We start from the raw sequence: 144179 nt of genomic DNA, 5'->3' as shown, positions 1-144179 counted from the left end.
AGTTCTATCAAGAAAAACTTGGAGCAAAGTAAGACTAAGACTAACTGCTAATTGTGGAAAGACAAGCGTGTGGAAAAGGTGTCCTAGTCTTTTGAGAGAATATCCAAAAATCATGCTTTCAACTAACACCTCTTAGCAAAGTAGTGAAACGCAATGATAGAGGAGTCTGATGTACCAGTGTCTGATGCCCACTTCAGCTACTTATTACCTGCAAGTGGTTTCACTTCTCTGGGTTAATAATAGCTACTACCACATAGGATTTAAATGAAATAATGCAATGAAATAATGTAAGAAAAGCATTTAGCACAGTGCCTGTTGATCCGACGTGTTCAGAAAATATTCTAGCTGCTATCATTATTATTATTTAGATGTAAACCTTCAATCCAATTCAAGTGGTATGACAGGACATTTCCACTTTGGCATCTGCCACCCCTCAAGCTTATAATCTTGTACAGCAGAAGTGGGTTTTTCTGATATGAAGGTTAGAGGACAGATAAGACAAACAACTTTGATCTAGGAAATAGATAAAAACTACTCACTGACACCAAGCAATGATGTATCCTCAATAGATGCTTGTTGAGGCAATGGACCTTCAGTCCCTGTAAGTATAGGTGGCTGGATTCCCTAGCCGATGAATTAATGCAGAGGATATATCTTTCAGTCTCACCATTCATAATCTCAGCATATATCTTTATAAATAAATCACATGACATAAATCCAATATTTTGAGGGAAGAAAGTTTGGCAAGAAGCAATTAGGAAGCTATTAGTTGACATTGGGGGTGATTTAGAGAAGAGAGCTACGAATGGAACGTTTAACTGATTAGCCAGATTCTGAAACACAGGACTTGCAACCCAGGAACATTTCGCATTTAGCCTCTTAGTAGAATTTATTAAATTTCTGTATTTATGTAGCACTGAACTAGGCAAAAAGGATGACTGGAACTATATACTTCACAATCAAGGAGCTTACATGATATTTTAGAATATAAGAAGCATAGATGCTCCTAAATTAATCTATGTATCCCAAACCATTTTCCGTTTCATTATTATCAGATTTAAAATATTTGTGAATAGAAATAATACCCTTCCACCTCCCAAACTATGTGGACTTGCTCTGAATGTTGGAAAGCCCAGTTCGTGGTCAAGCAAGCAGGACTTGAATTTCAACACACTGGGGAAGGCAGCCAAGCAGAGGCAAAGGGAGCAGTGGGCTGGCCAGCCGTTTGCCTGATAGCTGCCTCTATTTAGAGATCACGGAGAACTGGGGAAAGACAGCCAGAATGAAGCTCGTTTCTCGCTCCACCCTCTTCCTACCTTGACACACCATCATTTCTTTCCCAAACAATTATCAATTAGTTTTTGCCACAGTATGGCTGAGTAACAAATCACTCAAAACTCAGTGGCTTATAAGGACAGTCATTTCTTTTCAAGGGGTCTGTGGGTTGGCTGAGCTTGGGTGGAGGGTGGGCTCACTGGGTGGATCTGCCTCGGGCTACGCCCACTCAATGTCTTGATTCTCACTGCATGTGTGTGGGCCAGTTGGGGCAGCTCCACTCCACACCTGTCATCATCCTAGGATCCCAGAGCTAGCCGAGGCAGGCTGCTCTCATGATGGGAGCAGAGGCAAAGGGAGCAAGAGGAAGCATGTGAGGCCTCTTATGAAGGCCTAGGTATGGAACTGGCCCATTGTCACTCCTGCCTGGAGAGTCAAAGCAGGTTACATGCCACACCCAAAATCTAAGAAGCAAAGAAATATACTCCACCCATGTTGAAGCTATGGCAAGGAATGGATGCAAGAATGAGTGAAGAATCAGGGCCAATCATTCAGTCTACCTCCTTGAATCACTCTCAATCCTATGCTTAAAAATGTTCTCACCTAAAGAATTTGAAGTTTCTCTACTGAAAAGACATTTCTTTCTTCATTTTTTATCATTATCCAAGGGGGGTTCTAAACCCTCTACACTTCTCCCTTAGCCAAAATCCAGAATTCTCCTTTCTGTTTCCTGCCTCAAACTGGAAACTTTCTCCCCTCATCATTTATCAAAACACAATTACTCTTTGTGTTCTATTTTATTTTTAATTCTTTGGGAACCAGTCTAGATAGTCTCATTTTAAATGAATGGCATTAAGATTTGCAGTACTGCCTCAGTTCACTTCCCATAAATAATAAAGGATATAGGTTACATGTACGAACACACACTTACACAAACATTCACACACATACACAAACTACAGAGAATATTCAAAATAAGGAAAAGCTAATTATTGGGTAGCTTTGATCTGAAAATCTTCATGGAGAATTTGAACATTGAGTATAACCTTGAAGGAAATTACTAAGCTTTTTAGGGCTTAATTTTTCCAGTGAAAAATATTTTAAAAAATCAACTGCAACATTCTATTCTCTACCCATTTGATGAAAAATTAGATGTGTGGACTGGTTAGTTTCTGATCCTTTGCTTGTTATTCACCACAACCCTACCTTTGTCCTTCAGGTATGCAGACCATTAGGGCAAAAGCAAGTTTGTGAGAGCTCACATCTAACTCATCACCATGACTAGACAGAGCTCAAAGCCCATGTAACTTTGATGGATTAGAGGTAGTATGGCTCATCTGTGTTCTCTCTGTCTCACTGCCTCTGTGTGTATGCATTTGTGTGTAGATATAACTAAAAATAAATTTATTTCATGCTTGGTAACCAATTAATGACCATTAATAATCAACACATTAGAGAATATCTGCCTGACCACTGCTATAGTTAACAGGAGTCATTGGTCCATCAGAAATATATGTATTTGAGTCACTAAGGTGATATATATTGTACTTTTTCTTTACTTTTCTGTTTCTAAAACTTTTTAAGGCAATAGGGGAGAAGCCATTTCTTGGGTGAAGTACCTTTGTTCCATGTTTCTATGTTACCCTGACTACCTTTCTCCATAGCACTTACCATCCTGTATTTAGGTTGTTAAGTATGAAATGTCTGATTTTCTTAAGTACTAAGCTTGACAGTTGAAATCTCTGACATTTCACTTTGACACCTCTTGTATTATGTTTATTGTGAAGGAACATCCTCAGTCTTTCAAATGTACATTTTGGCTTATGATTATCTTTCAAATTGTTTTTAGAGCAATTTTTGTGAAACCATGGATAAGTCAAAAATTTATGTTATTTTCAGATATGAGTTCCATCATGGAACCAATGCAGTGCAGACAGCTCGAAATATGAACGAAGTGTTTGAGAAGGATGTGTCTAATGAATGCACAGTATGTCAATTGAGAAGTTCCATTCCGATGATTTTAATCTTGAAAATGAGCCATGTGGGTGACCTGAGACCAAGAAGGATAATGATGAGCTGAAAACAGTAGTGGAAGTGAATCCATCTCAACCTACGCATGAATTAGCAGCAAGATTTGATGTTACCAATCCAACAATATTGGACCATTTGAAACAAATTAGCAAAGTAAAGAAACTGTATAGATGAGATCCACATGAATTAAATGAGCATCAGAAGAGAAACTGTCTGGAAGCTTGCCTTGCTTTGCTGTCATGACATAAAGGTGAACCATTTCTACATCGTATTGTTACATGTGATGAAGAATGGATTCTTTTTGAGAAGTGTTTAGCACAATGGTTAGATAAAGATGAAGTGCCAAAACACAGTTCAAAACCAAATATTCATCAAAAAAAAAAAAAAAAAAAGCTAATGGTATTTATTTGGTGGCCCAGTGCTGGCATTATCCACTACAGCTTCATAAAACCTGGTCAATAGATTACAGCATATGTCTACTGCAACCAATTGGATGAAATGATGAGTAAGGATGCTTGCAGTTAAGCAGCTGAGACTGGTCAATAGCGACAGGCCAATGCCCTTGCAAAACAATGCTCAACCACATGTCACACAAACAACGCTGCTCAAACTATAGAAGCTGGACTTGGAAACTCTCTGTCCACCACATTCACCAGACTATGCACCAACTGAATACCCCTTCTTCCAGGCTTTGGACCACTTCTTGCAAGGAAAAATATTCAATTCTCAACATGCTGTGGAAAACACTTTTTGCAATTCCATTGCCACTCACTCTCCAGGCTTCTTCACTGCTGGCATAAACAAGCTACCATTCAGATGGCTAAACTGTGCCAATAGGTTAGGCACATACTTGAATTAATTGTATTGCTCTTGTTTGAGACATAATAAGCTACACTTTTGATTTAAAATCAGACATTTCATATTTAATGACCTAAATAATTGTTTATCCACTTGTCTCTACTCACCGTTCAATCATAAACTCTGAGAAGGCAAGTAAACTTCTCTTGCTCATTGTCTTATCTCTTTGTAGTGCCTGATGTGTTAGATCTTCAATAAGTATTTATTGAGAGAAGTGAACATCATTCCAAATGTTACACAGGGCAATACAAGTAAAGCATTTTGAAAATGGTCAATGGTATACAGCTATGTTATAATTAGTATAATTTCCATTAAAATTATCTAATGAGAAAAATTATAACAAGCAAACCACAGATTACAAATGTGCCAGCCCAGACCATCTGCCAACTTTGCAAATATCTAGTTTGGGAGTTTTATGTATTAATCTTAGCATGAACTTGTACAGTGCATACTTGGCAATGTGGTCTACAGGGCATATAAACACACTTTTTTACAGTGGGTAGCCTGTACCCCCTATTTACACACACACAGACCCATGCACTAGTGACAGATAACCTTGGACTTAGCATTGAAATGATTTCACTATGAAACTTCCCCAGAGTTATTAAGTATAACTGAGATTCAAGTGCAAAATAAAATATGAGTCTTACCAGAGGAAAAATACAGTTGTTCTCTGCATTAAAAAAAAAATAATAATAACGTTTTTTTCCCCTGAGTGATAGGACCATAATGATTCAATTTCTCCTGCACCAACCAGCATCAGCCTGCGAGACCCAGACCTGGCACATGAAAATTTCAGCCTTAAGTCAAATATTATTTCAAAGTTAATGACAAAATCTATTTTTGCAGTGGTCTTGTTTAAAATATTTCCCCTTAATACTCTTGAAATGCTGTAATTGAAAGCAGTTATTTGAGATGCCAGTGCATACTTCTTTAATTATGTCCTGTACCATCTGTTTCCAATGAAAGGGCAGTATCTGTTTGCAGTTACCAATCTTATGAAAAACAGGCTTGTCCCGAAATAGATTGGAACTAAAACCAGAAAGCGTTTCTTTCAGAGGCATCCTTTCAAGCCAATTAACTTTAATCATTATAGAAATGTTTATTTCCCATCTTAGTCTCTCTTCACATGTAAATTCCTTCAGGGGAAAAGATCTCTTTTTGTGACTGTTTGAATAGTTCCAATTTGGATTAATCAGAACCTGCTGGTTTGTTTATGTTCCAATTGTGAATGCTGGCAGCTTTCTTGATGAAGGAGGCATACAGGCCCTGCAGAGAGCAGCCAGTGGATACACACCTACTGGTCACAACAAGTTGGCTTAACCTCCTGGGCCCCACGCTTGCCCCATGCTGCCTTGGAGGGTGAGGACCGACGAAGCCATGTGATGGATGGAAGATCAGGAATCCTAAGCTGCATCAGTGTGAAACCCATCTCCTCAAAGGAACCAGATATCCTCTTAGAGCAAATGTTCACACGTCAGTCTTATAAAAACTTGTAAGAAGGCTTAGTGGCCTTGCAAAATGCAGCATCTTGCAGTGGTAGCTTGTAAGTGGCCTTGCTCTACCTGGGACACTGCTATTTCTGAATCGCCTCTATTCTTCAGGGAAATTTTCTATTCACAGGTCAAAAAATGATTTATGGCAAATTTTTGATAATTATTATTAAGTAGTTCTATTCATTCATTCATTCATTCATTCAGAATATAAGTTCCTCAAGAGCAGGGATTTTTGGTTGTTTTGTACACTGACATACCCCAAATACCAAGAACATTGTCTGGTACAAATAGAACCCCAGTGAATATTTGTTGAATTTATTCACTCTTTTAGACCCTGGGGATACACTGATAAAAGACATACAAAGTCTCTGCTCCTATGGGACTTTCATTCAACATGATCAGTGTCTTGGGCATGAAAACAAAATGGTCAAAAGACAAAATATATTGACAATAAGCATCTTGAAGATAGAACAGAGCAGGGACAGTGTCTTTTTCATCCCTGTACCTAGATGCAAGGTGTCTGGTGCAGACCTGGTGTTTAATAAATATTTGATTAATTGAAATCAGCAAGCATACATGTCTTGGCCACCACTTAAGAAACCTGACATTTACTCAGCTTTTAATAAGTCCCATTCACTGTGATGAATGTTTCATACACATAAGCTCCTCTAATCCTCAAAACAACAAACAATCAAAAACCCTGTGAAGTATTAAATATTTCCATTGTGCAGATGAGGAGCTGAAGTTTATGTATGGAAAATCACTTGCTGGGCTCAATCAATTAGTAAATACCAACATGAAATTAGGAACTTAGGTCTGTCTTCGTTTAAAGTTGATAACATTGTACCCCATAATATATGGTATATGCAATTATTTGTCAATTAAAATTTTAAAAAACAAAGTGCAAATAAATAAATAAAATCAATAGTCATGTATGCTCTCTGGTATCTCCTATACACACTGCTTAACTTGTCCTTTATGAAAGCTTGCTTCTAACACAACAAACTCGGGGATTTCATGGTCACTTATTTAAAAATCTGAAACCACATTATTATATTTTGGGAAACAACTGTTTTCCATCTCTTCCTTGATGTTCCTGGAGTTTTATATTCACCGGACCTCCTAATAACTGCTATGCCCTTCAACTTGGGCTCCCTTAAGCTTGCACATCAGCAGTTTTTGGATCCCATGGGCTCCATTCAAGGAGCAGATATTCTTTTTGTTTCCCAGAAATCATGAGGGTAAGTAATGTGTTTTTTTTGTTTTTTTGGTTTTTTTTTTCCTTTCTAGTTGAAATGTTATCCTATCAGGCTGGATGGACTTGGCTTTCAATTAGAGAAAACCACTCATCTATCCCAAGCTTTCTTCCTCTGATGATTTAAAAAGAAGTGTAATAAAATCCCTTAAAGTTTCACAATTTAGTCCCATCTCAAACTTTCCAGAAATCAGTCAGGATTTCCTGTGGGAATATCAAGTGAGAGACACCACAGGGTAATGCAACAAAGGGAAACAGAGAGAGAGAGATTATGGAAAGTTGGGAAGGAGAACGGAGACGTACTACTTGTGCAGTGATGGGGCATCTTAACACACTCACGCTAACGAGTGGCTTCTGAAATTATGTGGTCAAAGAGAGAGCTGGGCTCCACATTCTTGAGCTTGGCATTCAGCAGCTATGACTCATATGCTGGGGCTGGAGCAGATTAATGAGTTATGAACAAACTACAAGCACTAACTCTGCCTTAGAATGGCTATGATCTATTTGTCAACTGTGCATTTATCACTTAGTAATGTCAATCACCACTTCTCTTATTTCTTTTTATTTCAGCATATTATGGGGGTACAAATGTTTAGGTTACATATATTGCCTTTGCCCCACCTGTGTTAGAGCTTCAAGCATGTCCATCCCCCAGACGGCACGCATCACACTCATTAGGTGTGAATATACCCATCCTCTCCTCCCCCCTCCCATCTGCCCAACACCCGCTGAATGTTATTTCTATATGTGCACCACTTACCACTTCTCAATCTTCATGCACAGTGTAGTAAATGCTACCCTGAGCAGGAAGTGAGAGGTATCTCTACTCAGAGGACATCCCATTTACATTTATTAAACACACATATGTGTGTGTGCACACACAAACACAAACATACACAGGATAAAGATAAGAGCTCTTCAAAGACAAGGAATGCCAGGGTGGGGCAAAACTCAATGTGAAAACACTAATAACAAAATAAAAATAATAATACCATTTATTTAATGTCTATTATGTGACAAGCACTGTGCTAAGACCTTCATACTGACCTTATAAAAACATTTTGAGTTTAATGTTCTTATTTTATAGATGAGAAAATCAAGGCTCAGAGAGACTAGCATTTTTAGGTTCCAGAGCTAGTAAATGATAGAAGTAGAATTAAAAGTTGGTTCTTTCTGACTTCAAAATTTCTGCTTTTTCTATATTAATGCAGCTTGTCTTAAGAATCATATCAGAGAATATGGTGCGGAAAATTCTATTCTGTGAAGGAAGCAGATTGAAAAGATAGAAAAGAAGTTAAAAACTTAATATAGAATCCTGGAAATATTCCTTAGCTAGAAATTAGAACTAAATTTTATTTTCTGCTACTTCTCTAACATTATAACCCTGCTTTCTGACTTCAAAATCTCTGCTTTTTCTATATTAATGCAGCTTGTCCTAAGAATCATATCAAAGAATATGGTGCAGAAAATTCTATTCTGTGAAGGAAGCAGATTGAAAAGATAGAAAAGAAGTTAAAAACTTAATATAGAATCCTGAAAATATTCCTTAGCTAGAAATTAGAACTAAGTTTTATTTTCTGCTACTTCTCTAACATTATAATCCTGCTCTCTGGGCTTTGTTGTAGCATCTATGCTAACAAATTAAGGAGATGGATTTAATGCTGTTAAGGATTTCAGTGGGAGGTCTTGGTATCTACATCCTGTCCTGCCCCTACCTTAGACTTCTCTGTGGAAGGAACTATTTTAGCAAGGCTGAATAACCAAATGGGAACAATATGTCAGCATTTCAGTGTAGGGCTCCTTGGCTAAGTCTCACTAGAGTATCTTGGGCTTTAAAGCTAGACTAGACCTTCCTTTCTCTGCTCCAGCTAGCCTGATTAGATTTGCATAGCATATTCCAAATGAATTTAAATAACTAGTCTCATTGATAAGAACAGGCAACCTGGCTCAGCCGCCCTAGTGCAAAGAAACATAGGGCCAAAAATGTGGGTGGAACTTCTCTTCTGAAAAGACCAAGGCAGAAACAGAGGATGGAGGAGAAGCAAAAGAGAAAAGTAATTTATCTCCTCTACAAATTACTTCTAAGCTCTTTCCTGGTATTGAGGGTCCATGGATCTATGAAGCCACTGCCCATATACAACCAGGGCTAACATTGAATGAATATCATTCAAACTGAAACATAGTGAAATGGCAACTACCTGTAAAGAAATGACAATGAGATTAAAAGCAAATTTTTAATCAGAAACAATAGATATCAGAAGATAATGGAGTCATATATTCAAAGTGCTAAGGGAAAATAATGTAAACCTAGAAATTTTTATTTAAAATTTATTTAAGAGGGAAGGGAAAAAAAACACAGGTTTTTTTTTTTTTTTTTTTTTCCGTACAGTTTCTCACTGCAATAATTAGTAAAGAATGTACTTCAAGACGTTTTCATTTTTAGAGTCAGGCAGGTTTCCTGCCCGCCGTCCCCCCCAACCCCATGCTACGTAGCTCTCCTCTCTGCCTCTGTTTTTGCTGTGCCTTTACACACAAGTTAAAATCCATAGGGCTAAGGGGATGGGCTCACTTTGAACCTACTTCTCCTTCTATACCCTTCTCCAGATACCCAGAACCCCAGAATTTTCTGCCAAAACATCTCTGAGCCTACTTACAGGTCCTATATGGGTCTCTTTCCCAGTCTTTTATCCCAAGTGGGAAGTGCCACCAGTAGTCACACCTCTAATGGGTGGGCAGAATTACAAACATGTATGTGAGGTCCTTAGTGTTGTGGGACGAAGCCAGAATGAGAACAGAATGGGCACAAGCTGCAGAACAAAGGCTAGGAGCCCACTCTCCCAAAGCCGTGACTTTCTGGCTTGGAAGTCCAAGAAATGCAAGAAATCTAAATTTGAACTTGGACTTCCAGGTCGAAGGTATATTTGTCAAGAAGGATGATGGAACATTGTTTATTTAACAATTTGGGGGCTTTATGTACTACCGTTAAATATTTAGACATAAGGTATGTGGGTCTCTATTCACATTGTTGCTCAAGGCTTTTTGAATATTAGGGGAAGCCTGGAAGTAAAGGGAACCCACAGGGACAGCATAGAATGAAAAAAACAACAGAGAGTATGGAAATTAATAAACCATGCTGGTAAATTAATTAATATGACTATAAAAAAACTAATGACAAATTTTTGTGGGTTAAAAATGGTAAAACAAAACAAAATCAGGAGGGTTTTTCAATGGGGTGTTAAAGAGTGTTAGCATCCTTGTATTCAAGAGTAGGATGCAAGTACTCAATAACTTTTACCCCATTAAAAAATTTAGAGCTAACTGTGCATGATAAAACAATAAAAAGTTTAGAGTAAGTGCTGAAGAAATGGAAATACTTGGTTTCTGAACTAATGGAAGAAAAGCAAAGGAGAATGCATTGAACTTTAGTAATCCAACAGGAAACAGAAAAAGGAAAAATGGAGCTAAGAAATAGCTGTAAACAGAAAATAAGACAGGAGGAATAAATTCACATTTTAATAGCTGAAATAAATGTATATACAATTAAGTCATTTATTAAAATACAGAGATTATTCAGATAAAATAAAGAATAAAATCTAACTACATGCTGTTTATGAGACACACAACTGAAATAAAACTATGCAGGTTGGAGATGCAGTTACGAAAAAAAGATATAGTATGTATACTCTAAACAAAACAAAGCTTATTTTATAATATTAATACAAGATAACAGAATTTCAAGCAAAATAGTTAATATGAATAAAGTGTGATACAATATAAAAATATTGGAGCAATCAACCAAGAAGAAGTATTAATCATGAATGTATGTGCGCCTAAAAGCATAGTTTCTAATGACTAAGGAAAAATCTGGAATAGACATGTCCTCCATCAAAGAAGAACAAAAGTAAGCAAGGATATAGAACATTTGAAATACATATTACCAAGCTTGATCTAATATCCATACTTCTATCTTTATAGATAGTTATAAAACTCTTTCTTTACTTAGAAAATATACATTGTTTTCAAGAATATAAAATGTAGGCCGGGCGCGGTGGCTCACGCCTGTAATCCTAGCACTCTGGGAGGCCGAGGCAGGTGGATCGCTCAAGGTCAGGAGTTCGAGACCAGCCTGAGCGAGACTCCGTCTCTACTAAAAATAGAAATAAATTATCTGGACAACTAAAAGTATATATGCAAAAAATTAGCTGGGCATGGTGACGCATGCCTGTAGTCCCAGCTACTTGGGAGGCTGAGGCAGTAGGATTGCTTAAGCCCAGGAGTTTGAGGTTGCTGTGAGCTAGGCTGACGCCACGGTGCTCACTCTAGCCCGGGCAACAAAGTGAGACTCTGTCTCAAAAAAAAAAAAGAATATAAAATGTATTAAAAAATTAACCACATAGTAGCATAAAATAAAGTAAAAAAAATCAATAACAAAAAGATAACTAAAGTACTTCACGTGTATAAAATTTTTAGGAAGCACTTTAAAATAACTCGTGGCTCATGTACTCACCAGCAAATTGGTTTCCCTGATCATCACCTAAGTGCACATTTGGGAATAACACCAATTGGGTATCGGACAGAGGTGGGGGGTGGGGAGAGGGGATGGGTGTATACTTACATGATGAGTGCCTTGTGCACCGTCTGGGGAATGGTCACGCTTGAATGTTCTGACTTGGGGGGATCGGGGGTGGGGGAGGGGATGGGGGGTATAACTACATGATGAGTGTGCTGTGCACCGTCTAATGGTCATGCTTGAATGTTCTGACTCGGGGGGCATGGGCAGTACATGGGCAATATATATAACCTGAACTTTTGTACCCCCATAATAAGATGAAATAAAAAAATAAAAATAAAATAACTTGTGGCTTACAAGAAAAATCATAAAACTATAGAAATGTATTTACAACAAAATGATGCAAATATTAAATTGTGTAATTTTTTAAACTATCACTAATGTGATACTTATATTGAAGGAAGTAAAAGAAAAATTAATTCTGGAAAATATGGAAATTAATAAAGTTGGAATATAAAAAACTATAGAAAGTACCAGAAAGGAAAATGGGGGGTGAGGGAGAGGATGATGGGAGGTTGCTTGGCGGTTATGACGTGTGTTGCTCCAGTGGTATCTGCACGGAAGGCTCTGACTTCACCACAATGCACTATATCAGTATAGCAAAAGTGCACTTGTTCACCACTAATATATACAAATAAAAAATAAATTTAAAAAAGGAAGGATAGATAAATAGATGGAATTAATTTTATAAGAATAGGATCATATTTTATGTCATTTTAAATAAAATACCTAACAGTTAATTTTACTTTAAAAAAAAATTGAAACAGAAATGAATTGCTAAACTTGAGAAGAAAATTTCTTATGTACTAGTGCTATTACTTTTTAAAAACCTCTCTAACATTAAAAGAAATATATGAAGATAATTAGTGGTACCTTTTTAAAAAAACATTTCCAATTTTAGCATGTATTACTTCTCTGCTACCAAAAATGAAGCAATTGGTATCACTACACTTCCTTTAATCCTCCCACCATCTTCTTTTTGTTACTTACATTATTTTTACTTGTATAACGGTTATAACACTTATGTTTTGCAACCAAAATTTCTTCAATTATTAAATTTTATTCTGTGTTTAAATGGACCCCATAACAATCAGTTTTGTTTTTATTTAATTGTATCACAGTTTCCCAATCCAGGTTCTCAATTTCTTTAAAAATCACTAAATTGGCTGATTTTTATTATTGAATTTTTTGGTCAAGAAGTGTTTCGTGTACTCTATAGTTCTTTACTTTTGTCATATATGAGGTATCTATCTTTTCTTCTAATTTCCTGAATGTCAATTTGGCTGGGTTAAATATTGAGTCTGACATTCATTCCCATAGAACTTTATGTCCTTGCTTCATTGTTTTCTAGGTTTCTTTTTTCCTCCATGGTGACACTTTTTCTGCCTATATATCTGAAGCAATTCTTTTAAATTTTTTTATGTTTGGTAATTTAACAATAATTTCTAAAATTTTTTTCTAGATGGCAATAATTTTGTATCATTGTTTCATAGTATACAGAATTCCCTCTTAAGCTCTTTGTTCTTCATTTTAGGAAATTTTTTGCTGTTGTGGTGTATCTTTACATTGTTGCAGTTTTTTACTTCAGGGATACCAATTGCCTTTATGTTAGATAATCTTTATCTTTTCATAAAACTACCATCTCCTTCAATTGCTCAAATCTCTTGTTGGTGGTCATTTTCCCCCTGCCATCAATCTGGTATTTATCCATGTCTACTCCTTTCCTTGGTCTTTCTAATTTATTTATATTTATTTATAGACTCTACAGTGCTCTTATTTTCATTTGCAATCTGTTTTATTAGTTCTACAATTTCCTTTTTCATCTCATTCTTTTGCCTCATCCCATATTTGGACTCATATTTTTACAAAGACTTTTTGTTGTTGTTGTTTTTTCCTATCATGAAGCACTATGTAGAAGTTTCAGGACAAGACAAGTAGAGAGAAGCAGGAGCACAGGTTTTCTCTTCCATACTATCTAAAAATGAGCAGAAATTATTTTTAAAAGACCAAAACTCCATGTGTGTATGTAATGAAGATGAACTGTTAAATCATTGAGATGATTTACTTGTGATCCTGGAAGCCAAGATGATACACTTTAAAATGTTAACATCTGTGTCAAGTGTAAGTAATTAAAAATAATTTAGTAAAAGTATTATGTTATCAGAATTTTATAGTTGTGTGTGTGTCTACAGATAAAATTCTATTTCTAAAGGGAAATTGTGCAACCCAATACAATTTCTTTTAATCTAGTTTGGTTAGTTCATATCAATTGAGTCCAGGTTAGCTCAGCTCAGTTCAATTTAACTAGATGCAATTACTGGCTCTAATCTTGGTCCACTTTCATATTAGTGGGAGAAAGTAAAAATCGAGCCCCAGATAATACGCTTCTGCTGCCAGTTCTTTCCCTAGCCACACTCTCATTTCCCCCACTTACTCACTTGACCAGCTTTTTTCAGCTTTCATCTGGACCTTTGATCCCTTGGCTTTGTGGCCCAGCTCCTGTCACCTGCTTTAAATCCTTCTTTGTTTTGGCAACCTATTTGGAATAGTTTCTGTGTTTTACCAATTTTACTCTATTTCACTTATCTGTTCACTTTCTAGATCTATTCAATATTGATGACCCTGCAACTCAAAATGAGAGATGCTTCAGCTAAAAGCTAGTTCTAAAAAATTAACCAGATTACTAGATGTAGTCTGCACAATTCTATAGCTTGGCCTCCCTAGAAGTATTTAATGCACTTTGTTGGAGTGAGGCATACAATAGCAGAGAAAGACCATGTGTACTATGCACGAAGAAGGCAATGATGCCTCAACCTGTTCACCACTGTGTATCTTTGTCCTTGATACTTTTCCCTTCATTATTCATACCCATAGTTTCCACTAATTGGATAGAGTCAGAAAAGCTTGCCCAAATGGAACTTTTATGTGTGCTGATGCAATTTCTGAAGAACACATTGGGTGAGGCAGGCACATAACTGAGGACCAGCATCAGTCCAAAGTGTCTCCAAATAAATTACTTTCCAAATAGTCTGAAAAGATAGAAAAAGCAGAGAAACTCCTTATAGCTGGTAAAAAGTTGGCATCAAAAGCAGATTGATTTGAACTGCAGTTTGCTGTATTTTTGTGCTTTGATTTACAGTATAAATGTCTTTCTGTTATTCTTGGCAAGACAGAAAACTCAAATTTTGCCTTTGGTCTTTTTTTCTTTACTTTACTATTATTTTTTTTAACTGTGGTAATGTAGCATTTTCCAAAAGTTATAAAAAACATTAAGTCATCTCTCTATTGCTTTGGCCAAAGCATTATTCCCTGTGATGTGTATTCTAGAGTTTTTATGAACTAAGTTAACATTAAATTATGGTGGTACTCTTCCTCCTGTCTTTGGGACATGACTCCCAAATCTAGTGATTATTAGTATTAGATATTTCTTTCTTATTGTGGTTAAATTTAATTTCTTTTAGTTTCCAAAATTTCTGTTTATATCCCTGAGTTATATCTACCCATATTATGTTGTCATTCTAATGTGAGGTTATGCCCTTAATGTTAAGAAAAGCATTTTAGCATGTCCCTCAGCTTTCGTACTGAGATTGAGGATATGTATGTATCTCAAGGGGTGAGATGTTATAAAATCTAACTGAGGACTTCCTGACATCTATGATATGACATTTGTATAAACTAATTATTACCTTGAAAGGTAAACACATCATCAAAAGACAGCTTGGTAGAGAGTGTGTTAAAACAGTTTCAACTCTATCATGAGGAGAAGAGCAGGTCATCAACTATTAGGTTTAGCATTTTTATAAGGTCTTTATTGAATTCTAGGGGATATCCTACAAGTTCTTCTTATTCTTTCCATCAAATATTGAATGTTTTTCATCCGTCTGGTAGTTGCTCAGCTCACAGTTTTCCGGTAGTTGTTCTTCCTCCAGTAGCTGTATTTTGCCAGGCCTGGTAGAGTCTTACCCTGAGAGTGCTTGCAGCTTTTGATTTGGTCAAATTTTCAATACAGATTTTTAGAGCACACAAGGGAAAACATTCACTTCACCACTTCTATTCAACATTGTACTGGTAATCCTAGACAGTAGAATAAGACAAGAAAAAGAAATAAAAGATGTACATATTAGAAAAGGAAAAAATAAAACAATCATCATTCACAGATGATGTGATCATGTGCAGAGAAAATCCTAAAGAATAATAAAACAATCTACTATAACTAATATGTGGATTTAGCAAGGTCATAGGATACAAGATCAATGTACAAAAACTTATACTAAGTATCCAAAGTAATTTAATGGGGGAAAAGAAAGTCTTTTCAACAAATAGTGTTGGATCAGTTAGCTATCTGCATGAAATTAAATGAAACTCAACCTACACCTATGATATGCAAACAATTATTTTGAGATAATTCACAGATCCAAACATAAAAGCCTAATCTATATAGCTTCTAGAAGAAAACAAATTAACTGATCAACACTTAAGTACACATATAGTAGTAACATTTATCAGGTGTTGGGCAGATGAGAAAGGGAGGTGGGGATGGGTATATATACACCTAATGGGTGCAAGGCGCACTGTCTGGGATCCCACCCAAGGCTGAGATCACAGCCTTCCTGTGTGTGTGTGTTGGGGTGGGGTGCTCCATGAATGCACCAAAGCTAGAACCCACCCTGTGTTCTCTTTTCAGTTCTGCCTACATGGGCTCCCTTGCCTCCCAAGATCATTTCACAAATCTCCTCTCTCTGCCCCTAAGAAACACAATGGAGTCCTGGAGGGTATGGGATCTGGCCTGTCCCCAGGTCCCCTTAGATCAATCCCTGATGGTGCCAGGGAGAAGTGTGCTGGTCTCAAGTTGCCTATAGGGTGCTTAAGCAGGTTTGATGTCCCTCTGCTTGGAGGTGTGCCTTGCTCTGATGGAACAGCTGGGTAAGCAGCACTAGGAAAGGCTGGTGAGCAGGAAGCTCACAGTCCAAACAGCCCTTAGTCCTCAGCAGGTCTTCAAGGGGAAAGGTTTAAGCCCTTCTCTCTGTGGAACTCCTGGTGTGGTGTATGCACCAAGAGAGGGAAAGCAGCAACTCCTGAGAGCCCTGGCTCAATTGTCTCTCTGCAGTTGAGGGTAGAGGAGGGGATTAGGAGGAAAGGAGTGTGTATGGAAGAAAGCTAGTATTCTGGTCATTTCTGTCCCTCTCTCCAGAAGGCAGCCCACCCAGAATGTCCAGGCTCTGGAGTAATGCAGGTTTCCCAGGCCCTACTGGCCCCCTGTGGCTCTGTCACTCTCTGCCAGAGTTGGGAAATGTTTGCATGGGAATGAGCAAAGTGAAAACTGAGGGGCTGAAGACCCCTGGGGAGGACAAAGGCACAGAGTGGGCGGAGAAGCAATATGGCACCTGCCATCTCAGCCCAGGTCTGTGGTGATGGAAGCACCCCAAGGGGGCTGACAGGCTGCTGCTTTGTCCTCAAAAAGATCCCAGTTTACTGGTGGCAGCAGCTTTTGGGCTTATGAGGGTAGAAAGGTTCTCCAGCAGCTCAGAAGACTGCTGACTTCCAGAGATGTGAGGAAGGGAGAAAGAATCTACTCCACGTATCCTTTTCACTGGACTTCAGATCTCTTGGAGGTTGTCCTCTGCCAATATCTTGCTCCTTCTGTCTGCAACTTTTTCCCAGGGAAGCTCTTGTAGGTTCTGGAAATTTTCCCTTGGAATTTCACCCAATCCATGATTGTTTATTTGTTTTTTCTTTTTTCATATAAAACTTTTCCTTCTTTCTGAAACAATCTGGCAGCTGGTGTCTCTGGTCAGTCATCTTTTCTCTCCACAAAATTGAAATGGCTATTATTTATTAATTTCATTTAATAGTGTTTGGTTTTTATTCAACTGTTCTGTAACAGTTAAAACTAATCTATGCTAGAAGTAATCAAAGTAATGGTTCTCTGAGATAGAACAATGAGTGGGCAGCAGGGATTGACGGTGAAGGGGCAAGAAAGATATCTCTGGTGTGATTAAAATGTCCCACACCTTGGAAAGAATATGGGATATACGGGTGTGTGATGAGTAATTGAGTGTGAAGTTAAACTTCATTTGCTTAAAAATATTGTGATCATCTTTAACTACAAATATATATTGAGAACCAGTGCCAGGCATTGTTATCTGTCCTAGAAATACAACAATGAGTTTTTTCCTAAGGATCAGCCTTGAGTCATCTTGAAAGAAGAGAATTTGACAAGGAATGAAAACTAGAGGCAGAGGGTAGGACAGCCAGGAACCAATGGCAACATTAAGGGAACATTAAGTGAAGATTGGGGTTTTGATTATTACATAAAATTAGATAAAATAATTAGTGAAATAAGTTTAATGACCAAAAATCACATTTGAGAATGATCACAAAAGCTGTGCGTCCTGCTCTAGATTTCACCCAAAGCAGGGGAGGAGCAAGTGCCAGAGATACAATTTTATCTGGTAGTGTATGGAAAAGATTAAGACTCTATTGTTGATGTTGCTGTTAGTATTGGTGGTGGTGGTGGTGATTGATTTGCTTGTTTTTCAAGATCTATTCTTTCAATATAGTGGTTATTTTCTGCTCATTCCTCACAGCAGCACTGTTCAATAGAACTTTCTTAATGATGAAAATATTCTATTGCTATGCTGTCCAGTGTGATAGTCACTAGCCACATGTGGCTATTGAGCAACTGAAATGTGGCTAGAGTGACTGAGGAACTTAACTTTCAATTTTATTTAGTTTTATTCATTTACATTCAATTAACGACATGTGGCTAGTGGCTACCATATTGAACGGGTACCCTCAGAGGTACGTACATATTTATGATATAGCAATAGCTCCTAGTAGAGCCTAAATGCATTGAAGTTCTCTGTCAAATTTTTCTTTGGCTTTAGAAGGTGAATCTGTACAACTTTTCACCTCATACACAAATATACTTGGCTTTATGAGATAGTACAACTTTTTTTTTTTTGCTTTAGAAATGTTTATTGATATTTAATCACATGTCCTACAACAACATAAGCAGGAGAACACAGATCTTTTTCTGACTGCCACAGTCGGGGGCAATGGGGCGGAGTTATGAGACAGGGTGGGAGAGCAAGGGGGGCAGTCATATGTGGAAGGTTGCTGCTCCTTTGGCTGCCTATTGACAGACCTAATAATGGAAGTGGCTCCAATGAAGCAAATTTCACCTGGCGTGGTTCCACTGGTAATAATCTTGGCTGAAGGAGCTGGGTCTTTTCTCCTGAGGAAGAGTTCTCCTCCTCAATCTTGAAAGTATTTTATGAAAAAAAAAACCTGGCCTTTAGGTCAGGGGTGATGGTGTCAATTCTGGCAGGTTGGGAGAGGCAGATGGGCTGTAATTTGGTGCAATTTGTTGCTCCCCTGGCAGGCCACAAAAAGTGCTATCAAGGTCAATGCCACTTGGGAAGTAGTTTCCTGGGGTGTTCACACTGGTAGTAATCTTTGCTGAAGGAGCTAGAGATCTTGGATCAGAAACAGTGCTCCTTGTGAATTTTGTTCTTAATTTAATAATAAGACTACTGAAGCCTCCACTTTGACTTTTGGCCAACAGTTTGGCTCCAAGTGAAAGACTGGTAATGGCAGCGTGCAGATAGTACAGCTTTTAGCCTCTGGCTGTCAGCATCTGCAGGGGAGCTCTTAGCTTTTCTTGCCTTATTTTCCATAAAGCCTCTTGGCTTCATTGATGATGAGTCATACATTCTTATAACTCTCACTTGTTCCTTTAGCAATTTTTATTTGTGCCTAAATTACCAGAAAAGCCACTGATGATCAAAATGGAATAGTCCCTACTATTGTGGAGTTTACTTTCTGTCTGATAAAACTTTCATCCTGACAGTCCTAGGCAGATTTAACAGTTATACCCTAGACCTCAAGGAGAAACCTGCATTTTTCTTCTAGTTTTTTTTTTTCCTCTCCCCCTTCTTTTTGTTGGTGTCCTTATCCTTAGTCTAATCTTCATAGACTTTATTTGTCATCACAGTGGTAAAGCTAAAGCAGTGTTTCTGAAGACTTTTTATTGAGCATTCAATACCTAAGACCATTAATTTTATATTCATTAAAATTATTCATCAAAGTTTTATTTTTTTTTTTTTTTTTTTTTTTTTTTATATATTTTTTTTATTTCAGCTCATCATGGGGGTACATAAGTTTAGGTTATATACATTTTCCATGTCCCACCCATCCCCCCGAGTCAGAGTCCCAAGCGCGTCCGTTCTCATTCTCCCGACAGTGCACCTGGCACTCATCATGTAGTCATACCTCCATCCCCTCCCCCCCCCACCTCCCCGGGTCTGCACCTTCAAGCATGACCATTCCCCAGAGGGTGTGCAACGCACTCATCATGTAGGCATACACCCATCCCCTCCCCCCACCCCCCATCCCAGTCTGATATCCAATTGGTATCCTTCCCTGATGTACATTTAGGTGATGATCAGGGAAACCAGTTTTCTGGTGAGTACATGTGATGCTTGTTTTTCCATTCTTTGGATACTTCACTTAGTATAATGGGTTCCAGCTCTCTCCAGGAGAACCAAAGAGATGTCGTATCATTGTTATTTCTTATAGCTGAGTAGTACTCCATGGTATACATATACCACAGTTTACTAATCCATTCGTGGATTGATGGGCACTTGGGTTGTTTCCACATCCTTGCGATTGTAAATTGTGCTGCTATAAACATTCGGGTACAGGTGTTTTTGTTAAAGAATGACTTTTGTTCTTCTGGGTATATGCCCAATAATGGGATTGCTGGATCAAATGGTAGGTCTACTTGAATCTGTTTAAGGTATCTCCATATTGCTTTCCATAGGGGTTGCACTAGTTTGCATTCCCACCAGCAGTGTATGGGACATTTTTGCTTTCCTCTTCCCGTACGGCAGCTCTCCGGCTGGGGAGCCGCTGTGGGCCCTGGCGCCTGCCGAGCTCTGAACGCTTTCCCCTGGCGCCTGCGACCGACAGACGCGCGGTGGCCATCTCGGTTCCCACAGCTAAGCGGAAAGGACCTTGGACTCTGGCAGGCCTCCGCGGTGCCGGAGCCCTATCTCTTAAAGGGACAGACGCGGACCTGCACCGAGGCGAGGGGCCCCCAGCCTGAAATATTAAAGTGGGATTTTTTTTTTTTTTCTTTTTTTTCTTTTTATCTCTCTCTTTCTTTCTTTCTTTCTTTCTCTTTTCTTTCTTGTTTTCTCTTTCTTCTTCTTGTTATTCATATTGTTTCTCTCCTTTTTTTTTTTCTTTTCTTTTTTCCTTTCTTTTTCTTTTCTTCTTTCCGGTGTCCCTCCAGCCCAGGAGCTACTGTAAACTCCTGAGTGCTCCAGACCCCCAGCTGTGATTCCTATCGGACCCTGAAAATTACCCCCCAGTGCCAGTGATCTGCGGGTGGGCAGGAACAATTGTGCGGGCCAAGGTCTAATTGCTGCAGAGCCATAGGGTGCCAGGCGACTCCTCAGGAGGCTCCATCCCCTGATCCATAGACCCTCTCCAGGTCCCCTCCCCAGGTGTGAACACTGAGTGCTTCCCTAAACGCAAGAGCGTGGAGCCCGGACCTTGGGAACACTGGGACAGTGTAGACCTTTGCCCGTGGGAGCTGCAGCAGCTGGGGCACTGAGGGAGTGAGGGCACTGCCTCCTCCGCCGAGCCAGTGTCTTTCCTGCTGAAGGAGACAGAAACCACACATCCAGAGGAAGAACCAAAAAGCCAGGGGGAGGAAAAAAAAAAAAAAAAAAGAGAGAGGGAGAAGAGGCTTTCTGCTTGCAAATCGTGTGAATCCTGCCTACTAACTGAAAGTCCGCAACACAATGATTTAACTTGCCAAACTGGTCTTAGGTCAAGCCAACCCTCTGGGGGTGGACCCATCAGAAGCAGTACCCCAACTGAGATAGAAAAAAGAAACTCTAAACAGCACACAACAGTCTCCCCCTATAGATAAAGGAAGCAACATTCCTAGACTGTTCCATAGCCTAAGAACAGAGTACAAGACGTGCTGTTAACTAGACTAAAGCTGTGAGAAAAGATCTAACGATAGAGCCAGATGGGAAGGGCTCAGCGGAAAAATATGGGGAGCACAAAAAACCAAACGGAAACCTCGCCCCCAAAGAGAAATACCAACTCTCCTCCAATTGGCACAAGCCAGTTTCAGAATACCAATATGTTACCAGAAGAATTTCAGTCTTGGGTTATGAATAAGCTGAATGATATACAAGAAAAAATTGATATCCACCGCAAAGAAACCGCAAAAAAATTCCAGGATTTGGAAGAAAAATTCACTAAAGAAATAGACGTATTGAAAAAAAACCAAACTGAATTCATCAAAGTTTTAAATAAATTTCCTATTATTAAAAACCATTAGTTATAAGGATTGCTTTATTTCAATGATGTTATTTACAACTTTTGTCAGCCCATGTGTTTCTATCTTAGTCAGTAGAAGTGGCTTGCCTCCTGGGTCAGTTTCTTTCATACTAGATGTGGTATAATACAGTTAAAATAAAGGTTCCTGAGGTTAGAATGTCTGATTTCAAAACTTGGTTCTACCTCTTACTGGCTGTGTGACTTTTAGTAAATTAGAGATGTGCTTCAGTTTTTCATCTATAAGATATAGGATCAACCTCATAAAGTTATTGCAAAGATTAAATGAGATGATGCATGTATGGTATCAACAGGCATGCTGGACCTATAATATATATTCCAGAAGCATGCAGTGTCCTTTTATCACTTGCAATGATTCTTTTATTACTACTTTTGTCCACTAAACTAGAAAAAAATCAACTCACAGTTACAAATTGTTGGGAATAGAAGCATTCGTTGACTCTGTCAGGTTTGTATTCAGCTTGGACTCAGGAACACTGAGATTTCTCACTGAAGAGTTCAGTGGTGGGGCGGTTGCCAAGTCAACTAGCTTTCCTCACTTAAAGTGTGGGGAAAAAAAAAAACCCTCAACTTCATAGATTAAGGCAAATGCTTTCTTAATACAGCCTTTTTTTTTTCTGAGACAGTCTCACTTTTTTGCCAATACAGCCTTTTTTTATTGGCTGTGGAAAGCATTTTTCATTCTCTCTTGCATGTGTTGTTTTGCTTTGCTTTGCTTTGTTTTCTTCAATTCTTAACAATACATCATCAATTTCTTTGTCCAATAAGAGAAGAAAATTCTCCAATGTAAGGTAAGAATAAAGATCTCTGTGATACCAGCTCAGTCTTCTTTTAAAAATCCTGATAGCTTATTCTCAGTAATAAAAATGGTGATATTTTGGCCCAAAACTAATAGGTCCCATCTGTATAGATGCTGAATATGTTGTTGAAATATATCACCTGAATAAGTTGCTGACTACTATATAATTGGTCAAATGGAATTTCCAGTGTCAATAAGAAAGTTTTCATATCAGTCTTCATTTCAAAACCTTACACTGTCAGATTTAACTTGGACAGCCAGTGAAGTTCAGTACAGCAGAGTTACACAATTGCTTCTCATTTCCTTGCCCAGAATACTGAAAAGACACACATCAGTCACTGTGATTTGATCATATTTGCACTTTTCACTGTTTCCTTCAACACTTCTATCAAGATCAAGCAAAATTTTGCTAGCCATTAAATACTTTGGGAAAATATTATAACCATAAAGATAAGTAGAAACAGCATTCTCTAGTAAGTTTCAGTAAAGTTATTGCAATTTAGCTAATTGGTCATTTCGTGAGTTCCGTGAAAAACTTTGGTTTGATGCCTAAATAGTTTAAGATTTAGAAATGGAGACCCTAAAGAAGTAAAGATCTATGACAGTCTTCTTGATAAACCACTAACCTCTGAGATTTTTCTGTTATATGCTTTCATAGCACCATGGTATATAAATGGTTTATGAATGATGTATGAAAGTAATAAATGTATGCTGTAAACGATACATGAATGAGAACATGTAACAGAGTTCATGTGGCATTTGTATAATTGTTTATTTTTTCCCCACTTGACTGGGAGCTCAGAGAGGGCAAAGACTACCTAGTTTGTCTGGTGTTGTGTAGTGATTAGCAGAGTGCCTTGCAGATAGTGAGGTCTCACTATACATTTCTTAAACATATAAATGAATAAAACAGTCCAAACTAGAATAAAAACACAGGATAAAAATTTAATATAAAAACTAAGCTATCCATCTTTCATATGTTGTAATAGCTAATGAGTTGTTAAAGATCAGCATGTAAATTATAATATTTCAACAATTTATCTTATTATTTGCCTTTTCCAAAGTTAAATAAATACATCTTATTGTAGCTTATATATATATATATTGTATATTGCTCTAAAAACCTAAAGGTGAGGCACATTTATCAACCACATAGTTAATGATAGGCAAAAAGATAGATTATCTTGAGCTAAACAGTTCATAAAGGAAGGCTCTTTCTTGAATCAGAATCCCAGCTAATGAATGCAGAAGGAAATCATATAAGTAGAAATTACCATTTTAGAAACTCTAAAAAAATAATGAAGGTAATCAACAATTATCAATAGGTACTAAAACCATCAGATGAAAAACCTGAACCCACTGATCTTAATATCATTAAAAAAAACTTGACATTTTCTGACTACTAGTGTGATGTATTAGAACATTCATAACATAACCTATGAAGTATTTTTTCAAAATACATCTTATCAAGCCTCTAGATCAAATTCTAGTTTACAGGAACTACAGAGAACAGAGGAACATGTTAGTTACAACAGAAAATGCAATAACTAAATCCAGACTATGGGAAATTCTAAAGATTTTTTTCTACAGAATAAACAGCTCTGCCTCCTCCACAAATATATGGCAAGGGAGAAAAATGAGGGAGGATAAACCAATTTTTTTTTTTTTTTTAGAGTAGCAGACTAGGAGACAGGACTGAGACTGTATGCCCAAGCTTGAAGATTGGGTGCAGGTGCTAAAGTAAACAGCCCTCAAGCACAAGGTAACCAGAGGGATTGATAACTTCAGACAAGAACTGGTTTCAACCAGCTTATCAGCTACTTTTGTCACCTTTCATGAGCTTTAGCTAATTATAATACAATTTACATAATGTTTTTAAAATTTCTCCACCCTTGAAATCACCATGACAGTTCTGAAACAGCCATATCAAGTATGAAAATGGGAGGGAACCCAATCCTAGGAATTACTATCCAAATTTTTAGTAAAAGCCAACTCCTTAGCCTTGAATATTCCTCCTTTCAATTAAAAAGATTTCAAAAGACCAAAAACCACTTCCTTTTGGGGCAGCTGCTCTTTTCAAGCTTGCCCACTGTATCTCTTGAGAGTGTACTTTTGCTTTCGATAAAAAAAGAAAAAAAAAAAAGCCATCACTTGCTTGGCTTATGTGGTGTGCCCTAAAATCCTTTTCTCCCCATAATCACCAAAAACCTGGGAAAATCTCCACTTGGAGGCCACTAACAGTCTGAAAGATTAAAAAGACATAACCAGATGCAATGTGCAAACACTTTGGGATTGTGATTTGAACAAACTGTAAAGCAAAACAAATAAAAAATATAAGATTATCAGGAAAGTTTGAATACTGGCTGAATATTCAATCATATTAAGGAATTAGCTGTCAATTATTTTAAGTGTGAAAATGGTATTGTGGAATCTTTTAGAGATACATACTGAAGTATTCGTGGATAAATGATATTATACAAGGGATTTGTTTCAAAATAATTAGTCTAAAAAGGCAATTAAGGGATGTATAGTTAAAACATGTTTGGTCCTGTTTGATAATTATTGAGTCTGGTTGATAGGTACTGTAGATTTATTACAATGTTATTGCTACTTTCATATATGCTTTTGTATTTCCATAATAAACAATGTAAAAAAAGGAAAATGGACAGAAATGCAGGTTGGAAACAGTAACAGTGTTGTGATTCACAATGTAGCTCTGGAATCCACCACATGAGATTGAATTCCAGCTCCGCTACTTACCAGCTGAGTGACCATGGTGACTTTTAAATCTTCTAGTGCCTCAGTTTCTTCATCTGTTCAATGGGAATAATATCAGTACTTTCCTAGCAAACTTGCCAAGAAGCAATGAATTGACACATATAAAGCATTTAAAACAGTGAGAGGTATATCCTAATAGATGTTAGCTATTTACAAGAAAAGTCACCCTAACTAGCAATTACTTTTGAAGGAATATTTTTCTTGTGTGTCAACACTAGTCACTTGGTGGCTCCCTAAACTCTTAAGAGGAGTATGACTTTGAGACTAAATGTGGGTACAGCAAAGATAACTTGGACTTAGGTCTTCAAGGGTGGGAAGAGTGGGTATGTGTAGAGATATTTATCAACCCCTTTCTATGGAAACTGAAAACCAATCAGAGGCAGTTTTTCATAACTTTGTAACTGGAATCACCTACTTTACCTGTTTCTCTTACTGAGGAGAAAGCTGGGGTCCACAGAGGTCAAGTAATTTGCTAAAAATGATATAGCTGGCAATTAAATAGTCCCCAAAATCCAGATTTCAAGATTCCAGTAAGACAAGTTTTCTGTTTCCTTTATCCCAGCATTGCATCTGTGGGGAAATTCCATTCATTCATGAAACCAATTATGACTAGAACTCTCAGTTTTCTTATTTTGAGATTTGGCAAATGGCCCTAAAACTTGGGAAACAAAGAAAGAAATCTGTGCAGTGGGGCTGACAAGGCCTCGAACAGACAGTCAGCATGTCACTCCCTGGCTAGCAGGAAACTGAATCATTCTCCAACACTCAGCCTTTGTTTTGCAGGGTCAAGTTTCCAAAGGATTTTGTAGGTTAAACCTTAGGCAGTAATAATCCTACAATAAGCTTATAATCTTCCACGTTTTCTGGTTTCCTTCCTTATTTGAACCCTTGTAGCTAATGAGGTCCCTCTGAATGGTCACTCCAAGAACTCAGTAATGACAGTGGCATGGATCATTTTTGAGGTCTGCTTGGAGGCATCTGAAAATTTCATTAATTTGCCTTGAAATTAAGGCAACATTTGTTTTAGTTGAGAATGTCCTAACTGTTCACAGGGAACACCCAAAGTAAACATATTCTCTCCCAGCAACAGTTTTCAAGAAGGGCTAAATTTCTTGCACTGCCAAGAACAAAGCTTTAATCTGTGAGGCAATTGGGAGGTAAAGTGTATTTTAAAGTCATATTCAAACTTATCTCTTAACAGGCCAGTCATTCTTACGGCATTTCAGTGGCTGAATTATAGAAATATTTATCAGGTAATTAAAAATTGAAGCCATCATTCAAAACATTGTTTTAAGAAGGTAGCAGTGATCAATATGGGCCTTTACAAAGGTCTATGAAACCTTTGTTGTGTCTTCTCACCCTGTGAACTATGAAGCCGTTACTACTCTCAGAGACCCTTTATAGGCAAGGAAGCATTTTCTAAACTAAGCAGCAATTTCCACAAAATATTTTAATATCTTAAAAACATTTCTCAATAGCAAATACGCTTGCAAGAGAACCGCTGGCATAGTAGTCATTGGACTATTTGTAGTCCCTTTGGCATCATGTCTTTCCATATGTCTGTCCTTTCAGATATTTGTGGCTGTTCTTTGCTACTACACTAAAATTTGATAAGCAATAATTTATTAAAGGTTAGTTGCAATGTGCAATCTGAAACTACACCAATAAACCTTTCATACTCTGTTACATTAAAATCCATTTGTCTGTTTGCACTTTGAGGAGATCTTTCACTCATGCCTGATTTTGTATCATCGTACACTGGTATCTAGAACAAACTGGTTTACCAAGTTATGCAGATCTTCCAAAGGTTGACACAAAATCACATTTATTAATATCACCACCAATTTCATCAGAAAAGTGTTTAAGTATTGGGAAGCTGCCAAACTCATGGTGGTGGATAAAATTTTCCAAGATTATGTTTTTCTTGAAAACTTCAGTTTTATAATTGGCAACAGATACTTTTTTTCCCTGAAGTGGCAGACTCATTTCATTCATTTTTGAGAAAATGTCTGCCAAATGCCCAAGTCTGAATAACCATAGTCTGTTATTCCTTCTTTCAAGTAATAAAAGATGTTTCATGAATAAGTGGCCTCAAATGTTCACACAAGTACTTTTTCTTGAAAACATGAAACCATTGTATTTCATCATTTAGCAGAAGTGCTTTATGTGTACTTATCATTTCATTACATAGAATATTTAAAAGATGCACTGACTTTGCCTGTTTTGTTTGTTTGCTTTTTTTGATTTTGGTGGGGTTTTTGTTGTTTTTGTTTTTTACCATATGTGTGTGACAGTGAAGAATGCAGTGACTACTAGTATAGTTTGTTGCCACTACATTGAGTCATGCTGAAAGACTAGCAGTTTTACCCAACAATGCTTTTGCATCATCAGTGCTTTACCATGAAGAGAGTTTTGATCTCATGGTCCTCTTGATAGGGTCTCAAGGTCCTCCAGGGATCTGCTGATGACACTTTCAAAACTGCTGCCCTATAGTACAATAGCCTTTATATATCCATTCTGACAGACTATGATTCAAAATAAAGGTATAAAAGAGAAAGAATGTAAGAGAAAGGTAAGGAGGAAAAGTCCTAGCTTAGGTTCTAAAAAGGAGTTTTAATTTCTACTTGAATTGTGTTTGAAGTAACTTTCAATGAATAATATTTTATGCTACAAACTACATTAGTTTTGTATGCTGCAAACTACATTAGTTTTGTATGCCACAAACTAGTAGTTTGTATGCACCAAACTATACTAATATGCTACAAAACTAATCATTGCAGTCCAGTGGTAAGATGAAGCAATAAAATGAATGAAAATATAATATATAATAAAGGATTAAATTAAAAATTATGAAGGATTTTGCATCTGAGATGTGAAAAATACTCCCCACTACTATTTCCTCTCTACCATGGGAATATCTTGATTTGATAATATCTCACTTGGAAAATTTAGGAAAGGACTGCAAATTCTTGCATAGCGTACAAGAAGGATATTTCTTTATTACAGAATTGTACTTTAACATTTCAAAAAAAAGTATAGTCTATGGCTTCAGTTTATCAGCATTGGGTAGCAACTCTGTGCTATCAGCCTCAGAATTGTAAGAAAATTTACCCCCAAAGTAATGTAGCTGATAATAAAAATTTAGGTGCAAATATACATAGTTTTGCACATTACACATTTAGTATTCATCAAGAATACTTAGTTTTGAAAGAAATTCTAAGCCTATTCTTTATCAAGCATGTAATCACTTCCTATTTTTTAAACATTTTACTGGTGGTCTTTTATAAACAGAACAGTAAAGGATTTTTCTTGTAGAAAATGTAGAAAATACTTTAAATATTTTCTACAAGAAAAATGGAAATAAGACAATAAAAACATATTACTATTTTGTATGTTATTTTTTTTAATTGGAGAAAATACTATTCACTGTAGAATAATTGGGAAATACACAAATAAAAATGGACATAAAAAATAGAAATTATAAAAATGTGGCAACCATTGTTAAAACTCTCTCTCCTCCTCCCCCTCCTTAAACCAGCTAAACAGTCTGAACTCAACGGAAATAAAAGCATAAGTAATTTTATATAATTTTTCTAATTATTGCCTTCAACTAGGCTGGGTTGAAGGCCTTATATATCTCATGCTGATATATAAGAGAGAACACAAAGCTTTACCACTTTCATTTCACAGCCAATGTCGACTTCAAAGCCTCCTGCCCCATGGGACAATCAGACGAACGTGGGACCTAGAGTCTCTGGGAGAGGTCATTCATTATGGCTTCTGCTCCTATTTCCACCCCTTCAGTAGTCATTGTTAATGCTCTTTTACTCTGTTTTTGTTCTTGTTTGTTCTCTCTGTATATAGACAATAATATTATCTAAGTGTTTTCCTTATGTCTTTAAAAACTCTTAGCATAATTTTAATATCTACATATGTCATCTATCATATGGTTATTTTATAACTTCTAATTATTGTTTGACTCACTTTGGTTTATAAATCTGACTTTGATACATCAGATTTTTTTTAACAGGGCTCACTCCTCAAGGTGTAATGAAACCATATACTTCCCTTCTATAAATCACTGCTTCCCTATAGAATTTCAATTTGGCTGCAATTGTTTTAGTTGGAGGTTGCATAGTAAAATAAATTAGCTGGTCTTTGACCTTACTTCCTGGGAAGGAGCTTCTAAACTCTTGGAATTTTCCAAGTGATAAAAGTGTCTTTGTTATTCATGGTGGACCTCAGATACACACTGTGTTCATGCTAATGAAGTGACTCCGGGAGAGCTCCTAGGTAGTTTCAGGATGGGGACTGGCTGTGCCAGGAGGACCAACTATATGACTAGAGGTTTGGGGCTTTGAGCCACATGATAACCAGCTCAAATTCCAAGGAGGGAAGGGACATTGAATATTGAGTTTAATCACATAGTCAGTGATTCAATCAATTATGACTATGTACTAAGACCCAAATAGAAACTCTGGACAGTGATGCTCAGGTGAACTTCCTAGTCATCATACACATTGATGAGTCAGGAGAGTGGCACATTCTGAGGACACAGAAACTTCACATTTGGGACCCTCCCAGATCTCACCCTCTGGTTTCTTTTTTGGGCTAGTCCTGATTTGTATTCTTTATAGTAAAACTACAACGATAAGTTTCAATTTCCTGAGTTCTGTGAGTCATTCTAGTAAATTATAGAACCTGAAGAAGCTCCAAATTTGTAGCCAGCTCATCAGAGGGGCCAGTGTCCTGGGAATCACAGAGCTTGTGGCTAATACCTGAAGTGAGGGGCCCTGTGGGGGACTGTGCCCTTGCGCTGTGAAGTCTGCATTAATTATGGGTAGTTAGTTTCAGAATTGTTTTGCATTGGGGGTATGTTTATATATTAGGCTGCCGGATATTAAATTTTGAAAAGTCACTCAATTGGTATCATTCTCTAGGAAAAAACATCTATAATCCTCTTTTTTTTCCCCTCAAGCTGTCCCCCCACCCACACACACAAAATGTAATGTTTTGAGCAGTCTTTGAATACTTTATTTTGTCTGCCACACAATAAAAAGCTTTATCAGTTAGATATCAAAAATTCCAGTCCCAATAAATCTGACCAAATATAGTGCTTCTCCTCAAAGAGGCCCTATTTTCTCAAAGTGCTGACTCAAAGTGTGTGTGTGCGTGGGTGGGTGTGTGTGTGTGTGTGTGTGTGTAAATTCTGAAAAAAAGTCCCTAATGTTTCTTTTTCAAGTTTTAATTTTTCATAGTGTCTGAATATGGGATTTTTTGGCAATAAATCCCATCTAATACAATAGCCTTCCCTCCTTATGGATCTTCTAAACGTAAAGACAATGGTTCTCTAATTAAGAGATATTCCCTTTATCTAAAGAGCACTTGTCACAACAAAAATGCTATATGCATTAGTAATTATAAGGTTCCACATTGTCGGGGTCTGGGGAGGAGCCACTGCTTTTTGCTAGAAGGTAAGCTCCATGAGGGAAGGAGCTTTTCTGCTTTTCACCGATGAATGCTCAGTCACCAAATTTTTATACTTCATAATTGCATCAAAGTATTCTTTGGTGTTTTCATTCTCTTAAATGCTTTACAAAAAGTCTCCAGATACTCCCATATCATATTTTATTTATTTATTTATTTGAGGATATCATAGGGGTACAAACACTTTGTTACTCCCATATCATATTTTTAATTTTTTTTTGAGACAGAGTCTTGCTCTGTTGTCCAGGGTGGAGGGCAGCGGCATGATAATTATTTACTGCAGCCTTAAACTCCTGGGTTCAAGAGATCTTCCTGCTTCAGCCTTCCAAGTAGCTGGGACTGTAAGCATGCACCACCACATCTGGCTAATTTTTTTATTTTTTGTAGAAGCTGGGTATCGCTATGTTGCCCAGGCTGGTCTTGAACTCCTGGCTTCAAGCAATTCTCTTGCCTTGGCAGTGTCTCATTTCCCTCCTTCCTTCCCCTGCCCTCCCTGCCACCTTCCTGCTCCCTCAAATGCCCATCACTGAGTGCAGAGTGATGCCTCTCTAGTTCCTCAGCTGCACTCTTGAGATTCACCATGAAAGAGCATCAAAATGTATTTTATCATAAGATCCAAAAATAATTTTTCTAAAAAATGTATAATACCATGCATGTATAATATAAAATCACAGGCAGGGTGACTATTACTTTGTAAAAATAAGCCATAAATCTAAGTATGATTGGCTGTTTTTAAAATTTTTCTGGGAATAATGCTTGTTCCTTGCTCACTTATTTTGTCAAACAGATGATCAATAACTGTCACCAAAGATTTGAGCAAAATTTCTGAGAGAATAACTAAAACTAATTCTCCTCATTTCCCTTTTGCCTGAAAATTAGGAAAAGATCGTCATTATCCAGTTATGTCAGTGATCAAGCTCACAGATCATTGCCTCCGACAACAGGAGGAGCTCGCTGTGATGCCCCAGGACAGGCAGGGTGCCTGCTAATACATGTTAGTAGACGCTGTAGGACCAGAAGTTTCCATAACCAAAGGAGATTGGAAAATGCTAGGTTAAAGAAAGTCAAACACATTTCTTTACCTCAGGGGTACTCTGTCACTTTAATATGCTAATGTGAAATACGAACTTGCAAAAGGAGGCCCTGACTATACAACCCTTTGTTCATGGAGCATATTAAGCTGGAAGTCACATACGGAAATGTTCTCTAATCACCTCAGAACTTTAATTTCCCATTACATCTTTTCATAATACATTACACAGAAGTCAATTCATCTAAGAGAAATAGAATTCTAAGAAGTTAAGCATGAGATAACATGATTTATTTATTTACTTCTTTATTTTCCCCTTATGTCAATAGATATTGTTAGACTTTAATAAGAAAATAACAAGTTTGGTACCTCAGAAAATAAAGAACCAGCAAGCTGTAAAGTGTTGGAAGAGAAGAAATCAGCCATAGGCTATAGATCCAATGTACTGCACAGAAAGCATGAGGCATATGAAAAGCTGAGCGTGTGCATGGAAGTATGCAGGTACAGAAGTAGACAAAAAGCTGAGAAAGAATGGCCAGCTGGAAGAAAATTCTTAGCTTGCATGTGGGGAAGTGCAGGCAAATGTTTCTAGTAGGAAAGGATGAGAGTGACCTCTTCTTGGCAGGGCCTCCAACATTTCACTTCTGTATCTGCCTCTTCTTCCAGAACTTCATACAGTGCCATTCATACACGTAAGGTGATCAGAAATCAGGATACATGAGTAAAAGTTATTTTTCTAGTTATAACTTTATGTATGGCAGAAAATTTACTAAAATTAAATCTCATTTAGTTATATAGTTCTATCACTTAGGATTACATTTGTCTGCAAGTGATAAAAACTTAAAATGGCAGATTAGAAATTTATCTCTCAGGTGAATAAAGTCCACAGGTAGGCTGAGCAAGGCTGGCAAGTCAGTTTCATGATTATCAAGACTCCTTAACACAGGGCTGCCACCTCATTATCCAGTCTGCAAATGTCACGTCTTTGCTATGACCAATAGACAACAGGAAATGGGAAAAGGAAAATAAAGCAAGTCTCTCTGTTTCAGGAGGCTTCCAAGAGTTTGCATATGAACCATTATAACAGAGGCTGAGAAATGTAGAAGAAGGAGAAAATGCCACAGTATTTAATAAATTGCTTTCACTGAAGAAAATAAAAATACATGAAAAACTTCAGAGCAATGGCCAGCTAGAAGCAAATGCTCACCTTTCATCGTGGGAGGTACAGTCAAATGTTTCTGGTAGGGACTTCCAAATACCTCAAAAGCACCACTGGAAGAAAGAAACTTCACTGCTCTCCACATGTCTCCTTCTGCCCTACTCTCTTCAACCCAAGTTAGAGAGTGCAGGGGAGTCCGTTACGAAAAAGAGGACCAGCAGACCTCCCCCACTTCTGGAGGTTGCCTGACTGGGGCCAGCCCTAGTGTGGGGAAAGAAGAGCTATGTTTTTGAGTGAAATAAATTGTGTTATTACATGAAATTGGACTGTTCTAATTACTGAATGACTGTTCTAATAACTGTGATCATTCTGCTATATAAAGTGACTATAGGACCTTTTAGTAGCAACAGGGAATCAGAAACAGCATAGTTATGCCTGAGGTTTTTATCTGGGAACAGGAAAAGCGTTTTCCTATTTAATAAAGTTTAAAATGACAGTGAGAAATAAAAGTAAAGATCATTTGTGATTACATTCCATGAGTATTGCTTGTACAAAGCAATGGCTACAATTACTACCTCAGGTTTTTGGTGAAGACTATGTAAAAAAAAGGCAGCAGGGGTTGGGGGGTGTGGGGGGAGTGCAAGAAACAAGTAGAGAGCAAGGCATAGAAAGGCACTAAATAAATGTTAGTTTCCTTTCTTGATTCACCCTATTCATTCGACAAACATGTATTAAATTCATACTCTTTGCTAGTGACGGTTTTCAGAAGACATATAAAGGAAAAAATCATAGGAAACAGTAGAAATGGATATTAAAAAAATCATATCTCTAGTCTCCCTGTCTAAAGAGAATCCAAATTATCTGGCTCACTATTTTGGACACAATTCCCAGGAGGAACTCCGGCAAACTTGAGGCCTGAAATTTTAACCCAATTTTACTGACAGTCATCACCGTAACTTGAGTTTTGTGAGTTTATTTAGTTATTTTTCTGTCAAAGGCAGATTCCAACCCAAATGACTCCACACACTAACAGACACAGCATAGAGAGCCTGAAACTATCTCCTGGGGGTACTGTGCTGAGAGAGGCCACCTTCCCTTGTGTCACGCAAAGGCGAACGTTTCTGTTTTCTCCATTAACATGGTGAGCTCCGCATTAACACTGCGCATTCCCTTTCTGCTCCCCTAGTTATAGTCTTTAATATGATGCCCGCAAGCTTTACCTTGAGCGACATCTAGTGGTTCCATGTTGTAATGAGAACACTTTGGCATTGACGCTCTGGCTGACAGGCCAAGAGCGAGGCTTGAGATTGTTTTTCATCTTTACCAGAGTCAAATAGTCATGTAAGAAAAATGACTTTATATTATGGCAATTCAGATTCTCCCACTTCTTACTTGTAAAACAGAACTGGTATTTGTGCTCCCACTTTATTGATGGAATGTCAAAAATCTCTGGAAGTGACGAGGTACGTTCTTTCAGGTGGTTAGGATTCTAAAGCAGCTTCCTTCTCTTCTTTGGAAACTGTGGAGGTGTCACAAACCAACACTGAGGGGAAAAGAGGAGAAACAATGTCAAAGGTTTTTATTGCCTGGCCAGAGCAGAGAAATACTATGGAAATTTCAGATAGCAAGAAGCAATGATTCACATTTTTCTGGCTGGTTAGAACTTCTGATTGCATAAAAGCAAAATGAAAACCAGAATTTGACATTCCAGATTTGAAAGCCTTTTCAAAATCATTTTATAACAGACTCACATGTGGTTCAGCAGTTATTTATCTTATTCTTGTCTTTTGTTTTCTCTCCACCCATAGATGATAAAAAATTGGACAGAGTCAGAGGAATTCCCAAAGAGAAGAGGGATCCAATTCATTATGACTTTCTTCTTTTTCTTCTTAAATTTTAAATTCAAAAAATCACAGAAAATAATATAGCAAACACTCATGTGTCCAGATTTTCTTTAATAAAAGAAGGAAAAAATTATGGGAAGAGTTGATCTTATATTTTCTTCACTCCAGTCCCATTCCCAATCACTATGATGCATGTGGTATTTATACTCTCATTACATTTTAAAAAATAATCTACTCTATATCAAAAATATTATTTTGCACCAAACAAAAATATTATTCAGTGTGTATTTTACTTATATAAATATTATTATACTGTAGGTATCAGTCTATAATTTTCTTTTCTTAATAATTTGGGTTTTGATAGCTATTCATGTTTAGATATATAATCTCAGTCCATTATTTTAACTACTGATTTCCATTGTATGAAGAGGATCACAATTTATTTATTGTTAGAAAAATTTTTCAACATTTTTTTTCCTATCAAATACAATGCTGTGAAAGCACATTTGGAATGAGGGAATAAAGACCTCTGAAAATCTGCCGCTCATATAAGCAGTGATAACACAGACAAAATTGTCAAAATCAACTTTTTCAGAACTCAGATAATTAATCAAAAGCTTGCAATAATCAAGAGTGTGTTAATTCTAGAACAATGGCTGAATCTCAGTAAGAACATCAAGTTTTGTGGTGTTTTAATATACCCTTTTCTCGTCTTCTTCCAAGCTTCATGATAGCTTTGAAAACCAACAACCTCACAACCACAGTAGCTGTGAAAACCAGCAACCTAGCCTCTACTAGAGAGGGCAGAATAGGTTTGTATCACCCTTGAAATCCTCCAGGAAACCATCATTATCTGACCTGTCTGACATCTCTGCGAAAAAGCATCATTCAAAGAATTTATCTTTATTTGACCTGATTCAGAGCTCATTCAGTGCAAATAGCCCTATTCTCAGAGCATTTTTTAAAAATAATCAGTGGCAATTGTTTCATTGCAGCTTCCTAAGGTGGCAATACCAGTTGGGGCAAACGAGAATTTGACCAAAACACTTAAAAGGAAAATTTGAGGAATGAGATGTCCACAGGAGAATGTGACATACTTCTGGTTATCTAGAATGGCACACATATGTGCAGGGCTCTGAACAGGCCAAGGAGAGAGCTGAGAAGGCCCTAATCTTTCACTTCTAGCTGACCTTGAGGCTCTTTGCAATCAGAAAGTAAAGGCTAAGGCAGAGTTGTAAACTCCTGAAAGTGTTGAAGACATTTCACAACACAAACACAGAGCCCTTTGGCAAAGGCTGAAAAACTCATTGTTTCAAAACCTTTAAGGAAATTTCTGTCCAATCATTATCTGACCATTAAGCTAACTGAACAGAAAATTCAGTGGCCACATATGAAAAATAATAACAAACTTTGCAGAATTAGTCCATGAAAGTTACTACATTCATAAAATAAAACCACCACAACAAAAGGCATAACAACAAACCCTGGGGGTGGGGGATAATCTGGTTTCCAGAGCTGTCATAGTATATTATTTCAAATGTCCAGATTTCAATGAAAATCATGACATATGTAAAGAAAAAAGAAAGTATGACCCAGAAACAAGACAAAAAGCATTCAATGGACACTGAGAAAATCATATATTGGACTTACTAGACAAAGACTTTTAAGAAACTATTATAAATATAGTCAAAGAACTGAAAGAAACTGTGTCTAAATAGCTAAAAGAAAGTGGGAGAATGATGTCTCTATCACCAACAGAAAATATTTTTAAAAGATAGAAATGATACCAAATAATCAAATAGGAATTTTGCTTTTAAAAAGTGCAATAACTGGATCCTGTGATGGCAGAGTGGAAGTGACCTCCTGGATTCGTGCTCCCGGAGAGGAAGGCATGGATCTTGGCCTGCCGCAATGCTAGAGGATTTCTCCCCTATAAGAACAGTGGTGTGAATCCACGGAGAATCAGCGTGGGACACAGAGAGCAAGAAAAGACTGAGGTGAACAGGAAATAAGATTGCGAAAATCTGGGAGGGTGCGGGAGGGACAATAGAGAGCGGAGCGTGGGATGGCTGTACCCACCTCACCAGCAAGTGAGGTGGGTTCAGCCCCACAGGAAAGCGGCTTATTTTTCCCCACTGATCTCCACAGCCACTCAATTAGGGATCTGCCTGAAGTCGGTGCAGAATCACTGTGGGAGATGTGGGGCTCCGTGGAGAGGAGACATTAGCGGGAGACAGCTTGGACTCCAGGAGTTCTGTGCTGGGACGGCACTTGGTGGTGGAGGGACGGATCTGCACTAAGGCGAAAGGCAGTGAGGAGACACTGAATTACAGCTTTCCCTGGGCGGCCCTCTAGCCGGCGAGCTACTGTGGGCTCCTGAGTTCGCCAGACCCCCAATTCTGGTGCCTGCCAGACCCTGAACATTCACCCCCAGCACCGGCAATCTGCGGGCGGGTAGTCGCCATCTTGAGGTCCACACCCTAGCTGCTGCTGAGCCATAGGGTGCCGGGCGGCTCCCTCCCCTAGTCCGTGGACCCACAGTAAGAGTTCTGGCTTTATGTGAACCCTGTGGACAGGAAACATTAATGGGAAACAGCCTGGACTCCAGGAGTTCTGCGCCAGACAGCGCTTGGCAGGGAGGGTCAGATCTGTGCTAAGGCAAAAGGCAGTGAGGAGTCGCCGAATTACAGCCTTTATTCAGCAGCCCTCTAGCCGCGGAGCTACCGTGGGCTCCTGAGCTCCCCAGGCCCCCGGCTCTGCTGCCTGCCAGACCCTGAACATTCCCCCCCAGCGCTGGCGATTTGTGGGCGGGCAGTCCCCATCTTGGGGTCCACAGCTTAGCCGCTGTGGAGCTATAAGGTTCCAGGCAGCTCCCTGGGCAGCTCCCTCCTCTAGTCCATGGACCCTCTCTAGGAGCCCTGCCATTGTGTGAACAGAGTTCTTTCCCAGTCGGAGAGTGTGGAGCGTGGACCTTGTGGACATTGGGGTGGGACAGACCTTTGCCTGTGGGAGCTGCAGCAGCTGGGGAGCTGGGCGAGCGAAGGGACCACACTCTCCCCCTAGCCAGTGTCTTTCCTGCGGAAAGAGGCAGAAACCACCCCTCGAGAGGAAGAGCCAAAAAAAAAAAAAGAGAGAGAGAGAGACGTTTTGCTTGCAACTAGTGTGAATCTTGGATGCTAACGAAAAGTCCACAACACAGTGACTTAACTCGTCAAACCAGTCTTAGGTCAAACCAATCCTCTGGGGATGGACCCATCAGGAGTAACCCACCATATGAGGTAGAAAAATTCTAAACAATACACAACAGGCTCTCCCTAGTGACAAAGGAAGCAACACACCTAGATTGCCCTCACAACAGAGTACAAGTTATGCTGCTATCCAGACTAAAGCTGTAAGAAGAGATCTAATGATTGACCCAGATGGGAAGGGCTCAGTGAAAGAACACAGGGAGTATAAAGAATCAAATGGAAATCTTGCTCCCAAAGAGGAATACCAGCTCTCTACCAATTGACACAAACCAGATTCAAAATAGCAACATGTCAAAGGAAGAATTTCAATTATGGATTATAAACAAGCTGAATAATATACAAGAAAAAATGGATAATCAACACAAAGAAACCACAAAAAAAATCCAGGACTTGGAAGAAAAATTCACTAAAGAAATCAAAATATTGAAGAAAAATCAAACTGAACTCCTGGAAATGAAGAATTTATTCAGAGAGCTACAAAACACAGTGGAAAGTCTCAAGAGCAGAGTAGATCAAACAGAAGAAAGAATCTCAGAGATCGAAGATAACACTTTCCAATTAAATAAGTTAGTCACAGAGATAGAGCAAAGAAAAGATCAGAGTCTACAAGAAATGTGGAATTATGTGAAGAAGCCTAATGTGAGAGTTATCAGCATTCTTGAGGGTGAAGAAGATAATAAGTAAGGGTTGGATAAGCTATTTGAAGACATAATTGAGGAAAATTTCCCAGGCCTTGCTAAAATTCTAGATATACAGGTTCAGGAAGCTCAAAGAACCCCTGGGAGATTCATAGCAAATGTGAAGACACCACGTCACACAGTCATCAGACTGACCAAAATATCCACTAAAGAGGCCCTTCTTTGAGATGTAAGGAGAAAGAAACAAGTAACATACAAAGGAAAGCCCATCAGAATAACTCCAGATTTCTCAACTGAAACCTTACAAGCAAGAAGAGACTGGGGCCCCATCGTCACTCTTCTGAAACAGAATAATGCCCAGCCTAGAATCTTGTACTCAGCTGAGCGAAGTTTTGCATAAGAAGGAGAAATTAAGACATTCTCAGATAAACAAAGACTGAGGGAATTCAACAAGACAAAACCAGCCTTCCAACAAGTACTCAAAACAGAGTTACACACGGACCAACACAAGAAAGACCCACGAATGTAAAACTACTCAAGAGCTAAAGACCAAAACCCAGTTACCACAATGGCTCAAGAGAGAAAACATAGCAATGAAGTTCTACCCAACAAGATGAACAGAAATCTGCCCCACTTATCAGTTCTCTCAATAAATGTGAATGGCTTGAATTCCCCACTCAAGAGACATAGACTGACCCAATGGATAAAAAAATACAAACCAGGTATCTGCTGTCTTAAGGAAACTCATCTAACCTGCAAAGATGCATTTAGACTGAAAACAAAAGGGTGGAAATTGATATTTCAAGCAAACGGAAGCCAAAAGAAAGCTGGTGTGGTGGTTTTAATCTCCGATAACTTAGTTTTTAAATCAACAAAAGTAATGAAAGACAAAGATGGTTACTACATACAGGTGAAGGGTACAATTCAACAAGAAGACATAACTATACTGAATATGTATGCACCCAACTTAGGTGCACCCATATTCATAAAGCAGACCCTACTTGATCTGAATCAAATGATAGATAACAATACTGTAATAGCCGGAGACTACAACACCCCACTGACAGTACAGGACAGATCCTCCAAACAGAAAATGAACAAAGAAATAATGGACCTAAATAGAATCCTAGAACAAATGGGCCTGACTGACATCTACAGGACATTCTACCCAAAATCCACTGAATATACTTTCTTCTCATCAGCTCATGGGACATTCTCTAAGATTAACCATATCCTAGGACATAAAGCATGTCTTAAAAAATTTTTAAAAATAGAAATTATACCATCCATCTTCTCAGATCACAGTGGAATAAAGGTAGAAATTAACCCTAACAGAAATTCTCATTCCTACTCAAAATCATGGAAGTTAAACAACCTTCTCCTGAACGATTATTTTATAAATGAAGAAATCAAGACAGAAATCAAAAGATTCTTTGAATTAAATGACAAAGGAGACACAACTTATCAAAATCTGTGGGACACAGCTAAAGCAGTCCTGAGAGGAAAATTCATTTCCATAAATGCCTATACCAAAAAGACAGAAAACTTACAAAAAGACAACCTAATGAATACACTCAAAGAGCTGGAGAAAGAAGAACAGACAGACCCCAAACCCAGCAGAAGGTGAGAAATTATTAAGATCAAATCAGAACTAAATGAAAAGGACAACAGAAAAACCATAAGGGAGATTAATAAAACAAAAAGTTGGTTCTTTGAAAAGATAAACAAAATAGAGACGCCTCTAGCTAGACTCACCAAGTGCAGAAAAGAAAAATCTGTAACAACCTCCATCAGGAACATGAATGGAGAAATCACAACCGATGCCACAAAGATACATGATATCATCTATGAATTCTACAAAAACCTTTATGCACACAAACTGGAAAATATGGAGGAAATGGACAAATTTTTAGTAACACAGCCTTCCCAGGCTCAACCAGGAAGAGATAAAATTCATGAATAGACCAATATCAAGAACTGAAATCGAAACAGCAATAAAAAATCTTCCCAAAAAGAAAAGCCCTAGACCAGATGGGTTCACACCTGAATTTTACCACACCTACAAAGAACTGGTGCCCATCCTACATAAACTATTCTCCAATATTGAGAAGGATGGAATTCTCCCCAACACATTTTACCAAGCCAATGTAACATTGATACCAAAACCAGGAAAGGATGCAACAAAAAAAGAAAACTACAGACCAATATCCCTTATGAATATAGATGCAAAAATTCTCAATAAAATCCTAGCAAATCGAATCCAAGTGCTTATCAAAAAAATAATCCATCACAACCAAGTGGACTTCATCCCAGAGATACAGGGATGGTTTAACATATGCAAATCTATAAATGTAATTCACTGCACAAATAGAAGCAAAAACAAAGACCATATGATCCCCTCAATAGATGCAGAAAAAGCATTTGACAAAATTCAACAACCTTTATGATAAGAATGCTTAACAAAATAGGCATAGACAGGACCTACCTAAAAATGATACAAGCCATATATGACAAACCCACAGCCAACATCATACTGAATGGGGAAAAATTGAAAGCATTCCCACTTCAAACTGGAACCAGACAAGGGTGCCCACTGTCCCCCTTACTTTTCAACATAGTATTGGAAGTCCTTGCGAGAGCTATCAGGCATGAGAGCAGAATCAAGGGAGTCCAAATAGGGAAAGAAGAGATCAAACTCTCACTCTTTGCTGATGTTATGATGTTATATCTAGAAAAACCCAAGGATTCAACCAAGAGACTCGTGGAATTGATCAATGAATTCAGTAAAGTCTCAGGATACAAAATCAATACACACAAATCAGAGGCATTCATATATGCCAGTAACAGTGAAACGGAGAACAAAATTAGGGACTCAATACCCTTCAAAATAGCAACAAAGAAAATAAAATACCTAAGAATATATTTGACTAAAGAGGTAAAGGACCTCTATAGGGAGAACTATGAAACACTGAGGAAGGAAATCGCAGAGCATGTAAATAGGTGGAAATCCATGCTCGTGGATTGAAAGAACCAACATTGTTAAAATGTCTATACTACCCAAAAGGATATACAGATTCAGTGCAATCCCTATTAAATTACCAACATCATTTTTTACAGATATAGAAAAAATAATTATACACTTTGTATGGAATCAGAGAAGACCCCATGTAGCAAAAGCAATTTTAAGTAATAAATACAAAATGGGAGGTATTAATTGGCCAGACTTCAAACTATACTACAAGGCTGTGGTTCTTAAAACTGCTTGGTATTGGCACAAGTGCAGGGACACAGACCAGTGGAACAGAACAGAAAATCCAAATATAAAACCATCCTCATATAGCCATCTAATCTTTGACAAAGCAGACAAAAACATACTCTGGGGAAAAGAATCCTTATTCAATAAATGGTGCTGGGAAAATTGGATAGCCACATGTAGAAGACTGAAACAGGACCCACAGCTTTCACCTCTCACAAAAATCAAACACGGTGGATGAGAGACTTAAAACTTAGGTGTGAAACGATTAGAATTCTAGAAGAGAATGTAGGAAAGACTCTTACAGACATTGGCCTAAGCAAAGAATTTATGAAGAAGTCCCCTAAGGCAATCACAGCAACAACAAAAATAAATGAATGGGACCTGATTAAATTAAAAAGCTCCTGCATGGCCAAAGAAACTGTCACTAGAATAAACAGACAACCTACAGAATGGCAAAAAAATTTTGCATACTACACATCACATAAAGGACTAATAACAAGAATCTATTTAGAACACAGGAAAATCAGGAAGAAAAAATCAAACAACCCTATCAAAAAGTGGGCAAATGACATGAATAGAAATTTTTCAAAAGAAGATATAAGAAAGGCTAACAAACATATGAAAAAATGCTCAACATCCCTAATCATCAGGGAAATGCAAATCAAAACCACAATGAGATATCACTTAACTCTAGTGAGAATGGCCTTTATCAAAAAGTCCCAAAACAACACATGTTGGTGTGGATGTGGAGAGACAGGAACACTTATCCACTTCTGGTGGGACTGCAAACTAGTGCAACCCTTGTGGAAAGCATTATGGAGATACTTTAAACAGATTCAAGTAGACCTACCATTGGATCCAGCAATCCCATTATTGGTCATCTACCCAAAGGAACAAAAGTCATTCTATGACAAAGACACCTGCACCCGAATGTTTATAGCAGCACAATTCACAATTGCAAAGATGTGGAAATAACCCAAATGCCCACCAATTCATGAATGGATTAGTAAATTGTGGTATATGTATACCATGGATTATTACTCAGCTATAAGAAATAACGGTGATATAGAATCCCTTTTGTTCTCCTGGAGAGAGTTGGAACCCATTCTATTAAGTGAAGTATCCCAAGAATGGAAAAACAAGCACCACATATACTCACCAGCACATTGGTTTCTCTGATCATCACCTAAGTGCACATTTGGGAATAACACCAATTGGGTATTGGACTGAGGTGGGGGGTGGGGAGAGGGGATGGGTGTATACCTACATGATGAGTGCATTGCGCACCATTTGGGGAATGGTCACGCTTGAATGTTCTGACTCGGGGGGATGGGGGTGGGGGAAGGGGATGGGGGTATAACTACATGTTGAGTGCAATGCACACTGTCTGGGGAATGGACATGCTTGAAGTTCTGACTCAGGGGGATGGGAGGGACATGGGCTATATATATAACCTCAACTTTTGTACTCCCATAATAAGCTGAAATAAAAAAATAATAATAATAGTAAAAGTGCAATAACTGAAATGAAAAATTTACTAGAGGAGCTCACCAACAGGTTTGATTAGCAGAAGGGAAAACCAGCAAACTTTATGATAGGTTAACTGATGTTATCCAGCCTAAAGAACAGAAATAAAAAAAAAATAAAGAACAAGAAAGAGAGCCTCAGAGACCTGTAGGATATCATCAAGCATACCAACGTATGCATAATGGAAGTCTCAGAAGGAGAGGAGAGAAAGGAGCAGAAAGAATACCTGCATAAATAATGGCAAAAACTTCCCAAATCTAATGAAAAACATCATTAATTTACACATCCAAGAAACTCAACAAATAAATAGAATCTCTAAAGACAAAGAGAGACTCTGAAAAAAGCAAATGAAAATAAGGTTATCATATACAAGATATTATCAATAAAATTAACAGCTGATTTGTCAACAGAAACCATGGAGGCTAGAAGGCAGTGAAATGACATATTTAAAGAACCTTAAAAAAATGATTGTCAGCCAAGAATTCTATATCTGGCAAATCTATCCTTCAAAAATGAAGAAAAAAATACACATTCACAGATAAATAAAAGTGGAAAATATTGTTTGGTACCAGATCTGTCCTATAAAAAACATTAAAGATATTGCTTCAGGCTGAAATGAAAGGATACTAGACAGTAACTCAAATCTACACAGAAAGCACACCAATAAAGTTAACTACATAGATACATATAAAAGGAGGTATGAAAATATTTTTGTGTTGCTCTCCTATCAGATTTAAAATACAACAGCATAAAGCAATAATTATAAAACTAAGTTGGTGGGATTATAATTTTAATATATCATATAATTACATATATATAAAATATGTATATGTATCATATGTATGGCAATAATAGCACAAAAGATAAAAGATGGAACAAGCTATATTGAAGCAAAGTTTTTGTATACTACTGACCCTAATTTGGTATTAATTCAAGGTACATCATTTTAGGCTAAGGTTTTACTTATAATCCAGAGCAACCACTAAGAAAATAATTTAAAAATACATAGTAAAAAAAAATTAAAAAGATAAACTGGAAAATTTTTATTTAATACAAAATAAAACATGAATTGAGAAATAGAGAAACAAAAAAGATATGAGACACATAAAAAACAAATAGCAAAATTGCAGATATAAATCCTACTATATCTATAATTACATTAAATATAAATAAGGCTGGGCGCAGTGGCTCACTCCTGTAATCCTTGCACTCTGGGAGGCCAAGGCGGGAGGATCTCTGAGTCCAGGAGTTTGAGACCAGCCTGGGCAACATAACAAGATTCCATTTCTACAAAAAATAGAAAATTTAGCTGGGCATGGTTGTGTACACCTATAGTCCCAGCTACTTGGGAGGCTAAGGCAAGAGGATCCCTTGAGCCCAGGAGTTTGAGTCTACAGTGAGCTATGATCATGCCACTGCACTCTAGCCAAGGCAAAAGAGCAAGACCCTGTTTCTAAATAAATAAATAAATTTAAATCACATATTATAAATAAATAAATATAAATAAGATAAATATTGCAATCAAAAGTTCAGGACAGACAGAATGAATTTTTTAAAATTGATTCAAATATTTACTTTCTACAAAGGGACATACTTTAGATTCAAAGACTTAAATAAATTAAAAGGAAAAGGATGGAAAAAGATATACCATGCAAACAGTAATCAAAAGAGAGATGAAATGATTGTAATAATAATGGACAAAATAAACTTTATGACTAAAATTGTTACTAGAGACAAAGAAGGACATTTTTATAATGATAAAAGAGTCAATCAATCAGGAAGACATAACAATCATAAACATATATGCACTTAGACAAAGAGCTCCAAATTACATGAAGCAAAAAGTGACAGAACAGGATAGAGAAATAACCATTCAGCAACAAGAGTTGGAGAACTACCACATCCCATTCTTAATAATGTATAGAACAATTAATCATAAAAACAACAAGAAATAGAAGACTTGAGCAACACCATAAACCAACTAAACCTAAGAATCATCTATAGAACACCCTACCCCAGAACAGAAGAATACACTTTCCTCCCAATTGCATATGTAACATTCTCCAAGATAGATTATATGAGACCATAAAATAAGCTATAGTACATTCTAAAAGACTGAAATCATACAAAATATGTTGCCCATATACAATGAAATAAAATTAGAAATCTTTTTTCTAATTTTAGGAAATTTGGGAAATTCGGAAACATACAAAAATTAAGCAGCACATCCTTACATAAGAAATCACAGGGAAAATTAGAAAACACATTGAGATAAATGAAAATAAAAACATAACATACCAAAAGTTAGGGGGTGCAGCTCAACTTATAACAGTAAATGCCTATATGAAGAAAAAAGAAAAGTCCCAAATCAATAACTTTCCACCTTGAAAAGTAGAAAAAGAAGAGCAAACTAACTCAAAACTAGCAGAGGGGAAGGAATAATAAAGATTAGGGTGAAAATAAATGAAATAGAGATTAGAAAATAAGAGAAATTAAATAAAGTCAAAAGTTGGTTCTTTGACAAAAAAGTGAGATTGGCAAAGTTTTAGCTATACTTCCCCCCCTCAAAAGGGAGAAGATTTAAATGGCTAAAATAAGGAATGAGAAGACATCATTATTGACCTTATCAACCTTATAGAAATAGGAAAGATTGTAGAGGAATACTCTGAACAATGTATGCCAACAAATTAGATAACACAGATGAAATGAACAAATTCCCAGAGAGGCACAAACTACCAAAACCAATCCAAGAATTAGAAAAAATTTGAATAGATCTATAATAAGTAAAGATATTGAATTAGTAATCAGAAACCTTCCCATACAGAAAAGCTCAGGACCAGATGGCTTTACTGGTGAATTCTATCAAATGTTTAAAGACAAATTAACACCAATCCTTCACAAAATCTAAAAAAAAAATAAAAAGAAGAAGAATCAGAACATTCTCCAGTTCATTCTGTGAGGCTAGCATTACCCTGATACCAAAACTAGGAAAAGGAATTGTAATAAAAGAAAATAACAGACAAATATCCCTTATAAATATAGACGCAAAAATCCAAAACAAAGTAGCAGCAAACTGAATCCAGTAACATATAAAAAAGTATTATATAGCATGACCAAGTGCAATTTATTTCAAGAATGCCTTGTTAGTTTAATACCCCAAAATCAATTAATGCAAAATACCATGTTAATAGAATAAAGGAAAAAAGCATTATGAGCACCTTAATAGACACAGGTAAAACATCTGACAGAATTTAACACCCTTTCGTGATAAAACCACTCAACAAACTAAGAATAGAAAGAAATTTCCTCAAACTGATAAAGAGAATTTATGAAAAACCCACAGGTGACATCATACTTACTGGTGAAAGACTAAATAATCTCACTACATCTACCTACATCTATAATGTCAACATTGTACTGAAGGTTCTAACCAGGAAAATTAGGCAAGAAATAGAAATAAAAGTGTCAAAATTTGAAAAAAAAGAAGACTACCACCATTCATAGATGACAAAATCTAATAAAGCCACAAAAATATTGGAACCAATAAACAAGTTCAGCAAATTTTGGGTATATTATCAATATACAAAAATCAATTGTATTTCTATACACTAGCAATGAAATTCCAAAATGAAATTAAGAAAAAAAATTTCTTCAGGATCACATAAAAAAGAATAAACTGTTTGGTACAAATGTAACAAAAGAAGTGCAAGACTTGTTCACAAAAACAATAAAACAATGTTGAAAGAAATTAAAGACAACCTAAATAAATGGAAAGATACCCCATTTTCATGGATCAGAACTTAATATCATTAAGATAGCAATATTCTCCAAATGAATCTACAGATTTGATACATTCCCTACCAAAATCCCACCTGCATTTATTGTAGGAATTGATAAGCTGATCCTAAAATGCATACAGAAATTCAACGTACCAAGGATGGGTAAGACAATCTTGAAAAAGGAGAAAAAAAGTTGGAGGATTCACACTTCTTGGTTTCAGAATTTACTGCAAAGCTATAATAATCCAGACAGTGTGGAACTGGCATAGGATAAACATATAGATCTATGGGATTGAACTGAATTCAGAAATAAACTTTCACCATTTTAGTCAAACTTATTTTTGACAAAAATGTGAAGGCTATTTAATGGGGAAAAGAATAGTATTTTTAACAAATGGTACTGGGACAAGTGGATATCCAGATGTAAAAAAAAAAATAAAAGACCTTTACCTCATAACATATACTAAAATTAACTCAAAATGGATCAAAGGCCTAAATGAAAGACATAAAACCATAAAACTCTTAGAAGAAAAGAGGTTTAAATCTCTGTGAAGTTAGATTAGGCAATGGTTTCTTAGTTCTGATACCAAAAGCATGAAAGCAAAAGAAAAAGATGATAAATGAGACTTCATTTAAACTAAAAACTTTTGTGCTTCAAGAGACACTATCATGAAAATGAAAGGCAATCCACAGAATAGGAGAAAATATTTGCAACTCATATATATGATAAGGGACTAGCATCTAGAATATATAAAAAATTATTTACAACTCAACAGTAAAAACTCAACAATAAAAACCAAAGAACCTAGTGAAAAAAGGCCATGTATTATATGATTCCATTGTTATTAAATGTCCATAATAGGAAAACCCATGAAGACAGAAAGTAGATCAGCAGTTGCCAGGGGTGTTATAGGGGAGTCGGCAGGGGGGGATGGTCAGGAACTGTTAATGGATATAGGGTTTCTTTTTGCATTGTTGAAAATTTTCTAAAATTAGATGGTGCTTATGGTTGTACACCTCTGTAAAACTATTAAAAACAACTTAATTGTATGCTTTAAAAGGATGAATTTTATGGTGCATGAATTACATCTTGATAAATCTGTTGTAAAAAGAATATTACAATGAACATCCTTTCCCATGTCTCTTTGTCTCTTAGTATACCAATTGCATAAATATTTCTATAGTCTATAAACCTACAACTGGAAATTTGGGGTTATAAGTTTTCAATTTTGCTAGAACTCGACAAATTGCTTTACAAACTAGTTATATTCATTTATAATTCCACCAGTAGTAAAAAAAAAAAAAAAAAAAAAGGTCAAGTTCCTTTTTATTCTTGCCAATATTTGAAATTGTCAAATTTTTATTTTTATTTGTTTTCTAGGTTTTTTTTACTTATTAGCCAGGAAAAAATATTTTATTGGTTTGTATTTTTATGACTGCAAGTGAAATTAACGTCTTTTTATATATTTATTGGCCATTCAATTTTTCTCTTCTGTAAACGTTTTATTGATATCTTTTGCCCAGATTCTATTGCACTGTTGGTTTGCAGAATTACCTTTCAGTGCTGGTGACATAGAAACCAAAAACTTCCCCTTCTCAATAGTGACAGGTGAGCATTGGCAGACACATGGGCATGTCAGTACATAGCCAGGTACCACATTCATTCCAGAATGGAATCTTTGAAATATATGGTTGCCATGACAAGTGACAACATTTCAAATGATTCCCTTGGTTGATAACTATCCCAAGTGTTTTGCCTTTGGTTAAGAGGTAATATACTAGAGTTTCTCTTCACCACTTTGTCTCATCAATGATTACAGAAGACAAATAAGTAAGTGGCTGTCCTATTAATCCTAATTTTCTGTTTTTTTGCTTTGTTAAGAGAAAAAATTGTAGATACCCATTCCCCTGTGATTGCTACATTCAAGCTAGTGTTGGATGATCTTCACATGGGGTGGTTGGTTGTTCTCTATATCATTGTTGGAAGCTTGATTTGGGGGTGAGGTAAGACCCTCTCCATGGAGGCCAGTGTTGTGGGGCGATTGTTCCATCTGGGGTCTCCCTGTAGAGATGACAGTGGCAGCTATGTGAGGCTATCTAGGTAGTGGTAATCGGTGTCCAGGCTGTGGGCGTCTGTTCAAACCAGGTCCAGGTGTTATGGCAACTCAAGGCCAGAGGGTGCCTTTGGGATCACTGGACCTCAGGGAAGTTCCACAGGCCCAGTGGCAGTGGTGGAGACTTGCGGGTGGAGTCTTGGGGCTCAGGTGCAGCACTGGAATCTCAGGGGCAGAGATGCGGGCCTGGTAGTATCACTGGAACCACAGGGGTGGAGCCCTGGGTCCTGGGGACAGCATTGGAGCCTCAGGGGGCAGTGCCACAGACTCAGCAGCAGCAGTGGACCCTGGGGACAGAGTCTCAAGCCCAACGGTAGTGCTGGGCTCCCATTATTCTTGTTCCCTTGTCTAAATCCCGCCCCTTGGAGCTGAAATATTAATAACAGTCATATGCTGAAATTCTGAATAGGATGAAAAATCAATCTCATGATTATATTACATACATGGCAAAAGGGATTTTATAGCTCTTATTAAGGTTATTAATCTGTTGTCTTTGAGTTAAAAGGGAAATTATCTGAGTGGCCCTGACCTTATCATTTTAACCCTTCAAATCTGGGTCTAGAGGTTGGAGACAGGCCTATGGAAAGGTTCACATGGCAAGGAACTACAGACACCTTCTAGGAGATGAGAGATGTCCTCAGTAACACCTAGCAAGAAAACAGGGCCCTCAGTCTGACAGCTGTATGAGATTCTGAGCAGAGACTACCACTAAGGTGAAACTGAATCTTCTGACCTACAGAAACTGAAATAATCAATATTTTTTTTATGAAACTATTAACTTTGTGATAAGTTGATGCATAGCAATAAAAAATTAATATAATACATACTATATATCATAGTAGCATCAAAATTGATACTGCAAAACTATAGGAAAGTTACTGGTTTATGTACTAATACATAATCTCTTTTTTAGCATCAGTAGTAGAAGACTTTCATTCACCTCTGTCAACATGTCAATAAGGAGTAAAAAACCAAGTAAGGCTTTCAGACATAATAGATAGATATGAGGTTTGGTGTGTATATGTCTGTGTGTGTCTGTGTGACAGAGAGAGACTGATAGAGAGACATGAGAGAGAGAGACCCATATATCAATCTATATCTGTGAGAAAAAATAACACATCTTTTTTTCCCCTTAATGCCCATAGAACATCACAAAAGTAACCATATGTTAGGCTAGAAGTTTCTGTATAAATTTCGAAAAGTAAAAGTGGCAGAAATACTCTGTAGTCACAAGGCAAAAAATTAGAAACTAACAATGAATTTATCAAACAAACAAGTAAAGCAACCTACCATTTGCCAACTAAACTTTCTATATTAATTCTTGGGTCAAAGAAGGAATTACAGAATGTTGATAACACTACATATCAGACCCTATAGTATACAGCAAAAGGGGTGCACAGAGAAAAATTTATCGCCTTTAATACTTAGAATAATAAACCAGAAAGAATGAAAATAATTGAATCAAGTATCTAAGACAAGAAGTTATAAAAAGAACAACAAAATAAATCTCAGGACTGCAGAAAGAAAAAACAACCCATACAAAGAAGCAGGTGAATTTTTGAATGTAGAAAGAGAAAAATAGTAGCACTAATAAATAAATTCAAGATCTGGCACTTTCTCATGATGAGAAAGTCATTCACTCTTTGATACTCTTTCCCCAAACCTATATTCCCAAACTAATAATGTGGGAAAAATGAGATAAATTCACATGGAGGTACATTCTACAAAAGGCCTAACCAGTACTTTTCAAAACTGCCCAGTTCATGAACAAGGAAAGATTGCCAAACTGTTAGAGATCAGAGGAGAATAAGGAGACATACTGACTAAATGAAACATGAAATCCTGGACTGCAATCTGGAAGATGAAAAGAATATTAGTGTAAGAACAGATGAAATCCAAATAAAGTTTGCAGTTTAGTCACTGAAATTGTACCAGTGTTAATTTCTTAGTTTTGAAAAATGTACAATGGTTATGTAAGATGTTAACACTGGGGAAAAACTGGCTGAAGGATATATGAATATACTCTGGACTGTCTTTACAACTTTCTTATAAATTTAAAATTATTCCAAAATAAAAAGTTTATTATTAAAAAAAAGATTCAAAAAGTTCTAGAAAATCTAAACAGAGAAATTAAAATGAAAGAAGTAAAAATAATTATCAAAGGGCTTCCTCCTCTATGCAAGCAAACAAAAATATACTATGTCCTAAAGATTTTTATAAGGCAATTTTACTAATCATCTCAATAACTGATAACTTCAATTCCAATTAAGTCATTCTGATAATATTGAAAAAATTTTAAAGGCATTCATATTTTTCCCATGAAGTTAATAATTCAAAAAATTATCTTTCCCCCTCCAATATTAATACATGCATTCAATTCTATTAATATTTTCTAGTAATACTGAATGGCACTTCCAGAAATGGTAAATGATCATAGTAATAAAGGTTATCTTTGTCTTATTCTTTACTGAAAATTCTTCTAATTATTTCCTTATTGCAGCTGGTGTTGGCTTTCTTATCTATCACATTAAGAAATTAAATACATATCTGTTTTATTAAGAATTATTATCAAGATTGGATTTAAAACCTTGTCAGAAATTTGGCCTCAATAAAAATTATCATGTAAATTTTCTTTTTTTTTTTAGCAATTACTGTTGAGAATTGGATTAAAGATTCTCTTTTATTGAACTATTCTCTATGTTTTGAACAGTGCATTATTCTTTTAATGTGTTGCTGTACTCTATTTGCTAATCTTTTTGTTAAGTGTTGTCTAGTAATAGTCATAATAAATTTATCTGTAGTTTTTTTTTTTTTTGTGTGTGTGTGTGTGTGTGTGTGTGTTTGTGTGTGTCTTTGTTGGGCTTTTCCACCAAGGTCATACTAGCTTCAAATTTGGCAATAAGTTAATTAAGGTGATAAGAGATTATGTTCATTCCCTTTTAACTGGCCTCCGTCTTCTTTCTGGCTAGTGAGTAGTATCAGAATTCTGCAGTTGAATGTGAAATGGCACCACATGGTAAGTGATATTCTATAAAAACATTAATGTAACTGAAATCTCTTGGAAAAAAATAAGTCCTTCATTGTCTTCATTATAAGAATGTCATAATTAATATTTAAAGTATAATATATATGTGAGTGTGGAAGGAAAAACAAAGGGCAATTTGGTTAAAAACTGTTTTTACCTTCTTTCCTGTAGAGTCATGTTCTTGCTCACCAACCTGTGCCCTTGGAAATGACCTTCAGTACTAGTTCAAAGGGGTGAAAGTTTTTATCTGTCCTACTGTTTTTCCCACCCACCCTCCATTTACCACTTGGTCTCTGTTAACAGTCTCCTCACTCATATCCTTCTGTCCATCCTCACTGTGGAAAGACTTCCCATCAAACGGCAGCCCCTCCCACCCAGCCTCTGACTGCATGACATCATGTCTGTGTTTGAGAGCCATTCTACTGTGCATCTTTCCTTTTCCATTTACCTTATTTTGCATTCTTTTCTAGGCCCTTGGGCAGATTTCTTGTCCTTCATCTCTTGAGGGCAGAGATTGTGATTATTCATCTTTGTGTTCTCTGCAGTGTGTAGCACAGCATTGTCTTCATGGGTATTTATCCAGTAGTTTTTAAAAATTGTACTAAAATCCTGAGTCTCTAATAGACTCTTCCACCATTTTAATATCCATGTCTAAATTATTATAACACAGAAGACATAGGGAAGGGCTACCATTAGAACTTATGTAATCTTCTACTCTTAGAAAGAGGAATGCGCCAGTGTGGATATTAAAACTTATGTACACTGTTCCTTCATGATGCCCAGGTCAAAGTCACTGATAATTAAAGTAAAATATTGATAATAGTTGATGGAAAATTGATTTTTTGGCAGTCATGACTTGAGGACTGTTGTCAATAAAACCACATTCTAGTAAACAGAGCAGTTTTGACCCTTTCCCATTTTTTACAGCCTTAGAGTCAGAAACAGGCAGTTTAGCATTTAACTCACTCAATCACTCATTCATTCATTTATTCAACACGTGTATTGAGCATCAACATGTGTTGACTATTTTGCTCTCCTTTTGTGATACAAATAGAATAAAACTCAAACACTAGCCTCAAACTGCTTTTAGTCTAATGGGAGAGAAAATTTTTTTAAACTCAGTAATTAGAAATTTCTATAAGTTATAATGAAAGTGTAGTAGGCAGAAAATGATAGAAGCATTCTTGGTGGAAACTTCAAATGTGACTTTGTGTCAGAGAAGACTTGAGCTGGACTTTGAAGGATGAGTGGAGTACCTAGATGAAGGTGAAGTACGTTCCAGGAATAGGAAATAGCACTTGTAAAGGCATGGGGAAAAATGCAACATACATTTGTAGAATTATAGATTGTAGGTGTGATTCCCCGGGAAGCAGACTCTAACATGGTGATTTGCAACCAGGAAGTTTATAAGACATGTTCTTGGAATTAATACTGGGGGATGAGGAGTGGAAGCAAAGTGGAAGAAGCAGGAGTGGGTACAGGGAGGAGTTGAACTGCAATGCAACTGCAAACAGGTTTCAGTTACTCCTATAGGGAGCTCTGGAACTAGGATGGCCTTTCAGAGTTGACCCTCTTTGAGGAGAGAGGAACTGGTCTTTGTTCACCCACGTCAACCAGTCATCAGACCTAGGTTGCCCCCAGCAAGGGAACATGATCTCAGGCGAGGAGGCTCTTTGGCTAAGGGATTTCTCAGAGACTACTTATCTGAGACCTCTCAGCTGCTAACATTCCCAGCAAATGGGGAAAGAGTGTTTCAGTCTTAAAGTGGGAAAGGATGGTCCAAACAGAGTCCTGTAGCATCTACCTATGACAACAGGTACATCGAGAATAAAGACTGTTTGAGAAGTGGTAGAAATTGTGAATAGAGAGTAGGTGCAGACCCAGTCATGAAAGTTCTTTTGAGTTTTGCTAAAAAGTTCAAAACTGTGGTGACTTATTGAATCAAGAGAGTGGTATTGCTCCAACAGAATTATATTAATAGGTGATGAAACACAGAGACTCTAATAATAGCAGGCCATCTGAGTTGAAGGGCATATCTGGGAGCTGATGGCTATTGGGAACCCTAGCACATGGGTCAAGTAGGCTTGTGTTTCAAAAGTTTAAAAAAGATTGAGGATCTTCCCGAACATGTAGTTGGGCCTTACGAGCAACACTGCCCTAGGGGATTGAGTTCCTCATAAGCAGGTACACTGGGGCTATCACCTGCTGGGTCAGAAGTAAAGACCAACAGGAAGAAGACAATAAGTCATGCCATGAACATACAAAAAAGGGAAAATAGTGTTCACAATTCCTCAACCACAATCCCTGAAAAATAAACACAGAAAAGATGAGACAGGGAACAGGGACAGGAAGGTGTGTGTCAGGCAACTCCCTTCCCCATTTCGAAAGAGTAAAAATATCTAAAACTTATATAGCACTTACAACATGGTAGGCATGTTCTGAATGCTTTAAATGAATAACTTATTTAATCCTCACAACAGATTTATGGGGTAAGTACTACTTTGCAAATGAGGAAACAGAGGCAGGGGGTGACCTGCTCAGTGTTTACATAGCTACCAAGTGGCAGAGCCAGGAAATAAACCCATGGAGTCTAGCTGCAGAGCTGCTAGTCTAAGCACCAAGCTATACTGTGTCTACCCTAAAACCGAAAATCTTACCTGCCCTGGGAATCAGGAAGAACTTTGAACAAATTATGAAGTCAAAGATTTTAAATAAACAGAATTCAGTATTAACAATAATAATGAAACTGTTTTAATAACCAAAAGAAATGGAAAATTCATGGAATCAGACTTAGAATGGTCAATAAGGGACATAGCTGCCTAGCAGGGAAAGGAGGAATGCGGGAGGTGGCAGAGAAGAAGGGCAGAGCACAGTGGCAGCAGTTACAGGAAAAAATAGAACCATTTTGTCATATATACCTTAGAGGCTGAGATTTCTCGATAAAAAGAGTGTTATTAACATTCCTATAGCTGCACTTTCTATTGCTGGAAGGATGCACAGGAAACCAGTAACAAATGTAGACCCGGAATGGGAGATAGGAAAGGCGTGGAGACATTGTGCACCGTTTACCTTTTTGTACTGTACTGCACATGTACATGTACTTTTTTTAAATGATTAAACAAATACGGTATAATACTTTAAAAATTCATTCAAGGAAATGCTTCTGTGAATAATCTGTTTCATAGCTGTATCAAACTATGTATCTACATCTAAATTTGTAATTCATCCCTTGTTCTTGTAAAGGAGCTGTTTATTATCCACATTTGTAAATGTCCCTCACCCTCAAATCTTCCATTTTATCTTAACTTTTATCCTTTATTTTCTTTTAGCTTTGATTTTAACATCATTGAATTGTTTTTCTTTGTCTCTAATCCATCTAAAATCTCTCTTCATTTCCCTAGTGCAGAAGGAGAGTCTCAATAAAAATAAATAGGAAAAAAAAAGATGATATCTTCCTATGTGGATTTGAAACTATGTTTTTACTAGTAGGAATTGTAAAATAAAGACTTGCCATCAGTGATAGATGATCATACTAAATTGTGATTTAATTGTATTTATACACTGTTAGAGAAATAGAATAGTCCAAACAAAATCATTGACAATAGGGTGGTGAGTTTTATTGAAAATATAAAGTGTACAGAAAATTCAGAAAGCCCAAAGAGTTAATTTATGATATTCCAACTACAGAAACCAGTATATTAAATCCACCAATTTTTTTCTAAAGGCATAACAGGAATTAGTGAAGTAGCTGTTAAATATGCATGGTAAGAACATGATCTTCAGAAGGCAAAAACTGCACTACCACTTCAGGTCTTAACTTGTTTTTCATCAGTATAGTCTACATTTCCCTTGGCTGTGGAAGAGGTCAAGTCTCAAAGCCAAATTATATTAAAAAAAATGACACAGACTTAGGTTGAAAATAAGAGTTATTATACAGAAAAAAGGAAATAGTCAAATGGTTCATGGAAAACAAAACAAACTTGTTTTGATGTGAAGGTCAGAGTTCGAGTCTCAGCTGAGTTCCAGCTAGCATTCAGGCAGGTCTAGACCACTCACCATTCAAGATGAGGCAGGACCAGCAGGATGGAAGAGACTGCAAGGAAAGACACAGCCTAGATGAAAAGTATTAAGGTGCCTTAGTGCGATTCCAGGACAGTGGGATATTATCAGAGGTTGATAAGTGATTTCACTATAGCATGTCCCAGCTGCTAAGTCCTATAAGGACTATTGTAAAAGAAAGCAAAACAATGATGCTAGAAATGATGAGGGTGAGTCAGGTCACCTGTGACTTTAGGTATAAAGTGAACGCACCTTTTGTGCAGACACACGCTCTATGAGAAACAATAGGTGTCAGCAGCCATGGGACCATGCCAGCAGGCACTACTACGAAGGCCTTTGACAGATGGCAGAGGCAGCAGCAGCAGCATCTTTGGACTTCAGCAGGGGTAGGCAATGCCATCACATCAAATCACAGCAGTAAGGAGATATCACACTAATCTTAAACTACTACAGATAGCTCAGATGTATAACAAAATCTTTTGTAATCTAATAAGGTAAGTCTATATAATTATTTTTCTTTTTAAAAAATGTATTGGCTACTATAACTCATTTACACTTTCAGAGGAACTTTGGAATATACTGTCAAATTCCTTCCAGAATTTCTTTTGGCATATTTATTAGAAGTACTAAATCTATTGATTAATTTTTTGTATAATTTGCTTCTTTAAACTATTGTCATCAAGAACATGTTTTTTCCTTTCCACTTACTTGAATCTTTAATAAAACTTTTTTCTTCATAAAGACTTTATATTTTTCTTCAGAGGTACTTTATAAATTATATTGTTATTGAGTGTAAAATATATGATTTGCAAATATTTTCTCTCAATATATGGCTTATCTTCTTTTTCCTGATGGTGCTTTTTGAAGAACAAAAGGTTTTAATTTTGATCAAGTCCAATGTATCTTTTTTTTTTCCTTTGGGGGGCTATGCTTTTGATGTTTTATGTAAAGAAAATTTTGCATAACCAAACCTAACCAAGACTTTATCCTGTTTTCTTCTAAAGGTTTTATAGTTTTAGATCTTAACATTTATATCTATGACCCATTTTGAGTATTTTTGTGTAGGTATGCAAGGGTATACATTTGTCTTTTGGCATATAAATATCCATTGTCCCATTGTTATGTTTTTAACATGAAGCATTGTCCTACACAGTTTCTAACTTTAAGAATTTAAAGAAATTTTCTTTGTGAAGTGGATATGTGATCAATTTTAAATACTTTTGTAATTTTACAAAAGTGATATGCTCTCATTTTAAAAATTCATGCAATATAGATGAGTAAAAAAATTTATCACCCTTAAAAATAGCTATCACCAATTATTATTCCAGCCATTTCTCTGGGTTGCAAGTCATTTTATCTAAAACAAAACAAACAACAACAAAAAAAAACCTTTGAAGACATAACTTACACTGTATTCTGGTATCCTGTGTGACTGATGAAAAATCTGATGGTGGTCTGTGGTCTGATTCTCTAGCTTCTATCACCTGTTTTCTCCTCTAGAAGCCTTTAAGATTTACCTTTATCTTTGGTAAACTGAAATTTTAGAACAATCTGTCTAAAAGTATTTTTTAAATTCAAATATACTAGGCACTCACTCGTGTTTTCAATCTAAAGATCCAGCCATTTATTCCTTGACAAATTATATTGCACTATTGATTGGAAAATTTTCCTCCTTATGTGTTCTCCATTATTTCTCTCTGGGATTCCTACTATTTAGATACTGAGTAGTAACATCTTAAGAAATCCCATGATCTGATAGCTTTGAATTTTTTTTGATCCCTCAATATCTTACACTGCATTTTCTCTATCCATTCATCCATGGAAGGTCACTTAGGTAGATTCTATATCTTAGCTATTGTGAATAGTGAATACTACAATGAATATGGGGATGTAGATGTACCTTTGGGATCCTGATTTTATTTTCCTTGGATATATATACCCACAGGTTGGATTGATGAATCACTTCCAGGGGTATTTTTAAATTTTTAGAGACCTTCATACTGTTTTCCATAATGTCTGTACCAATTTACATTCCCTCCAAGAGCATTCAAGGGTTCCCTTTTCTCCACACCTTCACTTGTATTCTCTTGTCTTTTTGATAATAGCCATCTTAACAGGATGTTAGCCATCCTAACAGCCACCTGCATTTAAGTGAGGGAATATCTCATTGCGGTTGTAATTTGTATTTCCCTAGTGATTAGTGATGTTGAACGTTTTTTATGTACCTGTTGGTCATTTGTATATCTACTTTGAAAAAATGTTTATTGAGGCCCTTTTTCCCATTTTTAAATTGGGTTATCTGTTTGTTTGTTTGTTTGTTTTTTCCTATTGAGTTGTATGAGCTCCTTATATAGTTTGGAAATTAATCCTTTATCACATGTATGGTTTGCAAATATTTAATATTTTCTCCCACTCTATAGATTGCCTTTTCATTTTGTTGATTGTTTCCTTTGCTGTGCAGAGCTTATTAGTTTGATGTAGTCCCATTTGCTTACTTTTGCATTTGTTGCCTGTGCTTTTGGTGTCCTATCCAAAAAGTCATTGCCAAGACCAGTGTAAAGGAGGCTTCCCCTATGTTTTCTTCTAGGAATTTTATGGTTTCCAGTCTTACATTTAAGTCTTTAATCCATTTTGAATTAATTTTTGTATATATTTAATATTATAAGATAAGGGTCCAGTTTCATTTATTTACATATGGATATCCAGTTTTCCCAACACCATTTATTGAAGAGACTACCCTTTGTCCATTGTATATTCTTGGCTCTCTTATTAAACATTAGTTGACTTATATGAGTGCATTTATTTCTGGGCTCTCTATTCCATTCCATTGGTCCATGTGTTTGTTTTTATGCCAGTCCATACCACTTTAATGACTGTAGCTTTGTATTATAGTTTGAAATCAGGAAGTGTGATGCCTCTGGCTTTGCTCTTCTTTCTCAAGATTGCTTTGGCTAATTGAAAAAAAGAACTCTTGAAAAAAGAATGATAAATTCTTAATGGAATTCCTTTAATTATCACTTTTAAAGGATAAATAGTTATATTAGACAGCTGTGCATTGACCTGTTGTGGTTCTTATTCATAACACGAATTTAGTCATTCTTTAGTAAGACCTGATTTCAATTGCCCTTCTGGAATTTTTATAGGTAGATTACACACTGAGTAGATTGCACTTAACAGTTACAGTGGTGTACAGAAGTACACCTGGTAAAGAGCATCCCTAACAAAATGCTATCTGGAAATGGTAATTATATAAGCATAGTTGGCTGTAAAAGACCACCATTTAGGCCAAAATCTACTGTGGTTTTAAATTACAGTCATCTGATCTCAATACATGAACTCTTGACCTTATTTTCTAATCTGATTTGTTTCCTTTAGTCTCTGTAAAAGGGAGAAATACACATAATGTTATAAGCTTCAGTGGTCTGTAATGATTGTTTCTTGTTTTTCCCCCACATAGATGCATATAGCTGCCAGCCTATTGGATGTATACTCAGGCCTCTTAAGTCATCAATCTATGATCTTGGCCATGAACTCAAGGTATGGTAAGCTGTAAAGCTCTCTTATTTTACTGATTGAATGTCTTTAAAATGTTATATATTTTTAAACAACCATAATTGTAAAATATTTTAAAATTACCCCAAATTCCACTATTCTAATTTGGCAACTGTTATTAATATTTCTGTCTCATACTCCTTCCAATCTTACTTTATTGCATATACATGCAGATAATCTTTTTAGTTTTTTATCGGCGAGTTTCATTTGCCATCAATTTGAAGATGCATCCCAATGTCAGAAATATTAAAAAGTGAAAAACATATTATCAATGATTATTGAAAATTTGGCAGTAATATAGTTCAACTGTATAAAGTTTAGCATGTCTTTGTGGACATGGCTGGGAATGTAACCACTGCATTATTATGGAGAACTATATTCCGATTTCTAAATAAGATTATAGATTATATAGATTATAGAATTTATAGATTCTATAAAGATTATTTTACAGATTTATAGATTATAGATTATATTTATAACAAAATTAATTCCTTTATATTTAAAGAATCATTTTCATTTTAAGAGACTATTTAAGATCTGTGTGTCATATAAAGCCAAAGCTGAATCTTATTTTCTCTTGTTGCTAAGGAAAGGCCACCAAAGTGAGATTATATTTGTTCTCTCATCAGTTTAGTAATTATATTGTTTTCTTCCCAGCTTTGTGGACCCCTTATTGCAATTTGAAAATCAATTGAAGATAATAAAGTCATCTTTTAAAATGTTAGTTGCTACACCAAGTCTTGACAAAGTAAAAAAAATGGGGACTAGTAACGAAGATGTTGAGGACCTGGTGGTAAGATTTTTCTTCTTTTAAAGATAATTAGACATTATTATGCACCACAGTAATCCTGCAGAGTGTGTCTCAGTAGGTCATGATCTTTGTAGTCTTCCTCTTCACTGTTTTTAGATAATATAAATAGCATCTTCTAGTACTAATTTTTACCCCTAGACTCCTTGTGAATTCTACAATCCATGGGATTTTAATGGATTGTTTAGGATTTACTGGAACAAATGAATGAAGATATTTTTGATTAATTGGTTTAGCAAGGGCAGGGAGTTTTCTGGCAAGTGCTTCCTAGAAGGGAATAGGAATCAGAGAAAAGTGGAAGTAGGAAGAGTCCTATAGTAAGATTAGCAAATGTCAGTGGTTTCTGTTTCTTCAGCATTGCTACATAGTGAATTTGCTGTATGAGATAGAGAAGGAATTCATAGTATATAGTATTAGGTGGAGTCCCATCAGTGTAAACACTTCTCCTTTTTCTTATCTTCAGTTTATGGGGAGAATTTAGAACACACAGATGCAAAGCTGTAGACATTAGGTAAAATTTTATCTACAGTTGGTTGACTGGTTGTGCAACATTTTTGTATTTCAGAATTTATACCAGAATATTTTAAACACATATGAAGACACTCTTCTGATCTTAGTGTCTAAAGACCTCTACAAACTACAGCTCTTACAGGTAAAATAAGGGAAAATAAGTAGTGTGGTATTCTTATCATAAATCTGGAGAGCTCACTATGTTTCACTTATTTTCCATTTGCCATATTTGAATCTCCTTCAAGTATTTGGTGGGTGAAACTTTTTTTAACTCCAAAGGAGTGACATTATTCCCAAAATGAAAGCATTTCTCTTTATGTGTATTACAGAGGCATAGTTTTAAGAATTCAATTTTGTGGAGATGGCATCAGCAGCCATCTTGAGAAGCCAAGTCTTATCTGGCAATATATGGGTGAACACAATATGGAAGAGCAGAGACTATTATTACCTTGTCTACTTTCAAGTTTATATAACAATGAACTATGCTGTGACAGTGCCTATGTGCATGCTTCCTCCCCATCAACTCTGGTGCTGGGGAATCTTGTGTGCATCTTGTCTTCATGGATATTACTGTATCTAAGGATGGCCTAACAACTTTCCATACCCCCCCTTTTTACAGCCAAGACCTCATTGTGTTTTTAGCATCCCAACCAGAGACAGAAGACTACTCTGGAAGTCTCATAGTCTTCAGTTTTGCATCCCAACATATTTACATCAGAGGCCAACTATCTAGAAATACTGGGAAAACACATTGACTTAACCTATCAGGAGCATCCATGAGTTGTGCAAATCATAAATACATCTAAGTAAAGAGGGTGGGGCAAGCTGGCTGGCCAGAGACATTGGTTGCCAGATCGACTCAGAAAGAAGGAAAAGTTTTAGATGGGGGGTGGGGGGGGAAGGAACAGCTCAGGTGTAATTCTGAGGGAAAAGTGCCAGAACCTGTCAGAGATTCCATGGGAAGAAGTTGCAGAGCAGAACAAGAAGGAACAAGATTTTGGCAGAGGTCAACCCCTGAGAAACTTGGAGTCCTGTGGAAAGGGTAGGTGAGGAATTTGTTTCTCCCTCCCTCATATCTCCAGTGGTCAGCAGGCTCCTGAACTGTTGGAGAGCTTCGCTACCATCAAGAGCCCAAAAGCTGCTGATGTCAGTAAACTGGAAGGTTTTTGAAAACAAAGCACTGGGCTGCCAGCCCCCTCAGGGTTGCTCCACTTCACTACAGACCCACGCCGAGACAGTGTGCACCATACTGCTTCTCCACCCACTGTGTCCCTTTGTACTCCCCAGAGAGCTTCAGCCCCTCAGTTTTCATGTCACTGGTCTCCACACAAGCATATCCCAACTCCTGAACAGATTAATGGTGGCCACAGGGGCTGATGGGTCCCAGGTGAGCAGTGTGATCCCAGAGCTTGGATATTCATTGCGTTCCAGGGAGATGGACAAAGAGGACAAGAGTGCCAACTTTCCTCCATTCAGATCCTTTTTCTCCCCTTCCTTTCCCCTGCCCACTCCTGTTCAGTGGCACAGGTGCCTCAAGGGACAACTGAATCAGGGCTCTCAGAAGTGCCTGCTTTTCTTCTGTTGATATGCCCACCACACTGAGACTTCCAAAGACAGTGGGGCTCATACCTCTAGTCTTAAAGACCTGCAGCAGACTAAGGGATGCTCAGACCCTGAGCTCCCTGCCTGCCAGCCTTCCCTGGTGCTACGCATGTGGCTATTCTAGCAAATTAGGGCATACCCTGACCAGAGGGACATTAAGGATACTTGAGCACTCCATGTGCAACTGGGGACCTGCACACTTCTCTCTGATATGCTCAGGGATTGAACTTGGAGGACCAGGAGACTGGCCTGCAGGCCAGATCCCATAGCCTCAGGACTTGACTGTGTTGCTCAGGGACACAGAGGAGAGATTTATAAACTAATCTTGGTAGGCAAGGGAGCCCATGTGGGCAGAACTGAAAAGGTAGTGCAAAGTGGGTCTGAGTCACAGAAAACTCATGGAGCATCCCTCCACCTACAGAAAAGCCATGCTTTTGGCCCAGGGAGGGATCCTGGGCAGGGAAGCTCCCAGCCCACAGTGCCATTCATGATGAGCTCAGCTAGTTGGGCTCCTTGTTGTGGCCAGATGCCAGATGGAGACCTCAGCATAGTGGAGGAGGGAGAAGGGCAAAAGGCATTCCTGAAAGCCAGTCTATGAATTCCAGATGGCCCCTCCCCCATAAGAAGACTTTCTGGAATGGTGGGGCCACTGCAGCCTTTCCCTTGTGGCTTTCCTCAGTGGCCCGAGAGCTGACCCTCAACTCCTGCTGAGATAGCGCTTGTGCCCACATTTGTGGAGGCTGAACACCAGCTTGTCTGACTCAGCCCTGCCCAGCTCCGCTTATTTACCCACCTCTGCTGTAGTGGAGAATAAGGAGTACCCTGGGAGCTCCTGGACCCCACCCACCATGTAGGACATCTGAGTGCCTCTCCTGATCATCTAGAGCCAGTCACAGGTTCCAAAAACCAACACTGTAGCTGGCTCATTTTGTAAAGTACCACCTGCTTTTAGGGAGGACAATTTGTACAGCCCTTTACAGCATTTACTAACTCAATCATATAGGATGTAGCTGACTCTTACCCACAAGTACCACCTACTATCTCAGAGATTAAACTGAGCATCCCAGTGTAATTCACCCTGTTAAGAAGACCATAGGGCTGGGGAAAGAAAATATTTCAAAGACCTTCATCTTTCCTTGTCAACAAGAGATAGGGAATCTGCCCATGCATATAGTACAACACCACTACCGCCTACAAATAACTAGGAAATGAGAAAACCACCACACTAAGGATATCTATAACCAAGATTTCCATCCAGTACCTAGACATTCATCAAAGTACCCACAAGCAAAGCCACAGATCTTTCCCTAACATATGCTACAGACACACCCTGAAGAGTGGTGGGGGGAAGCCTCCTCTAAACAAATAAAATCCAAAAATAAGAGGCAACAGCTGCTTCAGATGAGAGGAGTCAGTGCAAGAACTCCAAAAATATGAAAAGTCAGAGTGAAAGGACACCTGCAAAGGAGCACACCAGCTCTCTAGCAATGTATCCCAACCAAAATGAAAATAATGAAATGACAGATAAAGAATTCCAAATATGGATTGTAGGGAGGCTTAGTGAAATCGAGGAGAAAATGGAAAATCAACTCAAAGAAACCAGTAAAACGGTTCAAGAAATAAATGAAAATTTTTCTAAAGAGATAAATATATTCTTTAAAATCCAAATAGACCTTCTGGAAATAAAAAATTCACTTAGGTTAATACAAAAAACAGTAGAAAGTTTTTTTTAATTCCTACAATAGTATGTTTATTGTTGCAGGTAGTATACAGTGCTAGTTTAAACATACTAACAGTAGAAAGTTTTAAGAATAGACTACACCAAGCAGAAGAAAGAATTTCAGAGCTTGAAGATAACTCTTTCAAATTAACCCAGTCAAAAATAAAGAACAGAGAGAGAATCAAGAGGAACAAACAAAGTCTATGAAAAATATGGGATTATGTAAAATGGCCAAATATGAGAATCACAGGCATCCCTGGAGTGAATAATAAAAACCTCAAGGCCTGGAAAATCTATTTGAGGGAATAATTGAGAATAACTTCTCTTGTCTTATTTAGACATCCAGATACAAGAAGCTCAACAAACACCTGGGAAATTCATTGCAAAAAGGGAATTACCAAGCCATATAGTCATGAGACTGGCCAAAGTCAACATGAAGAAGGAACTCCTATGAGCTGTGAGGCAAAAATGTCAAGGAACTTACAAAGGAAAACCCATCAGACTAACAGCAGCCTTCACAAGAGAAACTTTACAAGCCAGAAAGGAATGGGGTCTTATCTTTAGTCTCCTAAAACAGAATAACTGCCAGCCAAGAATTTTGTAACCTGCTAAACTATGTTTCATAAATGAAGGAGAAATAAAGTCTTTCCCACCCAAGTAAACACTAAGGGAATTTGTCACTACTGGACCCACCCTACAGGAAATGATCAAAAGGGCATTATAAATGCAACAGCACAATAAATACCAATCAGTGCAAAAACATCCAAAAGTTATAGCTCACAGCACTTGTAAAACAATAGCACAAGGGGTAAAAAAATAAGATATCATCCAACATGTTGAACAGAAGAGCATCAACTCTTCTGAATACTAACACTTAACATGAACATCTGAATGCCCCACTTAAAAAACATACACTGGCTGAATGGATGAAAAAACACAACTGAAATACTTGCTGTCTCCAAGAAACACATCTAAACCACAAGGACTCACACAGACTCAAGGTAATGGTATGGAAAAACATACTCCAAGCAAATGCAAACCAAAAGTGAGCAGGTATAGCCATTCTTATATCACATAAAATAGACTTTAAATTAATAATGGTTAAAAAAGAGACCAAGGTGGTCATTTCATAATGGTAAAGAGAAGAATTCAACAAGAAGACATAATAGTCTTAAATTATGTGCACCTAACACAGGAGTTCTCATTTTCATAAAGCAAATTCTTCTATATCTAAGCAAAGAAATAAACAATAACATCTTAATAATCAGGGACTTCAACATCCACTGACAGAAGTGGATAGACCATCAAAGCAGAAAATGAATAAAGAAACACTAGACTTAAACAAGACTCTAGAACAAATGGACCCAACAGACATTTACAGAACATTCTACCCAAAAACTACTGAATATATATTTTTCTTTTTTTTATCTTTTTTAAAATTTATATTTATTTATTTATTTATTTGAGACAGAGTCTTGCTTTGTTGCTCAGGCTAGAGTGAGTGCCATGGCATCAGCATAGCTCACAGCAACCTCAAACTCCTGGGCTTAAGCGATCCTACTGCCTCAGCCTCTCGAGTAGCTGGGACTACAGGCATGCGACACCATGCTCAGCTAATTTTTTCTATATATATTTTAGTTGGCCAGATAATTTCTTTCTATTTTTGGTAGACATGGGGTCTTGCTCTTGCTCAGGCTGGTCTTGAACTCCTGACCTTGAGCAATGCACCCATCTCGGCCTCCCAGAGTGCTAGGATTATAAGCGTGAGCCACTGCACCTGGCCTGAATATATATTTTTCTCATCAGCACATGGGACATTTTCCAAGATTGATCACATTTTAGGCCACAAAACAAGTCTCAGCAAATTCAAAAACACTGAACTCATATCATGTATATTCTCAGACCACAGTAGAATAAAACTAGAAATCAATTTTAATGGAAACATTCAAATCTACACAAAGTCATGGAAATTAAACAACCTGCTACTGAATGATCCTTGGGTCAATGATGAAATTAAGATGGAAATCAAAAGATTCTTTGAACTGAATGACAAAGGGGATACAAGCTTTTGAAACCTATGGGATACAGTAAACGCATCCTTAAGGGGAAAGTTTGTAGGCTTTAATGCCTACATCAAAAAGACAGAAAGATCACAAATTAACAACCTAATGTCATATCTCAACAAACTAATATTACAAAAGAAGAACAAACCAAAATCAAAGCCAGTAGAAGACAAGAAATAACAAAACTCAGAGCAGAACTAAATGAAATGGAAACCAAAACAAACAAATACAAAGCAGAAATGAAACAAAAGTTGGTTCTTTGAAAAGATAAACAAAATTGATAGGCCAGATTAACCAGATTAACCAGAAATAGAAGAGAAAATATTCAAATAATCTCAGTCAGAAATGAAAAAGAAGACATTTCAAATGATACCACAGAAATATAAAATATCATCCATGAATACCATGAAAACCTCTATGCAAACAAACTAAAAAACCTACAGGAAATGGATAAATTTTGGCAACACACAACCTCCCAAACCTGAATCATGAAGAAACAGAAGCCTTGAACAGACCAATAATGAGCAGCGGAATTGAAGGAGTAATAATAATCTCCTGACAAAAAAAAAAATCTCTGGACCAAGTAAATTCACAGCTGATTTCTACCAGACCTACAAAAGAAACTGCCACCTATCCTACAGAAACTATTCGATAACATCAAGAAGGATGGAATCCTCCCTAACTCATTCTATGAATCCAGTATCATCTTGAAACCAAAACTGAAACAAACAAAAAATGAAAACTACAGACCAGTATCCATTATGAACATAGATGCAAAAATCCTCAACAAAATACTAGCAAACCGAATTCAGCAGTACATCAAAAAAAAAACAAAAAAAAAAACTCCACTACAATCAAGTGAGTTTCATCCCAGAGATGCATGTTTTAACACATGCAAATCATTAAATGTGATTCACCATATAAACAGAAGCAAAAACAAAGGCCATATCATCATCTCAATAGATGCAGAAAAACAATTTGGCATAATCCAGCACTCTTTCATGATAAAAACCCTTAACAAACTAGGCATAGAAGGAATATACCTAAAAATTATAAAAACCATATATGACAAACCCATTGCCAAGATCATCCTGAATGGGGAAAAGAGTTGGAACAGGACAAAGATGTCACTGCTTTTATTTAGCATAGTGCTGGAAGTCCTAGCTGGAGCAATCACGCAAGAGAGAAAAATGAAGGGCATCTAAATTGGGAAGCAAGAGTTCAAACTATCCCTATTTGCTGATGATATGATCTTGTATCTAGTTCCACAAAAGACTCCTAGAATTGACAAATAACTTCATCAAATTCTCAGGTTACAAAATCAATGTACAGAAATCAATAGCATTTCTACATACTAAGAATAGTCAAGCAGAAAGCCAAATCAAGGACTCAATACCATTCATAATAGCTACAAAGAAAATAAAATACCTAATAATATATTTAACAAAGGAGATTAAGGACTGCTACAAGGAGAACTACAAAACACTGATGAAAGAAATTGCAGATGACACAAACAAATGGATAACATATCATGCTCATGGATGGGTAGAATAAACATTGTTAAAATGTCCATACTGTCCTAAGTGATTTATAGATTCAACAAAATCCCTATCATAATACCAGCATCATCTTTCACAGATCTAGAAAAAATAATCCTAAGCATCATTTGGAATCAAAAAAGAGCCTGAATAGCTTACACAATCTTAAGTGAAAAGAACAAATCTGGAGGCATTACATTACCTGACTTTAAATTATACTACAAGGCTATAGTAACCCAAGCAGCATGATACTGGTACAAAAGTAGAGATATAAACCAATGGAACAGAATAGAGACCACAGAAATAAAATCATCTACCTACAACTAACTGATCTCCAACAAAGTAGACAGCAACATACAATAGGGAAAGGAAGCCATATTCAATAAATGGTGCTGCCAAAATTGGATAAACACATGCAGAAGAATGAAACAGGATTGCTATCTCTTGCCATATACAAAACTTAATTCAAGATGGATTAAAGACTTAAATGTAAGGCATAAAACCATAAAAATTCTAGAAGAAAATTTAGGAAAACCTCTTTTGGACATCAGCCTATGCAAAGAATCTATGACTAAGACCCCAAAGTGAATTTAGCAATAGCAAAAATAAATAAATGGGACTTATTTAATTAAAAAGCTTCTGCACAGCAAAGGAAATAATCAACAGAGCAAATAGACAACCTACAGAATGGGAGAAAATATTCAAAAACTATGCATCTGATAATGGACTGATATCCAGAATCTACAAAGAACTCAAACAAATCAGCAAGAAAAAAAAGAAAACAATAACCACATCAAAAAGTAGGCAAAAGACCTGAACAGAATTTTTTCAAAAGAAGATAGACAAATGGACAAAAAACATAAGAAAGAATGCTCAACATCATTAATCATCAGGGAAATGCAAATTAAAACTACAATGCAATACCACATTACCCTTATCAGAATGGCTATTATTGAAAAGTCAAAAAGCAATAGATGCTGGTGTGGATGCAAAGAGAAGTAAATGCTTATACACTGCTGGTTGGACTTCAAATTGGTGCAACTTGTATGGAAAACAGTATGGAGATTCCTCAAAGAAATGTATATAGACTTACCATTCAATCCAGCAATCCCACTGCTGGGTATCTGCCCAAAGAAATGAAGTCATTTTGTCAAAAAGACACCTGCATGTGAATGTTTATTGCAGCACAATTCACAATTGCTAAAATTTGGAATCAACTTAAGTGCCCTTCAATTCATGAATGGTTAAAGAAAATGTGGTATATATACATACCATGGAGTACTACTCAGCCAGAAAAAGGAATGAAATGTCATTTTTAGTAACATGAATGGAACCAGAGACAATTATCCTAAGTGAAGTGTCTCAGGAATGGAAAATCAAACACCAAATATCCTCACTCATGAGTGGGAGCTAATAGATGCATACACACGGGCACAAAATGATATAAAGGGCATAAGAAACCAAGAAGTAGGGAGAGCAAGAGAGTAGGTACCCATACCTACCATGGCTAAAAACTCCCCTGATGCACAAAAAGAGCTAAAACCTCATTCCTGAAAAGGAAAAGGCAGAGTCTGAGCCATCTAAGATTTAGAAACTCTTCTACTTTAGAAAACAGAACAGTATCCACAATGGGAGCAAGTGAAGGGGAAGAGATCTGGGCAACCATTTACTGGCATAAATACAATGAACCCCAACAGATCGCCTTAAGAAGTTTGTCATTGGTGACTGTTATGTGAGGCATATACAGTTTTCTTCCCTTCCCAACATTGTAAATATGTCCCTGTTTCTGAGGATTTAGAACGAATAGAAGGTAGAACAAGAGAAATTTGAATTAAAAGTTGCCAGAATTTTCTGACTAAACCGCCTCCAGTAATGTACTCTCCAACCATGAGCCAGCATATTTCTGGGTAGTGAATTTGCAGAGGAATTCCAGGAAAAGATGACATTTCAGGATCAGATTGATTTCAATTGTCTTTTAAAGCTGAAAAGCAGATGCTGGTGGGACTGCAAATTAGTGCAACCTCTATGGAAAAGAATTTGGAGATATCTCAAAGAGCTACAAGTAGAACTACCATTTGATCCAGCAGTAGCACTATTAGGTATCTACCCAAAGGAACAAAAGTCATTCTATAATAAAGACATCTGCACCCAAATGTTTATGGCAGCTCAATTCACTATAGGATGTGGAAACAATCCAAGTGCCTGTCAATCCATGAGTGGATTAATAAAATATGGTATATGTATACCATGCAATACTACTCAATTATAAAAAATGATGGTGATCTAGCACCTCTTATATTTTCCTGGATAGAGCTTGAGTCCATCCTTCGAAGTGAGGTATCACAAGAATGGAAGAATAGGCACCACATGTACTCGCCATCAAACTGGCACTGACCAATCAACACTGAGTAGTAATATTCAACACAGTAGTAATATTCTTTAGGAGTAGTGGGGTTGAGGGTGGATAAACTCACAACTAATGGACGCGGTGAGCATTGCAATGGGGAAAAGGACACATCTCAAATCATGGTTGGGATGTGGCAAAGTCATAACATGTAACCAAAATGTTTGTACCCCCATAATTTCCTGAAATAAAAAAAATAAAAAACAAATAAAAATCAAAATCAAAGGGGGAATACATACTTTGTAAGAAAAAGAGGAGGCAAAAACAGCTGATAATCACATCAGAGCCTTGTGCTAAACTTTTCATGATGCCTGACAAAGTGACTATTATAGTGGATGTTTGTAAATATTTGTTGAATAGAATTAAATAAAATAAAACTAAGATGTATTTACTATAGTAGATGAAGTAGTATCCTAGACAACAACTAGCTTGTCTGTATTTTTGAGATCAAAGATGGTTAAGTGTCAAATAATCAGGACACCATATGGGCCCCTGAATTGGTGAAGTTGAAGATGAGAAGGAAGGGACTTTGGGAAGTGGAAATACCATGGTTCTAGGATGACTTTTGTGTTTCCAACAGGAAATGATAGTGTGGATGAGTCAAGATGGTTCATACCTGCAAGAGAGAATAATGGTGATCATCAGCAGGGTGTTACACTTTGCATCCAGGAAAGTCAGGAGATATGTAAGTCACAGAGTGCAATAGTGCCACCTGATTCTGAAGATTGCATTTCCATAGTGCTGCTTTCCATGTCTTGGATTTTGAGAGCCCTAAATGCCTGCTTGGTATTATTGTGCTGGTAGATTGGGATATCAGGAAAGGAGTCAATATCCTATGCGACTTTGTGTTAATCAGAGCAGAGTTGATTAAGATGTATTATGTTTACACAAACAGTATGAGTGTGTCAAAACCAGGTTCTTGCTGACTTTCTGAATTCTCCTTTACGAACCACAATCAACATTATTTGTAACTTTATAAATTGTTTCATCCTCATCTTCCTTCTTATTTTTTCTAAACTATTTTGAAATTCGTATTTATTTTAAATTTATATGAGTAACTTTCAAATACTTTCATTCTAAAACATGGTAGAGTATAAGTCTTCCTTTACTAACCTCTCCACCCCAACCCCATCCTTAGCCATGCCAGTATGATGTGTGAGCTGCTCAACCACTTTCTGTGCACACACCCACATATCTATGCACACACTCACACATCCATGCACACGCTGAGATACATAGCTTTATTACTTAGTGTTCTTTACTACAGTTACATCATTTTTACACATAGTTGTGCGATTTGTTTTTCTCACTGAATAATATGTCCTACAGATATTTTCCTGTCAGTATATGTAGATTTATTTCACTCTTTCAAGCACAGCATATATCTCATAGTTTTGATGTATTATGATCTGCTTAGCTATTTCTCAGTTGATGGATATTGAAGTATATTTTAATTTTTTCTACTTCAAACAAAACAAAATGTACAAGTATATGAGTATATACTTAGAAACGCTTAGAAAAATAACTGTCAGATCAAAGAGTATGATAAGTTAAAGTTTAGTAATGCATAATTGTCCTCTAATTTGCATTCTTGTGACTATTATAGTATCCAATTCCCCATACTTTCACAAACATTGGGATATTATACAATATTTTAATTTTGCCTGTCAAGTGGCAAAGAAACAACTATCTCATAATTGTCAATATTTACTGAGGTTGTCTACAGTTTTTTGTTTGTTTGTTTGTTTTGTTTGTTTTTTTTATTTCAGCTCATCATGGGGGTACATAAGTTCAGGTTATATACATTGTCCATATCCCGCCTATCCCCCTGAGTCAGAGCCTCAAGTGTGTCCATTCTCCAGGCAGCGCGCCTGGCACTCACCATGTAGTCATACCTCCATCCCCTCCCCCGCACCTCCCTGAGTCAGCACCTTCAAGCATGACCATTCCCCAGAGGGTGTGCAACGCACTCATCATGTAGGCATACACCCATCCCCTCCCCCCACCCCCCATCTCAGTCTGGTATCCAATTGGTATCCTTCCCCGATGTGCTTTTAGGTGATGGTCAGGGAAACCAGTTTTCTGGTGAGTACATGTGATGCTTGGTTTTCCATTCTTTGGACACTTCACTTAATATAATGGGTTCCAATTCTCTCCAGGAGAACCAAAGAGATGTCGTATCATCGTCATTTCTTATAGCTGAGTAGTACTCCATGGTATACGTATACCACAATTTACTAATCCATTCGTGGATTGATGGGCACTTGGGTTGTTTCCACATCTTTGCAATTGTGAATTGTGCTGCTATAAACATTCGGGTACAGGTGTCTTTGTTATAGAATGATTTTTGTTCTTCTGGGTATATGCCCAATAATGGGATTGCTGGATCGAATGGTAGGTCTACTTGAATCTGTTTGAGGTATCTCCATAATGCTTTCCACAGGGGTTGCACTAGTTTGCATTCCCACCAGCAGTGTATGAGTGTTCCTGTCTCTCCGCATCCACGCCAACATGTGTTGTTTTGGGATTTTTTGATAAAGGCCATTCTCACTGGAGTTAAGTGGCATCTCATTGTGGTTTTGATTTGCATTTCCCTGATGACTAGGGATGTTGAGCATTTTTTCATATGTTTGTTAGCCATTCTTATATCTTCTTTTGAAAAATTTCTATTCATGTCATTTGCCCACTTTTTGATAGGACTGTTTGATTTTTTCTTGCTGATTTTCCTGAGTTCTAAATAGATTCTTGTTATCAGTCTTTTATCTGATGTGTAGTATGCAAAAATTTTTTCCCATTCTGTAGGCTGTCTGTTTATTTTCGTGACTGTTTCTTTGGCTGTGTAGAAGCTTTTTAATTTAATCAGGTCCCATTCCTTTATTTTTGTTGTTGCTGCAATTGCCTTAGGGGTGTTCTTCATAAATTCTTTGCCTAGACCAATGTCTGTAAGAGTCTTTCCTACATTTTCTTATAGAATTATAATCGTTTCCCATTTAAGGTTTAAATCTGTTATCCACCATGATTTGATTTTTGTGAGAGGTGAAATCTGTGGGTCCTGTTTCAGTCTTCTACATGTGGCTATCCAGTTTTCCCAGCACCATTTATTGAATAGGGATTCTTGTCCCCAGAGTATGTTTTTGTCTATTTTGTCAAAGATTAGATGGCTATATGAGGATGGTTTTATATTTGGGTTTTCTCTTCTGTTCCACTGGTCTGTGTCCCTGCCCTTGTGCCAATAGCAGGCAGTTTTAAGAACCACAGCTTTGTAGTATAGTTTGAAGTCTGGCAAATCAATACCTCCCATTTTATTTTTATTGCTTAAAATTGCTTTTACTATACAGGGTCTTCTCTGATTCTGTACAAAGTGTATAATTATTTTTTCTAAATCTGTGAAAAATGATGTTGGTAATTTAATAGGAATTGCATTGAATCTATAGATTATTTTGGGTAGTATAGACATTTTAACAATGTTAATTCTTCCAATCCATGAGCATGGTATGGATTTCCACCTATTTATGTGTTCTGCAATTTCCTTCCTTAGTGTTTCATAGTTCTCTTTATAGAGGTCCTTTACCTCTTTAGTTAAATATATTCCTAGATATTTTATTTTCTTTGTTGCTATTTTGAAAGGTATTGAGTCCTTAATTTGGTTCTCCGATTGAATGTTATTGGCATATATGAATGCCTCTGATTTGTGTGTATTGATTTTGTGACCTGAGACTTTACTGAAGGCACAATTCAACAAGAAGACATAACCATACTTAATATATATGCACCCAACCTAGGAGCACCCAGATTCATTAAGCAAACCCTACTTGGTCTGAACCAAATGATAGACAGCAATACTTTAATAGTTGGAGACTTTAACACCCCACTGACAGCACAGGACAGATCCTCCAAGCAGAAAATAAGCAAAGACATAGTAGACTTAAACAGAATGCTAGAACAAATGGGCCTGACTGACATCTACAGGACCTTCTACCCGAAATCCACTGAATATACATTCTTCTTATCAGCTCACGTGACATTCTCTAAGATTGACCATATCCTAGGACATAAAGCATGTCTTAAAAAATTTAAAAAAATAGAAATCATACCATGCATCTTCTCAGATCACAGTGGAATAAAAGTAATAATGAACCCTAACAGGAACTCTCATTCCTACTCAAAGTCATGGAAGCTAAACAACCTTCTCCTGAATAACAATTTTGTAAAGGAAGAAATCAAGTCAGAAATCAAAACATTCTTTGAATTAAATGACAAAGGTGATACAACTTATCAAAATCTATGGGATGCAGCTAAAGCAGTCCTGAGAGGAAAATTCATTTCCATAAATGCCTATTTCAAAAAGACAGAAAACTTACAAATAGACAACTTAATGAATAGACTCAAAGAGCTGGAGAAAGAAGAGCAGACTGACCCCAAACCCAGAAGAAGGCAAGAAATTATTAAGATCAAATCAGAATTAAATGAAAAAGACAACAAAAATACTATAAGGGAAATCAATAATAAAACAAAAAGTTGGTTCTTTGAAAAGATAAATAAAATAGACACACCACTGGCTAGACTAACCAAGAGCAGAAAAGAAAAATCTCTAATAACTTCCATCAGGAACATGAAAAGAGAAATCACAACCGATGCCACAGAGATACATGACATCATCTATGAATTTTACAAAAATCTTTATGCACAAAAATTGGAAAATGAGGAGGAAATGGACAAATTTTTAGAAACACACAGCCTTCCCAAGCTCAATCAGGAAGAAATAGAACTCTTGAATAGACCAACATCAAGAACTGAAATTGAAACAGCAATAAAAAACCTTCCCCAAAAGAAAAGCCCTTGTCCAGATGTGTTCACACCTGAATTTTACCACACATACAAAGATGAACTGGTGCCCATCCTACATAAACTATTCTTCAATATCGAGAAGGATGGAATTCTCCCCAACACATTCTACCAATCCAATATAACATTGATACCAAAACCAGGAAAGGATGCAACAAAAAAAGGAAACTACAGACCAATTTCTCTCATGAACGTAGATGCAAAAATTCTCAATAAAATCCTAGCAAATCGTATCCAAGTGCTGATTAAAAAAATAATTCATCACGACCAAGTAGGCTTCATCCCAGAGATGCAGGGGTGGTTCAACATACGAAAATCTATAAATGTAATTCACCACATAAATAGAAGCAAAAATAAAGACCATATGATCCTCTCAATAGATGCAGAAAAAGCATTTGACAAAATTCAACACCCTTTTATGATAAGAACACTTAACAAAATAGGCATAAATGGGACCTACCTAAAAATGATACAAGCCATATATGACAAACCCACAGCCAACATCATACTGAACAGGGAAAAATTGAAAGCATTCCCACTCAGAACTGCAACCAGACAAGGCTGCCCACTGTTCCCATTACTTTTCAACATAGTATTGGAAGTCCTTGCGAGAGCTATCAGACATGAGAGCAGAATCAAGGGTGTCCAAATAGGGACAGAAGAGATCAAACTCTCACTCTTCGCTGATGACATGATGTTGTATCTGGAAAACCCCAAGGACTCAACCAAGAGACTCCTGGAATTAATTAATGAATTCAGGTTGTCTGTACTTTGAATGACTTCATTGCCAGCCTTCTCAGAAAGCTCAAACTATCTATGAACATTTCTCTCTTGTGGATATGGTATATTCAGTCTCTCTTTCCCAACTCATCCTTCACAGTGATTATTAAACATACTCTACTAGTTGCTTATCTGATTGCTTTAGTCATTTCAGAAGGAGATATGAGTGAAAGGGGTGGGAAACACATGCATTCACAATACCATCTTTAAGTATCCATTTTCTGCTACTTGTATAAACAGTCCCCAGACACATTGAGACAAAAAATCTACATCAGCCTTATAACATATCTGAATTTGTATAATTTTGTTGAAAATTGTCTTTGGAACATATTGTAATTTACTTATATGGGGGAATACAGTTCATGGTGTTCTTTGCATCATTTTGATCCCATATTTCAGTCCAAGAGAGAGACTGAGTGGCTTGTTTAATCTTCTGATTCTCTCATCTGGGAACTTCTAAAATATCTTTTACTGTTCATACAAATGTCCAGAAGTTTCACCATAGAAAATTTTGCAAGCAATACTTGAGATTAAGTACAGTTCGCCACTCAAGGCCATTTTCTGCACAGTCCCCAAGACATGTTATGCACTCAGCAAGTATTTGATGCCAACAATTTGACTAGGGCCTGTTCACATGCTCCCCTCTGCATTTGAATGCATATATATTATTCTATATATATGTGTGTGTGTGTGTATGTATGTGTGTGTGTATTCTAGTGAATGCCACTCAAGTAGCAGACAAGACATTTTGTAATTTCATCTTCTATTACTTCTTCCTCTTCTCTCTTTCAATTACTGTAGTAAAATTCATTCCCTCTCGAACTGTGAATAAACTTTACTGTAGTAAATTTCATTCCACCTTTCAACTGTGAAAAAATAAATGTATAAATTCACATAGGTAGCAGAAGTCTCCCATAAATTATTAGTTGAGGGTTGCTAGCTATAACAGATCTGTTTGGGTAACCAGTCTGTTCTGCAATGATCACTGAATGCCGCCAGGGGGAAGCACATCAGCATTTTCCAGAACATTGAAACTAAAAGCTAGAATCAACCAGCTCATAACAGTCATGGAAGAGTGAAACTTCACTGTTAGCTTTCTCTTTAAAATAATGTCTTCTAAAGATATTTAAGTCAGTGAAATTAATGGGGGCAGAGACATATATATAAAATAAAAGAATTGAAAATATTATTAATAATTTAAAAGCTGAGATTCTTACAGGACTAGTCTGCATATCTCCATATTTGAGACATTATAAACAATGGATATTTGCTCTGCCCTTTATTAACTAAGTATAACTACTTATTTTGTTATCCTGTACTTTTCATACATTGGATAGACTTTTTCTTCATAATCATGCTTACCTAGGTCTTTCAGAGTGTCAGAGACACTTGTCCTATTGAACAATCTTGACTATCATTTGTATTCTGTCAGAAACATTTTTTAAAGTGATAATTCCCCTCCCAAAACCCATGTTCTCGTTAGGGTAAACAAACTCCTACACTCAAAGAATATTTGTTCTTTCAGTTAAACTATTTAATTTTCAATAGGCAAAGAAATGTGAATAAAACATGTCATAGCATTAACAGAAAAAGATATTTCCTAGTTTCATTCCTCTGGCACATCAGCATTTAAAGATAGATGAAGGAGTTCTAGCTAAAGCTAACAAATTGTCCACATATGTTTATCTCCTCTCCTTCCAGAGTCCTCACAAAATGATAGTAAAAACATCTGACAAAGGTAAAAATCCACAGCAACAAAGAGAATTAGTGAAGGGTTTTCAATGGGCTAGAGATTTGGATAATCTTCTAGAAGACAGAATAGATGGAAGATGGTAAGTGATAAAGCCTAACAGGGGATCTGAATGACATGACCATGACCATTAGGCAGGGAAACAGCTGAAAAGGGAGAGAGTTTGCCCTGGGGAGCCCTAGAGACACTGGAGCTTGGAAAGCACATTAATGATGAAGAGTGGGAGTCAAAGAAGGGCTGAAACACATGCACTGATTAAATGGATTCATTGCAAGTGTATACAGAAGAATTTGTCCTGCCTCCCATTTCCCTTGACACACATTGACAGACAAAATTTGAGGACTTTCTTTTTCAAAACCATTGCTATGTTCCCTGAGAAAAGAATCTTGCATTCTGTTTAGATATACTTCAACATGACCCCAACCTCTCCTCTAGTCAATCTAATGCAAAGTATACAGGTAACAAGCCTTGCTTACACACAAAACCCCATCAAGAGGCATTATATTCTTAAATATAATTTGTGACATTTGGGGAAAATCTACAAGTAAAAGAGACAGAAAAAGTTAAATAAAAAGAAAAAAATAACTATCAAAAATAGATAATTCAGGGTACACATCAGAACTTATTCTCAAAAAGAATAGAGAAAACATGTATGTCCCAAAGGAAATATAGGCAAAAGGAGCATGCCTATGCATTCTCAGATAAACAAAGACAGAGGAAATTCACCAAGACAAGACCAGCCATCCAAGAAGTACTCAAAACAGAGTTGCACATGGACCAGTACAAGAAAGACCCACAAAAGTAAAACTACTCAAGAGCTAAAGATCAAAGGCCAGATACCACAATGGCTCAAGAGAGAAAACATAGCAATGAAGTTCTACCCAACAGGATGAACAGAAATCTGCCCCACCTATCAGTTCTCCCAATAAATGTGAATGGCTTGAATTTCCCACTCAAGAGACATAGGCTGGCCCAATGAATAAAAAACACAAGCCAAGTATATGCTGTCTCCAGGAAACTCATCTAACCTGCAAAGATGCATTTAGACTAAAAATAAAAGGGTAGAAATTGATATTTCAAGCAAATGGAAGCCAAAAGAAGGTTGGTGTGGCAGTTTTAATCTCAGATAACTTAGTTTTTAAGTCAACAAAAGTAATGAAGACAAAGATGGTCACTATATACAGGTGAAGGGTACAGTTCAACAAGAACACATAACTATACTTAATATGTATACAACTAACTTAGGTGAACCCAGATTCATAAGGCAAACACTACTTGATCTAAACCAAATGATAAACAGCAACACCATAACAGCCAGAGACTACAACACCCCGCTGACAGCACAGGAGAGATCCTCCAAACAGAAAATAAACAAAGAAATAATGGGGTTAAACAGAATGCTAGAACAAATGGGCCTGACTGACATTCACAGGACATTCTCTCCAAAATCCACTGAATATACATTCTTCTCATAAGCTCATGGGACATTCTTTAAGATTGACCATATCCTAGGACATAAAGCATGTCTTAAAAAATTTAAAAAAATAGAAATTACACCATGCATCTTCTCAGAACACAGTGGAATAAAAGTAGAAATTAACCCTAACAGAAATTCTCATATCTAGTCAAAGTCATGGAAGCTAAACAAACTTCTCCTGAACAATTATTTTATAAATGAAGAAATCAAGATGGAAATCAAAAGATTGTTTGAACTAAATGAAAAAGGAGACACAAGTTATCAAAATATGTGGGACGCAGCTAAAGCAGTCCTGAGAGGAAAATTTATTTCCATAAATGCCTATATCAAAAAGGCAGAAAACTTACAAATAGACAACCTAATGAATAGACTCAAAGAGCTGGAGAAAGAAGAATAGACCTACTCCAAACCCAGCAGAAGGAGAGAAATTAATAAGATCAAATCAGGGCTAAATGAAATGGACAACAGAAAAACCATATGGGAGACTAATAAAACAAAAAGTTGGTTCTTTGAAAAGATAAACAAAATTGACATGCCTCCTGCTAGACTAACCAAGTGCAGAAAAGAAAAATCTCTAATAACCTACATCAGGAACATGAAAGGAGAAATCACAACTGATAACACAGAGATACAAGGTATCATCTATGAATTCTGCAAAAACCTTTATGCACACAAATTGGACAATGTGGAGGAAATGGACAAATTTTTAGAAATACACAGCCTCCCTAGGCTCAGTGAGGAAGAAATAGAATTCCTAAACAGACAAATATCAAGAACTGAAATTGAAACAGCAATAAAAAACCTTCCCCCCAAAAAAGTCCCAGACCAGATAGTTTCACACCCAAATTTTCGCACACTACAAAGAAGAACTGGTGCCCACCCTACAAAAGTTATTCTACAACATCGAGAAGGAGGGAGTTCTCCTCAACACATTTTAGAAGCCAACATAACTGATACCAAAACCAGGAAAGGATACAACAAAAAAAGAAAACTACAGAACAATATCCCTTATGAATATAGATGCAAAAATTCTCAATAAAATCCTAGCAAATGGAATCCAGGTACTTATCAAAAAAATAATCTATCACGACCAAGTGGGCTTAATCCCAGAGATGCAAGGATTGTACAACATATGTAAATCTATAAATGTAATTCACCACACAAATAGAAGCAAAAACAAAGACCATATGATCCCCTCAATAGATGCAGAAAAAGCATTTGACAGAATTCAACACTCTTTTATGACAAGAATGCTTAACAAAATAGGCATAGATGGGGCCTATCTAAAAATGACACAAGCCATATATGAAAAACCCACAGTAAACATCATACTGAATGGGGAAAAATTGAAAGCCTTCCCACTCAGAACTGGAACCAAACAAGGCTGCCCACTGTCCCTATTACTTTTCAACATAGTGCTGGAAGTCCTTGTGAGAGCAATTAGGCAAGAGACCTGAATCAAAGGTGTCCAAATAGGGACAGAAGAGATCAAACTCTCACTGTTTGCTGATGATATGATATTATATCTAGAAAACCCCAAGGGTTCAACCAAGAGACTCCTAGAATTGATAAACGAATTCAGTAAAGTCTCAGGATACAAAATCAATACACACAAATCAGAGGCATTCATATATGCCAATAACAATCAAACAGAGAACCAAATTAAGGACTGAATACCCTTCACAATAGCAACAAAGAAAATAAAATACCTAGGAATATATTTAACTAAGGAGGTAAAAGACCTCTACAGGGAGAACTCTGAAATACTAAGGAAGGAAATCACAGAGCACATAAACAGGTGGAAAACCATACCATGCTCATGGATTGGAAGAATCAACATTGTTAAAATGTCTATACTACCCAAAGTGATCTACAGATTCAATGCAATCACTATTAAATTACCAAAATCATTTTTCACAGATATAGAAAAAATAATTTTATGCTTTGTATGGAACCAGAGAAGACCCCATTTAGCAAAAGCAATTTTAGGTAATAAGAACAAAATGGGAGGTACCTATTTACCAGACTTCAAACTATACTACAAGGCTGTGGTTATTAAAACTGCATGGTATTGGCACAAGAACAGGGACACAGACCAGTGGAACAAAACTGAGAATCCAGATGTAAAATCACCCTCATATAGCCATCTAATCTTTGACAAAGCAGACGAAAACATACTCTGGGGAAAAGAATCCTTGTTCAATAAATGGTGCTAAGAAAATTGGATAGCCACATGTAGAAGACTGAAAGAGTACCCACACCTTTCACCTCTCACAAAAATCAAATCACGGTGGATAACAGACTTAAACCTTAGGTGTGAAACTATTAGAATTCTAGAAGAAAATTTGAGAAAGACTCATATAGACATTGGCCTAGGCAAAGAATTTATGAAGAAGACCCCCAAGGCAATCACAGCAACAATAAAAATAAATAAATGGGACCTGATTAAATTTAAAAGCTTCTGCACAGCCAAAGAAACTGTCATGAGAGCAAACAGACAACATACAAAATGGGAAAAATTTTCACATGCTACACATCCAATAAAGGACTGATAATTATAATCTATTTAGAACTCAGAAAAATCAGCAAGAAAAAAATCAAACAACCCTATCCAAAAGTGGGCAAAGGACATGAATAGAAATTTTTCAAAAGAAGACAGAACAATGGCCAACAAATGTGAAAAAATGCTTAACATCCCTAATCATCAGGGAAATGCAAATCAAAACCACAATGAGATATCACTTAACTTCAGTAAGAATGGTCTTTATCAAAAAGTCCCATAACAATAAATGTTGGTGTGGATGCAGAGAGACAGGAACACTTATACACTGCTGGTGGGACTGCAAACTAGTGCAACCTCTGTAGAAAGCAATATGGAGATACCTTAAACAGATACAAGTAGACCTATAGTTTGATCCAGCAATCCCATTATTGGGCATCTACCTAAAAGAAGAAAAGACATTCTATAAAAAGGACACCTGCACCCGAATGTTTATAGCAGCACAATTCACAATTCCAAAGATGTGGAAACAACCCAAGTGCCCATGAATACATGAGTGGATTAGTAAAATGTGGTATATGTATACCATGGAATATTACTCAGCTATAAGAAATAATGGCAATATAGAATCTCTTATGTTCTCCTGGATAGAGCTGGAACCCCTTCTACTAAGTGAAGTATCCCAAGAATGAAAAAATAAGCACCACACATACTCACCATCAAATTGGTTTCACTGATCATCACCTAAAGCACATTTGGGAATAACATTAATGGGGTGTTGGGCAGATGTGGGTGGGGGAGGGGATGGGTGTATGCCTACATAATGAGTGCGATGTACACTGTCTAGGGAATGGACATGCTTGACGCTCTGACTTGGGGTAGGGGGTAACGGCAATATATGTGACCTAAACTTTTGTACCCCCATAATAAGCTGAAATAATAAAAAAATAGATAATTCAAGGTACAGATGAGAACTTATTCTCAAAAGGAATAGAGAAGACAGGTATGTGCCCGAAGGAAATATAACAAAAATAAGCATGCCTATGCATTAAACAATTTTACTTATTCACAATGACATCATATTATTGTTTTTCAACCTTTAGGATTAATCTGTAGACCAAGCTCTTAAAACCATAAATAAGTTACTGAATACAATGTAAATGCTATGAACTCAACAATGCAAAAATAAAAGTGCAGGGAAAAGTTTAGTGGTTCTTCAACAAGTTAAATATAGAATTATCATATGGCCCAGGAATCCTAGGTATATATACTCAAAAGAATTTAAAGCAGGTGTTCAAACAAAAACTGGTACACATTTCCAGGGCAGACTTGAATAGAAAAATAAAAAAACTTTCACACAAGTGTTCATTGCAGCAATTTACAGTAGCCAAAAAGTGGAAACAACCCAGATGTCCATCAACATACGAATGAATAAACAAAATGTGGTATATTCATACAATGTCATATTACTTAGTGAAAAAAGGAATGAAGTCTGATACATGCTATAACATGGATAAACCTTGAAAACATTCTACTAAGTGAAAGAAGCCAGACACAAAAAGCTGCAGATTATGTGATTCCATTTATGTGAAATAACAGAATAGGAAAATCCTTAGAGGAGAAAAGCAGATTTATGGTTGCCAGAGGCTGGAAGTAGGGAGGGTGAGGTGGTCTGAGTGTCTGTCATGGGCAGAGGGTTTCTACTTAAGGTGATAGAAATTCTAGATAGTGATGATACTTATATAAAATTATATACTTTACAATACACACTGAATTATATACTTTAAAATAATTTAAATGGCACATTTTATGTTATATATAAATTTTATCATAATAAAAAAATGCAAAAAAAAAAAGAGTACAGGTAATAGTTGTCAAAAAGCAGATGTGACAGAGGGAAGTTGGAGACAAATAAGAGTTCTCCAAACTACTTACCTTATTAGGTGGAAGACCAACAAGATATCTTTGTTTTAGGAAGCAAGATATAAAAATATTTCAGTATTATTGAAACACAAAAGTAGAAGAATTTAAAATAGTAACATACTACAATGAGTAATATACTCTATTAAGAGAATTGTGGCAAAGTGGAAAGATGGAATTGAATTCTAAACCTTAATTTATCATAGCAAGAATAGATAGGTAATGTTCCAAACTGATGTTGAAATAGAACAGAAGGTACGTTGTTTAGAGAGCTATAGAGGTGACTTACAGAAGAAGCATCTAAAAATCTCAGAGGTGGTTGCCTCTGGAATCTAGTACTTAAAATTATCTTTATTGTTAAGATAGGGAAGTGGAGAGGTCAGATCTACAAAGAGGAGGGGATCCAGGAGGAAAGAACCAGAACACTAAGCAGGAGTATTTAGACTTAAGAATGAATACTAAAAAACTACTTTTCTCCAGGTCTTAACTTCACTTTTTTGTAGCACTTGGATAGATTTTCTATAAAAGCAGGGTATATCATATTGAAAGTTTTCAGTCTGGTGTCTGAGGAGGTGTACCTGTGTCTGACACACTTCCAAAGGGACAGTGCAGGGTGTAATCAGTGTGCTCCACGATCCACACTGCTTACTCCTCTCTTGGCCTATCTTAGGTCATGCCCCACTCCCCAAAAATGCCTTTTTAGTTGGTGAAAGTAAGTGGAAATGCAATCTAGACATGGCCACATCTACTCTGCTAGAGACATATACCTAGACAGATCTTGTCTGGAGAACAGCATAGAAGGAAACCACTAGTGGCTTAATTTACAAAAATATCTGCTAAGGATTATACATCCACAAATTCATTAGAAAGGATAATCAGAGAGGAAATTTGAGGCAAAAACTGTAATACAATAAGACCTTAGGGCCAATCCCCTGTAAATGATCCTGCTTCTGTGATCTAAGCTCTGAGAAGCTCCTCCTCTATCATACCCAATAGAGAGAGAGAACTCGTCACCCTTTTAACTTAGGCCCATACACAGGGTGGTTTTTAAAATCTTGCCATCAAATAGAAAAAAGAAACCTGGAATGCAAATCCAAAGAAAAGGATATCCAGGGAAAGAGAGAATTTCTCCCTAGGTCCTAAAGTAGAGTCAGCTACTACTGTCTATTTCTAAATTCTCCTAAGTCATAGGCCTCCTACAAGGGGCAGTCCCCAGCCAGTCTTACAAAGAAGTATGGGTGGAAAAAATCCAAGGAGAATATCCATAGAAGAATGAGATTTATAATCTTCCCTTCTCCTACTGAGACCATCACTCCCAACATCCCAATTCAGTTATGGCCTTGCCCTATGACCTAGGTCACTTCAGAGCTCTTACTTAGAAATTACTCTGTGTGTGTGTGTTTGAGAGAAAGAAAGAAAGAGAGAAAGAGAGAGAGAGAGAGGTATGAGTGAGTCAAGCCAGGTGAGGGGCATAGAAAGAAGCAGATGCAGGCCATGGGATCCCCCACTTACAATCTGACTTTACTGCTAGCGCTTGCTCCAATCATCAAAGCAACTCTCTAGGAAAGTAATCACTTGTCTTAGAGACAAGAACATCCTGCAGGCCATGCCATCTGTTTGCCAAACTTCCATGTGGGCAGAGCCCTTCTTTGTTTAAAAAAAAGCACACAAAATTGGTAAAGGGTACTCATACCTTCATAAAAGCAAATGTCTCTTACACCTCTCCTCTCTTCTTTTACTTCTCTACTCCTTCTATATTTGGATTTGATTTAGCTAAACAGTTAGTCAAAGATGAAAACTTAAATATTTGAGCAGCCCATATTTCAAAGAAGTTGTAAGAGGAAATGTATAAATGTTGTAGTAGTAGCTTTGATATCAGAAGCAAATTCTCTGAATTTAAAAAATTGAATTTCCCTGAGCAATTCCAGGAGAGAAAAATCACACTTCTCCCAGTGACTTACAGAGACATATGAAGTGGTTCATATTTGAAAAAGGAACCATTAAAGATTTTGGAAATCCATGTCTCATCCCCCTTCCCTATATCCTGTCAATTTGCTACCTGCAAATTTCTACCTGATTTATGGAATAGAAACCAATATTAGGGAGTTACTCTTATTTCTAAGTAGTTTGCTAGAACCTTAACTTTTTGTCATAAATGTTACCACCTTGCCCCCTTCACAATAATGGTTAACAAGGTGTCATTTGTTATCTTCATTTCACAGATGAAGAAATTGAGACTCAGTAACAGAGCCAGTATTTGAAGACAGATTTTATAAACTCTGAAGTTTATCCTCTAATCCTAGTCTGATATATAATAGGATAAGATGCAGACATTCAATGTTGACTATGCATAGAAAATGCATTTTCACTTTTTTTCTCCTTTAGACAAGTGTTGATGCTCCCTGTTTGGGTGTCCTGGCAGCAGAGCTGTGTCTTCTGTGTTCCTATACTGATTCCTCAATCACACAGCAAGCATCATTGGGACTGTATCACCTCCTCCGCATTGCAAAGTGTCAGACTGGTAAGAATGGTTCACCAACTTTTCTAAAGATTACTAAGAATCTGTCCCTAATTATTCTACTTATGGATCCCAAGAAAACTCTATGTCTGTGAATTTCTAAATCCTTCCCCAAGATCTGTAGCTCCTCTTTCTAAAGTATGTTTCTTTTAATGTTTTTACCATTTTCAAAAAATTCTAATAATAGTTGGTTCTTCAAGATTTATAAACTAATATGCTTAGATTAGTGTTGGGTGTTAATGATGGATAAAAGAATGCAGGGAAAGGATAGGGGTTACCAATGGAATTTTAAAAATGGGGTATATTTTTCCTCTAATGGGGCATCCAATAGAATAATACTCAGAAGATTATTGCTTTAATGGTGGAGAAAAATCAGCCCAAGACTAAAATGAATGCTGCTATGGCTTGCCTAACAAAGCATAAAAGCAAGATCTGAAACTATTTCCAAGTAACTTACCTGCATCTCAGAATAAAGGTTAAAAATACTTATAGTATTCACCTGCTTTTGTCCAAGATATAATAAAGAGAACACATTTACTCTATTTACTCTTCCATGAAGCAGCCTTAAGATATACATTTGGTTCTCAGCTCACTAGAATCAAATAATAGAAGACAATGATTCTTTAGAGATGAGAAGATAGGAACAAATGAGGTGGGGTCTGTAATTGCCACCTGAGCTTACCATCTAGAGTAAGTTTCTAAGAACTAGCACAAAAAAAGATAACCCAATAATATCACCAAGTTGAAGAGGCAGAATTGGGAGTCCAGGGAGATTAAGATAGTTAGCGTTTAAAGGGCAGAATACCAGAGATGAGTATGCACACACACACATACACAAAACACTCCAGAGATCTACAGAGACCTATGGAGAGCCCCCTTTAAGTATTTAGCAGAGTACCGATGAGAACATGCACGTTAGGAAACTGCCTGAGGCTGAGGATTGGGGGGCAAAAAAAAATGATTATAGAAAAAAAAACACAGTAAGCTCATGAAGGCTGGTAATAGTGCCTATGCCTCCAAGTCAGAATTTAAAACTTCACATAATGCACAAGTAAGGGAATAGGGTACTCAGAGAAATTTTGTCTCGTTACCAGAAAAAAAAATTACCCCTAGTCTAAACTGTTTTAATATCATTTAACAAGGCTTAAAAACAAGATATAAAAGGATAATTACCTCCAAATATTATAATTACTCACCAGAACAAAGCTGAAGACTACTTCTAGGAATATAAAAGTTGCAGCACTCAACAAGTTAAAATTAACAATGTTTGATATCCAATAAAAAATGTGAAGTATGCAAAAAATCAAGAAAATGCAACCTAGAATGAGGATAAAAATCAATCAAAACTGATCCAGAAATGGCACAGATTATAGAATTAGTAGAGGAAGACATTAAAACCATTATAATAACTATATTCCATTTATTTCAGGAGGTAACAGAAATGATGAACATGTTAAGTAGAGACATAGAAAAACTTCTGAAAGACCCATATTGAACCTCTAGAGATAAAAGCTATAATATCTAAGAAGAAAAACTCTCTGGCAGGGATTAATGGCAATTAGACATTGCAGGAAAAAAATGTTAGTGAGCTTGCAGGCTTAGTAATGGTAATTATCAAAAATTAAATAGAGAAATAAAAGGACTAAAACCAATGAATAGAGCCTCGGTGAGCTGTGAGACAATCTGTCAACCTAATACATGTCTAATTTGAGTCCCTGAAGGTGAGAAACTGAAGAAAGAAAAAATATTTGAAGAATAATGGCTGAAAATTTTTCAAATTTCATAAAAGCTAAACCTAATAGACCCCAAAGCTCAGAAAGCACAAGAAATGTGAAGAAAGCAACATCAAGGCACACGTAATTAAATTGCTTACAACTAGTGATAAAGAGAAAATCTGAAAAAGGAGCCAAATTTTAAAAAACACATTATATGCAGAGGAAGAGATGTAAAGATTACAGAAGAGTTCTCATGAGAAATGATGCAAGCCATAGGCAATGAAGCAACATCATAAACAAAAAAGAACTATCAATCTAGAATTATTTAACCAGAAAAAAATGTATTTTGAAATACAGATATATAGATATACAAGAGCTGATATATTACCAGCAAATCTATAGTATAAGAAATGTTAAACGAAATCCTTCAAGAAAAAAAAATAATACCAGATGAAAATCTAGATTTACATAAAGGAATGAAGAACACTGGAAATTGCAACTATGTAGATAAATATTAAATTTTTCTTTCATATTTAAATCTCTTTAGATCATAATCAGCAGTTTAAAGCAAAAAATAATAACACTATAAAAGAAAAACATGTGACAACAATGGCACAAAGGCTTGAAGGGGATAAATGTACAAATACTGTTTTAAGGTTCTTCTACTAGGCACAAAGTTATAAACTACCAGTGGGAAATAAACTTTAATAAGTTAAATGAAATATCATATAATCTCTAAAGCAACCACTAAGATATTAATAATATGGCAAAGTTATACAAAATAAGCCCAAATGGTGATAAAATGAAATAATAAAAAATATTTAATTCCAAAGAAGGCAAAAAAGAGGAAAAACAGAAAGAATAGATGGGGAAAATAGAAAACAAATAAGAAAAGACTTAAACCCAATCACAATAAATAAATGTTCCAAATAAAATAAAAAAACAGAGATTGTCAGACTGAATAAAAAGCAAAACTGAACTATACACTACCTATACGAATCTCGCTTTAAATATACAAACATAAGAGTTTTTCCAACATTTTCTTCTAGCATTCTTATGGTTTCTTGCCTTACATTTAAGTCTTTAATCCATCTTGAATCAATTTTTGTGAGTGTTGAGAGATATGGATCCTGTTTCACTCTTCTGCATGTGGATACCCAGTTCTCCCAGCACCATTTATTGAATAGGGCTTCTTTTACCAAGTGTATATCACTTTCTGCTTTGTCAAAGATCAGTTGGCCATATGTGAATGGTTTTATATCTGGGTTCCCTGTTTTGTTCCATCAATCTATGTCTCTATTTTTGTGCCAATGCCACATTGTTTTGGTTACTGTAGCCCACTATTAATAGTATAGTTTGAAGTCTGGTAATGTGATGCCTCCAGATTTGTTCTTTTTGCTTAAGATTGTTTTGACTATTCAGGCACTTTTCCAATGAAGCATAGTATTATTTTTTCTAGATCTGTGAAATATGATGTTGGATTTGATGGGGATTGCATTGAATCTGTAAATCACTTTGAGTAGCATGGACATTTGACAATGTTGAATTCTACTGATCCATGAGCATGATATGTTTTTCTGTTTGTGCCACCTGTGATTTCTTTCTTCAGTGTTTCACTGTTCTCTTTGTAGAGATCTTTCACCTCCTTGATTAAGTATATTCCTGGGTAATTTTTTTTCTTTGTGGCTATTGTGAATGGTATTGAGTCTTTGATTTGACTCTCAGCTTGATTGTTATTGGTGTATAGTAACGCTACTGATTGATGTATGTTGATTTTGTACTCTGAGACTTTGCTGAATTTATTTATGAATTCCAGAAGTCTCTTGCTAGAGTCTTTGGGGTTTTCTAAGTATAAGACCGTATCATCAAAAAGTGATAGTTTGACCTCCTCTTTCCCAATTTGGGCACTCTTTATTTCTTTCTCTCTCCTGGTTGCTCTGGCTAGGACTTCCAGCACTATGTTGAATTGAAGTGGTGACAGTGGACACCCTTGTCTTGTTCCAGTTCTTAGGGGGAATGCTTTCAACTTTTCCCCATCCAGTAGGATGTTGGCCGTGGGTTTGTCATATATGCCTTTTATACATTTGAAATATGTTCAATCTATGCCTAGTTTGTTGAGGGTTTTTATCATGAAAGGGTGCTAAATTTTGTCAAACACTTTATCTGCATATATTGAGATGATCATATGGTCTTTCTTTTTGCTTCTGTGACTGCCATATGTTGAACCATCCTTGCATTCCTGGGATGAAACCCACTTGGTCATGGTGAATTATTTTTTTGATGTGCTCTTGAATTTTGTTTGCTAGTATTTTTTGTGGATTTCTGCATCTATATTCATAAGAAATATTGGTCTGTAGTTTTCTTTTTTAATGTGTGCTTTCCTGGCTTTGGTATCAAGGTGATATTGGCTTCATAGAATGAGTTAGGGAGAATTCCCTCCTTCTTGATGTTATGGGATAATTTCTACAGTATTGGTACCAGCTCTTCTTGGTAGGTCCAGGGATTTTTTTGTTGGAAGCTTCTTTTTATTACTGCTTTGATCTTGTTGCTCATTCTTGGTCTGTTCAGGAGTTCTGTTTCTTCCTGATTGAGTTTTGGGAGGTTGTGTGTTTCCAGGAATTTGTCTATTTCCTCTACATTTTTTAGTTTATGTCCATAGATATTTTCATAGTGTTCACAGATTATATTTTGTATTTCCATGGTATCACATATCCTTTTTCATTTCTGATTGAGCTTATCTTGGTTCTTTCTCTTCTATTCCTAGTTAATCTAGCAAGAGGTCTGTCAATTTTGTTTATCTTTCAAAGAACCAACGTTTTGTTTCATTGATACATTGTATTTTTTGTTGTCTATTTTCCATTTAGTTTAGTTCTGCTCTGACCTTAGTTATCTTTTTTGTTCTGCTGGCTTTGGGTGTGGTTTGCTCTTCTTTTTCTAGTTCCTTGAGATATGTCATTAAATTATTGATTTATGACCTTTCTGTCTTTTTGATGTCTGCATTTAAGGTTATGAATTTTCCCCTAGGCAAAGATTTATGAAGACTCCAATGGCAATCACAACAACAAAAACAAACAAATAAAACTTGATTAAATTGAGAAGCTTCTGGAGAGCTAAGGAAATAATTGACAGAGCAAATAGCCTACAGAATGGGAGAAAATGTTCACAAGCTGTACATCTGATAAAGGGCTAATAACCAGAATTTACAAAGAACTCCAGGAAATTAGCAATAAATAAACAAACAACCCCATTAAAAAGGGGGCAGAAGACATGAACAGCTTTTCAAAAGAAGATAGAATGGCCAATAAACATATGAAAAAATGCTCAATCTCACTAATCATCAGGGAAATGCAAATTAAAACTAAAACAAGATATCATCTTACCCCAATTATAATGGTTTTTATTAAAAAGTCCGAAAGCAAAAGATACTGGGATAGATGCAGAGAGAAAGAATGCTCATACTTTATTAGTGAGACTGCAAATTAGTAAAACATGTATGGAAACTAGGATGGAGATTTCTCAAAGAACTAAAAGTAGATCTACCATGCAATGGTGCATTCCTACTACTGGGTATCTACCCAAAGGAAAAGAAGTCATTTTAGGAAAAAGACACCTTCACTCTAATGTTCAGCACAGCACAACTGACATTTGCAAAGATGTGGAATCAACACAAGTGTCCATCAATTCATGAGTGGATTAACAAAATGTGGCATATACATATCATGAAGTACTACTCACCCATAAAAGCAAATGAATTAATGTTTTTTGTAGCAATTTGGATGGAACTGGAGACCATTATGCTAAGTGCAGCATCTCCAGAATGGAAAATAAACACCACATGCACTCTCTAATAATTTGGAACTAATTGGTGGGCACAGAAAGAAATAAAAATTGTTCAAAATCAATAAGGAGATATACAGGAAGTGGGAAGGGGTAAAAAGCTACTTAACTGGTACAATGAACACTATTTGGGTGATGAGCATACTTATAGCTGTGATAAAAGCATTATAAAAGCTATTTATGTAACAAAAACATTTGTACCTCCTTAATATTTTGAAATTAAAAAAATAATATTTAAAAAATAGATTTGAATGGTCATTTCACCAAAGAAGCACAAATGGCATAAAAGCACATCAAATAATGTTCTATATATAATTATTTAAGAATGTAAATTAAAACTACAATGAGATACCATTACATAACCATTAGAATGTTAAAAATTGAAAAGACTGATCATACCATGTATTGTTAAGGATGTATAGTAACTGGAACTCACATACATTGCTTAGGGGAATGTAAAATTGCATAACAACTTTGGAAAATATTATAATTTGGCAGTATCCTAAAAAGTTAAACAAACATCTACCATATATAATTCACTCATTCCATGACTTTGTATTTACCTGAGAGAAAGCAAAGCAAATATCCATACAAACATTTACTTGCATATGAATGTTCATAACACTCTTATTGGTAATAGCCAAAAACTGGAAACAACCCAAATGTCCATCAGTAGGTGAATGGATAAAGAGATTGTGGCATATACATATAATAGAATAATACTCATCAATGAAAAATAATGAACTACTGATAGATACAACAACATGGATGAATCTCAATAGTTTTGCTGGGTGAAAGAAGCCAAACAAAAAAAAAATAGTACATACTATATGACTTCACTTACATAAAATTGGAAAATACAAAGTTGACAAAAAGCAGATTAGTGGTTGCCTTAGAATAAAGGGCCGAGTACAGGGAGTAGATGTGAGGGGTTACAAAAGGACATGAGGAAACTTTTGGAGGCAATGGATAAGTTCATTTTTTTATTTTACTGTGGTATGTTTTCATGGGTATGTACATATAAAAACCTTACCAAGTTATACATTTGAAATGTGTTATATGTCGATTATATGAACATAAATATATTAAAAAACAAACAAAATCATTTAAAACCCACTTTGTCTGGAACTAAAGACATCCGTATCTGAAGCTTTTACTGAGAGCTTCTGGCTTTCCTGGTATACTATTCCTCAACTCTTTTCAAAATGCCTTCAAATGTGCTATCTCACCAATAGACCTTCCAGCTTAGAATTAGCTTTTCCAGTGCACTGAACAATGCATTTGATGGTCTAGATATAATTGTTATCTAGTCAATCTATTAAAATTATTTATATCCTTCATTCATATTTCACATGAGCTCTCCTAAACACTTTATAAATTCTGAGTCAGTGCCATCATAATAGTTTATGTGACTAAACTGTGAGCATAGAGTTAAATATTCAGAAAACTTCACATCTCCAGAATTAGGCAGAAAAGGAAATTGGGAATATAATAGCAATGCCTTAGGAGAAACCAATGGTTAAATAAAAACCTTAAACTATTTTTCTTAATACAGAGGATATTGGACAAAGTAAACCTCCAAGCCATCATCAACATAACTGCCTCCTGCCTTCTTCTGATATAGAATTCCTATCCAAGGGCTTTAAAGACAAAAATAAGATTTCTCAGGTAACTTAGCCCCCACTTTATCCTATGGCTTTGGTTTCAAATGTATTATTACTCTTAGTGGCAACTTATTTCAACAAAGTTTATATTTTTAATAAGTATTTTTCCATTTTTCTAAACTCAGTGAAGCAAAGGATAGTGATACTTAGAGCATTTGGTTTCCTTATTTTCATCTCTATTAATAAGAATTATGCTTATAATTCTCAAATATAACAATTTATATTATTCTATTTAATTCTTATAAACTGCTCATGAGGTAGGTATTTCCTAGTTATACTTTTTTTTGTTTGTCTAACAAATAAACAGTTCACTAAAAATGGGGACTTGCTGCTTATTTAGAAAAATTAACAAAACCACCACTTAACAGACTTTTTGATACAATCATGATTTACTCTGCAAACATCATAATGACATTGTGACTTAGATTTTGTGTAAAAGAGCTATTAAATGAAAAACAAGACAATAAAATAGTTTACCCCAGTACCAAGTAAATAGTTTTTACACTGTCCCAATCCTTGAGAAAACCAGGAGGCTGTACAGCTCTCTATATTCCCCTACATTCTTCAAAGTACATAAGCTTATCCATAGGCTCAATTAGTCACCCACCCTGGGGCTGAGGTTGGGCTGTCCAGTAGATGGCCTTGTAGCCACACACAATGAGCCAGGAGCTCAGTAAAACTCCTGGGAAAGCCCTACAGGTTAGGAATTTCTTGGAATAGAAAGGTCCAAGGACTCCTCCTAAACGTACATATATAAAGCAGTGCCTTCTCCTCCCATGGCTGCGGTCATTAGAACTGTGGGAGGCTGAGGAGATACAGAAGCAATACATCTTACACTGTATGGTCAAAACTACCACATAGATTTAATGTCTGTGTGCCTGATGGTGCACCTTTCCAAAATCAAGGGTTATTCTTATTCACCTCACCTCAAAAATCACAAGCCTGGTTGACCAGGAAGTTGTCCATTTTCATGAAGAAACCAGGCATCTGTGTGTAGGTTTACTTGCCTTTCTGTCTTCTTCCACATACTCCAGTGCCCTGGCATTGAAATCCTGAGTGCCGCCAGTGGGCTAGTGAACCTAGCCCTGGCAGCTTCCTCACGTCCTCTTCCAGGTGTTTTGAAGGACTCTCTATCACCATCCCCAGGTTGGTGTCCTCTCTCATCTGAGTTAAAGTCCATCAGGTTTAAAAATCAGATTTGAGGGAAGATGCCCTGGGTTTTTGTGTTGATGACCTGTTATTTAGTTCCCAATTATGCGACCAAAGCAAGCCCAGTGCTAGCTCTGTATGTAGGAGTAGTGGCTGGACAATCCAAGGGTGGGACTGTCAGAAGTAGATGGAGCAGGTGGGTTGAGATAATCCAAGGTTATAGTAAGGAGACCAACAGGACCATAGCCACAAACAAAGTCCAAAGGATGCAAATAGGAGTATAAGCAGCACGGTCATTAGCCAAAGGAGCTGGAAGAAAAACACCATTAAATGCAAGGAATGGATTAGGAAAGAAAAAATCAGTTCACAAACTAAGACACTCTCCTTTTATGTCATTACCAGTTGTAAGAGAGAACACGGTCTCGTAAAGGATCCACAGAGAGTCATGAAAGTGTCATTAACTAAAAAAAAAAAAAAAAAGTTCATGCCCAATAAACTATTAATCTCATTCACGGATTTATACAAAGAAATAACTCAAAGTAATACATCTATTTGTGAGAAGAAGTTCTTCATGGATGGTGAGGCTTTTAAAAAGAGTGTAAGTCAAACATAAAGGAATAAATAACAAATTGTGGAATATCAAGTTAACATTACACTATGCTGAAGTTAAAACAAGTAGCATCAAGAACATGTAACAACATGGTGTGATAGTAAGAAGCAAGAGGAGATAAAGAGGATCTCTAGGGAGTTCATCTGATCCTATGTGATTGATGTATTCCTGGAGAGTTAGGTGTAGATCATATTTTATAAAGTAAACTCCATCCTTTGATGTAATCTACTGTCATTGCTGTACCTTTATAAGACAGAACCTTTTAACTCTAGCTCTAAGTTTCACTGGGAATTGCTTCTACAACTTTTAGATATATATGAAAGTAAAATGTTTTTGTTGAGTAAACAATTATTCAAAAAGAATATTCCCTCATCCAATGATTTTGTTAAATTTAGCATCTTATATAATTAAATCTTTCTTAAAGTAGGGCAAACTATTTATGATATCCAGTCCACCTCACTAAGCCTGGGTTACCATATTTTAGTTTTCTTCCATGACTTTCCAAGACTACCATCTCTCACCCCTTGGCCCAAGGGGACAGGTGCTGCTGGCCATCCATTCTCACTCAGACTTCAGTTCTTACCTGTTGACAAAAAATAGCAATACTCCATCCCTTTAAAGAGGATGCAGAAAAGCACTATTGGTGATATTGAGTACCTTTTGCACTTAGGAGAGTAACTTTTTTTCATGTAAAGGCAAAAAAGACAAAATTTGCCTCATTCATCTTCCATTAACTGAGAGATTCATAGTCATGTAATTATGTTCAAATTTTATTTTATTTTTAAAGTTTTTTATTTCAGCATATTACGGTGGTACAAATGTTTAGGTTACATATACTGTCTTTGTCCCACCCAATTTAGAGCTTCAAGCGTGTCCATCCCCCAGATGGTGCACACTGCACTCATTAGGTGTGTACATAACCCATCCCTTCTCCCCCCTTCCCAACTGCCAGACACCCAATTAGTGTTACTACTATGTGTGCACTTAAGTGTTGATCAGTTAATACCGATTTGATGGTGAGTACATGTGGTGCTTGTTTTTCCATTCTTGGGACACTTCACTTAGTAGAATGGGCTCCAGCTCTATTGAGGATAATACAAAAGGTGCTATATCACCATTGTTTTTTGTAGCTGAGTAGAACTCCATGGTATACATATACCACATTTTATTAATCCACTCGTGTATTGATGGGCACTTGTGTTGTTTCCACATCTTTGCAATTGTGAATTGTGCTGCTATAAACATTCAAGTGAAGATGTCTTTTTGTAGAATGTCTTTATTCCTTTGGGGAGATACCCAGTAATAGGATTGCTGGATCAAATGGTAGTTCTACTTGTAGCTCTTTGAGGTATCTCCATATTACTTTCTGCAGAGGTTCTACTAATTTGCAGTCCCACAAGCAGTGTATGAATGTTCCTATCTCTCCACATCCACACCAACATTTATTGTTTTGAGACTTTTTGATAAAGGCCATTCTCACTGGAGATAAGTGATATCTCATTGTGGTTTTGATTTGCATTTCCCTGATGATTAGAGATGTTGACTATTTTTTCATATGTTTGCTGGGCATTAGTCTATCTTCTTTTGAAAAGTTTCTGTTCATGTCCTTTGCCCACTTTTTGATAGGGTTGTTTGATTTTTTATCTTGCTGATTTTCCTGAGTTCTATATAGATTGTAGTTATCAGCCATTTATCAGATGTTTAGCATGCAAATATTTTCTCCCATTCTGTAGGTTGTCTATTTGCCCTTGTGACAGTTTCCTTGGCTATGCAGAAGCTTTTTAATTTGATCAGGTCCCATTTATTTATTTTTGTTGTTGCTGTGATTGCCTTTGGTGTCTTCTTCATAAATTCTTTGCCTAGGCCAATGTCTATAAGAGATTTTACAACATTCTCTTCTAGAATTCTTATAATTTCATGACTTAGGTTTAAGACTGTTATCCACTGTGAGTCGATTTTTGTGAGAGGTGAAAGGTAAAGATCCTGTTTCAGTCTTCTACATGTGGCTATCCAATTTTCCCAGCACCATTTATTGAATAAGGATTCTTTTCCGCAGTGTATGTTTTTGTCTTCTTTGTCAAAGATTAGACGGTGTATGAGGATGATTTTATATCTGGGTTCTCAGTTCTGTTCCATTGGTCTATGTCCCTGTTTCTTGTGCCAGTACCATGCTGTTTTAGTTACTGAAGCCTTGTAGTATAGCTTGATATCTGATAAATTAATACCTCCCAATTGTTCTTTTTACTTAAAATTGCTTTTAATATATGGGGTCTTCTCTGGTTCCATACGGAGCATAGAATTATTTTTTCTAGACCTGCAAAATAATGTTGGTATTTTAATAGGGAGTACATTGAATTTGTAGATCACTTTGAGTAGTATAGACATTTTAACAATGTTGACCCTGCCGAGGAATGAATATGGTATGGTTTTCTACCTGTTTACGTCCTCTGCTATTTCCTTCCTCAGTGTTTTGTACTTCTCCCTGTAGAGATCTTTCATCTCCTTAGTTAAATATGTTCCTAGTTATTTCATTTTGTTTGTTGCTATTGTTAAGGATATTGAGTCTTTGATTTGATTCTCAGTTTGACTGTTGTTGGCATATAGGAACGCTACTGATTTCTGTACATAGATTTTATAACCTGAGACTTTGCTGAATTTATTTATCAATTCCAGTAGTCTCATGGCAGAATCTTGGGGTTTTCTAGATATAAGATTATATCATCAGCAAAGAGTGATAATCTGACCCCTTCTGCCCCCATTTGGATGCTCTTTATTTCCTTCTCTTACCTGATTGCTCTGGCCAGGACTTCCAGCATTATGTTGTATAGAAGCGGTGATAGAGGGCAACCTTGTCCGGTTCCAGTTCTAAGTGGGAATGCTTTCAATTTTTCCCCATTTGGTGTGATGTTGGCTATGGGTTTGTTATATATGGCTTGAATCCTTTTTAGGTAAGTCCCATCTATTCCTATTTTGTTAAGCATTATTATCATAAAAAGGTGCTGAATTTTGCTGAATGCTTTTTCTGCATCTATTGAAAGGATCATATGGTCTTTGTTTTTACTTCTATTTATTTAGTGAATTACATTTATAGATTTGTGTATATTGAACTATCCCTGCATCTCTGGGATGAAGCCCACTTGGTTGTGATGGACTATTTTTTTGATAAGCACCTGAATTCGGTTTGCTACGATTTTTTTGAGAATTTCTGCATCTCTATTCATAAGGGATATTGATCTGTAGTTTTCTTTTTTTATTGTGTTCTTTCATGGTTTTGGTATCAGGGTTATTTTGGCTTCATAAAACATTTTGGGGAGGATTCCTTCCTTTTCAGTGCTGTGGAATAATTTCTGCAAGATAGGCACCAGTTATTCTTTGTGTGTCTGGTAAAATTCAGGCATGAAACAACCTGGTTCAGGACTCTTCTTTTTGGAAGATTTTTTATTGATACTCCAATTTTAGAACTTGATATTGGTCTGTTCAGGAATTCTATCTCATCCTGATTGAGGCTAGGGAGGGTGTGTGTTTCTAAGAATCTGTCCATTTCCTCCACTTTTTCAAATTTATGTGCATAGAGGTTTTTATAGTATTCATAGATGGCATTTTGTATTTCTGTGATATCAATTGTAATTTCTCCTTTTTCATTCTTGATGAAGCTTCTTAGAGTCTTTTATTTTCTGCTTCTCATTAATCTAGCAAGAGGTATGCCAATTTTGTTTATTTTTTCAAAGAACCAACTTTTTGTTTTATTAATCTTCCATATAGTTTTTTTAGTTATCAATTTCATTTAGTCACTTAGTTCTGCTCTGATCTTTGTTATTTCTTTTCTTCTGCCTGGTTTGGGGTGGGTTTGCTCATCCTTTTCCAGTTCTTTTAGATGATTCATTAGATTGTTAATTTGTGATCTTTCTGTATTTTGGATGTAGGCATTTATGGATATAAATTTTCCTCTCAGGACTGCTTTAGCTGTGTCCCACAGATTTTGATAATTTGTATCTCTTTTATCATTTAGTTCAAAGAATCTTTTGATTTCCATCTTTATTTCCTCCTTAACACAATAATCATTCAGCAGAAGGTTGTTTATTTTCCATGACTTTGTAAAGAGATGAGAGTTTCTGTTGGAGTTGATTTCTAATTTTATTCCACTGTTGTCTGAGAAGATACATGGTATAATTTCTATATTTTTTAATTTGTAGAGACATGATTTGTGGTCTAGGATATGGTCAATCTTAGAGAATGTTCCATGAGCTTATGAGAAAAGCATAGATTTAGTAGTTTTGGGGTAAAATGTTCTGTAAATGTCAGTCAGGCCCATTTGTTCTAGATTTATGTTTAAGTCCATTGTTTCTTTGTTTATTTTCTGTTTTTCAGGATCTTTTCTGTTCTGTCAGAGGGGTGTTGAAGTCCCCCAATATTACAGTGTTGATGTTTATTAATTTGTTTAGATCAAGTAGGATTGGCTTTATGAATATGGGTGCACCTGAATTAGGTACATAAATATTTAGAATTGTTATGTCTTCTTGTTGAATTGTGCCCTTCACCATTACATAGTAACCATCTTTGTATTTCATTACTTTTGTTGATTTGAAGACTAAGTTATCTGAACTCAGAACTGCCATACCAGCTTTCTTTTGGCTTCCATTTGCTTTAAATATTGTTTTCCATCCTTTCCCCTTGAGTCTGAATGCATCCTTGTGGGTAGATGTGTTTCCTGCAGACAGCAGATACTTGGTTTGTGTATGTTTATCCATTTGGACAGCCTATGTCTCCTTAGTGGGCAGTTCAAGCCATTCACATTTATTGAAAGAATTGATAAGTGAGGCAGATTTCTGTTCATCCTGTTCAGTTGATCTTTTTTGCTTTGTTTTCTCTGAGTCATTGGGGTATCTGGCCTTTGAACTGTAGCTTTTGGATGATTTTACATTGGTGAGTGTTTATTGTGCTGATCTGCATGTAACACTGCTTTTTTGAGTACTTCCTGGAAAGCAGGTATTGTCTTGATGAATTCCCTCAGTCTTTGCTTATCTGAGAAGGTCTTTATTTCTGCTTCATAAAAGATACTTAGTTTTTCAGGGCATGAGATTCTAGGCTGGTCATTATTCTGTTTGAGAAGAGTGAGAATGGGGCCCCAGTCTCTTCTTGTTTGTAAGGTCTCAATTGAGAAATCTGCTATTATTCTTATGGGTTTTTCTTGTAGGTTACCTGCTTCTTTCACCTTGCAGCTCATAGGAGGGCCTCTTTCATGGTTATTTTGGCCAGTCTGATGACTATGTGTCATGGTGTCATCCCGTTTGCTATGAATCTCCCAGGAGTCCTTTGAGTTCCTTGTACCTGGTTATCTAGATTTTTAGCAAGTCTTGGGAAATTTTCCTCCATTATAAACTCAAATAGCTTGTCCAACTCTTGTGTATTTTCTTCTTTACCCTCAAGCATGCCTATAATTCTCATGTTAGTCTTCTTCACATAATCCCACATTTCTTATACGCTTTGCTCTTTTCTCTTATCTCTCTGCTCTATCTCTGCAACTAACTTATTTGTTTGGAAGGTGTTATCTTCAATCCCTGAGATTCTTTCTTCTTTTTGATCTACCCTTTTCTTGAGGCTTTCCACTGTGTTTTGTAATTCCTTGAATAAATTCTTCATTTCCAGAAGTTCTGTTTGATTTTTCTTTAATATTTCAATTTCTTCAGTGAATTTTTCTTCCAAGTCCTGGATCTTTTTTGTGATTTCTTTGTGTTGGCTATCCATTTTCTCTTGCATATCAGTGAGTTTTCTTACCATCTGTGTTTGAATTTGTTCTTCTGTCATTTTAGTGTTCTGAATTTGGTTGATATCCATTGCTAGAGATCTGGTGTTCCCCTTTGAGGGTGTGATTTCTATTTGATTCTTCATGCTTCTAAAGTTCTTTCACTGATTAATTCCCATCTGGAGCAGCTATTGCTTCTTACCTTTAGATTTTTGTTTAGATAATGACATGCCCATTTAGTCTATGAACCAATAGGTGGTGTTTGTGGGTGAGATTCAACCACACTCTGTATGATGAGTCAGTAGATGCAGTAAAAGGGTGTTCAAATTGATCTCCCTGTCAGTAGGTGGGCTTTCTGGGAGGAGCAAGCCACAATGTTGTTTTGGGGTCCTGTAACCAGTTTTCATTCCTCTGGAGAGGCACTCTAGTGCCTCATGTGGTGGGTAAGGCCCTAATACTTCCAGGTGTGTCCTTATCCTACCCTTCAGTGGGGGAAGGTGGAGGGAGTCAGGCTGGGTGGAGCTGGGTTGGGTGAGTCTTCCCTCAAGCTCCATAAATGCTGTCAGCAGGGGTCAAATATCTGTTCTCTGCTTCTGGATAAAGCTGCCAGGGAGAGGATGAAATGGCCCCACTCAGCCAAAAAGTCTGGGTGTGGAGGTGGGGTTGTCTGAGACCTGCAGTCTGGTGCAGGCTTTACTCCTTCCACCTTACCCTATTCTGCAGTTTGTCCTGGGCCTCTTCCAGGAGGCAAGACCTCAAGCCAGTGGATATCTCCTGACTGTGATATGAGCCAGGAGGTTCCCTGCCCAGGATCACAGCCTGAGCTGAGATAACAGCTCTCTCATGGGAGGAGGGTTCCCTCTCAAGCACACTGCAGCTAGGACCCACTCTGATCTGCCCCTGAAGTCACACACACCTCAGCAGACTAGTTCACAAATATTTTTTCTGTGTCCCCAGGCAATACAATTGAGACCTGGGTGTATGGAATCTGGCCTGCAGGCCTATCCCCCAGCCCTGGAGATCAATCCCTGACCTTGCCAGGGAGAGTAGCGCTGGTCTCAAGTCACCCACAGGATGCCCAAGCTTGATCAATGTCTCTCTGCCTCAGGATTTGTCCTGCTCGGCTGGAGTCACCAAGTAAGCAGCACCTGGGAGGGCTGGTGGCTAGGGAGCTCACAGTTTGAGTATCCCTCAGTCCACTGTATGGCCCCAAAAGGAAAGTTCCTGTTTCCCGCAGATGCCTTAGGGTGGTGGCTAAATTGTCTCTCTCGGCAGCTGAGGGTAGGGAAGGGGAAGGGGGGCATGAAGCAATATAGCACTGGGGTCTGTGGGGCAGGAGGTGCCCTGAGGGAGCTGGGAGCCTGGTGCCCTGTCTGCAAGGGCCTCACTGCTCACTGGCGGCAGCTATCTCTCGGCTTGTGTTAGAAGGTCTCTCTAGCAACTCAGGAGCCCACCAGCAGTCCAAGGTGCAAGGGAGGGGAAATTTAACCACTCCACCTACCCTTGTCACTGGTTTCCAAGCCTCTCAGTGTTTAGACCCTGCCGGCGCCTTTCTCCTTCCAGTTCTGCTCCACAAAATCTTCCCGTGGAATCTCCTGTAGTTTCAGGCACCTTTCCTTCTGACCCTCATCCAATCTGTGTTTGTCTGCCTGTTTGTTTTTTTGATTTTCATCTAAAATCTGTCTTTCTTGCAGAGACACTCTGGCTGGAAGTTTTTCTCAGCTGCCATTTAGCCCCTTTCTGTTCAAATTTTATGATCCATGGATATTCCTCTAACTTTTAAAAGGGATTGTTTGAATTGTAGTTCTTGCACCTCAGTCATCCACATATAAGCTTTTATCTCTTTCTGCTTCCTGATCCCTTTCTGAGAAAGAGAAAAGTCCATGCCTTTGGGTCACCTTGACTTTCTCACCGCATCCCCTCCTGCATCTTCTACTAACCATGTTTGTTTCTGATCTGAGCAAACTCATTTCCAAAGGTGAAGAAGTTCATAATGATATTTGAACAGTTGAATTGCTTTAAAATCAGAAGAAAAACTAAGTATAATTCCACTTGGACTATAGTCATTTTTACACCAACACTGCTGTAAAATATATTTTTTAATATTTTCTAATAGAGAAAGGGGCCCACAAAGGCAAAGGGGCATAAGAGGCACAGAAGTCTTGGGGCCCCAACTGGCCCTGGAGCTCTTACCCACAATGTCTCAGTTTAGCTTTCTTTCTTATGTGGGGGTCAGTAAGGCCTGTTGTCATAAATCTCTTTTGGTTGCAGAGAATAGGACAAACCTTACTGCCCTCCTTGCTGAATGACTTTGTGTGGAGTCTCCTGAAGAAACTCTCTGCCTTTGATTACAAAATTGCATCTGATGCAGCATCCATATTGAAATTGACTCTGGAATACCATGCCCAGAAGGTCACCATGGTAAGATATGTGACAATGAGCAGGGGAACACAGGGTTTGCTCTCTAAAGTGCACTTACTGCCTTTGCTGTATGCCTACTTCTTTTCATACCTATTGCTTGCCATTGTCCATTATATCACTTCAATAAAATGAGGCTTTTTCTGTGAAATATTTTAAGCATACAGAAAATTTTAGAGAATAATATAACAAATATTCACCCACCAATCATATTAAATCATAATATTTTGCTACATTTGCTTTAGATTTTTAAAGAAATACATTAATAATAAAATAGTACAGATGTAATAGAAATCCCCTGTGTAGCCTTTAAGGAAAGTTTTCAAGACTCCTCAGCTTGGTGTAGGGCTGGTGACATAATTTGTGGAGCTCAGTAGAAAATGAAATATGGGCCTTCCTTTTCACAACATAGGAAAAAATTGTCATTAAATATGCAAGCATATGAAGTTTTTTTCTTTTTCTCCATAGTCACTCCTCCATCTTCATGGTGTTTTATTTGCTATTTAATGTCTTTTTAAGTAAAAAACAACTAAAATTTTAAATTATCAGCCCAAATTTTACTATACATATTTATATTGTGCAATGCCAATTATAAATGTAAAATAAGAGCACTTAATTCATATGCAGAATCACCAAAATAATGCAATTTGTATTTTGTAATTCACATATGCATATGCATTTCATTCTTACCAAGGAGTGGGAACACTGCACAAAACTAATTCAACTGTTTTTATCTCATTCATTTCTTGTCATTCACATGTCCTATCTGCATTCTCTACCTTCAGCTTATTGATGACTAAGAAAAGACTGAAAGCAAAAGGATTAATGGGCTGCCCTATCTTTCTCTTTCTGTGTCATCATTTCTGTACTAAGTGGTTGCAGTTTCAATAAGATGCTTATGTTGTACTTAATTTGTTTTCCCACTGAACTCTCTACATCATGGATCCACTGGAACTCTGTGCACAAAGGGCACAGTGAAACACTACATGGGAATGGGGCCAGAGGAAAAATGCCAGCCTCATATATTGCAAGTATCCCCTCTGCTTCATTGTCCCATGGGACTTGACTTAAAAAACACAAACCCAAAGATAAAATTATTAAAAATTCCAAGATGATGACAGCAGAGCTTTAAATAAAGTGAGGAGACCTACTGAGCATGGAGCCCTGTGCAAACGCATAAGTCACAGACATGAAACCAGTCCCAATGGCGACAGGAGGGCCGAACTCCCAGTTCCATCTCTTGACACACCAGTGTAAGGAGACTGAAAATAAGTTGAGAGCTTTTACTCAAATTCAGACAGCAGGAAAAGGGAAGTGATGCTTCATATAAACTCCCAACGCTTCTGCAGACAGGAGTAGATAGGAGCATTCTGCAGAGTAAACACAACCAGAGGAAAGCTGGAGGGCAGAGGTCACCTGAACTGGGACAGAGCACTCAAGGGGAGGCTAGAAGAAGCCTTACCAAGTCCCTGGAGAGGAAGAAACACCAAACAGAAAACTAGATGTGTAAAACTAGCCTCTGGTACAGTGAAAGCACCATCCACAGAAAAAACTGAACAAAATGGGGCTGCTCAGCTTAAATTTTCAGCCCATCCCAGCTCCCACAGACAAGTGGACTAGTGAATACAGTGGATTCTTGTCTTAGAGTTAAGTCCTAAAGTTAGTTATGAGGAAAAATTGTGTATGGCTAAAAATATCCCTCAGAATCCCCTGAATTGCATATATAGTATATGGTCTTATAATCTCTAAGTAATTCTGACACACCAACTCTTTCCTCACAGGTGAAAACAGACCATTATTATTTCTATAAGTGAGCATAAATGAGCATAAATTTCCATAATTAAGCATCCAATGACATAGCTGGATTGTTTTAGAGGTATGCTGCATTTAAAATAGGAAGACAACAAGAAGCAGCTCTAAACCCTATAGTTGAGAGGTCTATGGAAAAGAACAATAGTTTAATGTCTTTCATTTCATGCTCACCTTGGAACATATGTAGTAGGAGAAATGCCTATACTATTTAACACTTAATTTTTTAATTTAATTGTTTTAATTGACAAATAATAGTTATACCTATTTATGAGGCACATAGTGATGTTTCAATGCATATGGTGTATATAGTGTGCAGTAATCAGATTAGAGCAATTAGCATATCCATTGTCTCAAACATTTATTATTTCTTTGTGTTGGGAATGTTCAACCTCCTGCTTCTAGCTGTTTGAAACTATATATTATTGTTAACTGCAGTCATCTTACGGTGGTACAGAACATTAGAACATATTCTTCCTATCTACCTGTAATTTTGTATTCTTTAACAAATCCCTCCCTTTCCCTTTCTGCCCCTTACCATTCTCATTATTTTTTTTTCTTTTGTTGGCAGTATAAGGCTGTGCACAGACAACTGAATTTTATATGATACAACCATAGAGTAACATAAATTTACATCAACTAACTTTTCAGTTTATAATCTTTGAGAACTATTTTCAAAATAAGAAGTGACTTGATCTGGGTGGATTAATTTTGATGTTGAATACATAACTATTGATTTGAGACAAATTCCAGATCTAGGAAGAACTTTCCTTGTTCAAGAATGAGTAAAAACGGGTAAAAATAAAACTAAGATGGGACCTACAAGTAGAATTTGCAAGATTATGGCTTAACGTTTACCATTCTGGGTCATTCCTCTGATATACATGGTTCATCTCTTCAGTGAACAGATTCAAGACTGCTTTAATTTTCAGAAAATTTTTTTGAAGTACATACTGTAGTTGCATTCTGTTGTATTCTGTTCCATTGTTTTGATTTTCTTTTGCAAACACTTGAATTACTCTTATATTTTCTATACTGAGCTTATATGTCTTATATAATGAATTCTACCCTCCCAACATAAACTTATTTAAAAAGGAGAATTTTCCCACTATCCATAAATGCACATATTTAGTACTCATCCAAATAAATATTTTGCATTATGTAGTCAAACATATAAATATGATTTCTTCTAGTGTTTATTTGAGTGTTAATTGCTACCTTGGTCATTCTGAGGACTGAATTCTTATGTCCCAGAAATGCCTTAGTTTAGAGGTGACCATGGAACATGAGACTTTTGTTAACCTGTGAAATTTCTCTTCCAGGTTTCTAAGATTGTGGATGTTATTTATAAGGAATTGCATGAAAATTCTTCTCACTGTATGAAGCATACTATGTTACGGGTCATTACCTTGCTGACACACACTTCACCCACGAAGGTCATCTTTCAACTTATGGACTACCCAGTCCCAGCAGACGAGTAAGGCCCCCCGTAAACCCTGCCCTTTCCATGAGGGTTTGTTCATAGGCTCCACATGACAGATGGACCTGGGCTCAATTCTTGATTTATCATGGTCAGGACTGGATTCTTTTTTCTGAAAGAGAAAATCTACTTTTGCATCATGTAGGATGATTGTAAGGCTTAAATAAGATCATATATGTTACCCATATAGTCATATAATACCTGACACACAGTAGATCCATAAGAAATGATCAATGTCACTAATATTTATCTAAGGCTTTAAATTATGTTGTGTTGCATGTCCCACAGAAACATACCTCTCCTCAAAATGATACTGGGTTTTTATTCCTGTTGTGAATTTAATCATTCTTCTTGAGGAAATAAATTCATACAATTGTTTCTCTTATTTATGAAGGACAGATCTAAGATGTGTCTACCCACCAATAAAATAGCAAACATTAAAAATTCCCAGACATAATTAGAAGTCATCTGTCTGAGCCTATGGGACCATATGAATCTAACAGGCACATTAGAAGAGCTTAGAAAATCACATCACTACACTTCTACAATTTGTACATTGGAGAGGAGGGTGTTGGTTCTCTATTATTAGGTTGGTGCAAAAGTAATTGCAGTTTTAGCATTGTTGAAATTTGTAATTTGATTTGGAATACATTCTTAAATAAATGTGGCTATGATATACATAATTTTAATGCACATTTCTCGCTTTTTTTTTTGCTAATGATTTATTACTTACTGTTTATTTTACATTTATTTTAGACTGGAAATGATGTTAGACAAAAAACAAATTTGAGCAATTTTCCTATTGGAGTCCAAAATGGGTTGTAAAGCAGCAGAGACAACTCATAACATCAACAACAAATGCATTTGGCCCAGGAACTGCTAATGAACATACAGTGCAGTGGTGGTTCAAGAAGTTTTGCAAAGATGAGAGCCTTGAAAATAAGTAGCTGAGGGGCCGGCCATCAGAAGTTGACAATGACTGATTGAGAGCAATCATAGAAGCTGATCCTCTTACAACTGCACAAGAAGTTGCTGAAGAACTCAACGTCAACCATTCTATGGTCATTAGGCATTTGAAGCAAACTAGAAAGGTGAAAAGGCTCAATAAGTGGGTGCCTCATGAGCTGACTGAAAATCAAAAAAATCGTTGTTTTGAAGTGTCAGTTTCTCTTATTGTCTTCAACAACAGCAACAAACCATTTCTCTATCGGTTTGTGTTGTGCAATGAAAAGTGGATTTTATAAAACAACCGCTACGACCAGCTCAGTGGTTGGACTGAGAAGAAGTTCCAAAGCACTTCCCAAGGCAAACCTGTACCAAAGAAAGGTCGTGGTCACTGTTTGGTGGTCTGCTGCTGCTCTGATCCACTACACCTTTCTGAATCCCAGTGAAACCATTACATCTGAGAAGTACGCTCAGCAAATCAATGAGATGCACCAAAACCTACAACGCCTGCAGCCAGCATTAGTCAGCAGAAAGGGCCCAATTCTTCTCCATGACAATGCCCTACCGCAGGTCGCACAACCAACGCTTCAAAAGTTGAATGAATTGGGCTATGAAGTTTTGCCTCATCTGCCATATTCACCTGATCTCTCTCTCATCAACCAACTACCACTTCTTCAAGCATCTCGACAACTTTTTGCAGGGAAAACACTTCTCCAACCAGCACAATGCAGAAAATGCTTTCCAAGAGTTCATCGAATACTGAAGCATGGATTTGTACACTATAAGAATAAACAAACATTTCTAATTGGCAAAAATGTTTTGATTGTAGTGGGTCCTATTTTGATTAATAGAGATATATTTTAACCTAGTTATAATGATTTAAAATTCAGGGTCTGAAACCGCAATTACTTTTGCACCAGCCTAACAGTTAGTGTAAAAGACAAAAAGTTGTATTATAGAAAGGACCCAGGCTTTGAAGACAAATTAATCTGGTTTCATATCAACCTTTACCCTTACATTCTGTGCAATACCATGTAAGTTTGATAAAACTCCCTGATCCTCAATTTCCTCATCCACAAAATGAGAAAGTTCTTTCTATCTATATAATTGTTAGGTAACTGAACTCAGGTTTGGCCACCTGTCACTTGAAAAGCCAGACTTGAGAGAGACCAGGGTTGGTAGAAGGAAAAGTTGGTTTATTCAAGAGCTGGCACCCTGAGGAGATGGTGGACTACTATCTCAAAGACCATCTCAAATTGCTGAGGCTGACTGAAGGGTTTTTAAAGGAAAGGAGTTTTGGGAAACCATGTGCAGGTCAGCATATTTTGTTCTGATGATTATCTTGAGCCGTGGGCCATCTGGCAGTCTGGCTGGTGTCAGCTAGACCACAGTAGAACTGAAGGTTAACTGCACAATATTTCTCTCCATGCGAGAGTCCTGCAATCTTGGTTCTATACTTAGTTGCTAAAGGCTAGTTTCTGTAATCCTTAAGCCAGCACACAATTAGGCATTATAAAACAAAGAGTTACTAGTTAGCTCTAAGATGTAGTGACTGTTACTGTTACAGTTACATAGGCTAATGAGTTTATGTCTGTGAAATGGCATTGAAATCAGCAAAGTTCTAAATAAATCATATAACTTTCTTTTTCTGACTTAAAGTTTATATTTATTTAGGAGGCTTTAACTCACAAAGTATTTTATGATTCATAAAATTCCTGTCCTAAGGCTCAGTGTTTTCTCTTTCTGGAACTAAGCACCCCCTGTGTGGAAAGCATTACTAGCCCTCCAGCATTGTGTTGAGGAGAGGGTATATACCCACATGGATAGAAGATAGAGTTGCCAATGAATCCAGTACAAACAATATGTACCAAGAAGGTACAGAAAGCAGGCATAATTCAAGTTATGTGAACTTAATTTAAAAAGTCACCAGCAGGTCTAATTGTAGGTGAGGATTGGAGTAGAAAGGGCCAGGATTTGGAATTAAAGTAAACCAGAGAAACATGTGGAAGAATTGATCATCCAGAAGGTATGAACAAGAGTTAAGAGAATGAGATAGGGCACATGAGATTTGATGTCCTTGTGGCTCTAAAAGTGAGTCCTCCAGGCAGAAACAGTTTGGTAATGGGTCCTACAGAGCTAGGTATATCCATGTTCCAGGGAATCAGGCCCCCATATGAAGAACCCAAATGCAGAGGGACTGAGAAATAGGCTTCAGAACCCAGCATGGATTGGCAAAGTATCAGAAATATATTGGCACAGAGGTGTATAGCAGTTGTTAAGATGAGCAATAGTAAGAATAATCCTAAAGAGTGGCTGAGTATATAGGAAAAAGAACTTGGAGACTAGAGGTTGAGAAGCCAGGGTTCTAGTGTTATCTGTTTCATTAATTACATCTGTGACATTTGACAAAATGGCTCACTCCTCTGAGCTCAGTGTTTTTTATTTTTATATTTCATTTATTTAGTTTTTTATTTATTTAGGGCTTTAAATTTTTTTATTTATGTATTGATCTATATATTAATTTGCATTTCCACACCAGTTTTTAAATATTCTATTATGCCTGCACAAACAAGGTAACAAGGTGGGAGGAGCAGAGAGAGTACGGGGTACAGAAAGCTGATCAGTTCTTGAAATTGAGCTGAACAGATATTCTAACAGCAGTAGGCTCTTGTCGACTTGCAGACTGTATTTTCCATAAAATTCTGTTTAAATTCTTCCTCTGTTTTTGATGATGAGAGACATACAATGTCATTTGGAAATGGAAATCTCTGTTTGTTTTGGATTTGTCTGCAGTGTCTTTGCTATACAAAGATGTAAAGCCAAGACTCTTTTTCTGACTCATGTCACTGTATCAAGTAGAAAACAACAAACTCATGACTCCTATTTTGGGGGGGTGGGGCTGTGTTTGCAGCATTCTCATACTGATGTGGCAGGCGGCAGGTTCTGAAGCAAAAGTGGCCCCTCATGTGCTGAAGACAATCTTGCTGATACTGAAAGGAAAGCCTGGGGAAATGCAAGAAACCTTAACAGAAGCAAGACGTTTCTCTCTTGATACTACCAACATGATGCCCATGGCGGTAAATAGCATGATGGGTATTTCTTCTTTTTGGTATTGTTTTCCTGCTCGTGAAAATCCCTACCTATCCACAGACTCAATCATACTTTGCTACCGTAGTCCTCCTCCCATGCATCCATTTATCCAACACATATTATTGAGTGCCTACTATGTGCTACACCCTGATCACGGAGCTTATATTTTTGTAGGAGACACAGACGATGAACAAATAAATGTGTTGTATGTCATATGGTATAAAGCTTAAAAGAGATACAAAGTGGTGTGCGGGAAGTAAAGTGACAGGCAAGGTTTAGGTAAGTTGGTCACCGCAGGTCTCTCTGCTGGGATGACATCTAATTAGAGACCTGAATCAGGTGAGAGTGTGATCCTTGAGTATACTAGGGATAGAGAGTTTTCAACAGAGAGAAGGGCAAAAGCCCTCTACTGATGGGACCTTACCTAGCATGTCAGTGAATACAAGAAGGCCAAAGAATCTGAGTGAACTGAGGGTGATATCATACGGCATAATATGAGAGAAGTAGTCACTAGCTAGATCATATAGACTTCTGTAGACATGTGAAGGCCTAATCTCATTTGTGTCCACCTTTATATATCTCCCAAGGACCAAAATCACCACTCCTGGGAGTAAATTCAGGTCTCACAGAGACTTAGTAGAAAAAAGTGGCATTGCTTCAAAAACATGAGGTGTTGGAACATGTATTTCTACAGTGTCGATTACAATCGCAAAAGGCACAACCCCAAACACCATAATCTTGAGTGCTGAAATCCCCAAATATCAAAATCCCTAAAGTATCTCTAATGTGTAATTGAATCCTCCAAACTATAATGACAGATTTGGAATTAGGTGCAAACAATGCTTCTAAAAGTAAATTTCAAGTTGTTACTAATAAAGTTTGTTTTTTTTCATTCAACCCAATGCATTTGGTGGAAAATTCAGATGAGTAGATTGGCCAAGTAATATGGCAATGATGAAAACTTCAATTTAAAAATGTGTCATTTGTTTGCATTGGCTGATGAAATTCTAGGAGCTTTTAATAAATTAAAGCCACTTTTGCCTGGAGAAGCCAGCAAAAATATGTGTTATTATTATTTTGTTATGTTAAGTGGCCTGTGAAGTGTTCTGTAGTGTTTTTATATGGTTTTTTTAAATAAATCTCCCTTTAAAAATGTAAATAAATGTCTTTTAAAGAATTTTTAAATTATTTTTTCCAGAATTATATTTTTAGAAGTTGGATCTTTCAGGATTTCAATACTTGGGGTTATGACAATTGAGATTGTCTTTCAGGACTATGGCCAAACCTGTATTTCAAATGTGGTGGTTTTTGCAGCGGTCAGTATACCAATCTGTTGGTGACCTGGCTTACCTCACTTCCCTGTATTGTTTAAGCACAGGGAGGGCCTAGGTTCTTCATGGCCACATAGGAAGGGAACTTAGGATGGATGCCTCTTTGGGAACCAGTTTGCCTCCCACGGGTTTGGCAGCCAGGCTTTTTTTTAGTGCTTTGGAAGCCTCTTGCCATTGAATGCTTCGCATAGTTCCTGGTTCACGACTGACTCGCTGGCTGTTATTGTGGATGCACATGGATGCTTCAGGCTCTCTTCAAGGGGGCTGGGGGAGGGTTGCAGAGTCACTCCCTTTCTCCCTGAGTAAGGCTGACTGGGTTTAGAGGAAGACGTTTACATTTTTCCCTCCTTTTTTTTCCCCTGATAGGCATCTCAGGCTCTGTGCACTCTGCTGCCTGTTGCTTCCTATAAGAAAGCTGTGGCCCAGTTTTTCCCCCACCTCTTGATGGCTCTCCTGCTCCAGCTCTTCTACAGCAGAGATCTGACACTGACGTCCCTGGACAGTCCTTTGTGAGATAGTCCTGGTTGTTTGACGTTAAATAAGAGATAAGCATTCAGCTGTAAATATGTCCACTCCCTCAAGTTCCTGTGGGACTCCTTATAATCCTATGTGCGGTGTATTCACTTACCACAATTTTCTGTCTTCTACAGGGTAGAATGCCTTCAGAAAAGTAACCATGAGTAGTAGCTAGAAGTTCGCTCACACCTTCCCTGGGTGTGTGTAGCATGTAAAGAACCATTACCACAGAGCTATTCCTGCCACACTCCCTGTCCAATGATTGAGAGGCCACTGTGAAAAATGAGAGCAGAGAAGAACATTAGATCCAAAGCCAGGCATATCCCAGCTCTGACATTACTTTTTACTTAATCTCTGACAGTAACCTCTCAGGGTTATTGTACATGTAAGATAAAACGGTGTGCACAAATGTGCTTGGTGAACTATAAAGTTGTTTTGTGGTCAGGATGTGATGTGTGGATTTATGACAACATGCAGTCATCTGTTCATATAGGGAGAAGTTTGGCAACTCCTTTTTGCCAATAGATAGTTGGTTTCACTGTCCTGCAGAAAAATCTCTACTCAGACTGCCCTTGTCTGGTGTGGACTTTAAGCCAGGCAGAGCCCTAAAGCACAATCAGTCCCATTAAGGTATATAATCCACTCCCTGTTCCCCAAGCACACATACACCAAATCAATCCAAGTAGATGAGAATATATCCTATTTATTTAAGGAATCCATGGAAGAAAATGGACACATTTAGCAAGGCATTGCATCAGTGAACATCTCTCACAAATAAGATAATAAAGTAATAACCTGTTCTGTGATTAACCCTAGATTTTATGTGCTATACTTTCAATTTAACCCCCTCATCCTGTGTACTATTAATCAGGCGGGATGAAGAACATTTATAATAAAATCTCTTTCCTTTGAGATATCCCCTTTCTTGGAACCTATATTCTGCCCAAGATTGGATAAAAAGACAAATCTTGTATGCTTAGTTTTGTGAAGTCACTGTCAAGTGGTGATTCTGTTCTCCTTTGGGGCCTTAGATATGCCCGGGATTCCCTGAGAGCTCTGCTGAATTGTTCTGGACTGCGACCAGTGGATATTGCTCTAGAGGAAAAGAATTGTTGGAACCAGTTTTCTGAAGCACTGTATCACCATCATGGGGTCCACATTATTGCCAAGTAAGAACAGGAAGCTCTGTGTAAGATTCTCTGTCTCTATCCCACCTTCTCCAACCTCCTTCAAGCAAGCCATGTGGGAGCACGATAGACATCTACTCCAATTTCTAAATCTCCCTTAATGATCTGAATTGCCATTTGATTTCTACTTCTTCAATTATTTTAAGGGGTTTATATTTTTGGAATATTTTTCACTTTCATTGCCCTCTTACCTGATGATACAAATACCCAATAACCTCCCTCTGCAGGACAGGTTTCTCTTTCAGATACAGAGAACTAGAGGTGCATTCATTTCTTCCCCCTCTGATGTTAGCTGCAGGCTTCAGACAGTTTTAGATGTGTTCCCACTTTAGACTGTGCTCCCACTTTAAAGAGGTCAGTCTGATGAAAACCTATGATCAATGACTCAAATAAATTTGGGAAAGTATAATGAAAGAGGGCTTTTAATTTTCTTCTACTGGAAGGGAGTGTTTCTAGTTAGTTCTTTACTGAATATCAAGCTTCTGATTATAAAGGTCAGATTTCCTGATCAAGAGTCAAGATACAGCGTCTTGACAATATAGCAGACTACTGGAAATTGTGACTAAACCAGAAAGTACAGTCTATATGGTCTATGGGCCCTTGATGCTTTTAAAACAGCATCTAATTTGCACATACATTTCAGGATTACCTATTAATGTATAAAAATGTAGTACAGCTACAAGTGGCCACTAAGTAAGTGTCCCTCTATCTAAGGGCATCTAGGAAGTGCCTTTGGATTTTCTTACTCAAAGTCTGGTCCATAGATTAGCAGTAATAGCATTACCTGGGAGTTAAAAATTCAGAATTTCATGGCCCTTTCCAGACCTACTGAATTAGAATCTGCATTGTAGCAAGATACCCAGATGATCTGTATGCACATTAAAATTTGAGAAGCACTGATTTGGAAGACCAGCCTGGAGTTTTGAAATGGAAACTTTGTTACACCGTCCTTCCCAATCCTGCCCCTACTGATCTGATCCAGGTCCCCATGTCAGGACGACTGTGAGCCTGGCCACTGGCCGCGCGTGTTATGGAGAACGGCTTAGTGAATCAGAGCTCACAAGCTCTTCTCCTGAGTAAACTAGGGTAGTCCCAAACTCTCTTCTGTGTTATATCATTCAAAGGAAGAGCTTAGTCCAAAACCACAAAAGTGATCTGCACACACCCATCTTGGTTTGGGCACTAGATTTTTATTTCCTTTCCCTTGGTCAAGGATTAATGGGAGCTTGCATTAAAATAGGGCATTCTGTTCCATAGCAAAGGATGGGAGAGACAGGAATGAAGAGTGACATTATGCAAACAGATGTTGACAGGAATCCAGGTATATATTAATAATAATTCCCCAGAGTCTGTGTAGAATTTACAGTGGAGCTACAGTATGAGAATAATAATCCTTTCTCTACCACTGTTAGCATTTGCTGATACAGAACATATTGTTTTCCTCTTCTTTGCTAATTCAGCACCTTATACTCCTTTACAGAACTCTCTGTGAATTTAACTTTCCACAGTTTCCAGAAACCTTGAATTATGTCTACAAGGTCTCAGTGGAAGGTCCTCAACAGTCAGAAGACAGTATCATCACAATAATACTCCTCACTGAAGTGAGTTTTATTGGGAGACTGTGAACAATTGAGTTCTAAATCCCTTACCTTATCCAAACTTAAATCAAGATTCCAGCTTCTCATCTTCCTCTCTGAATACTGGTTCTTACCAAGACTGAAGATAATGAAAGATATCTGAAGCTGAGGTGGGGAGAGGGGTGGAGTTAGGTCTGGACTAGAGGAGGGTTGTCTCTTCAGCTTGCTCCAGGAGTTGGCTTTTATCATTGTCTAAGGCTGTGGATTTGCACAAACACTGACGATTTTTATACCAGTTCATATATTTCTGGATGTTTGTTAAAGCATATCAAGGGATAATTGAATTTAATAAATATAGTAGGTAACATCTGGAATCCAGATGATACTTTGGACAATCTGGGAAAAAAAAGAAACTGGCTAAATAACTAGGTAAAATGAAGAATTGTATTACTTTTCATATGAATATCATCCCATATATTGTAATGTTATGCTGGAGTCAAGCAAATTGAGGAAGTCCTTTTGCTTACAAAAAGTAAAGTTTCTATAAGTTGAAATTATTGGAATCAAATTTAATTTTTCTACAAAAGTAATATTTTAATCCACAAATATTACCTAAGTAAGGTGTGATCTCCAATATTTTAAAAAATTTCAGATGATTTCAAATATCATAACATAATGGTTAATAAACTATGAAAGACATACCCTATCTACTTCTACTCTATTACTTCTAAAGCTTTCAAAAGTATTCATAAATCAATTTAACTGAATATTGCAGTAGACAATCATCTGTGTTTTTCAAATGTACATAATCCATTTGGATGTCTCATTAGTTTTATTGTGACTCATTATTTTTATTGTATTGCCATTTAAGTATGTATAAACATTAAGTAGGTCTAAATATAACATAAATAAGAGCTCCCATAAAATGATACATTCAAAAGACATTTACAAACTACGTAAGATTACATTAAAGTGACAGATGATATTTAATGAAACCTAATTGCGTCTCTCATCAGCAATGCAATTCTTGCTGTTCTGGGAGGTTGGCATATCTGTTCTTCCAAGCACTTAGGCGAAGACCACATTCTTCTACCACTGTCTCTAATTTGAATTTCTGGGCATCTCAGTTGTCCAGTATGCTGTGAGGCCACTTGGCCTTTAGTTGTTCTGAACGTACAATCTATGTATTTTACCATATTTGGGCCTTATCATCCAGCAATTATTAAGACAGTACCATTGATGCCTATGCCATTTATTCATATATACTTGTTTTTTCTAATTTTTTTACTAATATGAAGATCAATCAAGTTTACATCTTTGTGCCTAAATTTTTTTTTTTTGGTATTTTAGATTATTTGCTTCTAACAGACCCCAATAACGTAAAATAATAACTAAAGGGTATAAATATTCTGAAGGCTAAGGATTTCTGATGCCCAACTGATTTTTGAAAGAATGCCAGCTGACACTTTCTTGTGCAGTTTGTGAGTGTATTTCTCCTACTGCATTTACCACCATTGAGTTTTCTTACTTGACAGGCAGATGTGATGTCTTGTAGATGATTTTATTTGTCCTTAATTTTAAAATTTTTTGAGAGATTGAACATTTTAAAAATATAATTACTAATAGTTTAAAATTCCATTTTGTGAACAATCTGATCTGTCCTTTGCCCATTTACCTATTATGGTCTTAGCGTTTTTTCTCAATAATTTGTACAATCTCTCTCTTTGTCTCTCTGTCTCTCTCTCTCACACACACACACACACACACACACACACACACACACACACACATTTAAATATGTGAAGGATATTGAGGTTATTTAGATATTTGCTTATAATACCTATTCAGAGTCAGTACCCAGATTGTTGTTTGCTTTTTAATTTTGTTTACGGAATATGATTTTTTTCATAAAAGTTAAGCTTTAAGAAAAAAGCTTAAAGAGTTAATAAATATTCATGTACATTTTACTTTAATATATTTATATATATACAAAAATATATTAATTTTTATATGTAATTTTGTTTCAAGTGGAGTTAATATGGTATACCATAAAGTGAGCATCTAACTTTAGTTTTTGCTAAATAATTATCTGTCTCAGCAATTGAAAAGCTTTAAATTCACCACTCACTGGTGATACTACCTTTATCATTTATCACACAATGCATACATTCATATATACACACACATAAACACACACGCATACTCACATTAGGATCTATCTCAGGTTATTCTATTAGGTTTCATGTTTCTTTTTTTCATTTTTGTGGAAGTACCACACTATTGAATTATAGCAAATTAAAAAGTTTTTTAAATATTTGGCAAAGCAATTTGCTCTCAACTCTCTTCTTTTCAAAATTTCTTTAGCCCTTCCTATTTATTTGTTCTTCTAGTTAAATTTTAAAATATTTTGCCAGTATAAAAAGAAAAAATAATGTTTGGTTGGAATTATGATTATATTTACATTAAAACTACAAGCTTCTTAGGAATATATCTTTATAATATTTTCATTTCTCTTTCCTTTATTCAATATTTTGTCATTTTCACATAAATCTTACATATTGATTTTGGAATTATAAGTAGCTTATATTATTTTTAATTGTTAGTATGAATGTGTCTTTTTCCATTGTATTTTCAAGCTCATTAGTACTGGCTGTCCAGAAGAATTAATTACACTATATTATCTTGAATTAAGATACTTTTCTGAGCCTTTATATCAATTCTACTAATTATTTGGTTGATTCTCTTGGGTTTTCCAGTTATATGATCCTGCTATATAAAAAATGAGAATAATGTTCTTACCTTTGTTCAAATCATTACTTTTATTTTCCTGAATCATGTGTTTTTGCCACAGCCTTTGTTTGAAGTGCAATTTAATTTTTTTCCAGCTTTATTGAGGTATAACTAACAAATAAAAAAGTCATTTTATCAAAATGACACTTGCACTTAAATGTTTATTGCAGCACAATTCACAGTCTAAAAGATGTGGAATCTATCCAAGTGCCTATCAGTTCATGAGTAGATTAATAAATTGTGGTATATGTATGCCATGGAGTACTACTCAGCCACAAAAAATGAATTAATACCTTTTGTAACAACCTGAATGGAACTGGAAATCATTCTCCTAAGTGAAGTACCACAAGAATGGAAAAACAAACACCACATGTACTCACTATTAAATTGGAACTAACCGATCAGCACTCATATGCACAGAGGGAAGTAAAGCTCAACAGAATCAAGCAGGAGGGAGGAGGGGATGGGTGAAATCACACCTAATGAATACAATGTATACTATCTGGGTAATGGGCACACTTATAATTTTGATTCAAGCAGTATGAAACCAAAACATTTGTACCCCAGTAATACTCTGAAAATTTTTTAAAAAGTATATATTCAAGATATACAACATAAGGATTTGATGTACATATATGTTGTGAAATGATCACCACAAATTAATTAACATGTACAACACCACACTTAATTACTATTGGGGGGGCAGGTGAGGACACTTCAGATCTACTCTTTTAGCAAATTTCAAGTAAACAGTACACTGTTATTAATTATAATAACCATGCTGTACATTAGAACCTCAAAACATATTCATCTTATATCTGAAAATTGCTACCTTTTGACCATCATCTCCCCATTTGCTCTACCTACCAGTCCCAGACAACCATCATTCCACTTTCTAATTCTGTGAGTTTGACTTTTTTTAGATTCCCCATATAAATGAGATAATACAATAATTGTCTTTCTGTGTCTGGCTTATTTCACTTAGCATAATGTCCTCCATTTTCATCCATATTTTGGCAAATGCAGGATTTCCTTCTTTTATGGCTAAATAATATTCTATTGTGTATATATACCACTTTTCTTTATCTATTCATCCATCAACAGACACTTAGCTTAATTCTAAAACTTGGCTATTGTAAATAATGCTGCAATGAATGTGAGAATACAGATATCTCTTCAAGGTGCTCATTTCATTTTCTTTGGATATACACTCAGTAATGGGATTGCTGAATCATATGGTAGTTCTATGTTTAATTTTCTGAGAACCTCCATACTGTTTTCCATAAAGGCTGTACCAATTTACATTCCCACCACAGTGTACAAGGGTTCCCTTTCCTTATATCCTCATCAACACTTATTATCTCTTGTCTTTTGAAGAATAGCCATTCTAACAGGTATGAGGTGATGTTTCATTGGGGTTTTAATTTTCATTTCCCTGATGATTAGTGATGTTGAACATTTTTTCTTATACTTGTTGGTCATTTGTATGTTTACAAAAAAGTCTATTCAGGTCCTTTGCTACTTTTTAATCAAATTATTTAGCTTTTTGCTATTGAGTTGTATGAGTTCTTTATACATTTTGCATATTAACTCCTTATCTCACACAGAAAGAGAGAGGGGGGGGGGAGCTTGAAAATATTTTCTCCAATTCCATAGATTGTTTTTTCATTTTGTTGATTGTTTCCCTTGCTGTGCACAAACTTTTTAGTTTGATGAAGTCTCCATTGTTTATTTTTGCTTTTGTTGCCTGTGCTTTTGGTGTCATACTCAAAAAATGAATGCCAATATGAATTTCAAAGAGGTTCTTCTCTTTGTTTTCTTCTACAAGTTTTATTTCAGGTCTTACACACTTAATTCATTGTGACTTAATTTTTGTATATGGTATAAGATAAGGATCCAATTTCATTCCTTTGCATGTGGATATTCAGTTTTTCCAACACCATTTATTGAAAAGACTATCCTTTGCCCAGTGTATATTCTTAGAGACTTTATCAAAAATTAATTGACTATATGTGGGTGGGTTTATTTCTGAGCTTTCTGTTCTATTCCATTAGTCTATGTGTCTGTTTTCATGCAGTACTACACTGTTTTGATTGCTACTACTTTGTGGTATATTAAAAATCAGGAACTGTGATATATCAGCTTTATTCTTCTTTCTCAAGGTTGTTTTCACTATTTAGGATCTCTTGTAGTTCCACATACATTTTATAATAATGTTTTTTTCTATTTCTGTGAAAAATTCCATTGGAATTTTGATGAGTATTGCATTGAATGTGTAGATCACTTTAGATGGCATAGACATTTTAATAATATTAATTATTCCAATCTATGAACACTGGATATCTTTCCATTTATGTGTGTCTTCTTCAATTTCTCTCATCAATGTCTTATAGTTTTCATTGTAGATCTGTAACCTCCTTGGTTAAATTTATTCCTAAATATTTCAATTTTTGTAGCTATTATAAACAAGATCATTTTCCCAATCTTTTTCAGATTGTTTGTTATTGGTATATGGAAATGCAACTGATTTTTGTTTGTTGATTTTGTATCCTGCAACTTTGCTGAATTTGTTTATTAGATCTAACAGTTTTTTGGTGGAGTCTGTAGGGTTTTCTATACATATGGCATTGTGTTATCTGCAGAGACAATTTTACTTCTTCCTTTTTGATTTGAATGCCATTTGTTTCTTTTTCTGGTTTGCATGTTCTGTTTAGAGCTTGTAGTACTATGTTGAATATAAGTGGCAAGAGTGGGCACCTTTGTCTTGTTCCTGATCTTAGAGGAGAAGCTTTTAACTTTTTACCATTGAATATCATGTTCACTGTGGGCTTGCAATATGTGGCTTTTATTGTGTTGACGTACTTTCCTTCTGTACCTAATTTGTTCAGAGTTTTTTTCATGAAAGGATGTTAATTTTGTTACATGCTTTTTATGCATGTATTGAAATGATCATATGAGTTTTATCTTTCATTATGGTAATATGGTATATCATATTTATTGATTTGTATATGTTGAGCCATCCTTACATCCCAGGAATAAGTCCCACTTGATCATAGTTCATATCTTTTAATGTATTGTTTAATTTGGTTCGCTAGTATTTTTGTTGAGGATTTTTGCCTCTATAGCCATCAGGGATATTGGCCTATCATTTTCTTTTCTTACAGTGTCCTAATCTAGCTTCAGTATGAGGGTAATGCTGTCTCATAAAATGAATTTAGAAGTGTTCTCTCTTCTTCAATTATTTGGAAGAATTTGAGAAGGATTTGACATTAATTTTTTTTTTTAATGATTGGTAGAATTCACCTGTGGAGCCATCAGGTACTGGGCTTTTCTTTGTTTGGAGTTCTGTGATGACTTCTTCAATCTTCTTACTTGTTGATTGGTCTGTTCAAATTTTCTATTTCTTTATGATTCAGTCTCAGTAGGTTGTATGTTTCCAGGAATCTATTTCTTCAAGGTTACCAATTTGATGCATATAATTATTCACAGTAGTCACTTATGATCCTATGGTATCAGTTCTAATGTATCCTCTTTCCTTTATAATTTTATATATTTGAGTTCTCCCTTTTTATTATTGTTTAGTCTAGTGAATATTTGTCAATTTTGTTTTTTAAAAAATAGTCATTTAAAAAGACAACTTTTAGTTTTGTTGATCTTTTCAATTGTCTTTCTACTTTCCAGATCATTTATTTCTGCTCTGATCTTTCTTATTTCTTTCATTCTACTAACTTTGGACATAGTTTGTTCTTCTTTTTCTTGTTCTTTGAGGTATGCTATTATGTTGTTTATTTGAGATCTTTATTCTTTTTTTGGTACAGGCATTTATTGCTATAAAATTTCTTCTTAGAACTGCTTTTGCTACATTCCATAAGTTTTGCTGTATTGTGTTTCAATTTTTATTTGTTCCAATATAAGTTATGATTTTCCTTTTGGTTTCTTCTCTGACCCACTGCTTGTGCAGGAGTGTGTTTGTTTCCCACATATTTGTGAAATTTGTAAAATTCTCCCTCTTATTGATTTCTAGATTCATACCATTGTGGTTGAAGAAGATACTTGATAAGATTTCAATCTTCTTAAATTTATTAAGACTTGTTCTGTCACCCAACATATAATTTCTCTTGGAGAATATTTTGTATGGACTTGAGAGGAATGTGTATTCTGCTGCTATGAATGGAATGTTCTGTATATGTCTGTTAGGTCCATTTGGTCTATAGGGTTAATCAAGTCCACTGTTTTCTTATTTATTTTCTGTCTGGATGATCTATCCATTGTTGACTGTTGAAGTCTCCTACGATTACTGTATTAGGGTATATTTCATCCTTCACTTCAGTTTTCATAATACAGAATATTTGCTTTATGTATTTTAAGTGTTCCAATGTTGAGCACATATATATTTACAATTGCTATGTCCTTTTGATGAATCTACCCCTTTCTCATTATATAGTGACCTTTTTTGTCTCTTATGACAAATTTTGACTGAAAGTCTATTTTGTCTGATATAAATATAGCCATCCTGCTCTCTTTTGGTTACCATTTGCATGAAATCTCTTTTTCCATGCCTTTATCTGCATTCTATGTGTGCTCTTAAGTCTAAAGTAGGTCTCTTGTAGGCAGCATATTGTGAGAGTTTGCTTTTGTTTTTACCCTTTTAGCTACCCTGTAGATTTTGATTGGAAAACTTAATCTAGATACATTTAAAATAATTATTGAGAGGTAAGGATTTACTATTGCCATTTTGTTCTTTTCTGTTTTATAGTTCCTTTGTTTATTTCTTCCTCTCTTGATGCCTTCCTTTGTGACTTATTGATTTTTGTAGTGGTATGCTTTGATTCCTTTCCCCTCATCTCTTCTGTATCTACTACAAGCATTTTCTTTGTGGTTACCATGTGACTTTCATAAAACATTTTATAGTTATAATAGTCTATATTTTAAACTAATACCAACTGAACTTCTACTAACTTCAAAGTTCAAAACTTTACACTCTTTCTCTTCCTCTGACCATATTTTATGCTATTGCTGTCACACTTTACATCTTTTTGTATTGTGTGTCCATTAACCAATTATTGTACCTATAATTATTTTTAATACTTTTGTCTTTTAACTTTTATACCAGAGTTAAATGTGATGTATATGCCACCATTCCATATTAGAATATTCTGAATTTGACTATATATTTATATTTACTGGTGAGTTTTGGGCATCCATATGTTTTCCTCTTGTTCCTTAGTGCCTTTTTATTTCAAATCAAAGAACTTCCCTTAGCATTTCTTATAAGTTAGGTCTTATGGTGGTGATCTTCCTCAGCTTTTGTTTGTCTGGGAATGTCATTGTTTCTCAATTAATTCTAAAGAACAGCTCTGCCAAGTATAGTATTCTTGGTTGACAGGTTTTGTTTTGTTTTGTTTTGTTTTTTTCAGCAGTTTGAAAGTATCCCACTCCCTTGTGGCTTGCAAACTTTCTGTTGAGACATCTACTGATAGCCTTATGGACATTCCCTTGTATGTAACAAGTCTCTTTTTTCATGCTGCTTTTAAGATTCTCCTTGTTTTTGACTTTTAACAATTAATATAATGTGCTTCAGAGAATTCTTTGGGTTGCTCTTGCTTAGGGTTTGGAATATCTATAACCATCACAAGATTTGAGAAGTCTTAAGCCAGAATTTCTTTAAGTAAACTTTCCCTTTCACTCTCTCTTCTCCTTCTGAGAGTCCTATAATTTATATATTCATATGCTTGATAGTGTCCCATAAGTCCCTTATGCTTTCATTACTCTCTTTCATTCTATTTATTTTTTTTTCCTATTTTATTTTCTTTTTTTTTCATTCTTTCTTTCTTTCTTTCTTTCTTTCTTTTTTTTTTTTGAGACAGAGTCTCACTCTGTTGCCTGGACTAGAGTGCCATGGCATCAGCCTAGCTCACAGCAACCTCAAACTCCTGGGCTCAAGCAATCCTACCACCTTGGCCTCCCGAGTAGCTGGGACTACAGACATGCACCACCATGCCCGGCTAATTTTTTCTATATATTTTTAGTTGTCTAGCTAATTTCTTTCTATTTTTAGTAGAGACAGGGTCTCGCTCTTGCTCAGGCTGTTCTTGAACTCCTGAGCTCAAATGATCCACCTGCCTCGGCCTCCCAGAGTGCTAGGATTACAGGCGTGAGCCACTACACCAGGACTTTTGCTATTTTCAAATGACCTGTTTTCAAATATGATATTGCTTTCTTCTGTGTGATTGAATCTGCTGTTGAAGCTCTCAATTGGATTTTTTAGTTCTGTCATTATAGTGTTCAGTTCCAGGATTTATGCTTTGTTACTTTTTATGATTTCTGTTTCTTTACTAACCTTCTTCTTTTGTTCATGCATTGCTTTTCTAATTTTATTTAATTGCCTATCTGTGTTCTCTTTCATCTTATTGAGCTTCTTTAATATGATTATTTTGAATTCTTTGACAGGCAATTTGTAGATCTCTATTTTCTGTGGTCAGTTACTGGAGATTTATTAGTCTCCTTTGGTGGTATTATGTTTGCCTGATTCTTCATTATTTGTGAAGAATTGTATTCATGTCTGTGCATTTGAAAAAGCAAACACCTCTTCCAGTCTTTACAGACTGATTTTGGCAGGTAAAGACCTTCTTCTCTTGGGTGCCTGGGCTAATGAGATTTCCTTTAGTATTATATCTGAATGAATTTGGAGCTGGGTCACATGGGCAACACTAGGATCTGCCATTGGCTGACTTGTTACGAGGGGCTCAAGCAAGCCCCTCTGTCTGGTTCCTGGATGAACTGGCCCACCTCCAGGAACTTGGTAGTAGGATTGGCTCTGGTATGAGGTTCCACTACAGAATCTACAGATGGCAGACCTTTTACCAAGTGAACAGATGGGTATGGCTTCTTCTGGGTCTGTGGGAGGGCACCTTTTGTGCTATTAGGTGGCTCCCTGGGCAGGACTGGTCCAGGACCATGGCTAGCAAGACTAGGACTGAGTCACAGGGTTGCTTTAGTGTTCACAGCCAACACTGTGGTCTGGAGGCCTGGCTCTAGGTGCATATATAGGCATGTCCCTAAGCTGGTCCCTGGGAGGGAAGAACTGCTCCAAAACAACAGCTGAAAGGGGCTGGCACCAAGTTACAGGGCCTTTTCAGGATTTTCTGTGAGACCAAATTTAGCATGTCATAGATAGGTATGTCTTCCAGTGGATCTTTAGGCAGGCAGGACTTCTCTCAGAACACAGCTGAAGGGAGTGAGAGATGAAATACAGGGCTGCTTCACAGTCCAAAGCCAAAAGCAAGGTCATTAGCTCTGTTGCCCAAAGGACAATGGGTGTTATTTCTCCTGGTTTGCTTGGCAGGTAGTTCTGGTGACAGGACTAAGACCAAATATAACTATAGCCAAGTCCACAGGGGGACAGGGCCATTTTCTAGGTCTGGAACTGGGAACACAGTCAGCAAACATCCCACCTGGGCATGGGTCTGCCCTCTCAAAATGACCCTCCTCAATCTTAGACTCCACCAGGGTTTTGCAACCTCCTACCTAAATCCCAAAGAGCCCCCACCAAGGCATTTTTATCCATGAGTGGCTGCAAAATTATTACTGCTGTGGGGGAATATTAGTGTGGAAGCTCCTATTCTGCCATCTTGTGGAATAATTTTAAATAATCATGGTGATAATATTCTATTCTTATTTTAGATTTTCTTATAATATTCTTATAGATTTTAACAGAAATGCTGCTTCTGCTTTACCATTAAGGTGGTTAACTTTCATTGGAAATAGATTGCTATTAGTTAGCTGTTGTTCTATTCATAGTTATGATTGAAATGTTGAATTTTATTGACATCTTTTGACTGGTAATAATATGATGTTTTTCTTGTGTGACTTATTAAAGTTATATAATATTCACAGATGGCCTAATATTAAAACTATCATTGTAATTTTCTACAAACTAGGTATCACTGGAAATTGATTTGTTAGCATTTTACTAAAAATTTTTACATCTATCATTAGGAGTGATTTCAGTTTGAAATGGGATTTACATAGATTGTAAACATCAATTGACTAATTTTAAATATTTTCCTATGCTATTGAATAATTTAGGAATCTTGGAAATTGTCTTTTTCTTAAAATTTTGAAAGAATCCTACAGTTAAAATCATCTGAAATCCACACAGTTTTAAGAATTATGTTGCCATAAAAATGAAGGAGAAGGGAGATGCCTTGGCAGGTATCTGTAGTTCTAGCTACATGGGAGGTTGACGCAGGAGGATTGCATGAAGCCAGAATATTAAGGCTGTAGTGAGCTATGATAACACCACTGCACTCCAGCCTGAGCAACATAGCAAGATCCCATCTCTTTAAAAAAATGAGAAAGCTCTCTATGTACTGACGCAGAGTGATTTCCAGGTGATGTTGTTAAGTGAAAACAAAATAAGATGTAGAACAGTGCAGGTGTTACCTTTTGTGTAAGAAAGAAAAAGAAATGTATTATATGCTATAGAAGTATATAAAATATAGCCTCATTTTTGGGAAATATACACATATGTACACACACTATATATATTTGTGTAGTATAAATAATTCTATTATATCACAAAATATAAAGATTTATGAATATATACATATTTGGGGGGGAAAACAAAAAGACAAACCAGATATAAAAGAAAATTACTTTATAGGAGGTAGGAGGAATGGGTGAAGTGGATAGGGATGGGAATGAGACTCCCCAACTACACCTTCTTGTGTAATTTTGATTTGTATAGTTATTATTGAAAGCATAAAATTAAATCAAGAAAAAGAAATAAACCAACCAATTGAAACTGATGCAAATGAACTTATTTGCATGACAAATTAATAATATAACTATGTTGCGGGGAGTTAGCTTCGCTCCCTGCAAAGAGGTTTTTCTTCCGATCAGGTCTCTCAGGCAGTGATCATCGCAAAGGATGAAAAAATAGTAGGAAACAGAAATAGAAATAAAATAATAATAATACACAGAGCCAAAGATATAGTTTATAAAGTAAAGGTTTATGAAATTAGACAAAGGAGGAGTCCGGAAGGTATATATTTCTCCCTCGGAAATATAACAAAGACTGAAACTCCACACAGGTATTATATAGGGTAGATACAGGCTCCCGTTGCCAAGGGCAATGGGTTTTACATACTAACAGGCAGTTTAGTTTAGGGTCAAAGTCTTCTAAAAGGCTACTACAGATCCTTTAACTAACTCTATCTAGGTGAACGATGAGTTACAAAATCTTTTTAGGGCAAACTTCTAAGTTTTATGATAAGGCTATTACTTTAGCAAAAAACAGAGACATCTTGGCCCTGGTAATTGTGTTTTTGGAGACAGAGACGATCTCTGTGCCTTGTGTTAATTACTTTAACCGCATGGTTCCCTCTGGGCCCAGCTTGGGCATTAGCATATCTATTTGATCAGCTCTCATCTCTGGTGGCCTTTGTTGGTCAGCTTCTGGCAACCTGTGGCCCTAGGTGAAGCCTGTCTTGTCTTTCAAAACAGGTGAGAACCATAGGCCCAGTTTACAGCTGTCTCTTTGAAATCCAGCTGTTACTGATCAATGAGATGCCCTCCTGAGGCGAGGCAGCTTTTGAACTAACACATTTATCTTTTCTTTAAGGCAAAGCCTTATTTGACTTCTGAAATCAAATCTTGTCTCCAAAAATACAGGGGGCATTTCTATAACTCAGTATTCTTAGGCTCAACACTATATGATACTATAATTACTTTGAGCAACTTAAGAACATGGTACTTTGACTTGGCAAGATATAGTCTAAGGATAAAAAATCTGTAAAGAAACATTCATTTTTACTTGGGAGGTTTATTGTTATTGTATATTTATATCATAATTTTAAGACTATGACATGTATTATTTAGATGAAAGCAAATAAGTAAAAATATTAATACTAATATATTAATGCTATTAGGCATCAAGGTTTTCCAGGTAAAAGAAAGGTAGAACAAACATAAAATTGTAAAAGGTTAAGATAAACTCTCTTATATTAGCTTTGAATTGAAAATACCCCCATAATATCCTGAACTAAAAATAAATAAATAAATAAATAGGAAATGTCAACATTGTCACTATGAACTTGTGATTTAAAAAAAAATTTATTTGCTAGCTCTAAGTAAAGGCCAAGAATACATGATATTCCATGTCTTCTTGGTCTCTAGTACACATTTCTAGTGGTTTCTAAATACCATTACTCACGAAAGAAATCATGCCTCATTGATGAAATGGTGGACTCCAGGGGACAAGAAAAAGATAAGATGAGCCTAGGACATCTAATTTTTCCACAAGCCAAAGATGTGCTAAAGGCCCATGCAGTTATGTCAAAGGGTCACCAGAGTCAATTCAAAGTGACTTCTACTAGCCAACTTTGAGAATCAAAAGGAATAATAACTGCAAATAATCGTAGCATGCTCAACAATTTTTAAAAAATAAAATCATAAATCCTTGGTGGTATTCACAATGAAAGGATGAGAAGAGAGACAGAGACAGAAATTGACAAAGATAGGCAGAGACAGGCAGAGAGACAAATGTCAGCCAGTAAATGTTGAAGGAATACTAGAAGTGGCAAATCACCATTTTGCAAGCCCTAATGTAATAACTGAATCCAGAAAAAGTCATTAACAGATGTTAAAACAATTAAATGAAAAGCTGTTGGAGAACAGAATATACTCCCTACGGCCATATCACCCTGAACATGCCAGATCTTGTCGGATCTTGTAAAGCTAAACAAGGTTGGGCCTGGTTAGCACTTAGATGGGAGAACAAAATATTTACATGGTAAAATTACCCCCCATGGATTATTTGCTAATTACAAAGAGAAAATATGCCTTTATATTTTGATGTGTGCTAGTCATTCAAAAAGAATTACCCTTGATCCTGTTTGGAAATTACACATTGATAATTATCAATCTTCTGTTGTTTTCAATCTGTTTCAGTTATCCAATTTTCTTTGACTTATGTTTGGTAACTTATATTTTTCCAGAAAATAATTTATTTCACTCAGAATTTCAAATCACTGCCATAAATCACTGAGTCTCAACTAGAGGGCCATATTAACATCACCAAGGAATACTTTTTAAGTACATAAGCCGAGGCCACCATTGGAGAGTCTACTGGTATGAAGCCCAGGCACCTGTAATACATAAAAGCTACCCCAAAAGATCCTATGCTCATCCTTGGTTAAGAACCACTAACAAAGATATTCTCTTTACATTTTTACTTTGTCCCATACTTTTTTCTTACTGTTCATTTTACTTTTTCTTTTTTATATTATATCGGTCAAAATCTGTTTATTTTATTAGCTTTTTGCCCTAAGCACAAGGCATTAGATTTATTAATTCCATTGTTTCTGTTTCCTAATTCAATGATTTCTGTTTTTGTCTTTATTACTTTCTTACACCAATTTTCTTTAGCACTATTTTTTATTTTGTGATATTTTTTGTTTCTCTTAATTTTAGGAAATATATAATTTGCTCATTTTAACTTTTCTTTTTAATTAAAGTATTTAAAGTTAAGTAATGTATTTACTTTAAACTACAGTGTAAATATCTGCTATTATATAATTTTTATTATTTTTCATTATAATGAAATACATCCTTATTGTATTATTTGCTTTCCTCCATGGTTTAAAATTTTGAACCACAAATTAGAGGGTTCTCTTAAATTTCCAAGTGCTTATAGGCTTTCTTCTTTTTCCATTTAAATTTTCTTTTTGGTTTCTTCTCTTATTATACCATGCTTTAAAAGTGTTTTTTAAATGTTTTGCTTTTTCATTCTTCCAGGAAAAGTGTTTTTTATAAAACTGTCATTGTGTTTCTAAGAGACTTTTAAAATACGCATATTTGGCTGCCAGTTATTAAATTCATGAAGGTTCATAATAATCATGTCTCCATTTGGGGTATTAGCTATTAAATACTAAACCTCCTCAACCTAGCCTCCAGGTCCTAAGCCACCTTCCCTGGCTGCCCTCGAGCCTCACCACCCTCCAGTCTTCCTTCCCTCTACACTTCTATCACTCATCTTTCGGTGTTCAAACACACCCTACTTTACCTACCTCAGGGACTTTGCACATGGGTCACCTTCCTTGGATGTATCTTGTCCAAATGCTTTATGTAGCTAATACCAATTCTGTTTTCAAGTCCAAATCTAAATATCACTTTTTTTCCTACATTCAATCTACAATACACAATCTAAATTCAATACTCCTGTAACTGTCCTATGGCATCTGGTAATAGCTTTCCTTCCTAGTACTGATCACAGTTAGCAATTCTTTTTCCATTCGAATAGAATATAGTGTAGTATCTCTGTATAGTATTAGTCTTTCCAGCTTGTCTATAAGCTCCACAAGGTCATGGATTGTAACTGTTTTGCTCACCACTGTATCTCCATTTACTAGTACAGTGCCTGGTCCATAGTAGACATCACTTCTTAACATATATAAACATACATAGTCAAGAAACTCACCCACCTGACTATAATCTAGAAGAGGAGAGTAATTTAAACTGGGTCACTCAATTTCTAACAATGAAGAGAAATTTAAAATATATATATATATATATATGTTCAAATAAAAACAAAGCTAAGCACCTGTTTCCTATTCTGATCACTGTTTCTCTTCTGTCCTGCTATGAACACACAAATAAATGAAGAATGTATCTATGTATATGGAGTTTTAGTGAGATTTACGTTCTAGTTTTACTGAAAATGTCTTGATTTGTATGACAGACAGAAATCATGCAATTTGACCTCTACTCTGCTTATAAACTTAATTGTTTACTTTCAGCTCCTTAATAACTTTTTCAAGGACCCATTCCCAGAAGAGTTTTTGGTCCTATTCAGAAACTGGATCAATGATCCTAATCCTTCAGTTAGCAAACTGAGCCTTCAGAAAATTGCCAAGATGGCACCAGTTATCAATGAGGTATGTGTGTGGAATTTGTGTCTGCCAGCACCAACAAAGCCATGATATATAATTTTCATACTGCTCAATATCTTTACTGATAAAACATTGATATTTTTCAATTTCCATATAGCTTAAACAATATCAAAGCCTCGTATTTTATCAATCAGGAAACTGAGTTGAATAGAAAGGATATGTTAAGTCAATTTAATGACTTTATCACTTTATTTATATTTTTTTACAGAAAACTATTCATTGCACTCAGAATTTATCACCATTGCTCTACATGAACACTCTTTTGACACTCTAAACCATACACAGATAACCTCCCTGCAACATACACACATACACATTAGTTCCTATCTCAGAACACTCAAGCTTTTTCTTCCCTGCCTAACACTTTCCTCCTGAACACATTCATATTCACATTTTTCTTCTTTTTCAATGATCAGCCCATGTCAAGCTGCACTGAATATTTTGATCTCCAGCAGCCTCATTCCTCTCAGAGCCATAACAATGATGAGCACTTACTTATATAACGTTTTACATCAGTGGTCCTCAAAGTATGGTCCTTGAACCAGCAGGGCCAGCAGCACCTGGAAATTTGCTAGAAATGCAAATTGCCAATCCCCACCAGGCCTATGGAATTAGAAATTCTGGGGGTGAGGCCAACCAGTCTGTGTTTTCAAAAGTCCTCCAGGTGACTAATGCAGGGGACAAGCTGAGAACCACTGTCTTGCATTGTTTCTCATTGACTCATGTGAATGTTACTGAAAACTCGGCCACTTGTCCATGAGGCCGAATCAGACAGATGCGGACAAATGGTTTGGGGAGGAAGGAAAAAGAGTTTACTTTGCAAAGGAGGAAAAATGGTAGATCTTCTCATCTCAAAATCCAAATTTTCCTGAACATAGGCAGAAATACAGAGCGTTTAAAGGGAGGGTTCTCAGTTTCAGGCAATTACTATCATTAACTATTCTAATCTCCCATCTCAGCCAAAGACAAAGCCTGTGAACTCAGCAGCCCACGGGGGGGGGGGGGGGGGGGGGGGGGGGGGGGCGGGGAGCTGTGGCCACCTGGGAGTTTTAACAAAAGGTTTAACCTGCCTCAGGGATGCAGGCCAGGCTGCAGTTCCCTAAAACAGTGGGGGAAGTTTTAAAGAGACAGAAAATCTTTTTGCGATATTCCACCCCCCCAGGTAATTCCCTGTATTACATGAATTTTTCTTGCCTTCTAAGTCAGCTGAATTTAAGCATGCTCCTATGTTTTATATAATAACCTTAAATTCCAAAGTATCTTGCACAATGCTGAGATTAAATCATTATAAATCCTTGTTTATCTATTGAGCACAGTGTCTGAAAGCTTAAGCCTATCAGTGGAAAGTCAATGGGTTTATTAACAATGTACATCCTTTTAGTAAGCAGCAAGTTATTTCTTGCTTTGCCCAGAGCTCTTCTCAATGTTATCAACAACTGAAAGGGATATTCTGTATCAAGGCTAGCTAGGAGAGTGAAAGAAAAGCAGTGGAGAGTGATCTGGATTGAGATTTCACATACTATTGGTAAAGATTCAACTTTGCAGCCAGACACAAGTGGCTTCTTGCATTGACATAGTCCTTAATTCAATTTTTTTCTCTTCATTATTTTTTCTCCTTATTTGGCCTATAATATTTATTCATTTCCTCTACTCCTTTTCTCCCTACCTTTCTCTTCTTTTGTGTCTCCTTTTCATGTTTTTCCTTGCCTTCTATTCTGTTTGGCTCTGATCGGCAGTTGAGTCCCATGACCTGCCTCAGCTACTCAGCAATTCTCATGTCCAAACAGGTCACAGCAACCAGCTCTCTGGAAATAAGACCAATTTTCCTGGTTTAAATATTCCCACCATGTCTAAGTTCAAGCTATCAAAGGGACATTACTAAACATGGAGTTGGGAAGAGATGCACATCAGCACATTATTTCCACCATTTGAATACATTACACATAAATAACCTCAAGAGCATGGATAATAGTAAAATATAGCAAAAGAATTAGGAAGTGATAATTTTTTAGTATTTATTGCCATTGTTTTTATTTAACTCTAAATATATATGGTTTAATTTTCAATAATGGCTTGTTTTAACAATCAGCTTTGAAGATTTTTGACAATTTGACAACTGTCTTTTGTGAGCTAGCTCCAGCACACCATGATGTACTGCCCAAACTCAGCAGTGTGTATATCAAATGCCAGTACAAGTCTTCTACTTCCATAATCTCACCATTTTCCTCCTTTTATATGTAGATAGAAAATGTCTGCAGCTTATTAATATCCATCCTGGATGCCTGCTTTTCCAAAGACAATACGGTTGTAATTCGGGCTTTGCTCACCCTCCGAAGACTTTTAGACAAACTGGATAAGGTGACCTACTCCACTTTGTGCAAAAGAATTGCTTCCAGCTACTGTCTTCTGATGGATCATGTGAGTTGCACAGTTAGATGTGTGAGATCATTAGGTTTTGTGGTTCACTTGAAGCTCCAGTTGAGGCAATGATATTCTATCACAGAATAAGTTAACAGCAAATAGCCATTTTGTAAGAAGCCACCGTTTCCTTTCCAGAGATAACAATATTAGATAAGTACTATTCTTTTTTTTTTCCTTTAACTGCACTCTGAGAATCTGGAAAACTCTGCCCATAAAAAAGGAGAATCAAAGAACAGCCTCTATCCTTGAGATGAAAGAGGAATTATAGCTTAGTGGCTACAGATTGATTAACTCTGAATCTGGACTGTTTGGGTTCAAATCCCTGTTCTGCCTCTTATTCGCTGTGAAATCTTGAACAAATGATTTCTTCAGTCTCTTGGTGCATCACTTTCCCCACCAGTAAGACAGAGACAGTAGTATATTTATCATGAGGATTAGAGTTGATATGTACCATACTCCAAATAAATGTTTGTTATTATCATATTTTAATTATAATCATAAGACTTGAATTAAAATGTATTTCATCAGAAAATTATGCATTTTGAAAATTTTCATTTTATATAATAAATATGTTCCAGAAAAGTTGAATGACAGTAACATATTTTAATAAATAAGAACACTTTGGTAGCCATGGGAAATCCATTTATTTTTAGAGACTTCCATGAGAAGTTGTTTATGAACCAGAGAATTATTTCATAGTAAATTATCTTGCCAAAAGTTATGTTTCTAATTATTCATAATTCAATGAAGAAGGGCACAATATTATTAACTTATAGAAAAAAAGAATTTGGTGGCAAAAATATTTTTATAAAGACAATGATAATAATAGTGGCTTAATTTATTGAGCACTTACTATGTACCAGACACTTTTCTAAGAAGTTTGCATTAGCTACCGTAGAAAATACATTTATACCAAAGAAAATAAATATAAATCTCTAAGCAACTTTATTACTCTTATCCAATTTACATATAAGAAAACTGAGGCAAAGAGAAGTCAATCTTTGGCCAAGATCATACCAACTGATGAAGTCGTTGGAGTGTTCACATAAAAAATTATTTTCTAAATGAGATCATAAACATTTGCTTAAAACTGGAAGTTGATATTATATTTTTTTAAATTAACCTCTTCTGACTTGCAATTTTTCTTTTCCAGAGTCTTTATAATTCAATCACCTTCCTATCTGGCATAAGTAGCTCTTGGAAACCTGGTTGCATGCCAGTATGCAAAGAGGTCCCTTTGTTATTCAGTGGCAACTCTACTAAATCCTCCAGCATCTGAATGCACTATGGTTACATTACTATAAGTATCTTTATAGAAATTATCCCCAAATTTTACAGATTATTCTAGCTTATACTTTCAGGGTGTTACTAAATACTAATCATCTTCCTGAATTTAAGAAACTCATTTTTCACGGGAGATTTTTTTTTAATGCAACCTGTATTTTGGTAAGTAAATTTTTTTTAAACCAGTTTAAATATTTCCCCAGCTTTATGAAGGCATAACTGAGACTTAAAAATTCTGTATACTTCTAGAATGTTAGGTCCAGAGCCGAGAGAGAGAGAGAGAGAGAGAGAGAGAGAGAGAGAGAGAGAGAGAGAGACATGAAGCCTCATGTGTAGCAAAATGCTATTTATTTTGAGCATGTGGGTGCAGATGGGTGGAGGCCAAGAAAGGCATCTACCCTGAGGGAAGGGAGAGCCTTGGGTTTTGTAGAGCAGTTTCTTTGTGGGGAGTGAGTACATGGGCCAGAACAGCCACTGCAATAAAATTTTTTAAACAACCAATTTCTGGGACCCCTGCGTCTGTCTCATCCTGCAGAGATAAGGGAAAGGGGCAGTTGCGTCTTATCAGCAGGGACAGGAATGCCAGCATCTGCAGCTGTCTGTTAGACTTTACAACCTTGGGGACTCTCCAGATTTCTGCGGCTATTGTTTCACAAGCCTAAGTTTTCCATCAACCTCATTCCATCCTAAACATACTTTTCAGGTTCCCACCTGGAACAAACCTAACACAGAATACAATGCAATTGTTTTGTTATATGTATATACTGTGAAATGATGAAATCAAGCTAATTAACATATCCATTGCCTCACATGTCTTTTTTTGTGTGTGGTAAAACATTTAAGATCTAATTTCTTAGCAAGTTTCAAGCATAAAATACGTTATTATTAACTATTGTCACCATGCTGTACATTAGAGCTCCAGAAATTATTCACCCTGTCTCACTGACACTCTTTGTGTCCTTTAGCCAACATCTTCCCCAGCTCCCACCCCAACCCCTCAGCCATTGGCAGCCACCCTCCTAACTCTCTGCTTCTGTGAGTTCAAACTTTTTCGATTCCACATATAAGTGAGATTCTGCAGTATTTGTCTTTCTGTGCCTGGCTGATTTCACTTAGCGTGATAAACCTCCAGGTTTCTCTGTGTTGTCATAAATTACAATATTTCCTTCTTTTTAAGGCTGAAGGGCACACTACTGTATACTTATTCCACATCCTCTTTATTCATTCTTCCATTGATGGGTTGATTCCATATCTTGACTATTGTGAATAATTGGTAAGCAAATCTTATTTTAAATCTTATTTTAAAAGAAGAGCTAACTACTTAGACCCAAGGTGAATCTTCTAAAATTAATAATAATTTCATATAATATATATGTATACATACATATATAGTGTATATACTTATATTGTGTGTGGACGTATATATATATCCCACTGATTAAAAAAAGAAGGGTTAATATTCTCCTCAACTGAGGCCTTTTTCTTTTTCTGTGTGCATATTCCAGAGTAATGGAGGCGTTCAAAGTATAGCCATTCGACACTTTGGTGAATTACTTAGAGATATGTGTCAGTACACATGGATGCTGAACGATGTGATTATAGGAGGCTTGGTGCCCCTGATCCTGTTTTTGGAGGATAAAGAGATAAGAGTAGTTGAAGTAAGTCACTTAATCTTGTTTTTCTTAATTTTATAGAGAATCACAATGTTTTATTATAACAGTGGATGCATAGATCCTCATTAATCTTTTTCTGTCTCACAGGCATGTAAACATACATTAAAAATCTGTATCTCACAATTAAAGTGGTCCATGTCATATTCACTCAAAAGGAAAACTTACAGTTTTGAACTGGTGGTGCTCAGCATCTGTAACAATCTTGTAAGTGGCCCTACCATTTTTATTACCATAAGACTTACAGACAAAACTTAAAGGATATCCAAAGTGATGAAAAGTTTGGTGGGAATAAAGGTACATCTTGGAGAAAGAATGTGAAGGAAAGATCTTAAATGAGTGATTATAGCTAGGGCTTGAGATGAGAGGAAATTAGAATTTTCCACTTCCTCTTCCTCACATTAATCATTCATCTTACCTTCTTCCTCCAAACCACCTACTTTGAGCTATGAATGGGTATAAAGGTAGAAAGAGCGTTCCAGATCACCAAAAAGAACATTGAAACTGCTTTGCCACTGCCTTGTGATCTGGCCCTCTGAACCCCAGCATGAACTGCAATAATAGACAAGCGGGGATAAAGAATACTAGCCAAAGGATGGTAACACAAAGTTGGATTTGAAAATCATGGCATAAATGAAATAATACCTGCAAGCAAAATAGTTTAGTTCACATATAAAAATCCCCAACTTTTAAATTGGTCCTGATTTGGTATAAACAACCAAGTTCTTTTCTCTTGAAGCCTTTCTGGAAGAAGCAGTTGTTGCTTTTTCAATAATTGAGAGAAGATTTTTTTTCCTTTTTATTCTCAGCTTACTACTCATAGGAACTATATTAAAGATTTGATATCTGATACTTTAGGATTCCTGGGGAGCCCCCGAGCATATCTGAGGAAAGCATCAACTATTTTAACAGGTAAGTAAAATTCAATTCTTATATCCTAATTTGTCTTAAAAGGTATAGAATAGGGAAGCCCCTTAAAATGTTATAAATTTTCTTTGTTTGTGATGGACAGCACCTGGCATGGTGACATCTATGATAAATAGAGGCTAATACATGTGACAAGAATGGGGTTCTATTTTATAACATATAAAGTGAATATAGCTGTGTGATTAAACTATATAGTGTGTTCCACAGGATGGATTTCAAAATTTAAGATGGTGACAGATCACTGCTCATTATTCATTGCTTAAAAATCACTACTCAAAGAATAAGAATAATTAAAATATATATAAAAATATCATCTGCAACACAACTTGGACATCTGTAACCACAAACTACAACAGATAAGGGAGAACTACCAAATCCAGTAAAGTTTAAAAAAAAAAAAGAGGGGGCAGGAGGGAGTTCAGGAAGACCGTAAGAGCAGACAACTAAAGTTTGTGATCTTGGACAAACCTGACCAGTTTTCCCCAGTGGATTCTCACTGTGGAGATCAAAATTAATAATCTCTTATTTTGGAATTCCCGACTTGGTAGTGAGTTCCCAACTTGGTAGTGGGATCTTCCCTTTACCCTATTTGGCACCATGGAGTAACAGGGGTGGCAATGAGTGAAGAAATACACAGTCACATCATACTTGCAGAGAGGAGTCTATTAGGGCAGTTGACCAATGGAGTTATGATCAGCACTAGAGCTCATGATCTGTGTCAATCAGAGTAACCACACACATACACACACACACACACACAGAGAAAACCCTGTGTCATAAAAACTTCATTTTAAACCAAAAAGAATTCCCGCTATTCTGAATTCAGCCCTGGAACTTTCCACAATAAACCTCTATTTATTGCAAGATTTAAAAATAAGTACTTTAAAAAAGGAAACAGCATTATCTTTCTGCAGAGGTACTTCAAGGGGAAAAAGAGAGGAAAGAAGGAAGAAAAACAAATTTTAGACAATGTTTCTATAAAGCAGTTGAACACCAGGGTAAATATTTTTATGAATCCAAAAGTTTTTGAATTAAAGATCTGAAGTATAGACACAAGCACACAGGGAGTATACAATGGGATATTGGGAGCACATGAAAAATAAGCTTCCAAAGTATAGAGGGAAAATGTAAGAAAAAATATATAACTATTATTATTTATAGCCAGTAAAAGAGAAAATATATATTGTTGATATCCAATAAGGGACAAGGAGTACAAAGGTTGAGAAATGCTAGCAAAATAAATGAAAACCAGCAAGGAAAAGTTTTTAAAATAAGCAGTATGGAGATATCTCAAAGAATTCAAAATAGACCTACCATTTGATCCAGCAATCCCATTAGTGGGCATTTCCCCAAAGGAAAAAAAGTCATTTTATGAAAAAGACATTTGCACTAGAATCTTTAGAGCAGCACAATTCAGTCACAAAGATGTGGAAACAATCTAAGTGCCCATCAATACATGAGTGGATTAATAAAATGTGGTATGTGTATGCCATAGCGTACCACTCAGCTATAAGAAACAATGATGATCTAGCACCTCTTGTATTATCCTGGATGGAGCTGGAGCCCATTCTCCTAAGTGAGGTGTCACAAAAATGAAAAAACAAGCACCACTTGTACACACCATCAAATTGGTATTAATTGATCAACACTTATGTGCATATATGGTAGTAACATTCATCAGGTGTCAGGCAGGTGGGAAAGGGGAGGAGAGGATGGGTAAATTCTCACCTAATGGGTGCGTTACACACTGTCTGGGGGATGGACATGCTTGTAGCTCTGACTCGGGTGGGGCAAAGGCAATATATGTAAACTAAACATTTGTACCTCCATGATATTCTGAAATAAAATATATATATATTAAAAAATAAATAAACTGGAACTAATTGTTCAACAGTTATATACACATATGGAAGTAAAACCCAACAGAAATCAAGCAGGTGGGAGGGGAAAGAGAGGTTGGGTATATTCATACCTAACGTGTACAGTGCACACTATCTGGGTAATGGGCATACTTACAATATTGACTCAAACTGTACAAAAGCAACACATGTAACCAAAACATTTGTACTCTCATAATATTCTGAATAAAATAAAATAAAATAAAAAATTTAATTTAATTAAAAAATAAAATAAAATTAGGGAACAATGATAGATATAGGAGATAGATAAAAGAAATGCAAATATACATAAATAATATCCCTGAAGAAGTGAGAATTACAACAGAAAAAAAGTCTTAAAGACATAATTTAAGAAATAATTAGCCAAGCATGGTGGCACATGCCTGTAGTCCCAGCTACTTGGGAGGCTAAGGCAGGAGGATCACTTGAGCCCAGGAGTTTGAGGTTGCAGTGAGCTATGATCACACCATTGCATTATAGCCTGAGTGACAGAGTGAGACCCTATCTATAGAAAGAAAGAAAGAAAGAAAGAAAGAAAGAAAGAAAGAAAGAAAGAAAGAAAGAAAGAAAGAAAGAAAGAAAGAAAGAAAGAAAGAAAGAAAGAAAGAAAAGAAAGAAAGAAGAAAGGAAGGAAGGAAGGAAGGAAGGAAGGAAGGAAGGAAGGAAGGAAGGAAGGAAGGAAGGAAGGAAGGAAGAAAAAGAAAGAAAGAAAGAAAGAAAGAAAGAAAGAAAGAAAGAAAGAAAGAAAGAAAGAAAGAAAGAAAGAAAGAAAGAAAAAAGACTTGATTAAATATACTGAGATGATAAATCATTTTTTAAGGAATATTTTATATAAAATACAACATTAAGACACTTCCTAATAAAGTTATAGAACTTCAGAGCTAAAGGATTCTTTAAGCATTTAGGAAAAAGAAAAAAACAAAGTCACCTATAAGTTATAATAAAAAAAAAGAGACTGGTGTTAGAATTATCCACTTCAGTATTCAACTCTAAACCATACTAGAATAGTGTCTACAAATCCTAAGTCAAAAGAAAATTGTGACTAAAGAATTTTATATTCAGCAAAATTTTATCCAACTGTGAAGATAATAGAAAAACATTTTCAAAAACACAAGAACTCAGAATAAACTCATCATCATGAATACTTCTTGAAATTATTAGAGGTATTCAGCCAACTAAAAAATAAATGTATAAACATTGCAAAAATGAAGTATCTACTTAATGATAGGACCCTTATCTCTCAATCCATGCTCCACAATTTTTCCACTTTTTTTAATGCTAACCTCTGTCAGCTACATCATCCAAGCTCCTTTGCCAACTTGCTTGTAGGTGGGTATAGCATTTAATGTCCCTTAATGCACTTAATGGGCAAGAGTATTCTTAATAGTAACAGCAGTGCTGTTCACAAACGCTTGTCCAATCTAGAATCCCTACTGAGCACCTGTTGAAAAATACTGATCAATAGGTTCAATACAATTATAATAAATATACCAACAGATAATTTCGAAGATCTGATGAGTTAATTCCAAATGTTTGTATAATAGCAAAAAGCCAAGATACTCCTAAAGAAAAAAAAAGTGAGCTACTAGTCCCAGCAGATGTAAAGACTTATTATAAAGCTATAGAATTTTAGACAGTCTGTTACTCACTCCAGGAAAGACAAACAGATTTGTGGAACAGAACAGAAAGCCTAAAAGCAGATCTACGTATATACCTAATACATATCAGAACTGGCAGTGTATATCAGATCAGAAAGTGATGGACTGTCTAATAAAATTGCAAAGACAATTGGAAACACACACATGCACACACACACAAATATTCCTACCTGACAGCCTACACAAAATTAATTCTAGATGAATCAAACAATGTAAGCAGGAAGCACAAATCTTTACAAACTTTTAGAAGAAAATGTAGGATAATATCTTCATAACCAAAGGTAAGCAGAATATCTCTAAAGACAAAAAATATAAAAATCAAGCAACAAACTGGGAAAACATGTTTGTAACATGTGTAACTAAAACATATTAATATCCTGAGCATATTGATTATAATAACTTCATAAGAAAAAGACAAAAATCCCATAGACCAAAAAATAAAAGATGCTAAAAATCTTTAAAAATTCATGAAGAGGAATTTCACAGAAGGGAATAAATAAATACAAATAACTATGTGAAAAGATCTTCAACAATATTAATAATCAAGAACATGCAAATTAAAAGAACACCACCTTATTTCACAACCAACAAATTGGCAACATTTTTTCAAATATGGGAAAAGAAAAACTGATTATTAAAATTGAGAACTTCTCTTCATCAAATGGAAGAAGATATTTACAACACATATATCTGGAAAAGTATATATGTATCCTTTATATAAGGATGCAAACATAAATTTATAAATTATTAAGAAAAAGACTGCCTAATAGAAAAATGGGTGATAAATGATACTCCTCAGAAAAGGATATTCAAATGACCAATAAACATATGAAAAAGTATTTCACTCTATTAGTTATTAGGAAAATGGAAATTAAAACCATGATTAGATACCATTATACATCAAACACAATGTCTAAAATAAAGACTGACAATACCAAGAGTGGTCAAGGATATAGAGTAAGCAGAACTTTCTTATACACTGTTGAAAGTGAAAATTCATAAACCACTTGGAAATCTGTTTGGTTATATCTGTTAAAGCTGAACACATACATATCCTATGATTCAGAAATTCTGTATAAAAACTAACAGAAATATATGTACTAGAATATGATATGTATTAGGATATTCAAAGCAGCACTATTAGTTATAATTCAAACCTGAGAATCAACAATTAGATTAATATGTTGTGGTAGATTCACATATGATATACAGCAATGAAAATGAAAATGAAAATCTACAACTATAAGCACAATGAGGATGTACCTTACAGACAAGGTTTAAAGAAAAGCCAGTCACAAAAAAGTACACATTTTATGACTCTACTGATATAAAATACAAAAACAATGGTACAATGAGTACAATGATACTAGTACTCAGGACAGTATTTACAGTTGTAGAGAAATATAATGGAGCCTCAGAGGGGATTTCTGGAATTCTGGTAATGTCTGTGTCTTGACCTTGGATGTGGTTAGTGTGTGAACATTCTATGAGCTATAGATTTATGATATGTGCACTTTTTGGTATGTATGTTATCCTTAACTTTTTTGTTAAAAGTATGTACACACACATACATAAACCAAGGGTTTAAAAGGATGTGGAGGCCGGGCGCGGTGGCTCACACCTGTAATCCTAGCACTCTGGGAGGCCGAGGCGGGTGGATTGTTTGAGCTCAGGAGTTTGAGACCAGCCTGAGCAAGAGCAAGACCCCATCTCTACTAAAAATAGAAAGAAGTTATATGGACATCTAAAAATATATATAAAAAAAATTAGCTGGGCATGGTGGCGCATGCCTGTAGTCCCAGCTACTCGGGAGGCTGAGGCAGAAGGATCACCTTAGCCCAGGAGTTTGAGGTTGTGTGAGCTAGGCTGATGCCACAGCACTCTAGCCCGGAGAACAGAGTGAGACTCTGTCTCAAAAAAAAAGAAAAAGAAAAAGAAAAAAAGGATGTGGAGCAATGGGAATTTTTGCTGTTCATACTGTGAATAGAACTTGATACAAACACTTGGAAAATAATGTGACATTATTTTGTAAGCTGAAGTTGAGCATAACGTCCCTATGACCCAGTAATACCATTTTTAAGTATATACCTTAGAGAGATTCTTGCACAAAGGTATATTTGGAGATATGTAAAAGAAACTTCATTGCAATATTATTTGTAATAGATAAACTGGAAACAACACAAATGTCCATCACAAGTAGAGTGGATATTTAATCCTTGTACGGTCACAGATGAAATATTAGATGACAAGGAAGTTTATTTTCTAAAAAAACAAACTGTAGTTCCACTCACCAAAACATATGAAAACTAAAAACTAACAATGGGAAAAAAATATATATATATGTATGTACACACACACCATTTATATACTGGTCAAAGGAAACACTACCAAAACATCTAGGAAATCAAATGAATTTGCTGGAAAACTGCATGAAAAATCAAGGAAACAGTCAACACAAAATTCAACATACTAGTTACTCAGAAGAAGGGGGAAAAAAAAGACATGTGCTTATAGAAGGACACACAAGAGGTTTCAAAAGGACTAATATTTCTATTTTTTAAGCCCATAGCAGGTATATGAATGTTCAATTTATACCATTCTTTAAAATGTTATCTATTATATATACTCTTTTGTATGTATATTTTAATTAAAAAATATATGATTTTAAGTTATGCTAAAAATCAATAACTTTCCTGCACAAAAATAACTATAAAAAATATACAGAAAGAAAAGATCTTGTTTATAATAGGTAAAAAATAAAGAAGGAAAGAAAGAATGAAGAAAGAAAGAGGAGGGGGGCGGGAGGAAGGAAGGAAAAAAGAATGGAAAGAAGGATGGAAGGAAGGAAGGAACAAAGGAATGAAGGAAGGAAAAAAGGAAGGGGAGGCAAGGAGAAAGACAGAGAAGAAGAA

The 144179-nt window shown here is 36.4% G+C and overlaps 1 protein-coding gene across 1 annotated transcript; it reads left to right on the top strand.

The window, feature by feature from the left end:
• Positions 1 to 52537: 52537 nt before the first annotated feature.
• Positions 52538 to 115714, top strand: MROH9 (maestro heat like repeat family member 9). Its single transcript, XM_045547391.1, has 13 exons — positions 52538 to 52540; positions 60066 to 60145; positions 60818 to 60953; positions 61534 to 61620; positions 71386 to 71490; positions 86463 to 86598; positions 93703 to 93815; positions 103585 to 103734; positions 106863 to 107017; positions 110877 to 111042; positions 112753 to 112895; positions 113934 to 114071; positions 115570 to 115714. Exons 1-13 carry the CDS (start codon positions 52538 to 52540, stop codon positions 115712 to 115714), a joined length of 1557 nt encoding a protein of 518 aa, XP_045403347.1.
• The last annotated feature ends 28465 nt before the right edge of the window (positions 115715 to 144179 follow it).

The sequence above is a fragment of the Lemur catta genome, chromosome 3 (assembly GCF_020740605.2).
Source record: "Lemur catta isolate mLemCat1 chromosome 3, mLemCat1.pri, whole genome shotgun sequence".
NCBI lineage: Eukaryota > Metazoa > Chordata > Mammalia > Primates > Lemuridae > Lemur > Lemur catta.
This window is presented reverse-complemented; position numbering and strand designations above follow the sequence as displayed.

Coding starts and splice junctions, on each gene's coding strand:
- MROH9 (XM_045547391.1), top strand. Junction 103,735..106,862: donor ATGCCCAGAAGGTCACCATG/GTAAGATATGTG, acceptor TTTCTCTTCCAG/GTTTCTAAGATTGTGGATGT. Junction 107,018..110,876: donor TACCCAGTCCCAGCAGACGA/GTAAGGCCCCCC, acceptor CTGTGTTTGCAG/CATTCTCATACTGATGTGGC.